Source organism: Meriones unguiculatus, chromosome 11 (assembly GCF_030254825.1).
Source record: "Meriones unguiculatus strain TT.TT164.6M chromosome 11, Bangor_MerUng_6.1, whole genome shotgun sequence".
Taxonomy (NCBI): Eukaryota; Metazoa; Chordata; class Mammalia; order Rodentia; family Muridae; genus Meriones; species Meriones unguiculatus.
The window spans coordinates 97,776,191-97,920,369 of record NC_083359.1 but is presented as its reverse complement, the minus strand read 5'-3'; the positions used below and the strand labels follow the sequence as shown (position 1 = coordinate 97,920,369).

The window sequence follows — 144,179 nt, the reverse complement described above, 5'->3', positions numbered from 1 at the left end:
GGTTTGTTATTGGTGTTCTTGTCCATTTTATCATCATTTTTGTTGGAAGGTTTTATTTTGTATGTAAGGTATTTGCTCCCTAATTCTATTGCCAAAGGTTTCTTCAGCATATTGTAAGTCTATGGGATTCTTTTTTTTTTCCTGGTGAAACCCAAGGCCACACACACACACACACACACACACATAAACTGGACAGGTGCTCCACCACCGAGCCACATCCCAGCCGAGGCTGTTACACAGTTTCAAGGGAAGACTAGCTGAGACTAGCTATAGATTTATTTTCTCTTTGCCTGAAGAATCGCAATGACACAACTAAACCTTTGCAAAGAGGGATAGGTAAAATCAATGGAATGTCTCTCATTTCTTCACATTCCAGGATGTTGATAGTATTTCAAGATTTGGCTCCTTTTTAATTACCTTACTTTAGGAAGGAAAAGAAATCATATAGACTCATAATAGTTCAAACCATCTATGAACTATTGATTCGATCAATACTTTTGGGTGAGAAATGGAGTCTCTGGTTCTTCCATGACCACAAAATACAAAAAGGAAAAAATTCAAGTCCACTATCTGATTAAGAATGAAATTCATAATCCTTCCTTGTTAGTTAATTATTAAGTGCACATAACTTCTTGGGGGACGCTTCATTGGGGCCTTCATATTTCACAGCACTCCATTTAGCTTCTCCTTTGTTTGTATCTCAAAGACGAATGGCTCATAAAATTTATAGCCAAAATATATTATGTCATTGTGTTTTGGAAAGCCTAAAAGTAGGCGTTAGAAATAAAAGCCCCAGTTCAGCCTGGCAATTCCTAATTGCTCCACAGAACACAGAATCTAACAGATTCCACTCCTTTTTAATATCTTTCTTTTGAACTAATTTCCATATCAGTCCAGGCAGCAACATGCCAAAGGAGCCGGCAGAGTGCGCGTGCCAGAGGCGGCTGGGTTTCTCCTTGAGAGATAATTAAAGCAGCTTACACTGTCCATGTGGCATCTTGATGAATATGCAGACGATATTTGCATATGATCTACTGGTGTTCTGGGACCATATGATCATGCGTGTGGGATGCCAAGCTCATGATTTTAATTTGTGTGTTTGGTCACTACTCTAGTGGAAGCCATTGTCCTTTGAGCCTAAGAAGGCTTTTTCACTCTTAGAATATTGTTTCAATGGTTAATTACTTTATGCCTAGAAATTCCTTTGGTGCTAAGTTCCAAATCTCCTCCCCCCGCCCCAGTGCTGGGGGTGGAAACTAAGTTTGCCCAGATTAAGCAAGTGTCCCGCCTCCCAGCCCAATTCTAAGTCTTGACTTCATCCCCAAACTGCCACCTCAGAAGACAAAGGTAAAGAGAAAGATGTGTTAGCAAATGCCACGTGGCCAGAGTAGTCCTTTTCGTTGTCAGACAAGGAGCTGCCAGCTGAAAGAGGAACGGACAGGGGGACAGTGAGAGTCAACATGCCAGCCTCAGGATCTGACAAGCCTGGGATATGCCACCGAGGAACACCAGGGTCGCTGGGGTACATGCTTCAGCGCCTGCACTTGAAAGGTGAAAGCAGGAGGATCAGCAGTTTGGGCTTAGCCTTGGCTATAGTGAGCTTGAGTCCACGTTGGAAGGAAGCAGAAGTGAGAGGGGAAAGGGGGAGAAAGGGAGGGAAGGAGGGAGGGAGATGGAGAGAGAGGGAGGGAAGAAGGGAAGTGTAAAGAAACAGAAAAGCTGCAGAAGTTCAGGATATGAAGAAAGCCAACCTGCAGCTAACAGGCCAGAACACCCTCCTCTAGGACAAACCTGAAAACATCTTCATTTAAGATACAGGACGTCAGGGATGCTCAGTGGTTAAGAACACTGACTGTTCTTGCAGAGGACCCAGGCTCAATTCCCAGTACCCACCTGGCAGCTCACAACCACTTGTAACTCCGGTCCCAGGGGATCCAACACCCTCTTGTGGACTCTGAGGGCACTGCACTTACATACACACACACAGAGGGATACTTAAAAATAATAAATTTTAATATAATTTTACCACCAACCAAACACCATGCATGGGCTGGATCTGGACCCCTGCACATATACAGCAGATGTACAGTGTGGTCAACATGTGGATCCCTGGCAATGGGAGTAGGGGCTGTCTCTGACTCTGTTGCCTCCCATTGGTTACCTTCCCCCTCACTGGGCTGCCTTGTCAGGCCCCAATCGGAAAGGATGCTTCTAGTCTTGCTGTGACTTGAGGTGCCTGGATGATTTGATACCTCTTGGGGGCTTCCCCTTCTCTGAGAAAAAAGAGAGAGGGAAAGGAGGGAGATGAGTATGAGGGCAGGACTGGGAGGGGGAGGGCTGGGATCAGGCTGTAAAAAGATTAAGTTAAGAAACAAATGGGAAAACAATCCGGGGTATCAGAGGAAGTCACAGTCACAGTCCTAGTGGAGGGGTCATGAAAAACTGATGAGGATGGTGGCTTTGATGTGGGCCCTGTAAATTTGCACAGGGAAGACCTCAGACAAGACACAGAAAGGGACAGCAGAAAGGCTCTGGGACCTATTTATCACGATGGTTGCATCACTCAATACACTTACCAAGGAAAACGTTGCTGAGTACACATGAAAGTGAAGTTTACATGTATACATAGCTGAAGAACAGAGGTTGTTTTGGTTTGTTTTTCCTTGCTGGTGTTGCTGCTGTTGTTGTTTTAATTGAGATGGAAGAGAGAAAAGAAGAAACAAGAATGAGGGACAGTTTAAGAGCTATCAGCATTCCATCAGTTAAAGGAGCTGAGCCGAGGGGCCTGGAGGAGTCCAAATGATTTCCAGACACTGAAAATGAGTAAGAAAGATGAAGATGGCAGAGGGAGGAAGGTGGTGTGTTTCCTTTAGAAAAGATAATAATCCAGATGCTCGTTCCTCTGGAGCAAAAGTGTCAGAACCCACCCGTGTGGCCACTTCAGGAACTCCACTGTCCAGCCCCAGACACGTGGATGCCATCTTCACAGGGATCTTGGGACTCTGAACGCCAGCTTCGGGGAAAGTGTCGAGGTACTGGCTGACTTCTGGTAAGAATAGAAGAGTACTTAAAGAAAAAAAAAAAAAAACGGAGAATGTGTGATTAATTAAAAAGTTGTGATTTCTCTAAGGAATTGCAGAGTAAGCTCATTGTGGCGGGGGTGGGGCACAGCTGTCTCCAACCCGGCCACAGGGGTCTCAGGAGGAAGAAGGAGCCACCTGCTGACCTGCTAGGACCTAGAGGGACTTGCAGGGAGTGTGGGAGCCCAGGAGCTGCTCCAAGAGGGGTCAGGGTCAAGGCCAGTGTTGCTACAGTGCTGCTGTGCTCGGACCCTTTGTCGTCTGTTCCCTGAACCAAGAACCAGCAGAAGTGGGGCCTGTGGTAGCCATCACTATGGCAAACGTACCTACTGTCACTCCCCACTTACCTAAGAGTCACGCAGAGCTGCTGTCACACCTCAATCTACACCACCACCACCACCACCCACCCCAGCCCTGAGCAAGTCTTTCTGTTCGAACTGCACGGGAAAATCAGCGGTCCTGATCAACTCTCACGTGGCCCATTCAACCCCTGAATTAAAATGTGTATAGGGATGGATGGATAGAGCAAGGGAGGCAGGGAGGGACACAGATGGAAAGAGTCAGTGAATGCTGGATGCATGAATGAGAGACAGTTGGGGGGTGGGGAGTGGAATAACTTGGTGCTCCGGAGTTGGGGAACAACAACAATTCTTACAAGTTTCTTTTTTTTCTCGTGCTTATTAATTTGGATTGTGTGTGTGCACGTATGTGTGTGAATGTGTGTGTATCAGTGTATGTGTGTGAGTGCGTGTGAGTACAATGTGCAGTGTGCATGCTGGCCCTTCATGCTGCTTCTCTAAGAAGGCTGAGGTGGATCAAGTTCTAATCCTTCTTATTTCTTTTCCAATATTAAAAACTTCACAGAAGTGGGGGGCTGCCTTTAATCCTAGCACTTGGGAGACAGAGGCAGACAGATCTCTTCAAACCCAAAGCCAGCCTGGTCTATGTAGCCAGCTCCAGACATCCAAGACTATGTAATTAGATCCTGCCTCAAGAAATAAAGAAATTCTCAGGATTTAAATGTAAAAATATGTGTTAAAACAATAGCATAGATAAGTATCCGGAAATTCAGAAGTTATGGTTTCCACAGCAACATCATATGGCCACTGAACTACTATTAAATAAGTGAAATTAAGCATTTATATTACCCTTGACATTCAGCCATATGCTAAGCAACCACTTTATTGGTTTATAATTTCTTGCAGCCACCTGTGAGGGAGGAAACATTCTCATTTCCACGAGGATGAAGGAACCTAGTCCCAGGAGAATCAAGCTCCTGCTGTGTGCTTTACCAGGCAACCGAGTCTCCAGGGAACGGCAGGCAGCAGGGTGAGGTGTCACGGAGTCATTGCTAGGTCCTGCTACTCAGCGCAAGAACAGCTGAAGAGGGCATGGGAGGAGATCCCCGTGGCCAAGTTCACTGCCTGCACAGAACAGTGAGCACACACTGCGAAAAGAAGAAACAGAAGAAGAAAGAAGCAGAAGGGGGAGGGGACATAGAAGAGGAGGTGGGAAAATGGGATGAGGGTGGAGGAGAAGGGGAATTGGGAAGAATGAGGAGCAATAAACCCCAGGGTCCTGCAGCAAAGGAGCCGTGCCTGGCATCTGGGCACCTTTCCATGCTTTCACTTTAAGGCAGCTGTAAGACTTCACCAGAAGCTAAATGTTCTGTACTTTCCTGTTCTGAATTTCATGGGAGCTCAGCTGAGATGAACAAGTGCATGGGCCCAAAGTCACAGCTCTAACACGGGCCTGAGGTAGAATGAAGCCTGTGGCCAGCATTGGCTCTGGGCTTAGCTGGCACTTCTCTCTCTCTCTCTCTCTCTCTCTCTCTCTCTCTCTCTCTCTCTCTCTCTTACTCTTTGTGTGATTAGAGGGGGGGCCTCATTGTATCACCTAGGGTGGCCCTGAAACTCTGAGCTCAAGCAATCCTCCTGCCTCTGCCTTCTAAGCAGCTGGGATCATTGGTGTGCCCCAGCACCTAGTTTTAATTGTCATCTTTCTAAATGATATTTTAAAAGATTTCTTTATTATTTATACAATATTCTGCCTGCCTGCAGGCCTGCACACCAGAAGAGGGCACCAGATCTCATTACAGATGGTTGTGAGCCACCATGTGGTTGCTGGGAACTGAACTCAGGACCTTTGAATGACTCTTAACCTCTGAGTCATCTCTCCAGCTCTCTCTAAATGATCTTTAAGGAGAAATAAACAGCAGCACATGAGAAGCAGAGACAAGACAAGCAGACTGAGAGGTGTCAGCCTCACCCCCTCAATGTGAATTTAAGTGTGAAAACAACCCCAAAGGACGAGGAAGCCAAAATCAGGAAAGTGGGCCAGAGCGCCATACTTCTTTCAGCGAAGAGCAGGTTTTAAATGCCCCATCTTTTAGCAGACATTTAGAAAGCGGCCTTCCGTAAAGAAAAAACAAGGAGTTGAGGGTTGGACTAGCAACAGGCTCAGTGGGTAAAGACACTTTGCTGCCAAGCCTGACTTTGATCTCATGGCCAGCCCACAAGGTCCGAGGGAACTGACTACTACAAGTTATCCTCTGACCTCCGCGCAAGTGCAGAGGCATGTGTGCCTACGCACACACACACACACACACACACAAATAACAAATAAGTAATAATGTGATTTTAAAAATTAAGCAGTAGGCTCAGAGTTATTATAAGCTGTTGCTCCTTCAAGGCAGACCCACTTCCCAGAAGACTCAGCTCAATCCAAACCAGTCTCGTCCCGTTGCTCTGGAACTGTGTTCAAAGGCCCCCTTATCCCTAACATGTAGCCAGCATGGCTATCCACACATCTGCTTGATAGCCCTCTTTCTCTATTAACTGTATTGCTTCCTTATAAAATGTCAACAGCCACCATACAATGCTAGGGCACACAGTGATTGTTAATTACATCTCTCTCTAATTTTAGAGTTGATATGGCCATTTAGTGCCTGAGACCATGTGTTCCCTTGTCAGTGGCCACCTTAATGACCTCTAAAGACTCTAGCTCCTGTGCCTCTGGTTCATTGTTTGTAGAGTAAGTCTGTGCATCATAATCAAAACTTTGGAAGACGGAAGGGGTAGAGGCAGAAGCCCAGGTCGCATGGATGCTAGGCCGGAATTCTGCTACTAAGCCACACTCTCAACCAATGAAATATTTTGTTTTGTTTTCACTTTTTTTTTCCTGTGAAATAGCTTAGCTGAAAATTTAATCTACAGCATCACATTCTTATGTGAACATTGGATACAGCCCAATGGTAACTTGAGTCTGTGATCACAGGAACTTAAAAAACTTATAAACAAAGAACAGGGAAGATGACTCAGTTAGTAAAATGCTTGCCATGCAAGCATGAGGACTTGTGTTTAATCCGCAGAGCCCATATCAAAAATCCAGGCATGGTGGCATGTTCTTATCATCGTCTCTGGGGTGGCAGAGAGGGGCAGATCTCCCGTGTGCCCCGGAAAGCCAGCCTAGACTACTAGGCAAGCCTCAAACTAAAGAGAGACCCCGTGTCAGAAAACAAAGTGGGTGGCTCCTGAGAGTGAGCATCTGGTCTTCACAGATGCATGTGTGCTCACACACAAAATAAAGAAAAAAGCATGTGGACCCTACAGGTAGAAAGTCTTACAACAACTCTGATAAAAAGGGCATCTGTGAGTTCATTTCTTGAGGTGAAAGCAAAAAAAGAAAACATGCACTTAGGGAGAAGAGGTTACAATTAGGAGTGGTGGGTTTGAATTCAAGAAAGTGCAGGCAAGCGTTCAAGATGGAAATAAAGACTACAAAAGCAGCGCTGGGTTTGCCTCGGATGGTGAGGAAGATGGTTTCAAAGTCAGCTGGCTTTTGCAGTCCCTCCCTGCGGGCTCTTCTAGCACAATGTTAAATCTCTGCCAGTGCAGAACATCAGTGTTGAGCAGCTGGCTTTTCAGAAGGGTTAGATTAAATGATTGTAATGCCCCCACCTCTAGCCTATCCTGGGAAAGTTAGCATAGGAGAGATCCCCAACCACAAACAGGCTAGATAATGTGCCCAACATCACAAAGAAAGCAGGTGTTCTAGGACAGTTATAGTAATTGTCAAGTTGAAGGATCTGTGGGAGGCTGTCTTGATGGCGTCAGCTGAAGTGGGAAGACCCACCCAGTTGGGCAGCAGCGGTCCCTAGCCAGAATCCTGGACTGGGTTACTGGAGAAATCCAGCTGAGCATGCATTCCTTGCCCTCTTCTTCTTGACTGTGGATGTAAGTCAAGACCAGAGGCTTCAAGCCCCTTTACCTCCCTGCCATGATGGGCTGTGCCTTAATCTGTGAACCAAAACAAACCCTTCTTTCTGGTCAGCATTCTTTATCACAGCAACTGAAAAGCAACTAAGACAGACTCAAACTCCAGATCACAAATAAATACGAAGATAGATAGATAGATAGATAGATAGATAGATAGATAGATAGATAGATAGATAGATAGATAGACAGGGAAGATAGTGCTTCTCTCTGCCTTTCTTTCCTTTTGTTCCACAGACCCCAGGCAGACTTTACCACAGTCACCTCAGAGAAGTGGAACCACAAAGCAAATATTTGTCATTCTGTGACTGGCTTATTCCGAATGGCAGACAGTCTTCCGGGTTCAGCTATGTTGGCTGGTCATTTGCAGGTAGAATTCGGCAGGCAGATGAGGAGTGAGAGAGAGGTAAGGACGTGAACATTTTCCCGAGCCAGGACCTGAACCAGAGAGTCGACAGTCCTGTGGAAAGCTGAGTTAGTCGGCGCGATGACCCATGTCCAGTACATTCTTTCTTACCATCTGGGCCCCACTTCCCAGCTGTTAGTGGGCTGGGAGTCTTTGGCCCTCACTGAGGCTCAGGCGGCAGTGATGAAACACTGACACCTCTATTGGCCAAGTGAAAAAGGGATTTGGATACTCCTCCTCCCTCCTCCAGAGTAGGGGAAACAGAAAACAGGCAAAGGGGAAAGCTATGAAAGAACGCAGAGAGGCCCAGGCCACCCTGGCACACGCCGAGGAATGCCTGAAGCCATAGGAACAGGAAGGGCTAGGAGGGCCCTCCCCAGACTGCACAAGCGTTGTGGCCCTGCTGACACCCAAGGCTTGACTCTCTGGATCCAGATTGTGAGAAAGGAAGCTCATTTACTCTTAAGATGCCGAGCTCATGAGCATCTCTCCTGGAAGCTTCGGGATGCTGACATGTTGGCCCATTATATCACCTCAGAAAACAAGGCCAAACCCACAACTCAGACAGCTACTCCTCACCACACCTGTTTGCACCCTGTCCCCTCCTCCGTCACTTCAGTTGTCAGTGACTGCTTGATTCTCCTCTCTTCTCTTGCCCACCTCTCATCCTCTCCCTTTCAGCTTTCCTAGCCAGCCCCTCGGCATCACACCAGGGACTCTTGGGGGGGCCCCCTCACCACCACCGCCCTGGGAGCTTCCATTATGAATGCTGGAGTTATACTTCGCCCTGCACCATGTGACAGCCAGAACTGCTCATTTGGAGTAAAAGCCAGAGGAAAATAAGCAAACAGCTGCGATCATGTCATTACCGAGCGGCAGACACTCTCACCCTGCCCTCCCTCCACATCTTCTTTCTCACCCAGGTCATCATCCCTCCTGATACCCAGTAATTTCAGTCATTTTCTACCTGCATTTCTGTTCATCTCCTGAGAATTCTCATTTTCTAATGCAGGAAGGTTCTTGGTCTTTCTGAGCCTGGGTGGGACGGAGGACCTTGTACTGGGGGTTGATAGGGTGGTGGGGGTGGGAAGGCTACCGAAGCTCATTTGCTATGCAACTCCAGCAGAAGGGAGTAGGCACGAGAGATAGCCTGGGAGAAAAAGATCTAATTACTTCATTCCTGTCTCTCTCTCTCTCTCTTCCCCCACAGACCTGGTCATTTCTAGCCTTCACAGGGCAGGGCTCCTGTCACTGGGCCAGCAAAGAGCCTAGTGAGTAAGAATGAGATGCCCTAGGCTCAGGCAGGATGTGTACAAGTTCAAGGACAGCCTGGGCATCCTAGTGACACCCTGTCTCAAAATTAAAAAGCAAAAAGCGGTAGGGGAGGGATATAGCTCAGGACCGAAATGTTTGCCTACCACATGTAAGGACTGTGATTTATTCCCCAGCCTGACAAATAGCCGCAACAGCAGAGACTAAGACAATCTGCACTCAAGCGGAGGTCCTTGGACGGGAGACCTGTGTGAGCCCATGCACAGGAGGCCTTCAGTGCCCTCTACATTGTCTTTACAAAAGAATTACATAGATGAGAGTTTAAAAATCACATACTAGCAAAGGCTCATTTCTGAAATCCCCTGTCCTGGCTGTGTGCCCTCTGCCCAGCCTCTCCTACAGGCAACTCTTGGCACTTTGGGAGAATCTTTTCTGAGCTGTATGTATGTGCTTAAGCAGCAGTTTTGTGATTTACCATTTGAGAAGCAGCTCTTTACTCCGTGTGATGGAGCATGAAGGCTTAGCGTTTATTTGTCACACTCCTTACTCCCTCCTCACAGCGATGACATTTATAAAAATAAGAACGGGCTCGTGCTTCCTGGCTTGTGGAAGGTGGGGCCAGCACTAGGCGCCAGATGTTGATGCTCTTTGACAAGGCTAGTCACCCTCCCACCACTGTCGCCTGTTCCTCACTGGACTCCGGATCCCTTTTCCAGCTTCTCTTGCCGCACTCCCCATCACCCCCTTTACTGTAACCTTTGTGCTGCCTGTCCCTCTTCCTGCACGTGACAGAAAGGACACTGGGGCTTCATCTGTTGGCCACTTTTCGATCTCTCCTCCACCTCTTGGTGGCTTTACCTATCTTATGGCTTTAAGTATCTGTGGGTGACCCCCAAGTTCCTTTCTTCAGTCCTCATGTCCAGCTTTCTACTCGACATCTGTACCTAGTTGCTAAATAGGCATCTTTAACTTACCACATCTCCTACCCAGCTCCTGCTGATCAACGCTGAAAGCCATCCTGAAAGCCTTTGCTTTCCTGTCCATGCGCTGCTATCTCTCCACTTACAGCTCCGATGTCAGGGGTCATCGTTGGTTCCTTTTTCTTTCCTTCACCACAGTCAGCTTATCAAGAAATCCCACTGGCTCTACTGTCAAACCATTCCCCACCTGAGCATTTCCCAGCACCCCACTACCAGAGTGTCTGAGGGTGACCACTGTGGCTCCATCTGTACTTCTCATGAAGTCTGGTCCCATTCAGTGGCCAGCAAAGGCCTTCTTATCATAGTGGTGCTGGGGGCATTCAGTGGAGCCCAACTGATTCCTCATTGCCACCCAGGAAGCCACAGAGAGGAAATCAAAGGGGCCAGGATCTCCACATCTCCTCCAAGAGTAATTCTCAGAATAACCTAGCTTTCCCCAAACAGGCCACACTTCGTAAAGCCCCTTCGGCACTCCAAGGCTGAGACCAAGCCCTTATCCACCTACCACTCAGGTATAGCAGTCCTGGATACAGACTGAAGGGAATCTAAGTTAGCATACCACAAAGCCACAGGAACACCGGTGTTTATTGACGTACTAGTCATGATAGCCAAGATATGAAACTAACCTAATGAACCAACCACAGATGAACAAATAAAGAAAATGTGATACAACACACACACACACACACACACACACACACACACACACACAGTGGAGCTTTAGTCAACTGTAAAGAAGAGATTAGGTCATTGCAGGAAAATGGATGGAACTAGAGATCTAGAGATCACGGTGTGAAAAGAAACAAGCCATACTAAAAAAGATAAATATCACATTTCTTCTCTCATTTTCAGAATCTACATTTTATAAGACATGAAAATCGAAGGGGAGCTATTTGAAGAGAAAAGGGGTACCAGCAGAAGAGGGAAGATAAGAGTTGCCAATAGGGGCTGAATATGATCAAAGTGTATTACCTATGTATGAGAATGTCATATATTAATTTTAAAATATATTACAATATGGCTGAGGAAATGGCTCATTGTTAAGTACTTGCCAGAAAAACATGAGGGCCCAAGCTGGATCCCAAAACCCATGTTTTTTTTTAAAAAAAAAAAAAAAAAAAAAAAAAAGCTAGATGTGGTAGCACACACTTAGACCCCAGCACTGGAGAAGCAGAGACAGGCAGATCCATGGGCTTGCTGGCCCTCTAACCTAGCCCCTTCAGTGAGCCCCAGCCCAGTGAGAGACCCTGTCTCAGAAAACAAGGTGAAGGGGTTGGAGCGACAGCGCAATAGTTACAAACATCTACTGTTCTTCCGGAGGACTGAGTTCAGCTCCCAGCACCCTTGTCTGACGGCTCACAACCTCCTATGACTCCAGCTCCCAGGGATCTGGTTCCCTCTTCTGGCCTATGTGTGCACCGCCTGCAGACATCCAAGAGAGTAATGTGAATAACTTTTTCTTACCAAAATCCACACGTTTAAAATGCTGCCACTCACAGGTGGGGCTTGACTGCTTGAAACTGAAGGCCTTTTGAGCATATCACAACATGGACAAACCTTGAAAACTTCGTCCTAAATGAAAGGAGCCAGACACAAAGGCCACACATTCTGTGACTCCGTTTGTAGGAAGCGCTCAGAGCATGCAAACCCACAGAGAGACAGCAGGCCTGTGGTTGCCCGGGTGGAGGAGATGTAGCAAAGCCAGCACTGAGAGGAATATGGGAGCAACCGCACCCCACGCTTGAACATACGAACAGCTACTGAGCTCTACATTTTGAAAGGCTAAATCTTGTAATATGGGAAGCATATTAATGGGTCAGTAGACATTTAACTGTGAGCTGTAATGTGTTGCTAAGTAATTCCCTCATAACTTTTACCTTCACTTAAGATTCTGCATATCCATGGCTTCACCTTCAGATACTTAGAAGCAAATTAAGTACAAAGAATGACTTTTCTTGTTTGGGCAAATATGGAGAACACAGTCAGACATGGCAAGGTGTGGAGAAGAGTCAAAAATTAAGGAGGCCACCAGTGATAATGGCTCAGGCCTTAATGCTGGTATTAGGGAAGCAAAGGCAGGTGGATCACTGATCTCTGTGAGCATGAGCGTGAGCCCGCACGATCTACAAAGCCAGTTCCAGGCCAGCCAGAGCTTCGTGAGACCTTGTTCAAACCAATGAACAAAAACCAAAAGGAGCTAGGGAAGTGAAGATTGGATCAAGAAGGGGAACCGGATGCTTCAGTGATGCTCCTTAGGGTTGGAGATGGCGGGAGTTGGTCTCCCTCCTCTGAGAGGCATGGGAACCACAGAAGATCTTCATTAATTTCTGCCCGGCGCTGGGTGAGACATTCGTCTTTCCCAGCTCTGTGGCATTCCGGTGGAAGACCAACTCTGCCTGGAGCTGTGGGGTGGGGAACAACAGGCCAGAGCACCTTGAGGCTTATAATAAGCCCTTCAAATGACAATACGGTTCAAGAACACTGGTCAGGAGTAGGCGTGGAATCATTGTCTTCATGGAGGATCTCTCCAAGGGAGAGTTAAGGAGTTGATTTCAGCCATCTGAATTTATTTGGTTATTTGCTTTATATTTGGGCTTTTGAGACAGGGACTTAGTATGTACACTAAGTGGGCTTCAGACTTGGGATATTCTCCAGCCTCTGCCTCCCCAAGTGCTAGGATTAAAGGTATGTGTCACCATGCCTAGATAAACTGTGTGTGTGTGTGTGTGTGTGTGTGTGTGTGTGTGTGTGTGTGTGTGTGTGTGTTTGGGAGGGAGAGAATGCTTGGAATAAAGCCCAAGGCTCATGCATGCTGGACAAGCCCTCTTCCACTAGGCTATAACCCCAGCCATGCTGATAGCATGAGGGAAGAAAATACATAAAAGTGGAGCCAACCCAAAGTAACAGAAGCGGGGCTGGGTACTGATGGTTATGACCCTATCAAACTGCATCTGATCTAGGGTCTCTTGCTCAGTTGCATAGAAACCCATGATCCCTCCTTACCAGGGTGAGCTTCCTCTTGCTTGCAGTAACAAAGATCACATGTGTAGCTCATAAAATAAAAGTGCAAAGACTGTGCAATATACAGCTGTTTCTCTATTACATTACTTGTTTATTAGACCTTCATAAAAAGTTAAATGAGGGGCTGGAGAGATGGTTCAGAGGATAAGAGCACAGGTTGTTCTTTCAAAGGTCCTGAGTTCAATTCCCAGCAACCACATGGTGGTTCATAACCATCTATAATGAGATCTGGTGTCCTCTTCTTGCCTACAGGCAAAAATACGGACAGAATACTGTACAGTTAATAAATAAATCTTAAAAAATTTAAATAAAACTTCCTGAAAATATGCTAAAAATGTGTTCCTTAACTAATAAAATATGCTGGAGAGATGGCTCTGTGAGAACACCTGCTGATCTTCCAAGGGACCTGGATTTGGTTCCCAGAACCCAGGTCTGGTGGCCCCCAGCCACCAGAAACTCCAGCTCCATGGGATCCAACACCTTTTCTTGACACTGAATGCAAGTGGTGCACACACAAAAACTGGGGCACACACATACACATAAAATATAAATAAACAGATAAATAAATAAATATTTAATTGACAAGATTCTGAATTATATCTGCTCTAAATATTTTGGAAGCAGAAGTTTATGCTTGACAAACTTATGTTTGACCTGCCTTAACATCATTCCTACCAACACTGCCCTCCTGTAGTTTTTAAGTCAGGCTCTGTGTTGGACAGGGAAGGGTCTAGTTGAATCACAGGTGGGGTGGGTGGAGTCCGTCCTTGCTCTAAAGGGCAATCCCTTCAGCCCACATCACTCAGGTTCTGACCATCAGGCTCCATCGTATTTGGAAAGTGAGCTTAAAAGCGTAAAGTTAGTTTTAAAAAGTTACCTGAAAAGTTCAAAGGTAGAGCATGACTATAATCCTAGCACTCGGGGAGGCAGAGGCAGGTGGATCTCTGTGAGTTTGAGGCCAGCCTGGTCTACAAAGCAAGTCCAGGACAGCCAAGGCTACACAGAGAAAACCCTGTCTCTGTGTATTATTATTACTATTATTATTATGAAAAGGCTTCTATCTCACAAGTAGGCAGGTGTTTTCATATATATATTAGAGATGAAGAAATGACAACAGTTGCTAGACATTCAGTCTCAGGTACACCAGAGACACAGCCGAAACCACGTGCCTGTGACGCAGTGAAGCGAGGATAAGCAAAAATCGATGAGGCAAAAGAAAGGAACGAAGAGGCTGAGTTCTGCTTAGATCTGGACCGAATGTCCCAGGTAATTTAATTCACAATTTCTGAAATGTTGAAAATAACACCACTAAGCAGAATGGAAGATGGTGCGTGGGGTACGAGGCAAAGCCACGGTGCAGCTCAGTGGCGGATCACTAGCCTAGCATTTAAGAGGCCCACACGCCACCCACAGCATGGCAAGACAAACATAAGCACAAAGCAATGCAGATCCCGGCACGGGTACAGTAGACACTTGTACATTTATGGGATGAGCCTACAGAACCTGTTGCCCCGGCATTCTTAGTGACAAAGGAACAAGCTCCCCAGCTTCTTTTTTTAATTAATTTATTTGTTAATTTATACAGTATTCTCCCTGCATGTGTGCCTGCAGGCCAGAAAAGGGCACCAGATCTCATCATAGATGCTGATGAGCCACTATGTGGTTGCTCCTGATCCGAACTCGGCATCTTTGGCAGAACAGCCAGTGCCCTTAACCTCTGCACCATCTCTCCAGCCTCCATCCCCCACCCCCCAGCTTCTTGTTATTACTTTCTGGAAAAGGAATTTGGAGTTAACCTTGAAGTTTACACTCAAATTTGTGTGGGTTATCACCATTACAACCATCAAAAGCAAGACACTATTTTACTGAAATATGGCTACGCCTTGGCAAAAGTGCATAATTTCCTCTTATTCATCATAAATATTCATTGTGACAAATTTTGAAGCTACCCATGATTTTTTTTTCTGTTGCCCATCATTCTTGCAATCTGAAGTTCTCAAACCTCTCGTAACAACCAGGAGCATGAGTTGGTCTCTGTCTACATGTCTTTGCCCCTGGGCTGCAGGTACCTAGGGCATATCCCAGAGTTCTCACTGGTTGCTAAAGGCTTAGAAGGTCATATCTGGGGTTCTCTCTGCTCTCCAGAGGATGCTGCAGGGGTGAACTTCAAAGACCTTCAGGTATCCTCACCGCCTGCTTTTGGCCTCCCCCACCCTCTCTCTCTCCTATGTTTACCATTCATAAAGTGGGTGTAGCTTAGGGGTAGAGTTCATGCCTCCCATACTGAGGGTCAGACGTGGTGATGCGCACCCTTAATCCCAGCGCTCAGAAGGCAGAGGCAGGTGGATCTCTGTGCTGGAGGCCAGCCTGGTTACAGAGCAAGTTCCAGGACAGCCAGGGCAACACAGAGAAACCCTGTGTCAGAAAACCAAAACAACAACAAACAAACCAATAATTGCATTACTGGGATCTCCCTAGAAGGAGCTGCTCTGCACTTTCCATCCCAGCCATGTTTTGTAAGTGCCGTGGACCGTCCTAACTTCCCTTCATCTTTTCCTCCCTTCGCTTTCTGTCTGACTGTAGGGTCTTTCAGGTGTCAGCTCAGTGGCAGTATGGAGTGGACATGGCAGACAGGACAGGACCCTCTCACAGCTAAACTTACTTAAATGTTAGTGATTATCAGGTGCCAGGACTGAGGCTTTGGTTTGAGTAATGTGCCTACCCTGATGATCATCATTTTTCACCTGGGGCATATTTAAAACTAAGTGAGGGCCTGGGGTGTAGCTCAGTGGCATGTCACATGCTTAGCATGCATGGAGCACTGGGTTCCGTCCCCAGCGTGGAGGGAAAACTAAGCATGTGCTTGTATTTTAATTTCTCTATCACTTACCTATATAAGTCAGACACAGTGACAGACTTTGCAAGAACTGCCCAGCCCTGGATGCCTTTAGGAGTGTCTCAGTATCAGTGGAAAAAAATGAAGAAGAGAATTTTCTTTACGGGGCCTAAAGGCTTTTATACTGATATTTCTGAGTGTCGTATAAAATTTTGGCTGGCATTGTAAGTATTAGCCTCAAGAAGAGAAGTAGGAGGGAAAACAACTCTGGCACTGTGCAGCACACCGTCATCAGCTGAGGGGTTTTATTATACAGCTCTTCCCAGGAATTTAGCCGACAAACATCTCTACAGCACCAGCTCTCCCGCCACTTTGCCAGCATCAATCTCCATGTATATAGTTCAAGACAAAGAAAGACTTTTAACCAGGTATTCAAGGTGACTGAAAGCCTTAGGGAAACATAAATAAAGGTTTTGGAATTTATGGTACAAAAGAGAAAGACGAAACACGGACGCTCTCCCCTTGCCAGGGAAGATTCATGACTTGGAACTCTGCATCTGTCTGAGGAAGCCTCGGTCAGCTTCCTACAGTTCTGTGCCCTCCACAGATGCTCTCCCTGAGACAGCCCCACCACTGCTATTTAAGCCAGAATTTCTGAAAGATTGAAAACCTCGGTGCTCCTTAAAGGAGACTCAGTAAATAAATTATGCTACAATCCCGCCACAGAATACTACCCAGGGCAGCTCTCTGGGAAAGTTCCATTGGTCCTTTACAGCAGTTCACATGCGGGCTCCCTTGGCTTATGTGTCTGTTCTGGTCTGGATACAGAAAGCCCCACCCTTACACCAAGCTCATGTCTGCATACTTGGTCCCCAGTTGCTGGCACTGATTTAGGAGGCTGTGGAACCTCCAAGTGGCATCCTTGGCATAGGTCACTAGAGGGAGTCTTGCCCCCCACTTCCAGATCCAGCTGCTGTGGGAGGGGCACTGGAATGCACTTGGGATGCCCTGCCCTGCTCTGCCCTCCTTTCTCGCCATGGTGGACTGTGTCCTCTAAAACCGTGAACCCACACGGGACTTCCTCCCCTGTTTCTGACAGGGTTTCTGTCCTAGCAATGAGGACAGGAAGAGCACACTGCCCACAGCATTTTGCCATCACTCGCCCTAATACTGGCCACAGGTATATGTACGGTGAGGTACACTGGTACTTCTCTCTCCCTGGCTAGACAACAGGCCTGGGGAGGGAGGGACGCACAGTGAATTAGTACCCGATCCCACGCCACAGTTTTGGTGCACCATGTTCAGGGAAGAAGCCTACCAAGGAACAAATACGTGTACGAGATTACTGAGAGATGGGAGGAGGCACACAGGTCACAGTTCGCACAGTTTAAAGAAATAAGAACCGCTTTTTACAGGACAAGGAGACAGGATGTTCAAGCACCACCAGCATTCATCAGGGAGAAGTCCCCGAACCTGACATGAATAACGGCAGGAAGAGGCTAAGCGTTCAGTGGTGCCCAGTGGTGATTTCCACAGGGCAGTCACATGGGAAGGGCTGAGGGGCCACCCAGCAAGACAGCTTTATGCAGAACTCTCATGCACAGAAGCAGGAAGGACTTGGGGCAGAGACCAAATAGTGGCATTAAAAAGTGCTCTGTTTACACTCTGCTCCCTTTTCAAGGTCAATGAAAAATAAAATTCAACAGTGCAAAACTCAACTCACCTCTGGAATAATGGTAAAAGCCTCCTGGGTGATATCACAGTATACCTGTGGTTGTCCTGCCAACAGTGATAAACAGCACACTTGGACCCTGGAGTTAGGTCAGACTATCTGAGTTGGCATCTACATTTCATCACCTCCTAGTCCCATGCCCTTAGCCTTGTGGGTGTCAGCATTTTCAGCTGTAGGCTGGAAAGCATGACAGTGACTAATTACAAGGGTTTTGTGGGGATTAAATGAGATAACATGAAAAAAAGCCCAGTATGCTGTTTAGTACATAATAAATGCTTAATAACTGTTAGATATTATTACTTTCTCTCTCTTTCCAATGTTTCCTGGAAAGCCATTTTCCTATCTGAATATATTAATCTTCATTTTCTGCAGACAGGTCTAAATGAGGGACTGACATGATCCTCCTCCTCCTGCTGTTTGTTTTCCCAGGCAACAAGGACTTCTTCAATGTTCTCATTTCCCATGGTGCTTAGCAAAGTCTCCTGTCTCTTCTCCACCTAGTCCAATATCCCCAGAAATATCAAAACTGGAACATGCCTTATTTTAAGACATCTGATCCTTCACTGTTCGTGTGTATTGCATGAAAACAAAGTCAAAATTTTATGTGCTCAACTGAATTCTAATTGTAGAAGCTAATAGAGGCTTTACTCCAGGTCGGGCGATGGTCCAGGCAGTGAGGATGAGAGAAAGGGGCTCACAGTTTGAAAAGGAAGTCATATGAAGTAAGTGGATATGCTGCCAGTTACACCAGCTATAAAAAGACAGAGGTATGAAAAGGAATGCCATCTATGTAGGCCAGGGAGGGTGATGCCTCTCGGATTAGGAAGCAATGAGGACAGGCTGTTTCTAGGGTGTTGAGAAGTATTAATACTATGAGGTGTTGAATTGTAGTGGGCACCTTAGGCTCTGGAGCCACACCTGAGCATCAAGAGACAGCCTTGCCGCTTGCTAGCTTTTTGCCCCTCTCACACTTTTTGCTTCACCGCACAGAGCCTCAGTGTCTTCACCTGCATGGTAGAGATGATCATTTTAGTCAGCCCATAGTGCTTTTATAAGGATTACATCATATTGAATGACATTCTCTGTAGCAAGCACCTAATACACGAAGCTAGTGTCCTATTTGGGGTTATCATTGCTGTGATGAAACACCATGAGCAAAGGAACTTGGGGAGGAAAAGGTTTATTTGTCTCACACTTCCAAATCACTGTTCATCATTGAAGGAATTCAGGACAGGAACTCAGACAGGGCAGGAAACTGGAGGCAGAAACTACTGTAGAGATCATTGGGGAGGTGGGTTACTGGTTTGTTCCTCATGGCTTGCTCAGCCTGCTTTTTTAATTAAAATTTATTTTTTTTTATAATTCATTCACTGTACATCCTGAATGTAGCCCCCTCCCTTGACTCTTCCTGGTCCCACCCTCCCTCCCCCTTCCCCCTGCCCCCCTTCCTAGTCTTCAAAAAGGGGGAACCCTCTTCCCCTACCATCTGACCCCATTCTATCAAGCCTCATTAGGACTGCCTGCATCCTCTTCCTCTGTGGCCTGGCAAGGCCACCCCACCAGGGGAAGGTGATCAAAGAGAGGGCAACAGAGTTCATGTCAGAGACAGCCCCGGTCCCCTTACTAGGCAATCTACGTGGAGACTGAACTGCCTATCAGCTTCCTCTGAGCAGGGGATTCTGGGTCCTCTCCATGCATGGTCCTTGGTTGGTGCATCAGTTTCTGCAACAACTCCCCTCCCCCGGCCCAGGTTAGTTGGCTCTATTGGATGAAGCTCCTGTGCCCTCCAGGTCCTCCTATCCCCTAACTCTTCCCTATGACTCCCTGTGCTCTGTCCTAACTTTTCAGTCTGCTTTCTTATAGAACCCATGATACCTTTCCAGGGGTGGCCCTCCCACAAATGGACTGGGCCTTCCCACACCAATCACTGATTAAGAAAATACCCTACACACTTACCTACAGCTGGATCTCAGTTTAGGATCCCTTCTCTCTGATGTCTCTAGCTTTTGTCAAGTTGATATAAAACTACCTAGCACAATCAGTGTTCTCAGCTGGCCTAAGAGCAAAGATTAATGCAAGGAATACACAGACATGAAGACATGAGAATGCACATCTTTAGGAATACATGCTGCAAAACAAGGGAGGTAAGGTAAGGTGTGAGCTGTGGGGTCTCTGAGGTTTCTCCAAGTGTGAGGGTGAGGAGGGGAATCTCTACCCCTATCCACTTCATCATCCCTGGGGCCTCTCCTGTTGAGCAGCTTAGCTTGGACTCCACTGCTTAAAGATGTTCCCAGCATCCAAGTTTGTCAAAAGGGAGATGAATCTCTGTAGAATTAACCCCTCCCATCCCAGAGCCTGATAAGAATTAGAAATGACACCACTGCCTCATTGGTATAACCCTGAAGGGAAGAACATCCCAAAGTAACTACAAGAGGTTCTCAGATGCCTTCCTTTCTGGAGGGCATCCCTTCCCTGTCTTACTTCCCTACTCACATGTTTCTGGAGACTACCCACAAATACATCATCTACACCAAACCCCTCATCTTACAGTCTGTACTGAAGTTTGGATCTGAACTTCTGCCAAGGGCTTATGAAGGATGCACTGTGCACAGATCCAGCTTTGAGGAGGTGTATCACTTGGGCTCTGACTTTATGGGTGCAATTGTTCATCAATGGGTTCATTATTGAATGGACTATTGCCAGGTGATAGAAACTAAGGGGCAGGGCTTAGTTGGAGAAACAGCCCTTCCCTCTCAACGCTTTCTGTCATAAAATGAGCAGCTTTGCTCCAGCACATTTGCTCCCCCCCATGATGTCCCAGGGCACCGTGTATGGTGAACATGGACTGAACCTCAGAAACCATGGGCCCAAATAAACCAATAAACCTTTCTTCTTCAGTTGCTTATTTGAGTTATTTTGTCACAATGATGAAAAACTAATCAACACGACCTACTTTGGGCAAAATCCAAGAGGGAAGCAAGATGGACTGAAGAGCCCTTGAGGCAGGTCCTGGGTGACTGGTGTATCTGACTGAGGCCATACAGAACAAGCTGAGGAAGAGCCTGGTTTCGTCTAGAATTTTAGCTGCAGAATGCGGCTCCAAGGTCGAGATCTTTGGGTCCTTTGAACACACATGTGGATGAGGTAATGGCAGGCATGGGACTACTGGAAGAAGAAATAGAGTTGAGGCCAGAATCCTGGCAGTGCTGTTTATGAGGCCAAAGATAGGAGAAAATCCAGAAAACAGGTCTCTGGACGTCAGGGCTTTCACATAGAAGGGTGACTAGGTCCTTCATCAGTGACCTTATCAGCAGTCTCAGGACGACACAAGATAGACATTTGACTGTAGGAGGCTGTGAAATAGAGGAATTCAGAGGTGCCCTCTCCTTGGAGTACAGAACATTGAGGGAAAACTCTAGTAGGAGGGGAGGAAGAGATGGTACATAAAGGGAAGATACATGTAAGGAAAAGTGGTTTTATTTTAAAGGATGGAGTAGAAACTGTTAAGATTATGGTCAATGAGTGATGCATACATGGATAAATGCAAATATACAGTACATCTAGGAATGTCTTCCAGAAGGTCAGAGAGAGGCAGGAGGAGATAAAGCAACAGAGGAGAGTTGCTTTGGAGTAGAGTAGGGCACCTCCGGGGTGGGAAAGGGTGTCAGTCAAGGAGAGAGAATGTGGGTCAGTGAGGACCTGGGTCAGCAGGGAAGCTTGGAGTGGTGCACACAAACTCTGAACACCCGTGGAGAGAGCCAGCACAGAGCAACGGGTGCCCAACTTGCAGACAAGAGTCCCCTTGCTCCGCATCCTCAGCTGTGACTGGGAGGTCTGGGGGCCTCGGGGCTTTCGAAAGGAGAATGAAAGAGGCCAAAGTCTCTGTGTTACCTGCCAGCATCAGCGTCTCCTCTCCAGCATGGTGTCCGTAGTCACTGACTGTACTGAGTTGTTCTTTTCGGGCCCATGGTCTCTACCTATGTCTGCCTAACCCATCACTGCCTGGTAGGTTCATGCATAACTCACCTTTCTTGGGCATGAGAGCACAGCTGTTTAGAAATATTTCTATTCCATATATCAGATGAGTTATGTTGCTAGATTAAGAAAATTTTGAGTCAGTGACACTCAATTGCTATCCTAACCCTTGGGGAGGCTGATCTAGTGAAATTGTTCCAAAATAAAAAAAATAAAAATAAAAAGACAATAGTTGTTTAAATGAGAATGACCCCCATCATGAACACTTGCCCCCGGTCAGTGGAACTGTTTGGATAGGATAGGGAGATACAACTTTGTTGGAGGAGGTGTGGAACCAGGGGAAGGCATTGAGGTTTCAGAAGACTCTTGCCATTTCTAGTGCGCTCTTTGTGCTCATGGGTGTAGACCAAGCTGTGAGCAATCAGCTGTTCCGTTCCTCTGCCGCTGCAGACTCTAACCCTCTGAAACCATAAGCCAGATTAAATGCTTTCTCTTATAGATCCCCTTGGTCAGGGCATTTTATCCCAGCAATAGAAAGGTAACTAAGCAGAGACCAAAAATAAATTGTCTGATTCCATTCTGGTTATGCAGGAATTAAACTCAGGTTTCTGTCTGGATTACGAGTCCAGATTCAATGTTGAACAATGGCAAGTTTTTTAGAAGTTTTTAGAAAGACACAGAGATTATAAGTTTAACACACCTAATTTGTGCAAGCAGATTTATTTACTTATTTTGGTTTTATGTTTTTTGGGTTTTTTGTTTGGTTTGGTTTGGTTTGGTTTGGTTTGGTTTGGTTTGGTTTGGTTTTTCTAGATGGGGTTTCTCTGTAAAGCCCTGGCTGTCCTGGTACTTGTTCTGTAGTCCAAATTAGTCTGGAACTCAAATCTGCCTGCTTCTGCTCCATCAATGCTGGGTTAAAGGTATGCACCACCCTCCCAGCTGAGCAACTTTTTTAAATACATATTTCAACATATAAGTAAAATATGTACTATCACAATATTAAAGTATATGTATGTTACATGTAATTAAAATACATGTAATATCAGAGTATATATGTATTACTTGATTATTTAACCTGTTCAGAGAATAATTATTCCAAATTGTAAACTCTTGGTGTACTGTGTCTTGTGAGGTTACCCTAAGTTCTTGTTTTCTTATATCCCCATGAGGTTTGAAACCTGTTTTATCAGTTTTCAAGCACCTGATTAAATCAAGTGCAACACTTGGTTCCCACACATTAAGAATGCAGAGGTGCTGTGTCAGAAATAGCCATGTAACTGTTAATTCAAACACTGTGATTCACAGCACAACGAGGTAAGGAGGTTACCAAGACTGACTCACATAACATATGACCACATTTATAACGGACATCGATGATGTCAATGTCAAGACACAGGCAATGTCAACATACAACTGTCAAACTAAAAATGTATATTTGAAAAGAAATCAAGAAACATCTTTTAAATTTCTCTATTAAATTGGGTGGAGTAGCTCACAGGCCTTGTGAGCTATGAGAGTTCCAGGACATTCAAATAGCTGAGGCTGGGAAATTATTTTTATTTGAAGAATTCCAGTAAGTATGGTAAGTTCTTCCTAAAACTATCAATGAAACTCCTAATAAAATGCCTGTGCTAGCTGGCATGCCCAATCTGTGGTTCACTGGCTTTGAAGACAGTTGTAGATCACAACATTGTGTCTTGATGTAAAAAAGTTGTATGCCTCCGTTATGAAGCATAGGCTATGGGGACTCTGCATTGGCTACACCAAGCTGGCCACATCTGGGGATGAAATGGTCCAGATACCCTGAGTCTCAGGAGGAAAGTAACTGAAATTAATCAATGAAGTTGATTTATTAAAAAATAAAAAAGGCTGGAACAAAAATGAAACTGACTTTGAGATAATCAAACCTTAACATATAAAAGTTGCATGAAAGTGCAACCAGGCAAATCCAAAAATGCAGAAGTTTCTTCTGCATCAAAGACTAGGAGAAAAACAGTACTACAAAGGAAATGGAAGTATGCTGGAGTGAAGGCACATAAACTCCATGGCAGACCTTGTTTGGATCCTGACTGGAATAAAGCAACAGAAAGAGCACACTGGAAGGACAGTGGTGGGCATGGAACAGTGTCTCTCGGGGGACATTGAAGAGTTCTCCTAGGTCTGACAGCTTCTAGTTAGCTAGAGAAAGGATAGGAGCTCCCTATGTAGCCAAGACATCTCTCAGCTCTTACAGAGAAAATGATGTCATGTCTAGAATGTGTTTCAAAATAACCTGCCACGTGAGCCTGAAGGTGAAGAGAGACTAGATGACGGGCACTTAGCCATAGATTAACGGGCTGATGGAGGCATTCATGTCCTGTTACTTATTCTTTCTGGATTGAAGCTTAGCAAAAAGCCTCATTTTCATCACCTAAACTGATGATCACTGCCCTACAAAAGTAATTCCAGAGTAACTTCCACCTGCAATGTCTCCTTACCATCAGGAAAGCACCCATTGTCCAGAAAAGAAGCTTTGAGCCAACTGGGCACTGTCCAGTTGTCTGTTCAGTCTACTTTTTACTCTGCTCTCTTTGTATCCACTCTCCCTCCACACAGGCCCATGCTTCCAAAATCTAGAGCAAGAATTTACTTTCTTCTACAATTATCTTGTTTTTATATGAAGCCTAAGTATCCCCTAGGAGCTGTGGGTTGCTAAAAGCTCAGTTCCTAGCTAGGCCCTGCTAAGGGGTGATGGAGCCTTAAAGAAGCGGGAGCCAGTGCAAGGACATTAGGGCCCTGTGGTCCTGCCTTTGAATAGGACTGTAGGATCGAGCAGCTTCTGCTTTTGCTTTCTCTTGTGCTCCGTCATGCTCCTGGTGTGGTGTGCTGATGTGCCACGGGTCCCAGAGCAAAAGCCAGTCATGGTCTGGACCCTCCAGACCTGTGAGCCAAAGTAAACATTTTTTTTTCATTATAGGCTGGTTTGTCCCTGATTTTTACCATTGTTAGGGAAGCTAACACACTTTCTAACCAGCTTCTCAGCATCCACTCTATCCTCCCTTCCTCTCTGCAAAGAGTCTATTCTGGTTGCAATTCTAAGCAAGCCCAGCACATGCAGACTCCTCAGTTTACCCTTTCTCCTAACTGCAGAGCACATAAAATCCTCTCTGCAGCACAGCCACATAGAAACTTAAAGCCAACCAGCCTTGCCCTCTGACTGCTCACCTGCTCCTTCCTGTATGTGGGACTAATCTGGTTAGCGAAGGGTTATATGGGCTTTTCCTTTCCTACTTCCAGTGCAGCAGTCTCTTGGATCTGCAATATTCCCTCCTGGAGGGAAGCCCAGTCTCCTAAGACCAGGAAGAAGAAAACAAAAAGAAAACAAACAAACAAGAAAAAAAAAAAAACTCACCAACTGGGAAAAAAAAACCTGAAATTACAGGATTCATAAGGCTCCCTCCCCAGTGTAATACAAGGTGGAAGCAATTGCTGTAAACTCCCCCACCTGACCAGCAGAAACTGCCTAGGACTCCCGCAGGGAGTTCCACAGATGCTTCCAGGAGTCCTTACCCCCAAACACACACAGCAACAAGCTCACCAAGTTAGACTCTGATCTGTCACCAGCATCCTATCTGGATTTGCTCAGCTCTCCCCAGAAAAAGCCACACCACACTGCTTTGTTAAAAAGTTCTTATTTGGCTTACTTCACAGTTTTGGGGGTTTGTTGTTGTTTGACCAAGTGGGGATTTAAAACAAAATTATAAACCCTCCTGCCACTGGGATTGAGTCACTGGCTGCACTGCTAAGTAAAAGATTATAAAGTAATCCTGCACCCACAAAGAGTCAGCCTTAAATCGGATCAAGCCCTTAGGCAACTGCCAAATTACTGTCGGGCATAACAGAGAAACATGCGCAACTGCATGTGCCATGTGGACGCACCAGCAAACCCAGGCTGAGGAAGTGGACAGGACTCGTTTTGGATTCCTAAAAAGGAATTCTAAAGGAGAAAGGGGAGTTGGAAATGAAAATCATGCATCAAAGGAGGCTTAAAAACATTTTAATCAAACATACTAGTGTCTCTTACTTTGTGCCTGTGTGTGTATCCTCTACACTAATGGGAAAAGTTATCACTTCAACATTAACTGGGTATCTGATAACATTAAACAGTTGTCAAGACTGATCATAGTATTGTGGCCACTACAGCTCGAACGTGAAATGTTCTCCATAGGATCATGTGTGTGAACACCCGGCTCCCCACTGGTGGCACTGTTTTGGAGGTTGTGAAGCCTTCAGGAAAGGCACCTGGCTGGAGGAAGTAGATTTCCGGACAGTGGGGTTTATGAATTAGAAACCGCCCCATTCCTGCCTCAATCTGTCTGCTTCCTCATCTACTGAGATGCAAGCAAGCTACCTCACACGGAGCTGCCTACAGCCATGCCCTCCCATGATGGACTGTGTCACACCAAACAATGAGCCAGAATAAATTTTACCTCCCTTAAATTACTCTTCAGTATGTTGTCAATGAGAAACATAACTGATTACAGTGGTTATGGTAATTTTCAAAGATTTACTATATTTAAAATGTGTTGGGCTTTTAAATATACTTATTAAAAATTATGGACAGAATCAAATACTGTCTTCTATTTGTTTCAAGATAGTAAAGGGGTGAGATTATCGAGATGGAGATGGGGTTGGCCTTGAGTTAGTGGCCATTGGAAAGGGATGTTGTGTGGAGTCCACTGCCCTGTTGTCTACCAACTCAACATAATAAAACTTTCTACAAAATCCTATACACTTTAGCTTTAGAGGGGAGACTCCTCTGTCAGGATAAGTTATTTTTGTGTTCTGTTCTTACTTCTGTTAGGGAGGAGGAGGAGTTCTCCTTTCCTTTGCCTTTCCTCATTGCCCATTTGTGAGGGTAGACTGTGTTCTGAATCCTGAAGAAATGAGGTGCCCTGGGAAAACATGGAAGAACAGTTTTCAACAGTCTTCATTCCTACGAACAACAGCTGGCGTGTGTCTGAGGAGAGCAGGTGGGTTCCTGGGCTGGAGGTGAAAGACCTTAGAAGGAGATGTGCTTTCATCTCAGTGGGGCTGCCACTCTAACCCAGGACCCAAAAAAGAAAGCCAGGAGCCAAGGTCAGCTGCAAGACAAGGGGTTGGGAGGAGGAGCCTTCCATTTTTCCATGGATTGGCTTCCTCATCTTTGCTCTCACCACAGCTTAAGAACTGTAATTGCAGTGCTTTCTCATCCAGGTAAGCCCAGTTTGTCTTGGGAAATCAAGATTGCTGAAAAGGAAGAATGAATGATGAAGCCACTGGGTAGGCCTGGGGGGTGGGATGCAGTAGGGCCCAGGAAGTGGGACACAGTGGGACCTGGGGTTACCTTGTCAATGTGTTAGCTGTGTGTCTCTTGTACTGAGTTCTCCTGTCTCTAACTTTAAGCTGCCTCCAAGGTCTTCTTAGATCATCCTTGCTATAGTGTCATCTGCACACTGACCTTTCACCAGCCTGGATATTCAGTTAGATTCTCCACATTAACTCACCCAAACCATCCTCTTGATTTTCTCCCCAAACCCTAATTGCTCTGTCAAATACTGCAGTCGTCCTTCATCTCCCTTTTCTCCATTAAGGTCCAACCCATCAGGAAATCCTTTCCATTCTACTTTCCAAATCCTACCATGTCTCATCACACCCACCAATCGCTGCAATACCATCTTGCTTCTGCTGGCTCAAGAGCTGGCTCAGCACTACCCAGTGGCTTCTCTTCATATTAAGCAACGTTCTTCCCCTGGCTACCTGACCATTCATGAGCTGGCCTCTGCCTGCCTCTCCATCTTATCCTCTTATTTCTCTCTCTACTTGGGTGCTACAGCCAGGGTGGCCTCCATGTTCCTTAGGGCTCTTGATGTCATCTCTATAGGAAATGCTAGGATTTCTGATCTCCTCCTAACTTTTTTCCATATTGTTTGTCTGTTGGAATAATATTCTTGTGGAATGTACCCTTTCTCATCCAAATGCTGATTTCTCTACCCCACTATCTAGTTTCAATCCAGACATTGCATTGTGATGCTCATTCTAAGCATCACCTGTCTCAAGTTTGTGTAAACATGTCACCATTTGTTCTCTGTATTGTCAATAAAACAATGCAATGGAGAGAATAGGACGGGACATCCTGATCTAGAGGGGAGGAAAAGAAAGCGAGTGAGAGGGAGGAGAGCAGAGATCACTAGGAGGGGACTTCAAACCACAAGCAGAGATGAATTGGACCTAAGATATGACTAAAAGCAAGTACAATGGGTAAAATCTGAATTGTAGGGAAATATGTGGGCTTGGAGGTTTAAGATGGAGTAACTATTGCCCAGTATTGTGCTCTAGGTTAATTAAATAAATACTAGTCTCTGTGTGGTGATTTGGGTATACAGCTGGTTTAGGAATAACTGCTGTTTAACTAAAAGATAAACCAATAATAAATATTAATAACCCACATTTATCCTCATGTGACATTGATTTACAAATAATCTGACTCTTGACCTGAATTTACATTCCATAAGGGCAAGGACTTTGTTTACCAGAACATTCTTAGTACAGAGAATTATTGAATAAGTCTTAAATGAATGACTGAATGAAGTGGAAAAGTACACAAATGCCTTTTTCATAAAGTTCTAAGTTCTTAGAACTTCTTCATTCCCAGAAACACTATACTTGTACGGGAACTCAGATAATTGAGAAATAACTACAAAGTATAGAAAATGTTTCATTTGTTTAGCAGATTAGTATTGGACACCCTGTGATGACTGACATCCCATGTGAAGCTATCTAATGCTCAGAGTGACCTTCCAAGGCACATGTGATTCTGACATTTTGTTGCTGGTAACAGATACCGATGGATCATGAGAGAGGTCATCTAACCCGTATGTGGAATAGCTGGGACTCCGAGGCAGATTCATTCTTTATCCTAAGCCATACCATAAAGCTCTTTTAGCCTTAGCCTCAAGCCATCTCATTATGAAACATTGCCTTCCCACCCAGAACTGGCAGCAGTATTGCCTACATGCACAGGAAACACCTGTGGCTTATCTGTCACCTCCCTTGTGAAGCCCTTTGTGCCACAGGCAAAGTTGGCCACTGGCTGCTCCAATCCCAAAGTCCTTTGTTGATGCTGCTGAACAAGTAACTATGACTGCTTGTGTATTTCTCCTACTGCCCCTCCCTAAGCCTGCAATCTCTCAGCGACAAGGCTTGTCTGTCCCCGGAGCCCAACCCAGCACCTGCCATGCTGTGGGGACTCAGTGAATGAATGAGCAAACGGATTCCATGAGGAGACGTTTCACCCTGTGGGCTGTTGATGGAGCAGATGGCCCCTTGCTCTGCTCAGGACCCTTCTTTGCTTCATATTTGCGTCTACATTTCCCATTTTCTCGCATGAGTTTTTGCAACACTTCTGTGCCATGGGGGCTCATGTGCACTAACCACCTCTTTCTGGTAGTAACTGTTCTGAAAGAAATGTCTCTCTTGAATCAGGATTCTGCTCAAAATAGTATGCCTGTGGGATCCTATGTTCCAGTGATCATATGGGATCCTATGATCCAGTGAAGTCCTTGTCTGAAGAAACAGTTGGGTTGAAATTTGGTGCCTCCTGGAGCAATCCATTGGATGCTTCAGTACAATGCCATGGGTTTTTGAAAAGCTCCAGGAATGACAGGATTCAGCTTTAAGGAACTGGAGACTAGGTATGGTGTGCACACCTATAATCTGAGATCTCAGAAGACTGAGGCAGGAAAACCATAAGTTCCAAGCTAGTCTGTGCTACACATGGAGACCCTGTCTCAAAAGGGGAAAAAAAAAAAAAGGTACATTTTAGGTGAGTATGCATTAACATAGGAAGACTGTTCATGGTGGATTCATTTCAAACAGATTACATAATAATACAGAGGTTTGCATCTGCAGTAAACAGTTGCATTTATTATTTCTCTTGCCCACAAAGATTCTGATTTCTTACTAGAGTCTTTCTGCCCTCAGTTGACTGTGGTTGGTGGCAATATCCTCAGGTGAGGTCCACCATCAGTGCCGGATGCTGAAGAGCAAGGCTGCCCTTGGCCTGCACAGGATGTAGCAGCAACAGCCTGCAAAGGCAGTTCCACTTAGATGAGGCTGAGATGCTCAGGCTTCCTATTTGTTGCTTTGCCCTCCAAAACCCTGTGGCTCCAGTCGGCCCCTGCCTGCCCCACCTAGTCCACTGCAAGTGCAAGCTTGGAGCTCTGTACACAGCCCTTTCTCTGCCCAAGTCTTCTATCAGGTCCCTCTTTGCTTCTGCATGTCTGTTAAGAACCCTGGCAGGCCTACAGCGCTATTCTAAAGAGGTTATAGAGACATACACATATTTGGGAGACAGTTTTAGAAGAGATGATACAGTGTTAATACTCTAATCATTTATAGAGCATTTTAAACGTCATACTGTTTCTCCCAAAGAAACCTGCAAGGGAACATGAGCGAGAACACCGGGCTGTTTCTATTTATATACCTTCTATGTCAGAATCACGCCTCATGGGCATTTTCACTGGGTCTTTGGCCCAGAGATGCACGTTGAGGGAAGGCAGGCAGATGTTCTCCTGAAGGTACATGGGGTCTACAGGCCTGCTCATCCTCTAGCTTGCTTACTGATGTGTAACTACTAAATTTGTAGTGTCTAGATAATATAGAGAATTTACAGATCTTGCCTAGTGTTAATAAAAAGAACCTGCACGAATTTGTAATTGGCTGAGCCAGGCGTAGTGGCACACACCTTTAATCCCAGCACTCAGGAGGTGGAGGCAGTCAGATCTCTATGAGTTTAAGGCCAGCCTGGTCTACAAATAAGAGTTCCAGGACAGGCAGCACAACACAGAGAAATCCTGACTTGAAAAACCAGACCAAACCAAACCAAACAAAAAAAGGTAATTGGTTTAAGATGCTCACAAAATAACCCTGAATGGAAGGCAAAACTGATAGTGTAAGCACAGGAGAGCTCAAGAAAGTGGCAGTGTCTTCTGGGAGTGCAGCACAGGGTACAAATCAAAGCTAACAGATCTACTCCTGTGAGCTCTTTGCCAGCCACAACACAGGGTTAAATAATAATAGTATAATCATATTTGATCAGTAATGAAAGAAGTTAAAAAGTCTTGATCAAGAAGACTGTCAAAAATAGATTTGCTTTTATGTTCATTAACAAGTTTGCCTACGTGAGTATCAGGCCCTGAGAGGGTACCCAGAGCTGGAACGCAGCTATGACAGCTAGCAAGACTTTTAACTCCTAAGCAGATGGAACATAAAAACAAACTTTAGTATGCTTTAAAGCTACATAATAGTGACATGATATTTAACCCATATTTAAATTTTACAAATAGCAATAAATCTCATTTTTTAAAAGTTGTAAGCCTAATGAACAGCATGATAGATTTGACATTTGAACCAGACAATCATATAATGTCCTGAGTTGTGTGCTTTTTTTCTCTAAAGTTAGGAGGGTCTCATGCATCCCAGGCTGGCCCAGAACTCACTACATAACCAAAGATGTCCATGAACTTCTGATTTCCCAGCTACCCGCAACCCCAAGTACCAGGATTGAAAAAATGTTCCTCCAAGTCTGGTTTATGCAGTGCTAGGGATGGAATCCAGGATTTAACAGGTTAGGTAAGCCCTCCATCAACTGAGCTACAACCAATCCCAGCCCCAGCCCCGGCCTGGCCCCAGCCCCAAATAAGTGTCTTTTCTCGTTAGATCAGGGAAATGACTCATGCTGCTATAAATGCACTATGATTGATAGCAATGCAGAAATGGAGTGAAGAAAGAAGACAGAGAAGAAAAGAGGAAGGGAGGGAATAAAGGAGGGAAAAAAAAAAACAGCCTCCTAAACCCTCCTACTTTCAAGTCCTTAACATAATCACAACAGCTGATCATTCATAGAACAGTGACAGCAAACCTCTTGGTATCTCTCCATCAGCACCACTCTCATCCCACAGATGAGTTTTCTTTCAGCTCCCTACTTTCCCACACTTTGACTGTCCATACCCAGGCAGCAGGTCTCCATCCCTACCCCACCCCCTTCCTGCCTGCCTGGCTGGTTTTCTATAAATAACTGCCTCCATCCATTAGAGCTTTTAAAGAATCTCGCTTTACGATATCCATCATCGCATCAGCCCTATATAGTAATTCATTCCACTTCATATGTGAAGACACAGAAGCTCAGCAATATCAGTGTCTATACCAGTTACACACTCTGCAAAGGCAAAAGCCAATCCCGAATCCCATATCTGTACCACATAACACTTCCTAAGGTAGAGTTCTTGCTTTTAAGTGTGCCTGAGCCTCTCCTCCAGGGTCCATTACAAATAAATTAAGGGGCTACACATCCAGAGATTGTTCTGAGTATCTATATGATCATCTTTGGCTACATAGTTACTTTCTAGCAAACACCCACCCCCAGGGGGCTTCTGAAGAATGTGACTGGCAGAAGCACTTTTAGAAATCCTAGAGACAGTCTGAGTCTGGAACAGGCCTGAGTGTATATAACCAGGAGGCTGTTTATTTACACCTTGGCATGATGATTTCCAAGGAAATGTCTGTATAAACGGTGCTTTCTTATGTGGAGGAGTTAGAAAAAGAAAGGAAAGGAGAAAGACAGAAAGGAGAGAACGATCGAAACCTGTTCCGATCCACAGGAAACAGACCTGTCCTTGACAACCAGTGACACTCCCACAGGTTGCCATCTCAGACAGTCCTTTTGTCTCTCTTAGGCACTGGACACATGACCACTGGTACTTGCAAATGAGAAGTCCCAGACTGGGCTCTCTCAATTTCACGGTGCGATGCAGCTGGGCCCCAAATGAGTCACAGGCAGAGTGGGATAAATGTGTGATCCCTAGACACACAGGCCCTGAGTCATACAGCTTCCCCAGCCTAGAAGTGTGAGAACACAGGCAGTCAAGGCTGCAGGGGATAGCAAGTGTATCCTGAAGAAGCCAAAGGACCCAGAAGTCCTAGGAAAAGCAAACTTTTTCCAGAGCCCCTTGTTCTTCTTGCCAGAAAAATAATACTGTGGTTCAATTTAGAAGTTGGGCAGATGGGGAAGGGGTATTAAGAGGTCAAATGCCCACCCAAAGCGTAAAGTGTTCACTGTGAGTGTAGCTCAAAGGTAGAAGCCTCGCCTAGCTTGAACCAGGCTCTGCACCTAACTCCTGGCACAGTGACAACAGTGCTCCCTTGGGCTATTGTTTATTCTGTAACTGAGGACTAAAACACAACTTCCTTTGCTGTCTGTGTTGCATTCTTTGGTGACAAATGATGCTGAAAATAAAAATTACAGCTCCAAGAGGCAACCAAAGACTACCAACCTTCAAGTGCCTTCAAGCCAGGTAGTGGAGTGCAACACCAACCAGAACTCTTAACACTCTGGCTGGGAACAGGGAACCAACGTTAAGGTATCTTCTTCGCTACCATCCATCTGAGCTTTTCCTTGCAGTGAGAGAATGAGGTTCCTCTTGCCTATCAAACAAGCAGCACTTACCTTATTTACTTAACAGAGCCAGGGTTACATTCCTGGAGCCATCTTGGGTGCTCCAGACAACTCCACACCTTTGTGCTTTAGGCACTGGTGCAAGCTTTGGGACTGCATGTTATGCCAGCCTGCATCATGATTCACCCCTGGGGAGACTTCCACTTTGATGAGCATTTCTCACGCCTGTCATGTGTCGCCATTGCAAAGCCTGGCTGTGTATACTCCTGGAGTTACCACACCCTCCTCGAGTCCCCTGCCCTTACCTAAATGCTTGAGGCTCATTTCTTCTGCAGGTGGGGATCCCAATATGCCTGGCTAAGTGAGCGGCATGTCAACTTTCCACTTGGATTTCACCTAGAGAAAACCTGAGGTGTTCTAGAAAAGCCTGTCTTGTGAAACTGTTGAAGGAAGGGGTACCTTCCATCACAACCACTATTGCTTTCATAGAGCTTTCCAGAACTGATTCATAGGTGTTGGTGACACAGCCATATTGTAAAGGTGTGCATGCACATGTGTGCATGAATGCGTTGCTTCGTGTGCCTTGGGAGTCATTTAATTTTTGAGACAATGTCTCTTATTGGATCTGGGGTTCACTAATTGGGCTGGTTAGCCAGTGAGTTCCAGAGATCTTTCCATATCTGCCTCCTCATTGCCAAGTTAAGTGCCCAGCTTTCGATGTGGGTGCCGGGGATTGAACCCAGGCCCTCATGCTTGTTCATCAAGCACCTTACCCACTGAGCCATTTGCCCAGCCCCAAGGGGTGATTTCATCATCAATTTCATTAGTTCTTAAAAGAGGTGACAACATATGAATCAAACAAATGACGGCAATCTAAAAGTAAAAAGGAGAAATGTCAATGATTATACTGGAAGAGCAGGTCCAGGCTGGGTCCACCCCAGCAAACAGAGACATATAGTCATTCTACTTATGAAAGAAGTGAAGAAAAATATGACAATACAGTCTCAGCTGACAAGAAACATGAAAACTGACTTTTGTTGTGGTAAAGATTCGTCATTGCAGCATAACTTCTAAAGGCTGATTAATATAGTTCCTTATAGCTACATACTTCTTTGTCACTCCCTCGGAATAATGCTAACTATATCACTGGGTCATCAATAGGGTTAAATGAGTACATACAAGTAAAGCACTTAGAACAGTGCCTGGCACATGATGAGAGATGTATATGTGCTGTATGCTCTTACTCATTAGTAATAACATAAAGAAATGCTCTGTAGCACTAAAGTGACAACAAACTGCATGGGGAGCATATTGTTCCCAGGACTGGCAGGCCATCTGACCACACACAGCAGCTGTTTGCCCTTTGCAGTCTTACAATCCTCAGTGAAAGCCTGGATTTCCCTCCCACTGTAGCCTGCAACCATCACTGTCCCTCTCTGCTGATTCCTCAGTCTTGGCCTTCTGTGCATCTGTTTCACCCATTTTGATGTATTATGGCACTCTACATATTTTGTTCTTGGGCCTGGGTTGCTGGATGAGATCCTCCAGGGTTTCTTGAAAATTCTTCTGTAGACTATTTCCCAGCTCTCTCATTTCTCACAGAACACTTCAGATTTGTAACAGCTCCTCTAGTTCTAGGATGTACTATCTTCCTTCTCATTCCCAGACAGTACAACTAGGTACAGAGGCTCAGGCTTGGAATCCTAGCACCAGGGAGGCAGAAGCAGGAGGGTCACACAGGCTGTAAACACAGCAAGAACCCATCTTAACAACAAGAGATAATAGAGCTGGAGGCCACTGAGCAGGGACTACATACATTAGTTCATGTCCATTAGCAAGCTCAAGACTTTTGCAGCCCTGGCTCTACCTTCTCTCTCCTCTCTTCACTGTCCAACAATCTGTTTTCCAGACTCTTACATCTGTTTATTCCACAAGCCATTGGACTCTGCTACCTGGCACTTCCCCAAGACAGGTTCTCAGTGAATATGTTGATGCTGAAACTAAGGGACATTTCTCCATCATCGATGACTTCACATCACCAAATCTGACTTGGTTCCTGCCTCCTTGAGAGTCTCTCCTGCCATGGCTTCCCTCGGGCTTTCCCTCCTCTCAGTCTTCTCCTTCCCATGCCCTCTGAAGGCTCTTCTTCTGCCCTCCCTGAAACTTAATGTCTCCCCCATTTCTGTCCGTGGTCATCTTTTATTTTCTTTCCAGGACAACTTTAAAGCCCATGTCTCTAGCAAATGTCCCCTTATTTATCTAATTGATTTTCCTATGTTCTACCAGCTCTTCAAGCTAGAGATGACCACAGTCAAGCTCATTAGCCTGAGCCTTGGGTATCTTACCTGAATGGCTCTTATCATTATTTACTAAGTGTTCAAGCCAGAACTTGGGCTTTGTGCTTGACTTTCCCTTGTCCATCTCCTCCTGCCAACCAAGCAGCTGACCAGCTGGTCTCCTCACCTCTAGTCTTGACCCTTCAAATTATTTCTCAGGCTATTTACAACTCCAACTCTTTTCTTTGTAATTTCCATAATAAATTCCATGTTCAAACACTGAAAGTGTAACCCCAATTAGCCCATTTTCTCTTATGATTCGGTTCCTGTCTCCCACTCCAATCTTTTCATCTCTCATCAGGTCCCAAGTATCTTTACACCAAACATTCAATTCCCAGATTCCTGTGTCTTGGGACAGCTCCCGGTTTTGATCTGTCCTCCAGCTGACATGCTCTGTGCTCTGAAGCAAGTTACTCAAAGAATGACTGTTTTAAGAACTATTGAGTTTGTAAGTCATGCGTTACCTATTTGAGTCTGTCCGCCAGAAAGCACCTTCATCCCAACCCAGGCTGAGTCAGCTGCTTCTTTGTGCAACATTCAGCACCCTGAATGTGGGGTTGCTGACTGATTTGCAAGGCTCCTTCACTAACTAAACTGTGACCTTGATTAATTCGAAGCATATCTACCTTTTATCTCCAGCCTCCAGCACATTATCTAAAAATATTCAGCAAATGTTTTACCCACTGAGCCACCTCTCCAGCCTGGAAAGTAATTCTTGTAAGGGGACCACTGGAAAAGGAGCAAGCCTAAATTCCCTCCTAGATCTCTGCTCCTGCTTGCTACACCACATGTTTCTGTCTGGCCTACTGCACCTTGGCAAGATGCATGCAAGGGTGGTCCTCGCTCAACCTACACAATGCTGCCTGGACCCTGACCATCCTCAACTCTGAGCTAAATGAACCTCTTTCTTATGGTATCAGTCCATTTCAGGTACTGCATTCTGGCAACAACAAGCTGAAGACACTCAGTACTCAGGACAATATTCCTGCAACAGATATTCTGAAGAGGTGAAAATTCTAAAGAGCAAAAAAGGGATTGCCATTATCAGTTTTCATTCAGTCTTCCTTTCTCTGGATTCAATTATCTCACCTCCTTTAGCTATTCCATAAATGGCAACATGCTGGATGAGCAAATTTCAATTTTACGCAACGTTATTAGACTGTCAAATGAGATTGGTAATTGGCATTCAGAAGAATCAATTGTTAATGGTTACTGCAGTCTCTCTCCTCCATGCTCTGCTGGCTGAAGTGTTCACTGCTGCTCTAAAAGACAGCCATCACCACACTGCCACTCACATCCAGTCCGTGGCCATCCTGCCCCACGAGAGCTTTAGATGCTCTTTCTATGATAAATCGTCATTTTCTGTTTAATTAATTTCAAGGTATCACTGGCCTCGTTGTGAAAAAATAAAAGCAACAATACATTTAATGTTACAATATTGTTCAATTTCTTTTAAATCATCAGCTTTTCCTTCCATAAATCCGGACATACTAAATAAATTTATCTTTTAAATTGATCATCTCTAGAAAACAAAATATCTTGAAACCATTATGTCATTAGGCACTAAATATAGAAATTATAAGAGAAAATACGAAATTAATTAGGACAAGCAATTTTTCAGAGTATCCTTTCAATTAGAAACTGAGTCTTTACAGTTATCTTAAAAGATGAAAAAAGAAATCTTTGGAGCATTTAATTTTCATCTATCACCATCATTGCTACATACTCCCTGTAATTAAGGGAATTTGATTCAGGATCAATTGCAGCAGACAACATTTCTTCCATTTCCTCTTGAGAAAAAGGTTCACCTGGAGAGACAAGACAGGAGATGATTATTTACAGTCAGGAGGCCTTTTTCTCTTTCCACTAGCCAGCTCCACTATCTTGGAGGCCAAGGGCCCCAGCTGTGTTCAGTTTTTTCTTCACTGGAGCTCCACAGCCAACATATGAGAATCCAGAAGTTCAAAAGGCATGCTGCCATGCACCCTGCAAGGCTGTAGATTTATTGCCTTGGCAGTACCCACAGAATACATCATTTCAGTCAAAACAGGAGTATATAAAACATCATGAACAAAGCTGTTTATCCATTTAAATTAAAATGACTGAAACTGCAAAAGTATTTGCTTAAATCTAAAGTCTTATAAGTCAATATAATTATTATGTGTATTAAAACTATAGAGAGATGAGTAAATGTTAGCTATTGCTGAAGAGAGACCACTTGAGGTCTGCCTCACTCATACTGCCCTAACCCCAGGCTGGATGCCACTCATCAATCACCCTAAAATTCCTCCTGGTTTCGGGCAGTAGTCAGTCTGCTACACTGGGCAAGGAAAGAGCTATGCAGTATTTAAGACAGTAGGGAGACTGCTTAACACTGGAAAGCAACAGCTAGAAGAACAAGCCTCACACACTCAAGTTCTGCCTCTCTTACTAGCTTTACAGTCTCGGGTAGGTTGCTTAACCTCTTTTCCCAGTCTACACAATACAGATAATGGTACTACTCTCCACCCACGGGCTTGGTACAGGATTAAATGTGTTATGATTCAAATAGCACTTCTATGAACATGTGACACATAGCAACAAGTATTTGTTTTAAAAAGACTTGAGATCTTCCCTGCTGCTGAATACCATCTGATGCAATGCACATCCTGAAGTAACATGGGTTCTGTCTTGTAACGGCTTGATTCAGTGTGGTTTACGGTGTTTATCTGATGCAAGACACATCCTGGAGTAACATGGATCCTGTCTTGTAGCTGCTTGATTCAGTGTGGTTTATGGTGTTTATCTTGCAATCTCCTGGGCATTTAGAGTGTACATTCTCAAACTTAAAAGATGTGTTGGCTGCTCTTCAGATATTATGAAAGGATTGTGGAAGTAACTTAATAGTCCCAAAGCTTAGATATACTTAAAAACAATTTAGAATTTTGAGAATTAAAACATCACTTAATAGCCAGGCTGGCCTGGTCTACAGAGTGAGTTCCAGGACAGAGAGTGAGACACAGAGGAACCCCATCTCTTAAGAGAAACTCACTTCTTAAGCAAGCAGCCACTTTACTGAACTAAGCACTAAGCAGCTGTGACTATGCCTAGAAGAAAGCATGTTACACCCAATAACGATGCGCTAAGGTTGCATCTTATAGGCACTTATCAAATATACTGGCCCATACAACATGGGAGAAATTAATGAATGCTGAATAAATAACTGAAACCATTTATGTTCTTCTCTGGAAAAAAAAAAAAACTGTTGCAGGCTCCATCTATTAGGATATCCATCAGTTGCCCTGGACATACAAGAACTCTCCAAGTACATTGTGGTAGTTTGAATAGGTGTGGCCCCTATAGACTCAACTGTTTGAAAGCCTGGTCATAGGGAGTGGCCTTATTGGAGGAAGTGGGTCACTGGGGGGCGGGGCTTTGAGGTCTCAGATGCTCAAGTTGGGCCAGTGTGTCTTATTCTCTTTCTTCTGCCTTCAGATCAAAATGCAGAACTCTCAGCTCCGTCTCCAGCACCAAGTCTGCCTGCATGCCACCATGTTTCCTGCCATGATGACAATGAACTAAACCTTTGAACTGTAAGCCAGCCCCAATTAAATGTTCTCCTTTATAGGAGTTGCCATTGTCATGGTGTCTCTTCACAGCAATGGAAACCCCAGCTAAGACATAACTTTCTGTAAGTTCTCATAAAGCACTTCCTGCGAGCCACACGGCCTTGCTGTCCCCACACGCAGTGCAGCCAGTGCCTGACTTCACTGTTTCAATCATCAGCATTACTACCAGGATGGCATCCACAGTCCAGGGCAAGTCTTGGAGTTACTTTATACTCATGTTTGTCCCCTGCCCACTTTTAGTCACATGGCCCTATGACAGAGTCCAACCGCTCTTCTCTACCCAAGAGCAGGCCTCTATAATTTAGCCCCAATAAAGCTACCTTCTTTCCTTTCCTTGGACTGAACTTTCCTTTCCTGAACTCTCTTTGGCTGTTTTTTACTAATTTTGTGTGACCCAATATAATTTAGGGTTGGCCAACAAGACCCTCAGGACTGACTGGGCTCATCTTCTTCCACACGCCTGGCTGCCTCCTTCCTTGTTCTTACTGCTTTATCCATTTCCCTAGAACCAGCCCTTCATCTGTCTTCATTCAACTACTCATTCATTTATTCGTAGCTCATCTGCTACAATTCATATTGATATTTATTATATGTGAGTACTGTAAGATATAAAGTCATATTATGCCTGCCCTCAATGATTCATCCTATCTTCTAAAGCCAAGCATGGCAGCTCCCATCTGTAATCACATCTTGGAGGCTGAAGCAGGAGAACTGCCTTGAGTTTACTGCAATCCTGGGCTACATAGTAAATACCAGATTCACCCGGGTTAGAGAGAACTTTGTCTCAAAAAAGCAAACAAATAAATTCACCTTCTCAAGGATGCTATTTTCTCTGTCAGACTTCCCAGGCTGTTTCCCCGGCTGGTTTCGGCTTGCATTGATCTTCTCATAGTTATTTTTCTAATGTCTCAGATTGATCTATTTCACAAGTTAGCTTTGCTTCCCAGTAAGACTGTAATATGCTCAAGAAAAGGATCAGATCCTGGTATCATGCCCACCCACTGTGCTATAACAATACTAGACAGACGACAGGCACACAGTTGGAGGGACTGAACTCTCTTTGGCTGTTTTTATTAATTTCATGTGGTCCTATATGATTTAGGGTTTACTTGTGTTCACCCTTAGGATTTGAAAGTCATAACACTCTCATTAACTCTCATTGCTTAGAGGAGTCTGACACTATAGGGCTCCTGGGTGGCAACTATGAGTTTCACAATATTCTTTCTCTCACTTCCTCTTTCCCAATGGTGAACTGAGTCAAAATGGCCAAACCAGGTATACTTGAAGCTTCCAATACTAGTCTCCTTGTTCAAAATGATGCACATGTCCATGTTCTCAAGTGACACGTGACTGCTGCGTCACTCAAGACAGCCTAAGCATCCTGGAGCTGGGCAGAGAAAGCAAAACTCATCCCTGACTATGGGGGGTAAAGGGAGATGACAATGGCTTTAATAGACTGTTCCTCAAGCTGCTTACAGTCAGGGGACACACATGTATGTCCTGACCTAAAAAGAGAAAGTTTAAAGAAAATATGTATGTATTTGTGGGAGGAGGTCCCATTATCATAAGAAAATATAGTTTTGTGTGAATTCGATTTTGGCTATATTGTTTGCAACTTTACCACTTAAAAAGGCCTTTTAAAAGAAATTTTTAAATACTTTAATTCAAATCTTCTATCTAAATAGGCATTGTTTTATGATTGACAGTTCATGTTCTTTAAATGGCATGTCTTTTATTTAGGAGATATTTTAAGTAAATAAAGTAAACACAATTTACACAAGTAATCATTACCATTCTATCATAAAAATCAAATACAAAAACAAATCAAAATAATAGGAATAATTTAAAAAACTACTTAGCCAAACAATTGTTTCTAAAGTATCACCTTTTATAAATTTTACATAACTATTAAAAACTTATTAATCGGGGCTATAAAAATGGCTCAGCAGTTAAAACCATGCACTGCTTTTGCAGAGAACCTGAGTTCAATTCCCATGTAACCCCAGCTCCAGAAGGACCCCATGTTTCTGGCCTCCACGGGCACTGTACTCACACGCACAGAGACACAGACACATGTATGCAGCCACATAACTGAAGATAAAATAAACATCTTTAAGTTACTCTCACAAGAAATCGAGCCCTCTGACCTTCCTCAGTCATGTACTTGATGAGTTCATCCTTAGTCAGAAACCCACGTTTAGCTGTATCCAAAACCTGGGCAAAGGAGATAGCATACATTTTCCTTGTTAAATAAATTCTACATGATGAATTAACTTATCACACTACATGAATAACGCAGAGCTCACCCACCTCAAAAGCTCGTAAAAGGATATCTTCAGAAATGGGTCTGTATCTGTAATTTTACAGTAAAGTCCGTTAACACCAGCATATTTATCTTGGTCTCTAGATGATAGATGACTGCATATAACAAAATAAGAGCTGCTACTATCCTAGGCTAATGGCATTTCCCTTGATGAAATTTCTTTGGATTTCTGAATATGAAAGTCAGTAGTACCTACTTCATAGGAATGTTCAGTATCACCTATTAGCATTTTTTTCAGTGATATGAAAATAAATTTGTCTAGGACAAAACACTCAGTCAACTGTGGTGTGCTAATACTATACTAATGCTAGAAAAATAACTGGTGTTCATTTTTATTTTAAGATGATAGTTCACAATTAAATATAACTACAATATTGCTCTTTTTGTAGCTCCTTTGCCTTTTAATTATGCCTTCCTTAGATTAATAAACACTAGCATGGTTGATATTTCTAAGCATATTCCTAAGCCGACCTGAAGTACACTGAAAGGCTAGAGGAAGCTACCCTAAGATATATACTGGGTAAATAAAATATCAAAAGCTAAGTGCTTTTGTTTTGTTTTGTTTTGTTTTGTGGTAGGGTCTTACTCTGTAGCCCAGGCTGGCTTGGAACTATGCAACTAAGGCTACCCTCAAATTTGTTGCAGTCTGCATGCTTCAGCCCAAGTACTAGAATCACAGGTATGGGGCAGCACATGTGGCCAAGTGGAATGCTTTGAAATTGGTGTCCTTCTAGGCATTATCTGCTGTAAAGATGGAGTCACCGCCTTACTTTCTTTCCAGAAGCGTTTTGGTCATTACTGGAAGAAATTTTTCAAATCGAATGTATCCAGTGGGTTCTTCTTCCTCTATCTAAACAGTTAAAAACAGCCATTTAGTCATTCAACAAATATACTGAACAACTACTTTATTTTTTCAAATGCTGAACCAGATGTTGGAATTTGATGATGAGAATAAAGGTATAAATCCTGCTCATGGAGCTTGTTTTTTGCTAGGAGATACACATATCATTCAAAATACCACAACACTAGCAGCTGGGAGAGAGCTCTGTGCTTGCCATGCCACCAGGGGGAGTTGAATTCAATCCCCAGCACCTATATGAAAAGGCAAGGTGTGTAATTGCATCACAGTGGATTGTCACTGAAAGTTAAGCTCTGGTGTATGCATGCATACACACAGTGAACAATTTATTTTTAAAGGCAGCGTCTTTTATTATATTGGGTAACCTAAAACTTGCAGGGATCCTCCTGCTTCAGCCTCCCGAACGAAAGCGTGTCAAACATGAACCAGTAGGCCTGGCTTGAATGTCTAATTCCAAATATATGCAATCATGATGAGTAAGGAGTGTGGGTCTAGAGGAGCACAGAGCACAGGGAACTTCCCTGATCCAGTTATCAGGGAAAGTCACTGACAAAAGTGGTGTATGATCCGGTCCTCCAGGACAAGAGGAAACTGTGACACCAGAGCACAGACCCCAGCAAGGGCAGTTCTTCCACTCCCTGTTACCCTGAGAAGAGTGTGAAGTCACTGATGGTCTCTGGGGGTATGTCTGGAAAGGTCACTGTTGTGGGTGAAGTGGCTTCTTCAAATATAGGATGATGGTGCAGACCGAACATTGCCATGAGAGAGTAAATGTATGACCCAGGAGACCGTTAAGAAGACTTGACAGGGCTGGCTACACTCATTCATTATGGGTCAGGAGGGACAGGAGTCTAGGATGACACCAGATTCCAACTTGCACATATGCACGCTTTCCTTGAAATGAAGAATACTGAATGAAATCAGATTTCGGCCAGTCAACATCTACAGGACCAAACTACATCTCAAATCATTCTTGGAAATACTTACCTGAATAATAGACTTTTTTTCTTCCAATCCTAAGTTTAGAGAATACTATTCTAAAGATGAGAGCTTTTGGTACCTAGCATTATAGGATGAGAATGAAACAGGTCTTTTTGCCTGCAGTTCAACTATGACAGACTGACTGAACAAAAGCTCTACTGACCTTAACTTCCATGTCAGGCAATCTATAAGGAGCTATAAATTTTGTACTCTCTTTCAAAAGTCCTATTAAAAGGCTCATAGATCCCAATTCAACAGATGAGGTTTTTAAGAGATTTACAGTTTCAACAAAAAAATTAATCTATACATTGCTATTAAGTGGATGCATTGTCATCCAAATTACAACTATTTTCAAATCATATGAGATTCATACCTTGTGTGAGCAGAGTCTGAAGATTCCATTATCAGAGAGAATCAAACCTGTCTAGGGACATCATGTTTCAGAATTTCTGTACCTATCATGATGTGAACAATTTCTTCAGCTTCCTCTAAGATCTGAGGTGACCATTTTGACAATTCATGTTAATGTAGCTGTGTTATACTTGGGAAACAGTCTGCAACTCCCAGCACACAGAGCCTTAAAAATTAAATACCTGGACACAGGTGCAGCTCAATGACAGACTGTTTATGGACTCTGGGATTTAATCCTCAGGGCAGATGTTGTAAAAGTCAATCTCCTGTGTCTTCTAGAAAGTTCAGAGACTCTATGCTCAAGAAGTCTCACCAACAGGGCTGCCTAAACATGACCTGAACAAGGACAACACCAAGAGACATGCTAATGTGGAAGGGTTAACGTTCAGGAAACTTTGGCCCTAGACAAAGCACTCCAAACACCTAAGGACAGTCTGCTATGCTCATGGCTCAGTGTCTTGTTCAGCCATCATCAGAGAAGCACCTTCTGTAATCGATGGGAACAAACATGGAGACAATGTGCAGAGACTAAGAGACCTTGGAATACGTTGTTCTAAATGGGATGTCTCCATGAAATCCCTCCCCTCAGAGCTCATGGAACCCTTCTACAGAGAAGGCAGAAAGAGTATAAGAGCCACAAGGATGGAAAAACACCAAAGAAACAAGACTCTCTAAACACAGCAGGACCAATGCACACATGAACTCACAGATGCTGTGGCATCACACACAGGGCCTGCATGCACCTGGACCAACCAGATGGGGTCTTGTGCTAACAGGGGAAGTGAACACAAGCCCCCATCCCTAACCCAGACACTATCTCCAACGGGTAATCAGTCAAACTGAGAAATTAATTTTGTTTAATGGAGATGCAGACCACTTTTAAGGCAGGTGACATGCCCAGCAGTAGACGGCCAATACAAAACAAACTCAATGGCATTTTTGGAGGTTCTTATTTTTTCTTTAACCTTATAAGTCTTTTGCATATTTATTATAGTTTCTGATTTTGTGTTTTTATTATCAGTTTTAGATGCCTATTTATTTTCTAATGGGAGAGAGAAAGAAAGGATTGTGGATTCGGGTGAGAGAGGAGGTAGGGAGGATCTGGGAGGAGTTGGGGAAGGGGAATCCATACAGGCAACTAAGGAATGCTGGTTTTCCCAGGGAAGAGCATTCAAATTGGTTATTCAATACCAAATGGTCAGCCCTGACAATATACATACAAGTAACATTATATGCACTGATCAGGTTGTATTTATATTTTTAAGAATGCATATATGTAACAACAAAGACAAAGAGGTCATACACTTAAAAGAGAACAAGAAATTGGGTAAATGGGAGGGTTTAAACTTTAGAGAGAAGAAAGGGAAGGAGAAATTATATAATTATAATTTCAACAAAATAAAAATCAATCTCATGAGATCATTTATAGAGCAATAATCTTTTTTTACATTTACTTATTATGTACATGTGTGAGTGTGGGCGTTCAAAGGACAATTTGCAGGAGTCAGTTCTCTCCTTCCACAGTGTGGAACTCAGGTCTTGGCAACGAGCAGCTTACCAACTGAGCCAGCCCACTGACCCACAGTGAAAATATTAAAATTAAAAGGTTGAGCTTCCAGCTTTCTTCCTTCAGAAATTGTTCCAGAGTAGGACAGTCATCCGTCACATCTCTTAGTACTTCTTTGTTCCCTGGACAGCTACAGAGTAGGCAATATTTACCTTTATAAAATCAAAGCCTCTTTTTATCTTATAAAGATCTTCATTAACCTGATTTTAGTATTTCAAAGTTCAGCTCTGTAACTCCACTTCAATCATATGAGAACTGACAAATGACATATAATATGTGCCTTATGCTATTTCCCTCATCACTCGCAAGCCCTCAGTGATGAGAACAGCAAGGTCAAAACTCTACAGGTGGCTTTTGACTCACAAATAATATTGAGGGTTTTTTTTTTAGGTTTTTAAATTGTCTTAATTAGTGGTCTGTTGCTGTGAAGAAACACCATGACCACAGCAACTCTGAAAAGAAAGCATTTAATTGAGGACTTGCTTACAGCTTCAGAGGTTGGTTCAAGATCGTCATGGGGAGGGAGCATGGCACACAGGCAAGTGCTGGAGCAGCAGCTGAAGGCAACACCATGAGCCACAGGCAGAGAAAAAGAGACTCTGGGGTTCCACGTCACCCTCAGTGACACACTTCCTCCAACAAGACCACCCCTCCCAATCCTCTAACCCTTCCACACAGTTCTACTCCCCAGGAACTTAGGGTGCACATATATGAACCTATTGGGACCACTGTTATCCCAGCTACCACACTAGTGTATGTTAAAGACAAGCTCCAATCAATCAGAACAGCAAAAAGGCAGAAAGTTTTTCTTTTTAAGACAGAGTCTTGCTATGTTACCTGGATTGGCCTTAAAATTCTTAATCCTCCTGATCCAGTATCTCCAGTGCTGGGATTGTAAGTGTCTGTCATCATGCCTAAGGTAACTTTTCTTTACAGAAGGAGAAAGGGTAATGAATATAAACAGAAATCTTGTGATTTAGAAGAAGAAAGGAGCTGGTGAGAGGCTATGGGAGTAAAGGCATTTTCTGCACAAGGCTGGTGACCTGAATTCAAACCCAGAACCCAAGGAAAAGTGGGAAAAGAGAACAGACTCCACATAGTTATCCTCTGACCTTCACATGTCCACTGCTGCATACCTGTGTTGCCTACACACATCATACACACCCATGAGCATATGCACACAATTTTTAATTGTTAATTTTAAATGTTTCTTAGTCGATTCTGAAATTGCGGACTTCTTTCCATGACCCAACACTGCCCTCTAGAGGCCATATCTATATGCTCTTTAAACATACATAAGCAATGGTATTTAAAACATGATTATTCTAAATACAGCATTTATGGAATGTTTAATGGGTGGCAAACACTATTTTATGATGAATGGTTTTATGTGCAAATAATTAGTTTCCTTTAGGATAGTTTTAACAGAAAGTTGCAAAGATAAAAGAATTCTCATCTTCACTCCTGTTGTTTTAAATTCTTTAGATGTTTTTTAAGGCAAGCTCAACAAATTAAAAGTGTATATGTTTAATGAATACATCAAGATGCCTTGATATACATATAAGAGAGTTGCTAAAGCTCAGGTAAAGAACATCTCTCCCACTTCACTGGCTTCCTTTTTGTCTTTAACAGGAACATTAGGATCTACCTTTCTGTCTCTAACAGGAACACTTAGGATCTACCTTTTCAGCTCACTGTGGATTTATGGAGGCAGGTGACTGAGAGTTTTGCTAAGTTTTCATTTTCACATTTGCACGTGGTTTTGTTGGTTTTTTTGTTTTTGTTTTTGTTTTTGTTTTGTTTGTTTGTTTGTTTTTTACAGTATATATTCAACTGGTGCTCACTATTATATTCTGGTAAACAAAGACAAATAAGCACCTAAGGACACAAAGAGAGGAAACTGCCAGGATTAATAGTTCATATTTGCAATCCTAGTACTTCAGAAGCTGAGGCAGATAGACTGACGAGTTCAAGAACAACATGGTCTACACAGCAAGTTCCAGGCCAGCTTGGACTTCAGAATAAGACCTTGTCTAAAAACAGACAAATAAAACCTCAACATTAAAAAAGAGAGAGAGAGAGAGCATGAAGTTGGGAGGGTAGGATGGGGTGGTGCTGACACACCTTCGGGAGAGGAGTGGGGTAAATATGATCAGAACACGTAGTAAGAAAGTTTCAAAAAATCAATAAAAATACTTTTCAAAGAATATAAAAGAAAGGACAAGAGCCTTCCAAAGGGGAAGTTATTCTTGAACGGTCTATCTGCCTATCTGCCTCAGCTTCTGAAGTGGTGCAGTTCCACGAAAGAAGAGTAATAAATATTTTAGTACTGTAGGATATGTAAGATGTTTGATGCATATTTTTCTTTATTTTTTTAGGATATATAATTTTTTAAACCATCACTGATGCGTAATCTTCATTGTCAACTTGACTGTAATAATAATCACCTTGGAAGACAGAGAGACAGACAGACAGACAGCTCAACTGTCAACAGCTCATAACAAAAATATCAATAATTATCTTGGAAATACTCTTGTGGGTGCATCTCTCAGTGTTTCCAGAAAGGGTTAACTCAAGAAAGATCTACCTTAAGTGGATCTTAAGTGGGCAGCACTATTCCCTAGTCTGGGGTCCTGGGCTGAACCAAAGGGATAGGACAGGGAACTGTTTCCTAACAGTAGGAGCAATGTGGCCAGCTGTCTCATGTTCCTGCTACCATTCATTCCCTACCATGATGGATTCAAACTGTGTGTCAAAGTGAACCTCACTGTCCTTCCTCAGGTGTTTTTTGTCAGACATTTTGTCACAACAGTAAGAAAATTAACCTGCATAGCGTCCTTAGCTCAGGCTATGGAGAGCTTATACACTCTAGCTTGATGCCGCTGAAATAGAAAATGCAACCATTAAAGACATCCAGGGGTATTTACACACTCTGGCAAAACAGATAAGTAAGGCCAGAGTCCTGGTTGCAAAGGCCTGGCCTGCGGACACGTTAGAGGAAAAAGCCCAACAGCAGGCCCCTCGAAGGCAAATCCCCTGGGGGCTCTGGCTTGCACACATCCCTTCCTGACAGGAGGTGGCACTATCATGCCACAGAAGAGTCTCACCTTGGGCAACAGGGGCCCCTCAGGAACTGCCGCCTCTCTCCTACAGGCTGGACTGAGTGAATACCAGTCTAAGCTAGCTGGCGAGGCATCCAGCCTATTAGGGGAGGAAAGAAAATGCATGCTGAAGGAAGAAAGGAAACTAGGAGGCAAGCCTTGTGGTAATCAGAAGGCTAAAATACAAGACTGGGAAAGCAAAATTGCTTCAGGTACTTCCCATGACACAGGGCCCAGCCCTCTGGCAAGGAACCCAGGAGATGGGGAAGACTTGCTGCCAGAGTGCCTCTTAGGGACCTGGAATAAATAACTGATAACTAAACAGCAAGTGAGACAGAAAGGCCTGTTTTCTATTCACTCCAACTGACTGGAACAGATATACTATGAGCCAGAAAACCCAGCAGAGAATATGTTCCTTGAAACATGGTGGAAGGAACACCACACTGCCCACTGAGGGCATGGGGGACATGCTGGTGAAAACAGGCTAAGCAGCACTCCGGTCCAAGACGGTCTCCTCCTTAGGCCTGAGTCACTGGGTACACAAACCTGAGCTGGTTAACGTCAATGGGCTGATCTGCCACCCAGCTCCCCCTAGCCCAAGTACTGGAAATCATCTAAGGTTGTTCAATCACAGAAGCTATGAGGCCTCACGGTACTGAGGTAAGGTTAAATAGAGAATCAAGGTATGATGCTATTTTTGGTTGTCAACCTGACTACATCTAGAATTAACTAAAACCCAAAAGGCTGGGCACACCTCTGAGGGATTTTTTTTTTTTTCTTAATTAAATCATTTGATGCTGGAAGATCTACTTGTGATCTAGCTCTTTGGGGTGGGAAGGCAAAACTTTAATCCAGATTTTTGAGATGGAAGACCCACCTCTACCTGGAGCACATGTTCGGCTGGCAGCCTACATAAAGGACGTGGAGGAAGGAAGCGCTCCTATTTCGCCTACTTGCTCTACACCTCCATAGAAAGTCCATCCCTTCCCTGGCATTAGAGCCTACTTCTTTGAGATTCTGGTGTATGCTGAAGGTCAGCTGAGAATACAGTTGATGGGCTGAAAGCTACTGGATTCTTGGAAACTCCATCCATAGGCAGCCATTGTTGGATTAGCTAGACCACAGCCTGTAAGTCATTCTAATACATCCCCTTTAAATAGACAGACAGACAGACAGACAGATGGATAGATATTCTATAAGTTCCGTTATCCCCAAGATATTTTCAAGAGCACAGAACATTAGCAAAACAAGGGAGCCAATAAAGACATGGCTTACCAACCACACCACACAAGTGTGGAGGAGCAGGAGGCTGAAGATACCACCCAATAAAAACACAATTCTAGCCGGGCATAGTAGTGTACACTTGTAATCCCACACTCGGGAGGCTACACAGGAAAACCCTGCCAAAAGAGAGAGAGAGAGAGAGAGAGAGAGAGAGAGAGAGAGAGAGAGAGAAGAAAAGAAATGAAAAGTAAAGAAAAGAAAAGAAAAAGAAAAAGAAAAAGGAAAAAACCCACAATCCTATCTAAATTCTATAGCCCAAATCAATAATCCTATCAACACAGGTCTTTTTTTTCTTTTCTTTTTTTTTTTTTTTTGAGACATCTTTCAGCTTTCCTGTGTAATTAGTTTAAGTTCTCTATAATCCTATGCGAGTTTGAATTTCAAAGGACATAGCCTTTAAATAGTCTTTCTTTCCTCCCAGCTCCCACGCACTGAAGATCCTAGATAGCTCTGACTTAATAGCAAAGGCAGGGCTGCTGGGTAACCTGTGTGCAGTAAGATCTGCCCTGCCCTCCATTCTCACAGCTGCTGACTTTTATAACATCCTATACAGACAGGGATTATGTGGAGCAAGTTGCTAATTTTAGAATATTAAACAGATGAATCAATGTTGAGGAATTTAAAAACTGATCTATTTCAAGAGATTTCTGATCTTTAGGAAAAGCAGAGAATTTTAAAAGTTAGAGATATATCTACCCTAAAATTCAAGCACATGCTAGCTATATAATTCAATTTCCAGATAAAAGTTTCAATGTTTTACAGAATAATTAAATATGTATAAATATAAAGAATAATTAATACTGTATGTATGTATGCTTATATAAATGAATGGCGTTTATAGTGTTTTGACAATCTGGGCAGTTTTTGTTTTTGTTTTTGTTTTTTTTTCCAGATTCCTAATATATATTAAAACACACATTCTCCTGTCCTGATCTTCAGTCTCACTCCTTTATTGAACACAAACTGATTCTCTTTTGTTTTAATTTTTGATGTTCTAGAAACAGGGTTTCTCTGTGTAGCCTTGGCTGTCCTGGAGCTCACTCTGTTGAGCAGGCTAGCCTCTCGAACTCAGAGATCTGCCTGCCTCTGCTGGGATTAAATTCCTATCTTTCTCACAGTGCCTCTCTGCCTTTCCTAATACCAATTCCAGCTCTGTGAATAAATGTTTTAAAGTAGTCATTAGGAACCAGAACTTTTTTAAGGGGAGAGGTGCAGGAATTAGATGGGTTCACAGGCAAGCCTTTTTTCCTAATTAAAAATAACTTTCAGAATTCCAAAGTAGAAAAAACAATGCATTCTTAGAACTTTAGAATTTCTTCCCCACCCTCTCCCCGAAGAAAAGGTTTCTCTGTGTAGCCTTGGCTGTCCTGGACTCACCTTGTAGATCAGGCTGTCTTCAAACTCACAGAGATCTGCCTGTCTCTGCCTCATCAGGTGCTAGAATTATAGGCATGCACCATTGCACCTGGCAGAACTTATAATTGCTTACTGGATATTTTAAATTAGTAATTAGAAGATTGATGCTACTGCTATGGTTTGTGTCTGAAATCTCCCCACAGGCTCCTGTTTTCAACACCTATTCCCTAACTGATGACACTATTTGAGGAAGGCTATGGAATCTTCAGAGAGTGAAGGCTAGTAGAAGTAGATGGCTGGGGCCAGGCCTTTGAAGATTACAGCCACCCTGCTTCCAGTTCCTGGTAAACCATGAACTAAAAGACTCTACCATGCCTTCCTGGCCAAAATGGACTGGAACTTTCTAAAACGGTGGTTCTCAAATTATAGTTATGAAGTAGCAGTGACAATAATTTTATGGCTGGGGATTACCACCACTGTATATGAGGAACTGTATTAAACATTAGGACCAATGAGAAACACTGCTCTAATAGCATCAACAAAACAAGTCTTTGCTCCCTCAAGTTGTGTTTGTCAGTACTGTGGTCACAGCAATGTGAAAACAACTAAGAACTGCCAAGGTGCTAATATCTGAGCAAAGGTCCTCTTAATTTTAAACTACTTGACATTTACAGTGTTTTTCCACTTAAGACTGGCTTGTAATACATTACTTAACGTATCTTTGAAGCAAACTCTGAAGTAGGCAATATTATGGAGAAATTAAGTGGCTTGTCCTGTTCTAGAATTAATATGTCTTCCCCATAAGAAATCACTCCACACACTTAGAGATTAATAAAGGAAAAAGCCCTTTAAATATAGCACACATCCAGCTCTGGCTGATGCCAAAGAAGAAGCTGGCCTTGAATAGAAGATCTGACTAACACACACCTGGGCTTCTGCATCTCACATAAGCTGTCATCCTTCAACCTCTTTCAGGTGCTGGCCCTCAGTTCCACTTTGAACACTTTAAATAGAGACTGGAGACTGCAAGCCTGGCCACTTAGACAGATGACAGGTTACACAGCAAAGATATTTTCCAGATTTATTTATTATTATTTCTTAAGTACTCCCGTGGTGTTCTTTTTGAACAGTTGCTACCCAGGTTTGTCTTGTCCACCAAGAAAATTGTGCTTTTCCTGATAGAAGCACAAGGATGAATGGCAGGGTGGCTGTGACCCTGCACTACCCCTTGAGCTGCCCCTTGGAGGTATGTTCTTTGATATGGGATGAGCCTTGTGGCCACTTCTAAGTCAGTTTTCTCCTTTTGCTATAGGAATGGAGCCTAACTGAAGGGTAATCTTAGTAAATAAACATTGGAGAACCTTTCTTAGCATCTCTAAACTTCAATTATGGTACAAGTTTTTCATCCCTACAGTTTCCGACAAGTGTGGTGAGTACACTACTAATCTTCTAGTCATATTGGAGGCTCTCCTTTAGCTAATTTCTACCTCATAACTTAGTTTATTAGTAAATCCTTTGTAACATCAATTTTACTACAAGTTTATCTGCATCAGCTTGAAATCTCAAACTCCTTCTTTTTAACACAGCATTGACTAAACAAGGACTCTACCAAGTACAAGGAGTAAGGAGATAGGCCAAATTCTACTTCTTTGCTTTTCTTTCTCATCCCTTGTTAAACCTCCAAACACCCCCAACTCTACCCAGGCAAAGAAAAGCAACTTTGTCAGATGTTTCCTCAGCTGGTGACCTAGGCAACTTTTTCCTCCAAAGGTCTCTCTTTGTTGAACTAAAACTTTCAATCAGAGATCTTTCTGGAAAGCAAAATGGAGTATGAAGCTCCCTGGGCATGGGCTGCTCATCCACCGCTTTCTTTCTCCCAGTGTCAGCCTACACTGCAAACAATGATTACAAGAGACTTTTGTCTTAGATTAAAACACTAAGTCCCAAAGAACAGACTTAAAAACCAAATGGAGTCATCCATGATAAAGTTAAACACTGCCAAACAGGAAAGCCAGCTTCAATAGGCATGATAATAGAGTCCTTCTGTTTTAATTTTTGGGGAAAAAAAAAAACTTGCTTGGAGTACCTTGATGTTAACTTGTCAATGGCTCTCCTATTGTTCAGTCACCCTTCAATGCCTTATAAAAAAAGCAACTTCAAAACAGCCAATCAGATCTTTGTTCTTTGTTCCCTGGGGGTTGAGGAAAGCAGGACCAGCAGTCTTCTCTGGTGAGAAAATGCTTACCTGTTTCAAGGAATCTATAATTGCAAAGGAAATCCAACCAGGATCTTTTAACTAAAATAGTTGATTTTTTGTTATTATTGTGGATAATAATTTTTAGCATTCTAGACTGGTAATGTTCTTAATTTAGTCTATTTATAAGTATTATTATATGTGTCCTGCAACTTAGTTTTAACTCCTCAAATAATTAAAAATTGCATTCCCTATGAACCAACACTCTTCCGAAATCTCTCTGTTACTGGCTATTCTCCATGAGGTCAGAATCTCTTCTCTTCAGTGGCGTGGCCTATCTTCAACTAATTTAAAAACTATGTATCGGCAGTTGTCATTTCCTCCATTTCTTCAAGACTTGATCAAAATGCTTCCAGGTCCCACTGGTTGACCTATGTGCACAGCTATCCTAACACTCCCAAGCTGCACCCTTAGATTCAGGTAAGTTTTTCTTTTTTTTATTACAAGTTCTATAGTCAGCTGAGTGATGCTTCCTCAGCCACGTACCTACCTCTGCAATAAAATCATGCAGCTCTCCTTCAGTAGGGCTGCATCCTAATGACCTGATGATGGTCCCAACCTCTCTAGGAAAAAAAAAAAAAAGGTGTGAAAATTTTAGAATATAAATTCTGGAAAGGCAACAATAGCATAAATTATCAAATAATTATCTAAATTATGTCATATCACACGTAAACATAGCAAACTACCTCGCTCAAGTACTGGCTTATAATTATATGAGACACTTCCTGGGAAAAGAAAAAGCCACACAAGTGAACGAAGACAGACCAAGATTTTCACTAACTAGCAAATGTGAGCCCGGACTAGTTCAAAATCTCAGAGCTCCAGTGAAGGAATTGGGATGAGATGAGAGGAGGAAGAAGGAATGAGGAAAGACAGGATGGCTGATTTTTAACTGCTGTTTAACTCTAGAGGAGAAGGAATGAGAATATATGTTAAACATTTAGTGTGCTAATATACACAATCTAACTACAGCCTTGCACTGTGGTCGCCTCAAAGGCTCTGCCTGAGGGCTCTAGGACTAAGTAGAGACAGGCTGGGATAAATTTTACTTCACTCTGCTTGTTGAACTCCTGCTTGTTTCAGCTGAATCCCATCCTCTTACTTTGAAAAAGCAAAAAAAAAAAAAAAAAAAAAAAAAAAAAGACAAAGCTATCTGTAGAAACAGCTAACCATGTCTGCTAAAGAAAGAATGCCCCAATGGCTACCCACAACATCTGCTTCTGTAAATACACTTAAACTGCAACAGAAACATCCCTTCAGTGATTATGAGACCCAGAAACCACCCTCATATGGTCCATGCAGACAAGAATCTCCACACTCTTGCTCAAGTTATAAAAGCGGTAAGAAACTGCAGGATGGGGCCAGACTTTGCAAAACACTAGCTTTGGTCCATGCCCACTGGACTTGAAAATTCAGAAGTACCTGATAGATCTACAACAGTGTTTCATCAGGTGAAGGTGGAAATGAGGCTGGACATGAGTCTATTGCTCCTTCAAGATAGGAGAAAAGCATATCTTCCTCTAGATACCTCAATAAAGGCAGCAATGTGAACTTTGGCCTCTACTGTGGTTAAGAGCCAGGTTTCTAACTGACTCTGGTTGAGCCCTGGGCTTGTCTCTTGAGCAGCAGAAGTGTCTGGCTCTCTGAAGATGAGTCCATGTCCCTGCTGAGTGGCAGATGGACATATGGCCAAAGAATGCAGCTTATGAGAAGTTTCTTAACATGGCAATCCAGTGACAGTGATGCAGGTGGCTGAGAGACGATAAAAGGGAAAATGAGGAAGGGACAGGAAGGTGGCATTTAAATGCCAATATTTTTTTAATGTTTCTTTAGATGGTAATGAAGTGGGATGAATCTATTCCAAGATTCATGTATGAATCTCCATGTATGAAGCCCTGAGTTCAATCCTGAACACCAGCAGGGATGGAAAAGTCCCCAAGTCCATGAGGTGGGAGGAAAGGGCAAGCACAGCAGATGCCCGGGTGACTCAGAACTTCCCTTGTTTTCCATGGCCTGAATAAAACACAAGGCTAGATACACAGAAGACTAAGCGAGCCTGTAAGCCACTCTCACACATCACTGGTGCCAAGAACATGAGAACACAGCAGAAGGGACCAGGTGGGCACTGCAGAGCTCCAGATGGCTTCTAGATGAGCTGGGATGCTGGCCGTTATGAGGAAATCAGGCTGCTGATACTGCAGCCTTAGAAGGATGGCAGACAGAAAAGAAAGAACATGGGCAAGAAAATGGCTAAGCCTTTGCACTGGCTTCCTAAGAAGGCCTAGGAAGGACGAAAGTTGAAAGGGGAATGTAGGAAAACACCAAAAGGGGTGAAAAATGCCAGATGTGGAAATACACATTTGCAAGCCCAGCATTTGGCAAATGGAAGCAAGGGAATGAGGAGCTCAACTCCTCTCCTACAAAGCAAGTTCAAAGCCAGCCTCGGCTACATGAAACTCTAGCTCAAAAACGAACAAAAAACAACAACAACAAAAAAAAAAGATGAAAATATAATTTCAGGAAATACAAAACAGAAATCTCAACAACCAGAAAAAAGTTCAGAAGTAATACAAAGAAAAGGTGTGAGTCAGGAACTAGAATGTGAAACAAAAATATGAGATAAGAAAGCTGTAGGACATGTGGTGGCGCACACCTTTAGTCCCAGCACTTGGGAGGAAGAGGCAGGCAAACCTCTGTGAGTTCAAGGCCAGCCTGGTCTACAAATCAAGTTCCAGGACAGCCAGGGCTACCCAGAGAAACTCTATCTCAAAAAAAAAAAGAAAGAAAGAAAAAAGAAAGAAAGCCATGGTGGGACAGACTTCCACGCAAGGGGAAATGGGATATAGTGCTATAAAAGAATAAAGGAAAAAAATAAAGTGAATAAAGGTTTATATAGGGTGGAGGACGGGAGAGTAGAGTAGAGAAGGGAATATGGGGGTGAGCAACTAACATTAAATGCGTTTTGAAAAGCCCTATGAAGGAGCTGGAGAGATGGCTCAGAGGTTAAGAGCACTGGCTGCTCGTTGAGAGGTCCTGAGTTCAATTCCCAGCAACCACATGGTGGCTCACAACCATCTATAATGAGATCTGGTGTCCTTTTCTGGTGTTCAGGTGTATATGCAGACAACATTGTATACAGAATAAATAAATCTTTAAAAAATAAATTTAAATGTTAAAAAAAGGAAAAGCCATATGAAAATCTACTACTGTAGAGCTTCCTAAAATATATACGTGTATAAAAAGTATAAATGGAGTCAGTATATTATGGGGGAGACAATACCACAAGTAGATCTTATATGTTGCCAAATAAAGTTCTCAGTAACAAGAATGAGCTACATCTTTTTGAGTACTGGCCAAAGGGGTCCCATAGGCTCCCCGAACAGCACAGACTATTTCCAACTTGACGATAAGACCCTATTGCTGAAAGCACCACATACTGACATTGTAGAGCATGGAAAAATCAAGTGGTGCTCAGCTGGAAGATTCACCCAATTGGCTACTGTTCATAGTGCTCAAGATTCCATACACAAGACCAATTAGAACCCTGTGAGCTTTAATGATAACCTGCCTGCAAGATGTGCTCACTGATTTAATATTGGCATAAATGTTAGGGAAGTAAACAACCTTTTTTTTTTTTTAATTGCGTTTAAGCCCCACACCAGTCATGGGTCCTTCAGAAAACTTAGTATTATTATTTTGCTAAATGATCATAGGAATACAATGGTTCCTAATAATATATTTCTATACCCATATGACTTAGCTAGAATTTTATTGCTTGTGAAGAGACACCATGTTCATGGCAATTCTTATAAAGGAAAACAGTTAATAGGGGCTGGCTTATAGTTGAGAGTAAGTTTAGTTCATTATCATCATGGTGGGAAGCATGGTGACATACAGCAGACATGGTTCTGGAGAGGTACCTGAGAGTTCTACATCCAGTTTGTCAGGCAGCAGGAAGAAAGGGTGCCACTGGGCCTGGCTTGGGATTCTGAAAGCCCAAAGCAGACACTGAAACCTAATGATACACTTCTTCCAACTAGACCATACCTACTCCAACAAAACCACAGCTACTCCAACAAGGCCACACCTCCCAGTAGTGCCAATCCTTATGAGTGTATGGGGGCTGTTTAATTCAAACCATTATAGCATAGATGAGTGAATTACTGTCAGCCTTCAGCAGAGAAGCTTCTGGCAGTAGATAGTAAATAACACAGAGAAAAACCACTGGACAACATGCGGAGAATGGGAGACTTTAAAGTGTTCATCCCTAAATGGGTTGTCCTTGTCACCCTCTTCTGTCAAGGCTCAGGGATCTATGTGAAAGAAGGGGGGAGTATTCAAAGGGCAAGAAATAGTGGACAACTTTAAGGAAATAGCATTTTCCAGACACAAGAGGGAAGATGCACATATGAATTCACAAAGACTGTGACAGCATTTCCAAGACTTGGACAAGTTCAAGCCTGACAAAAATCCCAATACAAAAGAGGGAAAGTGGGCAAAGGTTCCAGTCCTAGCAAAGAAACTATTCAAAATTAATAGCTTCTGGACAGGGGAAGAGCAGTTTTCTTCAGTGGAGTACACTGATATACACCGAGTTGATAATATCAACCATACTCCAGGCAGGCCCTATGCTCAGTAGTAGATGGTTAACACAAATGAGACTCTATTTTTATGGCTTTTTTTCTCTCTCTCTCTTATAAGAGAGAGAACACAAAGATGGGTGGGTAGGGAGTGGAGAAGAATCTGGAAGGGTTGGGGAATGGAAAATAATATGTTAAAATATATGGTAATGGATAAACAGCAACTATAAAACAAAAGCAATAGCTAGAAGGATCTAAAGGTTAAAAGGTGGTTAACCTATTTCTTTTTTTTAAAGATGTATTTATTTTATGTAGATGAGTACTCTATCTGCATGTACATATGCATGCCAGAAGAGAACATCAGATCCCAATATAGATGGTTATGAGCCACCATGTGGTTGCTGATAATTGAACTCAAGACCTCTGGAAGAGCAGACAGTGCTCTTGACCACTAAGCAATCTCTCCAGCCCCTGGTTAATCTGTTTCTAGCAAGTGAGATTTTTAGGTCAAGTGAACTGAATAAAAATTATCTTCTTTCTATTGTAATTTTTATTACATTTTATTACTTACTTACTTACTGGGAGCAGGAAGGATAGAGGGGTAGGCAGTGGGGGCATGCCACCGCACACATGTGGATGTCAGAGGACAACTTCTTTCTGTCCACTGCGTGGGTCCTGGGGTTTGAACTCGGGTAGTCAAGCTTGGCAGCAAGTGCCTTTACCCACTGAGCCAACTTGTTGTCCACAAATATTATGTTAAGAAACCACTTAAACCTATTTTGGGAGTACAGGAGTATTTGAGACAGGATCTCACTATGTAGCTCTGGCTGTCCTGGAGCTTATTAAGTAGACCAGGCTAGCCTTATATTGACAAGTACAAACCAGTTCCAAAGCCTTTTTAACAGAATTTCTTTCCACATTTATACCATACAGAGAGCAACATTATTTAAAGACATTCAATGGGTGTAGTATCACATTGCCGACACAAGGTGGCACCAGTGCCATTGAGCTGGACTATAGGTCGTCCATTGAGGGCAGTCAAGGTCAAAGCACCCTAGTGAAGACAGACTGAGGACATCTGATGCAATTCTAAGGGGCAAAAGGCAGCAAACCCGGTTACCCTGTTCTAATACAACTGCTCTTACATGAAGTAGCAGTAAGCTTAACACAATATGGAAATTTTTAGAACAAAGCAGAATTTTGGAAAATGGGTTCCATTCATTTAACAAACATTTTCTGAAGACTGCTATGCCAGGTACAATTTACAAGAGAGTAGAGAACAAAACAAGGACCCTGCCTTCTTTCCCTGGGTGGCATTTTCCAAGGATCTATGTTATTTTGAAGCTAAATAATAAAATAAATCTAAAACAAGGGCGAACTGTCTAGTGCCCAAAACTACTCTGTTCCTAAGGGGCCTCTAATGTCTCTCTGATCAACTGAAGGGTCTTTAAAAGAAAAGAACAAAGGGTTTCTGGCTCTTAGCTGCTGCAATGCTATTCTTCTTGGTCTCAAAAGAAGAGCTCTAGGCTCTGTAAAAAAACAAACATTACAGAGCCAGAACCAGTGACCCAGCTACTTGTGCTCAGTGCTGTGACTACTGTGGGGAGGAGAAAGACAAGTCCCTGTTCTAGCCATGAGCCGTGGAGCTTATAACCAGGAAGAAGAGAGCACAAACGTAAGTAGGTACAAACTAATTCTTGTCTGTGATTAGCACTATGAAGAAATCGCACCACCATCACTGTTTTTGTCCCTCTGTTAGCTTGCTGAAGCTACCATGAAAAAATATCATGGTGTAAGGGAGAGGGATGGAGGGGAGTCCACACTGCCACCCCTTCTCTGAGGGCTGGAAATCTGGACTGTGGTTTCACCTAAAGTTCCCTGCTTAACTTGCAGAGAGAGGCTTTTCCATACAGGGGCGTCCCTCTAAATACAGACTCCCTGGGGTCCCTCCTGGCATAAGCCAGTGGCAAGCGACCTGCCTGGCATGCGCAGGAGGAAGGAACTAGTGAGACTGATTAGGCCTCTCTTACAGCGTCGGTTTTTAATACAATCATCTCTTTAAACACCTTGTCTGCAGAAAAACTCACATTCTGAGCTATCAGAGATTAAGATTTCAAAACACAAGGAGAAACTCTTTTAGACAAGGAAAGTCGAAGGTTTGTGCTGTCATTGCTGTTGTGTTTGTTGCTGTTGCTATTGGTGGTGGTAGTTGTTAAGATCTCAAAAGTACAGCCAAGCAGTGATGGCTAAATGAAATTATATCAAATAGAGACTTCACAGAAAAGGAAAAGAAACAGATGAAGAGGCAGGTATTGAATAGGGGAATGTTTGTCAACTATGTATCTGAAAAGGGGTTTATGTCTAGAAGATATGAATATGAACAACTAAAAAGTCTCTGGATTGTTTTAAAAGGCAATGACCTGAACAGATTTTTTTCAAGGAGATATACAAATGGCCCACAAACATATGAAAATATGTCCAGTGTCACTACTCAATAGGGAACTGTACCAAACCACAATGAGATATCATCTCACCCCTCAGAGTGGCAATTATCAAAAAACAGTGAAAAGTATCAAATGCTGGGGAGAGAGAGTGGGAGACTCTGACAGACTGCTGGTAGGAATATAAATTAGTGCAGCCATATGGAGAACTCCATATGAACACTCCCCACAAAGCTACAACTGGAGCTGCTATACAATCCAGCCATTCTGCTTCTGCTGCATAGCCGAAGCAACTAAGTAAGCTTATCAAAGAGATATCTGCACAGTCCTGTTTACTCCAGCATGACACACAACAACCAAGATAGGGAATCAACTGAGGTATGTCAGCAGGTGAATGGCTAAAAGAAATACACCCACAGGCTGGAGAGATGGCTCAGCTGTTAAAAGCTAGGCTCACAACCATAAATATAAGAAATACACACAAAACACACACACTGGAATATTATTTGCTGATTTTTTAAATTAAATTTTTCATTAGCAGCAGCAAAGTAGATGTAACTAAAGGACGTTAAATAAAACAAATCAGGCAAAGAAATACAAATATTATATATTTGAAATACAAACCTTTGGGCAGAGTGCAGGGAATCTTAGGAAAGAAGTGGGAAATAGTAAGATCTGGAGAGGACAGGAACTCCATAAGGAGAGCAACAGAACCAAAAAAATCTGAGCACAGGGGTCTTTCCTGAGACTGCTATTCCAACCAAGGACTATGCATGGAGATAACCTAAGACCCCTGCACAGATGTAGCCCATGACAGTTCAGTATCCAAGTGGGTTCCATTGTAATAGGAACAGGGACTGTCTCTGACATGAACTGATTGGCCTGCTCTTTAATTTCCTCCCCCTGAGGGGGAAGCAGCATTACCAGGCCACAGAAGAAGACAATGTAGCCGCTCCTGATGAGACCTAATTGACTAGGATCAGAAGGAAGGAAAAGAAGACCTCCCCTGTCAGTGGACTTGGGGAGGGGCATGCATGCAGAAGGTGGAGGAAGGGTAGGATTGGGATGGGAGGAAGGTGGGAACCATGGGGGATACAAAGTGAGCAAAGTGTAATTAATAAAGAAAAAAAAAAAAAAAGAAAAACCTAAAAACATGGCTCCCACAGAGGAATAGATCAGAACAGTGAGTGGTGGTAAGAAGGGGACAAGAGGAGATGCTGCCAGAAGGCCTGGAAATCAGACATTAGCATACAGTAAGACAGAAGGAGGAAGTTCTAAACCTCCAGCACACAACAGTGAGTATAGCTTGTAAGACCTTCATATAGTATATGAAGAGCTAGAAGAAAGGAATTTCAAAACTCAAAGACAAGCATGTACGATTAAAACGTTAATTACCCGATTTGAGCAACACACACTGTGTACATGTTTACGATTATAGCATGTGTACCCTACAAATATACAAATTATCATGTATCCATTTGAAAGAAAAAATCATTCCAAACATGAAGGTTAGGGACAGCACTCCAGCTTAGAGCAGCAAGATGGCTCCTCACAGCCCACTGCCGCTGCACTGACTGCCATCCTCTTGCCTGGGCCACTATGTCAGCCCGTGCGCTGACATTCTGCTCCCCCTCACCAGCCACCCTGTCCACTCCTTTCAGCAGCCACAGCCCACTTCCTGTCTGCAATGCCATCATGTCATGCCCCTAATCACTTGCCACCCTCTGTGGCGCCCACTGGCACTGGTGGCACTCCCTTTCACTGCCAGGCTCTCTGCAGGCCTGTCAACCTTCATGGAGGCGCCGTACTCTACACTGCATCCCAACTGCTCTCTCCTCTGCTTCTCCCCAGCATGCCAAGGCCACTTCCCTCCATGGGACCTTTGTATTTTCTTCCCACTAATTCTTCATACAAGAATTTCTAGTCTTTTCTTTCTTCCTCCCCTTCCCTTCCCTCCACTCCCCTCCTTCCTTACCTTCTGTGTGAAAATGAGTGGCCTTGGCTCGGAGGCAGAAAAGGTGGTTGTGTCTCCTCTCCTCTCCCAGGTGGGTACAGGGATTCTCTGTGAGAGCAGTAAGTGCTCTTAACCAGTGAACCACACCTCTCTAGTGCCTGTAATATGGCTGACATCAAATAAAGCTACACCAGCCGCCTTGTTCTTCTTTATGGGTTCCCTTGGCTGTTTTAGCTTACTTTTTCATATGTACATTAAAACTCACTTGTTAAGTTACAGAAAATGTTCATTTTCATTTGTGCTGAATTTATGTAAATTTAGGCTGATTTAATACCTTTTTTCTTATTTACTTTTTATTCATAATCATAAACTTAGCTCTGCAATCCAGCTAGACTTGGAGGGGAATGAGGAAAACATGTAATCCAAAGAACTTCAGTAAGAGCAAAGATTACAGCATACTTTGAGCAAAGGGAATCGGGGTGCTCTCCTGAGCTACAGAAGGAATGGTCTGGTGGGTAAGATGCCTGCAAGTCAAAAGAATTAGAGTTGTCCACAGTTGGAAATTGCCATCTTCTTGCTGGATTTGCCATTCCTGAGCCCAAAAACCCTCTACGGCTTCCACAATGTTCATGCCTTCTTTCACCTTCCCAAAGACCACATGCTTGCCAGCCAGCCACTCAGTCCTGGCAATGCAGGTAAAAACTGGGAAATGTTTGTGTTTGGTCCAGCATTTGCCATGGACAAGATGCCAGGAGCTGTATGCTTCAGGATGAAGTTTTCATCCTCAAATTTTTCCCTACAGATAGACCTGCGCCAGCGACACTATGCGTGTGAAATCACCACCCTGGCACAGGAATCCTGAACCAAGTCTGTGAAGGGAGGAACCCTTATATCCAAATCCTTTCTCTCCATTGCTCAGAACTCGAAACTTTTCTGCTGTCTTTGAAACTTTGTCTGCAAACAGCTTGTATGAGACACGGGCCAAGGGCTGGCCATCACCAAGATGTTGAAGAGCACAGTGGGGTTGACCATGGCTGCAGCAGCGGCAACAGAGGACAGTGGTATCTGCAAAGCCTGACACCTTTATTATTTCAAAATTTTTATCCCTCAAACATGGTTTCCTTCCATTTGTTCTGTTTCTATATCGTGTGGGTTTTCCTAGTATGCCATATATATATATATATATATATATATATATATATATATATATATATATATATAACTCTGTAACTCCAGTTCCAGGGAATCTGTCACCTTCACACAGCCATAACAACAATCCACAGGAAAAAAAAATAAAAACAGATATACCATTTTAAAAAAATAAGGCTGCTGATTTCTGTCTATTGATCTATTTTTAAATACGTATTTATTACTTCCCTCTGTAAGGGGTATGGTGTGAGTACAGGAACACTGTGCCATGAAGAGAAGGTGGAGGGCAGAGGACAACTCTCCAGAGTCTGGTCTCTCCTGCTACTCTATGGAATCTAGGGAAATCTCGCAGGTTGTCAGGGCTGCGCCTCTCTCTGCTGAACCATGTCACCAGGCTTCTTTCTGTACAGTAACCTTACTTCTTACTACTTTGCTAAATTTTCTTTTTCTTTGCAATAGTTTTCCTATCAATTCTCCTGGGTTTTCTAGATATTTGGTCATATATCTACAAATCGCTTTTCTTTCTCCTATACCTCTGAACATTTCCTGTCTAGTATTTATATCCATGTCACCACTTACCCAATTGTGTTGTGCATTAATATTAATTGCCAATAGCAAATGTATATATCCTTACCTTGTTCCTAATTTTAGCCAAACTGGGGTACAGCTCTCCTCATTATGTAAGCTCCTTGGTTGGAACTAAAGAAGCATTCCCTAACATCTACTTTATTGAGACTTTAAAATTATGGACATGTGCTGAATTCTGTCAAATGCCTCTTAACTACCTACAGGGATGGTCCATGATTTTTATTCTTAGGCATACTAATACAATGTGCTATATTAATAAATGTCTAGTATAGTAATACTTTTATATTCCCAGAAAAAAAAACACAGTTTGTATTAATGTGCTACTAGATTTCATTGCTACTATTTTATTTGCAATTTTGTATAGCTATACATAAAAAAATTGTTTTGTAGTTTTATGCGATCTTTATTAGGTTTTTGGTATCGGAATTATATACACTTTAGAAAAATAATTCAGATTTTTTACTTCTTGTACCATCTCCTGAAAGAGATTAAGTTCCCCAAGGACTACATTTTAATTTTTAATGTGCAGCCATCTGGACTAAAGTCTTTTAGTGGCAGGACCCTTTGAGGATCTAGCTACTGGTACCACAGAAAGAAGGGCATGTAAATGTTCTATGGCTAGATTTTCTAGGATGGACCCAGTTTGCTTTTTACTTCAATTGATTTTCTTAAACATTTATTTTATTCCTTTCTGTCTATATGTCTGTGTGAGTAGGTATCAGAGAAAACCAAGACAGGGTATTGGACCCTCTGAGCTAGAGTCTCAAGCAGTTGTAAGCCATCTGAGGTGGGTGCTGAGAACTGAACTTGGGTCCTCTACAAAGACAGTACAAGCTCTTAACCACTGAGTCACCTCTCCAACCCTCTTCAGTTGATTTTTAAAATACTTTTTTGATGCCTTTTCTGAAGATTTCAAGGCTTTAAGCACTAGACATAGAAGCAATCAGCTGTGACCAGCTCTCTGAATTGAGGAGGATCAAACCCTTATGTTAAACCCCACATTAATTAAATTAAAAATTAAATTTTAAAAATTTTTTGAGATTATAATTACATTATTGCTCTTTTCTGTGTCCTGACTCCAAACCCTCCTATATGCCCCCTTGTTCTCTTTCAAATTCATGTCCTCTTTAATTGTTGTTAGACACACACACACACACACACACACACACACACAAAGTTCATAATATATAAAAGCACAACCTGTTCAGTCTATATAATGTTGCTTATATGTATGTTTTCAGAGCTCATCATTTGGTATTGGATAACTATTGGTGTGCTCTTCCCTGGGGAAGACTATTTCTCCACTCTCAGCAGTCCTTAGCTGCTGCAGTTCTTTGTCAATGACTGAGGCCTCTTTAGCCTCTGAGGCTTCTTCCATGTTAGCATGTCTACTGGTGTTGTCCTTGCTCAGGTCATGTTTAGGCAGCAATGCTGTGTTGGGGTTTGGTCTTGTGCATTGTGTATTCAGGTGCTGATTTCTATGTGAGATCAGGTTCAGGACATGGGCATTGTCATGGTTACTGAAGAACCTCTTGTATGATTGTACAAAGAATGCTCCCCAATTCTCTCTGCTTGGTTAATAAAAGGCTGAACAGCCAATGACTGGGTTAAGGAGATAAGAAGGCTGATCCCAGCTAGGACAAGAGAAAGAGAAGAAAGTAGAAAGAGAAGGAGGTTACCATGAGGACAAAAATGAAGCAGAAGAGGCCAAGGGGAGACTAGAAAACAGGTTAAAAATCAATATCTACCCAGCTATGGTGCTTTAAAGCCTGTTAATAAGGCTAATTGTCCCCATGTAATTATTTGGAAGCTAGAACAGGTATTAGAAAAGGCCCATACTAATAAAATAATTCAACAATATTGTTGAGAAATCATGGGTGTAGCTTCTCTGGCATTTCTAGCAGATACAATCTTATGACAAACTTGCTGCTCTCTGGTTCTTACAATTTTTCTGCCCCTTTCTACAGTGATCCTTGAGCCTTAGGTATGGGAGATGTGTTATACAGTTATCATTTGGGGCTGGGAGCCTCAACTCTGCATTTTGATCAGTTTTGGTCTTCTATAATGGTATCCAAACTAGAAGAGTAAAGTGACCATTTTGCTCTGCTGCAGGTGGGAGGCAGAGCAATATAAAATGGAATGGCAGGGGGCAAGTGCTCTGATGTGGGAAATGAGAAAAATGAGAGGGCTTTAATTAGGGAGGGAGGAAAAAGATAATTCAGGAGGCAGGAGGTAAAATGACAGTAACCATGTCTAAAAAAGATACCAGGAATCATACTATAACCTATACTACAACACAGGTAAGGTGGTGTGTAACTATAAACACATAATTTAAATAAAATGTTCCCAGCTGGGCTGATAATACTCCCCCACACACAAGGACCACAGACTTTTTAAAAAGACCCCAATGCCACAAGATAAATACTCCTTTGAGCTGTTTGTCAGGGTTGTCCAAAGGACTCCCAAAACATTATAGACTATCACTATTGCCCTTAGTTGCCTCCCACACACTAAGATTTATATCACAAGAGTTATATCAATGTTCTTTCCCAAGAGTATTTTTTGATATAATTTTTTTATTTTTTTATATTAATTACAGTTTCCTTTGTGTCCCAGATGTAGCCCCCTCTCTCATTCCAATCCCACCCTCCCTCCCTCATCTCCTCCCTGCCCCTCTCTAAGTCCACTTATAGGGGAGGTGCTCCTCCCCCTCCATCTGACTCTAGCTTATTAGGTCTCACCAGGATTGGCTGCAATGTCCTCCTCTGTGGCCTAGCTAGGGCTGTTCCTCCCACAGGGGGCTGGGGAGGTCAAATTGCTAGCCATGGAGTTCACACCAGAGACAGTCCCTGTTCCCCTTACTAGGGAAGCCACTTGGATACAAAGCTGCCATGGGCTATGTCCAATCAGGGATTCTATGTTATATCCATGCATGGTCCCTGGTTGGAGAAACAGTCTCATAAAAGACCCCTGTGCCCTGATATATTTGGTCCTTGTGGAAATCCTATTCTCTCCAGGTCTTACTAACTCTCTCTTCTTCCATATGATTCCCTGCACTCTGCCCGAAGTTTGGTTATGAGTCTCAGCATCTACTTTGATACACTGCTATGTAGAGTCTTTCAGAGGCCCTCTGTGGTATGCTCCTATCTTGCTTCTCGTTTTCTCCTACTTCCAATGTCCATCCTATTTGTCTTTCTAAGTAAAGATTGATCTTCTTACCCTGGGTCCTCCTTCTTGTTTAGCTTCTTTAGGTGTACAGATTTTTTATTACTATTGCTCTGTAGTACAGCTTGAGATCAGGGATGGAGATACCTCCAGACGATCTGTTGTTGTACAGGATCATTTTGGAAATTCTGGGTTTTTTGTTTCTCCATATGAAGTTGATAATTTTTCTTTCAAGGTCTGTAAAGAATTGTATTGGTATTTTGATGGGAAGTACACTGAATCTGTAGATTGCTTTTGGCAGAATGGCCATTTTCACTGTTAATCCTACCAATCCATGAGCATGGGAGATCTTTCCATCTTCTGATATCTTCTTCTATTTCTTTCTTCAGAGACTTGAAGTTTTTCTCAAACAGGTCTTTCACTTGCTTGGTTAGAGTCACACCAAGGTACTTTATGCTATTAGTGGCTATTTTTGTGAAGGATGTTGTTTCCCTAATTTCTTTCTCAGCCCTTTTGTCTTTGGTATACAAGAGGGCTTCTGATTTTTTTTAGTTGATTTTGTAACCAGCCACTTTGCTGAAGGTGTTTATCAGCTGAAGGAGTTCTCTGGTTGAATTTTTGGGATCTCTCATGTATACTATCATATCATCTGTGAATAGTAATACTTTGACTTCCTCCTTTTCAATTTGTATCCCCTTGATCTCCTTTCGTTGTCTTATTGCTCTAGCTACGACTTCAAGTACTATGTTGAAGAGATATGGAGAGAGTGGGCAGCCTTGTCTTGTCCCTGATTTCAGTGGGATTGATTTAAGTTTCTCTCCATTGAGTTTGATGTTGGCTATAGACTGGCTGTATATTGCTTTTACTATGTTTTAGTATGTGCCTTGTATTCCTGATCTCTCTAAGATTTTAAACATGAATGGGTGTTGTATTCTGTTGAATGCTTCTTCCGTATCTAAGGAGATGATCGTGTGGCTTTTCTCCTTCAGTTTGTTTATATGGTGGATTACATTGATGGATTTCTGTATATTGAACCACCCTTGCATGCCTTCTTTCCCAAGAGTTTTATGACTTGGGAAAGAAGTCATGATTTTCAAAGTTACACATGATTTTCTGTCTTTTGAGTTAGCTTTTAATACCTGGTATGAAGAAGGGACCTAACATCATTTATTTACGAGTAGGTATTCAGTTGTCCTAGCTCCACCTTTGCTGGAGATCAAAAGAAGAACAGTCTCAGTGTAGCTCCGAAGTAAATTTTGAAAACAGGAAGTAGACATCCAACCTTCTTTTTCATTTCCAAGGTTGTTTAAGTTACACCAAGTTCCTTACAGATAAATAGAAATTTCAAAAAACACTTGTCAACATAGGGGGAAAGGTGAATAAGGACTGGGCCCATCGCTCAGTAGTACGGCATCTACCTACCACTCACAGGGCCTTTCATTAGATCCTAGCCTAAGAAAGAGATGCAGGGAGAGGAGATGTAAAGGAGGGATGAAGAGAAAAAGAAAATGAAGGCAGAGAAAAGAAGAGGAGGGATGAGGAGAAAAAGAAAGGTTTGCTAATAACTCCACCAAATTTGATACAGGCCGGAAGTGGCACACATCACCTTGCCCCACACTGCACTGGCTAAGACTCAGTTACATGGCCTACTAGACCTCAGCCCAAGTCCCCATCTACCTCCCAGAGCATCTGAAAGTTAGAGTAGGGCCACAGCCACATGCTCAAGCATTAAGCACTAGCACAACCAGGAAAGGAATAGTAGAAGACCAATGAGTTCCACAAACTTCTAACTGCTGCCCTAGAAATGGGGTCCAAATGCCTATTAGGCATATTAGGAATGCCTATTAGGAATGCCTACCGCACCAGGATTTTTGGAGGTGATCATTACATCACAAAGGAAGCAAGTCCCTGCCAAATGTACAGCCCTCTGTGAAGGGTTTCTTCCTATTCAGACTGCTATGTTATGTGCTGTTTGATCTGTCTTCCCAGGCACAACTGACAGAACCAGAGGTGGCTACTTAACCCCAAAGTCACAGGTCTCTACGCCTTCAGGAGAGGCCGCCTCTGAAGTCTAGCATGAACTGCTCAGCAAAGGCACCCTCTGCTGAATATTAATAAATGATCAAAGGAGAATTTCCCTTTTCTTCCCTGGAAGTTTTGAAGCAAGACATACAGAGAGGTTCACCTGGGAGAAGAGAAGCAGAGAAGGCAGTAAGCAAGGTCTTAAGACTGCAGAAATCTTGAGTGAGCAGACACAGGCTGAAGAGGCAGAGAGGAGAGATGAGTCAATAGCTGGGAAGAACTGGAAGAGAGGGAGGGAAGGAACTGTCACCAGCATGGTAGCTGAGCACGGTAACATGCAGCACCACGGTGACAGCCCGAGGCCTTTCAAAAGCTGCAAAGCCAACCAGTGCCACAGTGCTGAGTTTTCCCTTTCTTCCGTGTATGTGTGTGTGCATGTGTGTGTGAGAGAGAGAGAGAGAAAGAGAGAGAGAGAGTCAGACAGATAGGTTAAGTGAATGCTACAGTGTGAATAGGCTATCTTGTAAGTAAAAATAATTCATAAGATAAGCTGGAATACAAGAAAATTTTAAAGTATTGGTTTCCTTATCTTTCCTAATAAAAAGCTTAATGGCTCATTTGAAGTAGTTCATGTGCCTACAGTCCTAAGATCTTCTTTTCTGAACTTAAATGATGTCTTGTGTGAAAAAACATTTGAGACTCCACAATTTCTTCAATGGAAATTATTTTTTTCTTTTGTTAATTCAGTTTTTCTTTTGAGACAGGGTATTCTGCAGCCAGGCTAGCCCAGAGCTTATGAGCTGAGGATGACTTTGAACTCCTACCATTACTTTCCAAGTGCTATGATCCCAGGTGTGAGCGCCCATATCCCATTTATGCTAATTATTTTTATTTTTTTAAAAGCATGCAATAATTGTGGACCTTTATCTACTGCCTGCTACTCATCCTAAGTCCTAGCAACAAACTAAGGAACAATTCTACTAAACTTCACTTTGGAGGATGGTAGGGAACCTCAAAGTTGGCTCAAGACACCCCAAGTTTTCAGCACCCAAAAAAAGATTTATTTGCCCCAGAGGGACAAAGGGAGGGAATAAGAGACAAAGACAGGAGATAGAGAAGGAAAAAAGAGGAAGGGAATGAGAGAGGGGAAAAGGGGGACAAGGGAGAAGGGTAAACAGAATTTGTCCCTGAGTGGGACAAAGGAGTGCCTCTGGAGACAGCAGACAGACACGGCCTTTAGGCATGTGGTGGTTTGGAAAGGTAAAAGAGGAAACACTGTGTTAGGATGCCCTGTTTAATTTGACTGGACAGGTTAATTAGGGCAGCCAAAAGGAGACTTTTCATTGCTGGACTTCAATACTTTGATAGCTGGACCTTGGTGGTCAGCCTCAAGAGGAGGAAGTGACCAAATAAGGAACTGGAACTTGGGGAGGGGGGCTAGCTTTAGGAAAGTAATCTAACAATGTTGGCAAGGCAGGGGGAATAGAGAAGGGCAAGGCCCACCAAAGCCATATTTGCCATGTTCAGGTCGGCTAGAGTCCCTTTACCAATGAGTTTATCAGACTTACTCACAGAGCAATAGGTGAAGGCAGGAGCATGAGTGACCTTAAAGCAGCCACACTGGAATGTCTGCACCCAGCATGGAAGATAACTCCACACAGGTGTGTAGATTGAGTCCCCTCCCCTAATAATTCCTCCTCTATCTTACAGCCCTCCCCACAGACCCTAAGGTCATGTGCAACTAGGGCACAACCACATACAACTGGTTGGGGGAGGTCCAATGACCAACACCCTACTTCTAAGAGGAAAGACTGCACTGCACCTCTTCTACAAGAGCCGATAGAAGATCAACTGCCGTACTCAAAGGGCAGCTGGTCTGCTGCTGAGGCACAGAAGCACAGGACCAGGATAGCTGAGTGTGGCTAGAAGACAGGAAAGACCAGCCCTTCCTCCCAGGATGAGCACAAGTCCTCGCTTAACTCTCAAGTTCTTGAGTATCATCTGTTCTTAAATTGTTTTAACAAAACATGTTTAAAATGTTGCAATCTGATAAAATCATATAATACCTATCAAAATTCACTACTGTTTTTGACTAGACAGTAATTGTCTTGGTGTTTAAGTGTGGCAGAAACCATTGTTTCAGCTGAATAAATAAGGAAAAGAATCAGTCAAAAAGGGTACGGTTCTGAAAAAGGGCAGAGCCTGAAACTGACTCTACTGATTTCTAGCATGCTTTTGTTCTATCAAATTAAAAAAGAACAAATTATAAAAAGTGAGAGTTCTTGGTAAAATTGCAGTGCTTTTAAAATTGAATTTGAAAACTAGCCATGGAGAAAAATTACTTTCTTGACCTTTCAAGCACTCCTTGAAGAATGTTTCTGGTTTTTATTATTTATTTGTAGTAAGTTAATTCCACTCAGGGCAACCAACATTATTCTATTATGACAACTCTCTAGATTGTGGTAAAGCTCAACAGTAAATAAAGTACCTGCTTACCGTGTGCAGAGCCTCTGGGCCTGACATGAAAACAAAACAATAACAAGCAACCTAATGTAATGACTTTTTTCTTTTGAGACAGGGGTCTCACTATGTGACACTAGCTGGCCTGAAATTTTACTATGTAGACCAGGCTAGCCTCAGACTCATAGACATCTGTATGTCTATGCTTCCAGTGTGTTAATATCAAAGGCATTTGTCACCACACAGCCAGCAATGATTTCTGTCTGCAGAAATTAAATTCATACTCAAAAGGTATGTAATCTGAATATTTTTTAAGTTTATGCATGCCAACAAGTAAAAATCAAAGATTACAGATGATGCACAACACATACTAAAATTTTTAACTTATACGGCCAGAAATAAGTAAATAAAAAAATATAAGCAAAGGTAACAAACTATCTTTCAAATAGAAGGAGAGGAAAAAAATAGTTTTTCAGCTAGAAAAGGTTTTCATGGTCTGGCAAGATGAGTCAGTAAGTAAAGATGAGTGCCACTGAAGCTGCAGGCCTGAGCTGCATCCCTGGCACCCACGGTGGAAGAAAAGAAGTGACTCCCAAAAGTTGTCCTGGCTTCTACATGAATGCCCTGGCAAAGCAACACACACATAAACAAACAAATAAGTGAAAGAAGCAAAAAAGAAAGAAAAAGTGTTCATAATTCAGAAAATAAAAATTAACAGACTGACAAACTTTGTTTCAGAGAGAGGAAAAGCAGGCAACATCACATGACAAGATGGGAGACCATCTTCTCAGGGTAACAACATATACCAAAAATACCCAAGCACTTTGACCTAGTTCTTATTTTTTATTGTTTGTTTAGTTTGTTGGTTTTGGTTTTCCAGACAGGGTTTCTCTCTGTATCCCTGGATATCCGGGAACTTTCTCTGCAGGCCAACTCTGGGATCTGCCTTCCTCTGCATCCTGAGTGTGAGGATTAAAGGCATGTGCCACCACCACCCTGTTACTTTGACCTTTCTCTAAGAATTTATCCTACAGAAAAATTCCCACAGTTACAAAATATCATACACACCAAGAGTTTCTGCAGCATACATTATTAAAGCAAAATCCTATAACCAACTTAAATTATCAATTAATGAAAGCTTACCTCAGTATATTATGATTCACTGACACAATGAAAGGCCATAGACAATCATCAGAATAATCATCAAAATATACTGATAAGTAGAATATAGTATATTAATTCCAGCAGAGGCAGGTGATCTTTCTGAGCTTGAGACAAGCCTGGTCTACAGAGAAAGTTCCTGCCTACCAAGGCCATGTAATGAGACCCTGTCTAAAAAAAAAAAAAAATTAACTAAAATAAATAATAACAACCCAGAAATAAACCAAACACCTACAGATACTTGATTTTTGACAAAGAAGCCAAAACCATTCAATGGAAAAAAGACAGCATCTTCAACAAATGGTGCTGATCTAACTGGATGTCTACATGCAGAAAAATGCAATTAGACCCATATTTATCACCCTGCACAAAAACTAACATCCAAGTGGATCAAAGACCTCAACAAAAAAACCAGACGCACCAAATCTGTTAGAAGAAAAAGTGGGGAAGAGCCTTGAACTCATTGGTACAGGAGATAGCTTCCTGAACAGAACACCAACAGCAAATGGATGTACAGAGAAGTCTCCAAGCCACTTGGAGAATTTGTTATATTAACAACCTGGGGCCTGGGGCTCAGGATAGGACTAAGAAAACTTAGAGAAAACTCGTTCGTGTTCCAGATAGTAGCCAGCAACCCAGTACTTGCTTGGTACTCAACACCATGCTTCTTTTCTATCTAGTCTGATAAAAATTCAATGAAGTTTTTCAATTTATTCACAGCAGAGAAAAGGAGAAAGGAAAAGAAGCCACAAAAAAAGAAAAAAAAAAACTATCCAAGGCACCAGAAGGAAGCAATGCTATGCTGCCCCTTGCCCTGGGCCTTCTTGCAGAGAACAGCTTTCTTTCTGCCCCATGAAGGTCACTGTCTATCCCTCTGGACTTCTTAAAGAAATGTTCAACATCTTAGTCATTCAGGAAATGCAAATCAAAACGACCCTGAGATTTCACCTCACACCCATCAGAATGGCTATGATCAAAAACTCAAGGGATGATGCATGGTGGAAAGGCTGTGGAAAAGGGGGAACCCTCCTCCATTGCTGGTGGGAATGTAACCTGTACAACCACTTTGGAAATCAATCTGGTGCTTTCTCAGGAAATTAAGATTAGTACTACCTCAAGATCCAGCTATATCACTCCAAGGCATATACCCAAAAGATGCCCTACCATTCAAGAAAGATGTTTGCTCAACCATGTTCGTAGCGGCTTTATTTTTAATAGCCAGAATCTGGAAACAACATAGATGCCCCTCAACGAAGGAATGGATACAGAAAGTGTGGTACATTTGCACAATGGAATACTACTCGGCAAATAAAAACAAGGAAATCATGAAATTTGCAGGCAACAGTGGGAACTAGAAAAGATCATCCTGAGTGAGTTAACCCAGAAGCAGAAAGATACATATGGTATTTACTCACTTATAAGTGGATCTTAGCCATAATCTACAGGATAAACATACTAAAATCTATAGTCCTAAAGAAGCTTCACAATAAGGAAGACCCTAGGGAAGATGTTTAATCCTCATTCAGAAGGGCAAACAGGATAGACATCAGAAATAGAAGACAAGGAACAGGACAGGAGCCTTCCACAAAGGACCTCCAAAAGATTCTACCCAGGGTATCGAAGAATTCTCATAACCAAACTTTGGGCAGAGTGCCAGAAACCTTATAGAAGAAAGACCTGGAGGGGACAGGAACTCCACAAGAAGAACAGAGCCAAAAAAACCTGGGCCTAGGGGACCTGCAGAGACCAATACTCCAACTAAGGACCATGCATGGAGAGGACCTAGACCCCCAGGTCAGAGGAAGTCCATAGGCTGCTCAGTTTCCAAGTGGGTTCCCTTGTAAGGGGTACAGGGGCTGTCTCTGACATGAACTCAGTGGCCGTCTCTTTGATCACCTCCCCCTGCCTTGCCAGGCCACAGAGGATGATGATGTAGCCAACCTTGATGAGACCTGATAGGCTAGGATCAGATAGAAGGGTAGGAGGTCCTCCCCTAACAGGGATTAGGGAAAGAGCACAGGGGGAGAAGAGGGAGGGTGGGTGGAACTAGGAGAAGATGAGGGAAGGGGCTGCAGTGGGGATACAAAGTGAATAAATTGTGACAGATGGATAGATAGATAGATACATACATACATACATACATACTGATAAGCAAAGGATGCTGTAATCAAAGGGTTTATATAATACCTTATTCATTTGTGTTAACAATACATATACATGCTGCAACCCAACAAATCACCAAAGTAACTGTTTAAGAGTAGGAAAAGGGCCAGTGAGATGGCTCAGCAGGTAAAGCCTGCAACCTAAGTTCAATCCCTATAATCCATAAAAAAAAAAAAAAAAAAAAAAAACTAGATGAGGTAATGGGCATCTGTGATCCTTTCATTCCTACACTGAGATAAGAATGGAGACAAGAGAATCATGCAAAAGCTCAATGGCTAGTTGGCATGAAATATGCAGTGCTGCAGACACAACAAGAGACTGCCTCCAAGAAATAAGGAGAAAGAACCAACTACCAAAAACTGTACTCTGCTCTCCAAATGTACATGTGGTGGTACACACACACCTGTACCTATACACACACACAATCTCTATAAGAATCAAAGACACTTGCACACTCAAGAGTTAGAGGAATTCAGTGGCTAGCAATTTGATCACCTCCTTCTGAGCGGGGGAGGGGGGAGGGGGGAAAACGACAGCCTTACCAGGCCGCAGAGGAAGACAATGCAGCCAGTCCTGATGAGACCTGATAGGCTAGGGTCAGATGGAAGAGGAGGACCTCCCCTATAGTGGATGAGGGGAAGGGCCTGGAAGGAGATGAGGGAGGGAGGGAGGGATTGAGAAGGAATGAGGGAGGGAGCTACAGCTGGGATACAAAGTGAATACATTGTAATAAATAAAAAATAAATTGAAAAAATAATAAATTCAAAAAAAGAGTTAGAGGAAATGAGGCTTATGAAATATTCTCTGTAGCTTTAGAATTTTCTCCAAATGCATATTTCATCTATTCATATATTTAACTTTCAATCTTACTAATTCCTAAACATAGACTAAGCAATCACTAATTAATAATGATTATGTTTTTTTATATGAAGCAAAATCAAAATACCTCTAGTTAATGATATTTAAAAGCTGCCCAGTATTTTTCAAGAAGCTAGGTTTCAAAACCTAATTTCAAAAATAAAAAGGATGACCATTTACCAAAAGCAATCTATGGATTCAGTGTAATTCCCATCAAAAGACCAACACAATTCTTTACCTTGAAAAAAAATTCTCAACTTAATATGGAAAAGCAAAAAACCCAGAATTGCTAAAACAATCCTGAACAATAACAGATCTTCTGAAGGTATCTCCAGCCCAGGTCTCAAGCTGTACTATATAGAGCAACAGTTATAAAAACTCCATGGTATTGGCATAGAAACAGACTAGTGGATCAATGGAATTGAATTGAAGACCCAGAAATAAATCCACACACACCTACAGACACTTGATTTTGACAATGAAGCCAAAACCATACATTGGAAAAAAGAAAGCATTTTCAACGAATGGTGCTAGTCTAACTAGATATCTACGAATAGAAAAATGCAAATAGACCCATATTTATCACTCTGCACAAAACTAAAGTCCAAGTGGATCAAAGACCTCAACATAAAACCAGACACACTGAATCTGTTAGAAGAAACAGTGGGAAAGAACCTTGAACTCAATAGTTCAGGAAACAACTTCCTGAATAGAACACCAGCAGCTCAGATTCTAAGATCAACAATTAATAAGTGGGAGCTCATAAACCTGAAAAGCTTCTGTAAGGCATAGGATACTGTCAACAGAACAAAATGGCAGTCTACAGGTTGGGAGAAGATCTTCACAACCTTACAACCAATAGAAGGCTAACACCCAAAACATATAAAGAACTCAAGAAATTAAACAACAACAAACCAAATAATCCAATTTAAAAATTGGGTACAGAACTAAACAGAGAATTCTCAAGAGGGGAATATCAAATGGCCAAGAAACACTTAAATACACGCACAATGTCCTTAGTCGTCAGGAAAATGCAAATCAAAATGACCCTGAGATTTCACCTGGCATCCATGAGAATGGCTAAGATCAAAAACTCAACAGATAGCACATGCTGGTAAGAATGTGGGAAAAGGGGAACACCCCTCTATTGCTGGTGGGAGTGCAAACTTGTACAACCACTTTGGAAATCAATCTGGCACTTTCTCAAAAAATTGGAAATAGTGCTACCTCAAGACCCAGCTATACCACTCCTAGGCATATACCTGAAAGATGATCCAACATACAACAAAGGTGCTTGCTCAACTATGTCCATAGCAGCTCTATTTGTAACAGCCAGAAACTGAAAACAACCCAGATGTCCTTCAACTGAAGAATGGATAAAGAAATTGTGGTACATTTACACAATGGAATATTACTCAGCCATTAAAAAAAAGAAATCATGAAATTTGCAGACAAATGGTGGGAAATAGAAAAGATCATCCTGAGTGAGGTAACCCTGACTCAGAAAGACACATATGGTATATACTCACTTATAAGCAGATATTAGTCATATGATACAGGATAACCATACTACAATCCACAGACCTAAGAAGTTAAATAACAAGAAGGACCCTAGGGAGGATGCTTAATTCTCATTCAGAACAGCAAATAAAATAGACACTGGAAGCAGACAAAGAGAAGGTACAGGACAGGAGCCTGCCATAGATGTTCTCTGAAAGACTCCACCCAGCAATAGATCACAGCAGATGCTAAGACTCACAGCCAAACTTTGGGCAGTGTGTAGGGGGTCTTATGAAAAAATGGGGCAATAGACAGACCAGGAGGGGACAGGAGCTCCACAAGGAGACCAACAGAGCCAACAGAGCCAACAAATCAGGGTCCAGGGCATCCTGCAAAGATTGATGCATCAACCAAGGACCATGCATAAAATGGACCTAGACCCCCTGCTCAGATGTAGCCAATAGGCAGCTCAGTCTCCATGTGGGTTCCATAGTAAGGGGAGCAGAGGTTGCCTCTGAAATGGACTATGTTGCCTGGTCTTTGATCACTTCGTCCTGGAGGGGTAGCCTTACCAGGCCACAGAGGAAAAAGATTCAAGCAGTTCTGATGAGACTTGATAGGCTGGGGTCAGATGGTAGGAGAGGAGGGCCTCCCCTTTCTGAGGACTAGTAGAAGGAGATAGCGGGGAAGAGGGAGGAAGGGTGGGATGAGAGGAGACAAGGGAGGGGGCAACAATTGGGATGTAAAGTGAATAAATTATAAAAAATAAAAATAATAAAAAGGAAAATGAAATGCTTTATAACTCCAAGCATAAAACAACACAGAAATAAGTTAACTTTCATTTAAGGTATTCTTATATATAACACAATATTGTTTACCGTATAAAAAAGAATTATTTGCTTAAAGAATATAAAGTGGAACAACAGTAACAACGGGTAATGTTATTCAGAGATAATTATTCTGGTTACTAATTTTTCAGGAGCTATCAAAATGCTCCCCAATGATGTGTGTGTCTTTGTGTGTGTGTGTGTGTGTGTGTGTGATAGGGTGGGTGAGCCATCCATTGGCTCTAGTTCTCAAACTTTTGGTCTCACAATTCTTTTGCACACGTAACCACTTACATCAGTTATGTAGGTCTACACCACCATATTGGAAGTTAAACTTTCAATTTAAAAATGCATTTATTGACTTAATTTTTAGTACATTTATCTACTTAGAGAGAGAGAATGAGTCAGTGAGTGAGTGAGTGAGTGAATGAGTGTGTGTGTGTGTGTGTGTGTGTGTGTGTGTGTGTGTGTGTCTGTATGCATGCATCTTCATGTGTGCTCATGCAGGTCAAGGAAAAACTTGTAGAAGTTGGTTCTCTTTCCATTCTGTGGGTTCCAGGGATCAAACTCAGGTCATCAGGTCAGCACTTTGAGCCATCTCACCAGCCGTACTAATTCATTTAGAAATAAATGTTTACATGTTTATATAAATAACAAAAAGTTATGGAAAATAACACTGTACTTCATAGAGCCTGTAAAATAACACTGTACTTCATGAAAACATCATGACAAAAATGAAAAGAAAATATTTAATACCAGAGGCTGGAAAGATGGCTCAGTAGTTAAGAGCACTGGCTGCTCTTACAGGAGACCTGGGTTCAGTTCCAAGCACCCACATGGAGGGAGGAGCCCACAATTGCTTATGACACCTTCTTCTAGAGTCTTCAGGAACCTACATACATTTGTACACACAAATGGTGCACAATACATACACTCAGCTATAGCCCACACCCTAAACAAAAAACAAACAAAAAAATCTTAAAAATATACCTTATACTGCCTTTGCTTTATTAACACAAACAGTTTTGACTTCTCAGTCACATATAAGGATATTGAGGATGGATGTACACAGAAGTCTCCAAGCCACTTGGAGAATTTGTTACACTAACAACCTGGGGCCTGGGGCTCAGGATAGGACTAAGGAAGCAGAGAAGACCCGTTCGTGTTCCAGATAGTAGCCAGCAACCCAGTACTTGCTTGGTACTCAACACCATGCTTCTTTTCTATCTAGTCTGATAAAAATTCAATGAAGTTTTTCAATTTATTCACAGCAGAGAAAAGGAGAAAGGAAAAGAAGCCACAAAAAAAGAAAAAAACTATCCAAGGCACCAGAAGGAAGCAATGCCATGCTGCCCCTTGCCCTGGGCCTTCTTGCAGAGAACAGCTTTCTTCCTGGCCCATGAAGGACACTGTGTAGCCCTCTGACCCTCTTAGTACACACAAAAACACTTTTTTAGGTTTTGAGGGGCGTTTTGTTTTGTTTTATTTAAAAACAAACAAACAAACAACAAAAAACAAGCTCTTACCTTTCTTGCCCAGGCTTGCCTTGAACTTGTGGTTATCCTCCTGCCTCAGCCTTCCAAAGGCTGGGATTACGGGCATGAGCCATAATCTTAAACCTGAGTTTAAGACACTTCTCTACCATTCAGTCTACACAGAATACTGCCTTCAATCCTTAAATGTCTGGAGAGTAATAAAATCCCTATAAGATTTTTAAAAGATTTATTTATTATTTATATAATGTTCTGTCTGCATGTATACCTACACATCAGAAGAAGGCACCAGATCTCATTATAGATGGTTGTGAGCCACCATGTGGTTGCTGGGAATTGAACTCCTGACCTCTGGAAGAGCAACCAGTGCTCTTAACCTCTGAGCCATCTCTCCAGCCCATCTTTATAAGATCTTAAAGCACTGCATAAGCTGATAGCTCCAAATGGAATATTGAACTTACTGAAGATAATGCAATAATGCAATAGACCAGAAGCCAGTTGAAACTAGAACCAATTATACAAAATAGTAGGCCTAACAATTCAAACAGCAAATTTAAACTGTTAAGTTAAAAATAAATATCTATTTAGACTTTTACTTTTAATCATAAGCCATAATAAATTCCAGACAGATCAACTGTTTTTGAAATGGAGAGAGCTGACCCTTTTCATCACAGTGTTCCCAGGACCTCCTTTAGAGCTGGTGTGCAGCCAACTTGGAGAATGCTGGTCAAGCAGAAAAAACTAATTTGACTTCCAACTTATGCAACCCTGGGCAAGATTTTTGTACCTCTGTCCTTCACATCCAGCTTATAAAGGGTGATTCAAAATGACACCAGAAACATGAGACGAAAGTTCCATATTAATGAGTATAAGGAGCCAGGCACAGTAGCCTATACACCTGGAAGTTCAGCACTTGGAAGTGGAGCTAAGAGGAATGCCGTGAGTTTGAGGTTAGCCTACACTACACAGTTACTGGAAGGCCAGCCTGAACTACAGAGTAAGACTTTCTTAAAAGGAAAACAAATAAACAAAAATTAGCAGAAGGAATCAGGATTAGAAAGCTGCAGTCATCCATATGTTACTATTCTTCAAATATGTTTAGCATGAATATTCTAGTATCAAGAACAATGCCCATTCTCCTAGTACCCACCCTCATGTGATTAAGTTGACTAAGTTATAAGAGCATACACTTTCCCTTGGGCCTCAGTAAAATTATTTTATTTTGGAATGCGGAGAAGTTGCAGCCCATAAACCCATCTCTTTTTCCTGAATTGGCCCTTTTACCAAAAAAAAGGCCTGGCTGACATCTCTGCTCTACAGGATATTGGAAATTTTCCTTTCACTGTTACTGTCAAGAGAACTAAAGGCAAGAGACAAGCCCAGGAATCTGTGGAGGGTTGGGTGGAAAAATGAGGGCAAGAGGGCGTGCTCCCAGGAACAGCAAAGACTTGGAGTTGAAAAAGCCCTGGTGTGACACTATGCAAAGCATACACTTGTCATTTTTCTACAGAACAGAGATGCCAACCCCTCCCACACAAATAAAAACATCAAATGAGGCGATGAACACAAAGCTCCGAGATGTCAACTGCAGGGTAGCTAGACTGTCAGAGAACAAAACTTAAGCAAATGCTTTTTCTCCCACGGAAATGCTTTTTTCCATAGAAGGAGATGTGAGCAGAGGTGCCGGGAGCTGCCTAGAACTTACCCTATAAGCTCCCATTACATTGCCACTGCTATGGCTGAACCCAGGCTCACACTGCTCATGATGGTTAACCTCTATTATCATCTTGACAGGATCTAGAACCAACTAAGCCTCTTAGCATGACTGTGAGATAAGGTCAGGTCAGCTTCTGGACATGCCTGTGGGATAAGGTTCAGTGCATGCCTGTGAAGGTTAACTGAGGTGAAAAACCCCTTAACTGTGGGCAGCCCCATTCTATAGGCTGAAATCCAGGACTGAGCAAAAAGGAAAGCGTGCACTGAACTTCATACTTCTCTCTCTGCTTCCTGACTGTGGACATAATGTGACCAGCTACCTCAAGCTCCTGCTGCCATGACATCCCCACCATGAGAGGCTGTACTATCAAACCCTAAGCCAAACTCCCCCTCTTGAGTTGCTTCTGCCAAATAGTTTGTTTCAGCAGGTCAAGTAACTAGCAAGAGCCCACTACAAGTAAGGTGCTAGAGAGACAAATTTAACTGTTTTCTACCTTGTCTATCACAACAGGCTTACACACAAAACTAGAGCAAAAACAAACTTCATAAAGTTTTATATGTTAATATGTTTACATGAAAGTTGTCACACTTGTTAATCTTGGACCCCAAGTATGATAAACTAAATAATGCATATAGTTACAACTTATGAATAAAGTCTCATATTTTTCTTTCAGTTTGGTTCAAGTCTGAAGAACCTGGGCCCTGGGTCCTGGTACAGGAAGTGATGGATAGCCCTGGTTTATATGCAATTCCTTGATGCACTTTTGATTGCTCCCCACTGCTTTGTTGTCCTTGGTACTACAAGCTCTTGAGGCTATCAACTCATAAAATAGTCCTAACTTCACCTGGCCTCCTGGAAGAAGAGATTCCTTTGCTTTCCTGTGCTGTGTATGGAACAGATCCCATGGTTTCTAATAGACTCCTGTATGGTTTCCTCTACCTTTCCTCCCCTCCAAGATAAGAGTCTCCCTACGTAGCCAAGGCCAGCTTCAAATTCATAATCCTCCTGACTTAAGTACCTAGGTGCTTCACACCTGTATTGTACTCCAAATCTACCAACATTCATCATGTCTTTCCAGTTCTCATGCTCTGTTTAGCTCGTTTTTATTTTACTTGGAGAGTATATCATTCTGTAAACATAACTATTCCTTGTCATGTGTGGCTTGATAATAAATATCTATGTATTTTTATAATCGTTTTATAATCTTTTTAAAAACTGTGTGTACATACTAAAGTATGTATAGAATCTTGTGTGTGTGTGTTACCATGTATACAGGTGTTCAAGCATCCAGAGGCCAGGAGAGGACTTCAGAGTCATCTTTTATCCATTTCTTTATTCCCTTGAGACAGGGAATAAAGACAGCCTTCAGGTCTCCCTGAACCTGAAGTTTGCTGTTCAGCTAGACTGACTGACGAATAAACTTCTGGGATTTACTTGGCTCTGCCCTCCAGTGCTGAGGTCAAAGGTTTGTGTGGCCATGCAGCTTTTATACCAGCACCATGGATCCAAATTTGGGTTCTCATGCTTGCTCAGCAAGCAGTCCAACAGACTGAGCCATCTCCCCACCCCATAGTTGTATATTTTAAAATGCAAATTCCATTCGTTCACTAAACAGAGATTTACTGAGTACTAAACATGTACCATCACTAAAGCTATAATAAGTTCATCTACTCAGTTCACAGTCTATAGGTTGGAATAGACAATGAAAGTATAGTTTATCCACTAGACTACAAAGAATAGGAAACAGAATTTACCTTGAAGTAGTAGTTGCAAAAACACAGAGTATAAGAAAATAAATACTTTAAAAAGCACAATAAACTCAAAGTACAGTTTGAGGATAAAAAAATCCCCCTTCTATTTATGAATTGTACCATAATTTCGAATTATAACAATAAATATTTCCAAACCTCACATCTACTGTATTATTCACATCGTGGTCAAACACTTCAAATGCTTCTTTGATCCTCTTATGCAAGTCTGCCATTATATACTCTGCAAAAGACAAAGTAAACAAAATCGCTTTATTAATTCAAAACAAAATTCTCAGTAAACTAACTAGAAATCTTTTGGTAGTTTTCTTTGTTTTGTCTGTCCATCCGTCTGTCTGTCTGTTTTGAGACAAGGTCTCACTATCTCCATATGTAGACCAAGCTGCCTTTCAATCTCAATGCTGAGACTCCAGGCATGTGCCATCATGTCTGGCTAAAGTACAAATAAGGAAGAACCTGAAAGAGTCATTCTTGGTCTCCTTTGTAAATCATATGCCATGCCCTCTGGAAATGCCAAAGAACAGATCTGACAAAAGCAAGTTAAGGCCAGAAGGGGTTCTTCTGATATAGTCTCTCATGCTGGGGAAGTCATGATACTAGACACTTTTTTTTTTCTTGAGGTATAACAGTAAACTTACTTCAATTTTCATCTTGTGTATGTGGTGTGTGTGTGTGTGTGTGTGTGTGTGTGTGTATGCACAAGGTGAAGAGGCACTATCAGAAATCACCTTCTAACTCTGCCAATTTACTTTTTGAGACAAGTTCTTTTACCAAACGTGGAGCTTGCTGTTTCAGACAGTCAAGCAAGCCCCTTGAACTATCTCTGCCCTCCACTGCTGGAGTATAGATCTGCTGCTGCTCTGGCTATTATGTGTTTGCTGGGGATCCAAATTCAGATCCTCCTGTTTGTACTGCCTCTTGCCATTCAGTCACTAAGATGTCTCCCTACTGAGTAATCTGCAGCCACTAATTTTGAGCTTAAGTACACAGTACAGTATACTACAAAAAGCCAATACCCAGATCTAAAGCCAATATTCAGATCTAAATGGTCTGAGACCTTCAGCCTACCCTCTGTCTAATGTAGTCTGGTTGCCATTCTAGTTCAACAAGAAATATAAACCCAAGACAACAAACGCCATCTACTTGCTGGTAGTAGACCTGCTCATTACCTTTGCTCTGCTCTTGAAGAGGGCTGAAGGTGGGCAAGAGGCATATAAACCCGCCTGTGCTTCAGGGAGCTTTAAGCAGTGTGGGATTAGAGCTCACCTCCATGGAATAGTGAAGTAGTCAATAAACATCACTGAGCTTACTATGCTCCACACACTCAAGGTCATAGCAAGGAGTCAAAGAGACAAAAAGTTCCTGACTCAGTATCCTTATTGGAGAGAGACATAAATGTCTACATATTTGTCGACATATACAGTAGGTTGTATGACCTTAAACAGAAAAAAGGAAAAGGAAATAGTAAGAGCTGTGAAGAGTCCCAATGAGAATGCCCACCTTGGTGACAAGGTGACAGGATACAGCTGACAGACAGGAAGAGCCAATCTGTAAATATCTCCAGAAAGTTTTCGGGCAGAGAGAACAGAAAGTGCAGAACAGCAGGTTGTGAGTTGTTGGGTGGGAGCTGAATCCCTTAAGGATTTTGAACTTTGCCCTGAATGCCATGAGAAACCACTGGAAGGTTCTATGCATTATGGGGACCTGATTGTCTTTTCACCATTGTCACTGTGTAGAGAAAGGCGGTCACAGAGACCAATGCAGAGGTGCCTGCAGTATCTCTCTCAGATATGAGCAGTGGCTGACCCTATAAGGGGAACAGTGGACATGGAAAGAAATGACAGGACTCTGGTTACAATCTGAAGGCAGTGTCACTAAGATGTGCTGACAGAGTTGGTAGGAGGAGGAGGGACGGGACAGGGTTGAGACTGACTTCCAAGTGTTTTGATGAGTAAAAAAAAGGACAACTAACTAGAGATACAGCTCAGTGGTGGAGCACAAATGAGAAGTTAGGTCCCCCCTTAAAAGGGGGGGGGGAGTTTGCATCATCAAGTCTCAGATTTTTACAATGAAACAGCCATGTAATCAAGTCTCAATATGAAGAAATGTGTACAACAGGATACCCAGAAAGGAAGAGAAGGATAAAGTATGAGAATAGTTTTTCCAAATAGAAAACCACCAAATATGGAATAAGACCACATACCTAACCCCACCTTATGTAGAGGGCACAAGAAGGAATAATAATTTAAAAGTCAAAAGACAAAAATGGAAAATTTTTATAACACTCATTCTCTTTGTTCTAATGCAACCACTAATCATTTTGCCACATTTTCCTCCAAGTTCTATGCATATGCTTTTATACATTGCATTCTGTTATCAACATTCGTTCACTCAAGAAGTATTTACTAGCCAAGTATTGGGTGTCTGGTTCCAGGTCATTCTTAGAACTAAAGAAACCAAGGTTCAGTGAAATTCAGCAACCCATCCAAGGAAAGAGTTTATTAAGGGGCAGGGCTGGATGAAACCCAGGTATTTCCCTCTTGAATCCAGTTCCTCCATCTAACTACTAGTTCACTCTATCTATTAGCATTCATAACATAAGAACTATAACTAGAGTTCCTTCATCTAAATGTTTTTTTCCAGGTGGCAGCATAACTTTCCATCTTTTGCAGCTACCGCAGGAATACAACAGAATTTACTGACATAATTAAATTTTACTATAACAGACAATGAAAAGCTTACTAATTTTATAAAGAAAACATGAATGTTGCTTCATTATTTAAGTTTACACTTCTCTGATTACATGTGAGTCTCACTAACGGCCCATGTTTTTGTATGTCACCTGCTTTCAGTTACTAACTGTCAGCTCACATTCTCTACTTAACCCTTACTAGGATCTTCTATTATTTCTTAATCGTTTGTGTGAGCTCCTTAGAAAGCAATGACTTAGCCTCTGTCAGTCAAAAGCACTGCAAACAACCTTCAAGGTCACTTGTTTAATTTGATTTTGTAAAATGAGAGCAGATGTCTATCTGGACATCAAAACTGCCCATTCCCTGAGGCAGGGCAAAGAATATGGGGGAGTTTAAATTAGTTTAAAATCACCTAAAAATATTTACCTTCCCAACCCATAATTAGTTACTCTTCTGTTCTTTAATCTTTCACTCAAAGATAACTTTTAAGTATTCTTCCTTCTCAAAAGATATTACACTTACATCTTTGTGACTGCTTGGTATTCAATTACAGGTCTTTACCAAAATTAGTTAGACCAACACCCTAATTGTAGATACTTCATTATTTTGTTACTTTCATTATTACAATAAATGCTTTAGTGAACAATCTTATCTAGTTCATTTTTGGACATTTGTTATCCATCTCATTAGAATTCAATGGCAGAGGAGGCTGGAAAGGTGGCTTAGTCAGTAAAGTGCTCACTGAAAAGCATGGTGATCTTGTATCACCAACACCCATATAAAAGGTCAGCATGGCAGCAATGCTTGTAATCTCAGTGCTCTGGAGGCAGAGAGAGGATGGTCCCTAGGGCTTGCTCACCACCAGTCTATCTGAATCAGTGAGTTCCAAGCTCAAAAACATTAAGTGGACAGCAATTGAGGAAGACACCCGATAAGACACTTTTGGCACACACACAAAGAGAAGGAGAGAAGAAGAGAGAGACTGGTCAAAATTATATGGAATATGAGAAAGGTGTTTTTATTGAGACAAGGTCTTAGTGTCCCAGGAAATCTCAAATATATGACTAGATAGCAGAGAATGACCTTAAACTTCTGATCCTCCTTCCACCAACTCCTGAGAGCTGACAGTACATGCATGTGCCACCACACCTGGTTTACACAGTGTAGGTGTCAGAGACAGAACTTATCACTTCATGCATGCTAAGCAAGTACTCTACCAGCTGGCCTACCTCCCTAGCCCTAGAGAAGTTCCTATTAATCATCACCATCAAAATGTGACAGAAAGCCCACTGTTGCCACTTTAGAAAGGAATTCAGGAACTACTGGAGAAATGCATTGATATTCCAGAAACCCAAAGAGCACCTTCAAGTGCAGCCAGTTGGGGTTGAGGAGCTGATTTTTTTGTTTTTGTTTTTGTTGTTTTTTTTTACATGAGTGTTTGTAACAAGGTAATAACAAACATTCATGATTACACATATCAGCCACTTCTGTCCCTGTGTAGCTGCAGTGCCCTCTGAGCAGCAGCCAAGCTCATTGCATGGCTCTGATAACAAGAAAAGGTGTACAGATGTTACCATTATGTTACATGTGTAAATCGTTACCATTGTTTTTGATAGGAGACATTGTTTTCTTCTGTTTGTTTTCAGACAAGTCCTCACTAAGTGGCCCAAGGAGTTCTATAATTCAAACTCCTCTTGCATTGATCTTCTGATTGCTGGGATTACAGGCATGAGTTACCACATCAACCCTCCATATTATTATGAAGTAATTAATATAAGAAAATTCAGCTGAATGAATAAACCATTTATATTAGCAAAAAAAATAAGCTTTATTTCTCCAGTTACAAGTTTATAATTTTAATAATTGCAAATTTAAATGGTTTCAAAATGTCTTGACAAAAATATATGAAGTTTCTCATTGGTGGAATACTATCAAAAACTGAGAGATTTGTACAAAAGTTTTTAACAAGAATTGAATCTCCAGGTGTGGTTGCTTGAGAGGTAAAAGCAGACAGATATCTGTGAGTTTAATGGCAGCCTGGCCTACAAAGAGGGTTGCAGGACAGCCAGGGCTATGTAATGAGGCCCTGTCTCAAAGAGAAAAAATTGAATTTCAACTACGGGTAGTTATCTCACAGTACTCAGGAAGTGAAGGCAGGAGGGTCAAGAGTTCAAGGTCCTCCTCTACTATATAGTGAAGGCTTACCTTTAAAAAAAAAGTGGAAAAAATCTGTTTGTATTAAGTGTGTGGGCATGTGTACAAGTAACCACAGAGTACAGAAGAGGCTCTCTAAGACCCTGGAGCTAGAGTTACAAGTAGCTGTGACCTATCTGAGGTGGGTTCTGAGAATCAAACTTGGATGCTCTGAAACAGCAGCAAATGCTTTTAATCACTGAGCCATTTTTTCTAGCCCAGAAAATAACTTTTTAAAAATAAGTAAAAAGAATTTAATATTTTAGATGTTGTAGCCAATGGGGAGGTTTTTTAATTCAAGGCCAGTCTCAGTTACCTTGTCTCAAAAACTAAGGAGGGCTAGCAAGGCGGCTCAGTGGGTAAAAGTGCTCACCATGAAAGCCTGACAACCTGGGCTCTGCCCCTGGAGCCTGTGTTAACGGTGGAAGGACAGAGACCTGATTCTCTAGAGTCATCTGCTAGCCTCTATACATACACCATAGGACACATCTCAACAATAATAAATGAAAGACAAGTAGCTCAGTGACAGGCTTGCCTAGCAATATGCAAAGCGAGAAAACCAACAATTTATCTCCAGCACTGCATCACAAAAGGTTATCACGATTCTGATTTCCATCCAAAAGCCCTTCTAGTTATTATTCCAGCATATTATACAATACTAGTTTCCATGCTATGCTTTGAATGATTAAACCACCTGTGGCCCAAAGGTTATCACCTTCAACTTTTTCATTCTCCTACGGCTCAACTAACTCAGAGACTTGAGACTTGCCTCCTGCCTTTTGCCCATCCTACTCCTTAAATAATCAATAGCTACATTATGCTCCCAATGCTACTCGTATCCTCTTGCTCACAGCTTGTCTTTTCCAATTTCTTTAATTAAGAAATTTCCAAACAGACAGAAAAGTTGGAAGCTTAGTTAGCAGCCCTATGCACGCCACCTAGATTGAAGTAGTATAAACACTGCCATTTTTTCTATTCTCCCTCCACTCTATGTAATTTGCTAGCCCTCCTTAGTTTTTGAGACAAGGTCTTACAATGTAGCTGAAGACTTCAACATGCATCTCCTAAAAATAAGAGCAATCTCCTATATAATCTCAATGCTATTTTAATATCCTCAAAAAATAACCAAATTCACTATACTCATCTCTTCTATTCCATATTCAAATGTCTCCATCTGTCCCCAAATGTCTTTGCTACTTCCTTCGACCTAAAATTTCAGAAAAGTTTATGTACTCCATTTAATGTGTATATGTGTATATTTTTCAACAGTCTCTCATAATTCCTCCTCCCTCCCACACCTATGAAATGAGCTTGTTGGCGAGACTGTGGTATACACTGGTTTATGTAATGTTCTCTATAATCTAACTTGACTGATAGCTTCCTTTTCAATTACTGATCCACAACAGTCCATCCCTTCAGGGAATGTCACCTACCAAGTCTCATTGCTGCTCCCTCTCCCTCCCTTCCTCCCTCCCTCCCTCCATTCCTCCCTCCCTTTTCCTTCCTTCCTCCCTCTCCCTCCCTCTCTCCTTCACGTTTATCATTTCAACTCATTCAGTTTATAACACAGCATGCCTGAAGTTCTATTTGACAATAAATGTCTTCTCACTCTGTTTATGAAACACTTCTGAAACATGTCCCACTTCCCCTTCCATCGATAATTTGTGTTTAGAGGCTCATCACTTCCTGCCTCTCTGCCTTTAGTGTCCTTTCCCATTCCACCCCTCAAATCACAGTCACATTTTGCTTGGGTGATTTTTCTTTCTTTTCTATTTGAATTTTTTTTCTTTGTTTTTCTGGTGAGGGAGCTAGAATCTAAAGCCTTTCACAAGCTAGATAAGCATTCTAACACTGAGCTATAGCCCTAGTGCCAGGACAATCATTCTAAAATGGAAGTTTGTCCCTATGACTTTCTGCTATCTAATCTTTCAATGGTGTCATCCCCCACCCTCACCCCAAGGCCATTCCATGAACTGGCCATTCTCCTTTACTGGATACATGAAGGCCTTAGGAACTAGGCCCCCAGCCTGTCTCCAACATATTTTTTTAATTTATTTTTGAGACAGACTCTTAGTCCAGGCTGCCCTCAAACTCATTATGTCACCCAGGATAGCCTCCTGCTTCAGGCTCCCACATGCTGGGATTATAGGTATGTGCCACCATGCCTGAATTCCAAATACATTTTTTAAACTCTTACAATTCAACATGAAAATAGCCTGATCTTTAAATAGGCAATGGACTTGAATAAATATTTCTAAATAAATAAATAAAAATAACTAATGAGAACATTCGTAGGTGTGCTATACTCCTAGTCACGGTAATCAGAGGCATAATGAGACAGCACTTCACACCGTTAGGATGCCAGTTACCACAAACAGCAAGTTACTATGTTTGAGCACCTGTCTCCTCTAAAACACATGTTGGAATTTAGCTGCTTCTGTTACAGTATTGAGACTCGGGTCTTTTAAGAGGTGACCAGGCCATGTAGCCTGTGCTCTCTGGAATAAGTTAATATATTTAACTATAGAAACTGAGTGAATTCAGCCTCCATGCTGGCCAGTTTTGTGTGAACTTGACACAAGGTAGAGTGTTTGGGGAAGAGAGAACTTCAATTGGGAAAATGCCCCCACCAGACTGCACTGTGGGCAGTGCCACGTTGGTGCTATAAAGAAGCAAGCTGAACAAGCCACGAGGGCAAACCTTTGGCTTCTGCTTGAGTTCATCCCTCCAGGGTCCTGCCTTGAGTTCTAGCCCTGACTTCCCCTCAGGACAGATGTATCGAGCCATGGAAGCTCAAGTAAACCCGTTCTTCCCCAAGTTTCTTTAGGACAATAGAACCCTAAGACAGAAATCAGTGCCAGAGGTATAGTCACACAGTATTGCTGTGACAGGCCTGCTCATGTGTTCTGGGGAGGAGTGCAGTGACATCTGGACTTCAGGCTGGAAAAGCCATTGAGTACTCAGAACACAGTGGCTGTTCCGTGGGGATTTAGAAGACAATGCTAAGAGCAGTGCAGATAATGGAGGCCTGGCTTGTGAAGTTTCAGACTAAAGTTTTGTTGGTGGTGGTGGTTGGTTGGTTGGTTGGTTGGTTGGTTGTTTTTATTTTGTTTTGTTTTGTTTTTTGGTATGGGGTTCTTCTGTGTAGCTCTGACTGTCCTGGAACTGGCTCTACAGACCAGGCTAGCCTCAAACTCAAAGATCTGCCTGCTTCTGCCTCCTGAGTTCTGGGATTAAAGGCATGTGCCCACCACACATTCAGCAAAAAGAGAAATTTTAAGATTTCCTTAAAAACGCATTTGGAACCATTTGATATTTTGAATTCAGAACCACTAAAGTGAAACTTTTGCTTTTCTAAAACAAGTGATACTGGTTAGCTGGGGCTAGAAATTAGCACTGATTACAAAGAGACCATCATCACTGAGACAGAATCTTCTGGGAAGTGTTTCCAGGGGGTAGAATACGGAAGCTGTGGTCCAGAGCAGGCCAAGGTTCTGTCAGGCAAACTTATTAATGTGTAAGAGTCTCCCAAACTGTTACTGGAGTTAAAGGAACAAAGGAGATGCCAGGCGATGGTGTGCATGCCTCTAATCCCAGAAACAGAGGCAGAGGCTGAGGCTGAGGCAGGCAGATCTCTGCGTTCCAGGCCAGCCTGCACTACAGAGGTAGTTCCAAGACAGCCAAGGCTATACAAAGAAACCCTGTATCAAAACAAACACACAATCTCATCCCTCCCCTATCTGTGACTATTCCTTCGTGCGTGCGCTTGTGTGTGAGTGTGTATGAGTATGTTTGTGTTGGTGTATGTAGAATGTGTGTGAACATGTGCTGTACCAAGCTCCTTCTATACCGAGTATATTGTCCAGTGGCTCACTCTTTTCCATAGACAATTTTTCATGTCAGAACATATATGTCTACTTTATTCTTTTCATCATGAAGGAGTCATGGAGAGCAGCTAAGGCTTGGTCAGGACAGGCCATTGGCGAAGATGCAACCTTAATTGCAGTTGAGAGATTTTTCCATGTTTTAGGGAGACCTAATTTTTAGGTATTTGAATTTTTAAAGACCGCAACTTTTAGAATTGGACTGTTTTATATGTGATATTAATACTAAAAATGTGCCATCTTAAGGACACATGGGAATGGAAAGATTGAATGATGATGTGTTTTTGGGTCAGTTTAACAATGGGTCAATGGAGTTGGCTAGTTTTATGTCAACTTGACACAAACTAGAGTCATTTGTGAAGCAGGAACTCCAACTGAGAAAATGTTCTCTGCCAGACTGGCCTTGGGCAAGCTTGTGGGACATTTTCTTGACTGCTGATTGAAGTGAGAGGACCCAGCTCACTGTGGATGGTGCTACCCCAGGGACTGGAGATCCTGAATTCTAGAAGAAAGCAGGCTGAGGAACTCAAGAGGAATAAGCCAGTAAGCAGCACCCCTCCATGGCCTCTTCATCAGTTCCTGCCTCTAGGTTTCTGCCCTGTTTAAGTTCCTACCCAGCTTCTCTTCATGATGAGCTGTGACTGGGATATGTAAGGTGAAATAAACCCTTTCCTCCCCAAGTTGCTTTTGATCACAGTGTTTATTCACAGCAATGGTGTCCCTAGCTAAGACAGCTTCCTTCTCTTAGCTTCTGTTTTCCACTGCTGTCCTCTCCACTTTCTCCTCTCTTTCTCCCTCCTTTCTTCTTGTTGTCTATCAGGTACTGCACAGCAAGAAGGCTCTTATCACATGCTGGTGATTTGATCTTGAACTTCCCAATCCCTAGAACTTTCAGGAAATAATCTCCAGTTCTTTATAATGTAGCCAATATTTTGTTATAGGAGCACAGACAAACAGTGTAGACTATGTGAATGTAGAAAATAAGAGATCCTTGTAAATTGCTTCTGGGAATATAAAATAGTACAGATGCTATTAAAAAATATATGGCACCTCCTCAAATTTTCAAACATTTCATTTCTATCGCTCCAATAATTCTGACTGAAAATCAAAGATGAGAATTTCCAACAGTCAAAAGATAGAAACTGTCCACACACAGTCAAATGGATAAACAGAATGTGGCATATATATAACAATGAAGTATTGTTCAGTCTTGAAAAGGGAGACTTTGAACCTTGAAGACCATTGCACTTAGTGATGATACAAATTAGACACAAAAGGACAAATACTGTATGACTTGACTTATATAAGGTCTATCAAACCCCTAAGACTGAAGATGTAACAATGGTTGCTAAGAGCTGGAAAAGGAAGAAATGGGGATTTAGTTTGGGCTGAGGAAACAGTACTGGAATGGACAGTGATAGTGCACAACATTATAAATGTGTTTAATATCAATGAACTGTACACTCAGAAATGGGTGAGGAAGCTTGAAAAGGGCCTAATTTATTTGAAGTTAAAAATAATTAATCATTGTGATTTCCTAAAGTTGCTGAAGCTTACAATGCTAACAGCTATATATACTTGTGAATAAAAATAAAATAAAATAAAATAAAATAAAATAAAATAAAATAAAATAAAATAAAAACCTGCATCAGGTACTTCAAGGGGTGAACTGAATGACAGCTAGAATATTCCTTAGTAAAAATGTTATTTAAAGGAGAAAGGGAGATACATTATAATCATTGGATTCACAAAGAATACAAATATAGAAGAAAGCATTTCTATTATTCTCACAGAGTACATTAACACAGACAAAAAATGAATTAAAAATAAAAATGCCAAGTCCTTAATGCAAATTTTCTTCTAGAAAACTCCTAGCAATCCATTCACATTTTAATGAAGGCAATACATTTTATTGTAGCAATATACATACTGACAAGCATTAAATCCATGTATACTTGGAAAAAAAGCATTTTCTTTGGCAATATTTAACAGTCCAAGGGTAAATTTCTAGACGTTTATTTCCTCTCCAAGTGATTCTAATATGAAAATGTTCGTTTAAAATTCTGAAGTGAAATAATGTTTATTTTAAAATATTAGTACTAGCCCAAAGCTTCCCAACTCTAGGGTAAGTTCCTTTCTTCTCGGATACTTAATGACTGATAGGAAAATCTGCATGCATAGCAGTAGCTGAATGGTAGAATTCATCTTCAAAAGCATTAGTATAGGGCTAGAGAGATGGTCCATCAGGTACTTGTGACCAAGCTTGACAACCTATTCCCAGAACCGTCATGAAAGAATCAACTCCAGCATGCCCCACTCCCCAAAAGCATGAGCACGAGATAGAGTTTACATGTTCTAAATACCAGCCCAAACATGTCACCATTATTTCATGCCTTTCTATCCTGTGTGAGAAATTTCCATAAAGCTAAGAACATTAACCATGGGTAAAAATCTTCTACAGAACAGCCTAACAAAAGGGCGGGGGAGATGACTCCAAGGCTAAGGACACATACTGCTCTTCCAGCAGACCCTAGTTCAAGTTCTAACACGCACATCAGGTGGCTCACAACCAGCTTCTCTGGCACCTGCACTCACACTCAGGCACAATGTATCTTTTTCTAGAACAGTATCTGACTGTCCCGGAAATCAAAAAGCAGGCTAGGCTAGCTGGCCAGTGAGCCCCAGAACCCCATATCTTTGCCCCATCCCTCCACCTCCAGTGCTGGGATACAAGCCTGTGACAAGATGCCTGGCTTTTTTAAAATTTGGATCCTTGGAATCACATTCTGGTCCCTTCAAGCACTTTACTGACAGATACCTCCCCAGCCCACAAAGTCTTATTTTAACTTGATTCATTAGTGATGTCAATAAATAATGCCATAATTCATAAGTCTATTCTAGAAATAAACCAACTTCTTGCTACAAAAAATGTTTAAACTATAACTTTATCATATATGAGAACATGACTGGTTGATAACGGAAGTACACCTATTTAATTTATGATTATATCTAATTTAATGCCAGGAATGTTAAATTAATTAAATAGTTAAAACTGTAAGTTTGAGTTTCGATAAACTATGCAATTTTGCTGAGCTTGAAGGACAATATTAAAAAAATATTTATTTATTTTTGGACAAATCTCACGTTCAGCAAATGTTCTAGTAAACATTACTTTATACAGAGGGCCCATTTCCAAAGGGGGTAGGGCCATGTGTGGACACAAGCACTGTTATATGATGGTCAGATGCTCAAACAATACCAGAACTACCAGTTCACATAACTACTGTGACATATAGGCTGTTTTATACTTTATACATCTTAGTTTACTGTTTACTGCCAAAAGGGTTGTCTCTCTTGATAAAATGAGAATCTTAGTATCTCTAAATGTTAGCAGGCAGGAACATTTCTCATTTCTTGCTACTCTCCATTCCCCATATATTCTTCTGGGTATTTATTATATACTAATTCATGTGTGTTTTAGAATGCTTATCTTTTGTATTAAAAATGAAAAATAATTTTAAAAAGATTTTAAAGATAGGCTAGAAAAGTATCTCAGTGGTGGAGTGTGTGTCTAATACAGCCCAGGCTTTAGATTTTTTTTTCCCCAGCACCACCAAGAAAGAAAAAAGGAAAGGAGAGAGAGAAGAAAAAAAAAAGAGCATGAGAAAAATTTTAAAGTACAATTATACAGCACAGTTTTACTCCTGAATGCCCCTATAATAATATGTAGCTAGGAGACCCCAGCAACACGCAGGTGAACTTGCACTTTTTAATCAGCCACATTAAAGGAGGCTATAGTCCACCTACGAGCAAGATAGCTAGAGAGTTTTATCTGTGGATCCCATATATGGACACAAATAAAAAGATTTATCGAGGGCTGGAGAGATGGTTCAGTAGCTAACATCATTTGCTGCTCTTCCAGAGGACCAAAGTTCAGTTCACAGCACCCACGACAAGCAAAGCAGAACTGCCTGAAACCATGGCTCCAAGGAATCTGACACCCTCTTCTGGTCCCCATGAGCACATGCACATGCATAGCATTCACACAGACACCACCACCACCATCATCATCAGTTTTAATGTGCATATACATATTATTTGGGTTTTGTTAGTTTGTTTGATTTTTGACACAGAGTCTCACTATGCAGCCCTGGCTACCCTGGAATTCACTATGTTGACCAAGCTGGACTTGAACTCACAGAGACCTGCCTGTCTCTGCCTCCAGCAAACCTGGATCAGTGACCTAACACTGTAGGCTAAGGGAACTTGGGCTAGTTATTTTCCCTAAGGACTGCGGAGATTTTGCCCTCTCCCCATGCTGAGAATCAGAGTCAGGGCCCTGTGAGTGCTGGGCAAATGCTCTATCACTAAACTTCACTCTCATCCTAAATTCTTTTCTAAAATAGAAACTATTCTTTACTCAAAGAATTCTGTATTATTTCCCCTTCATTTCCCCTCCCCTCTGCCAGCTCCTAACACAATTAATACAGTCTCTTCCAGCAAGCCTCCACCTACAGTAAACCCCCTCTTCCTTCCCTCATCTCCAGGATATGCCAAAAACCTGTCCTCTGGAATTCATTAGTTCAAGTGAGCACTTCTTACGTACTAAACACCAGAGACAGTGGAGAACGAAGTAGACAGATGTGTTGGCATTCTAATGGAAAATCAGACACTAAACAAATTACACAAAGAACTAAATGTGGTCAAATCCTTACACTCAGCCAGTTGTTTACATCTTCCCTCCACTAACACTAAGTTTCCAGTGCCATTACAAGTTTATTTTCATATCTCATGTATTCAGTAGTACACAACCTAAGAGGAAGAACAACTCCTCTCAGAAAGAATGCTTACTTAATGAAGGAAGGTCCTGGAAAAGACAAGGTAGATGAGATCCTAAATATGAATGGGATATTATCTTTGAACAAGACAAAAAAAAAAAAAGATTTCCTCCCAACGGCTATGGGAGGGTAGGGGTAGAGGTATGGCTCTACAGCACTGGCCTAGCTACATTCAAGAATCTGGACTCCATCCCCAGGACTACAAAAACAAAAATAAACAGTCTTCCTATTTTAAGGAATATAGAAAAGAAGAGCATTTATAAGATAGGTTTTAAGGCAACAATGGAGTTCATGAAAGCCTAATGGCTACCAATCTTAAAACAGAAATCAGTACTATCCATGGAGAATTAGAAAACTGGAGTTGGAGCAGGAGGCTTAAAGGTAGAAGTTTCTCCCATTTCCAAACCAAAATAGGGCTAGAATGGATACCATCCAGGGCCATAGTCTCCTCTTCCCCTCCCCTCCTTTTTCTTTCTTCTTTTTTTCTTTTTGGACATCCAGGATCTGAATATTATTCCTATTTGGAGGGAACCCTATTGTGTAAAACTCTGACAGAAAACTGTGTCTACTCAGCAGTTAAAACAAACAAGGTAGATATGCCCCTCCTAGGTGGCAATAGAGTAGGCATGTGACCTAGGCTGGAGGTAGGCAGGTGTTTTTGTGCAGGATTTTAAATCTTAAGAAGATAATATTAAACCAGGAGGTAGTGGTGCACACTTTCGGTCCCAGCACTTGGGGGTGCAAGGTGAGAGGGGTTGTCAAGAGGCAGGCAGATCTCTGAGTTAGCATCCAGACCAGCCTGGTCTACAGAGTGAGTTCCACACCTGCCAGCACAACGCAGAGAAAACCTGTCTTGAAAACAAACAAATGAACAAACAAAAGAAGATAATTTTAGCTGGGTGTGGTGGTCCAGGTCTTTAATCCTAATACTTAGAAGGCAGAAGCAGGAGGATCTCTGTGAGTTCAGGACCAACCTGGTCTACATAACGAGTTCCAGACCAGTCACAGCTACATAGTGAGACTTTGTCTCAAATAAATAAATAAGATGATTTTAAAATGCAGAGATAAGATTATTTGTGAAAATTATACAGCAAATAACAGTAGAAATTTTCTGGCAGTGGTCCAGGGACAACAACAGTTCTGTCCTGTGTAAAATAACATCAGCTGTGATACATACTGGGCCTCTTTTGTTCTCATCCAAACTGGTTCTGTGGCTTTCTTTTGATTCTGTAAGCTCCTTGCTACCTTTTCATCAACTCCTTTCTCTCCACATTAACCACATCAGCCTTGTTAGACTGATGAGCTGTGAGCTAAAAGAAGCCAGAACTCTTGATAGAGCCAACACAGACTCAACTGGGGAGAGGGGGGTACATAGCACCACTGGGGAATCTGGGAAACTGAGTCAGTCAATACAATGAGGGAGTCAAGATTTCAAAGTAGCTCACAGAGTTTAATCATGAAAGTAGAATGCTGAAAAGGTTGAACATAAACTCAGCACAGTCATTTCACCTCCACTACCTCCTAGGATACAAATACAAAAACAGGAGGCAAACTGGAGGCAGAGGCAGGTGATCTGTTTGAGGCCAGCCTGGCCTGGTACACACAGAGAGTTCCAGGACAGCATCCTATTTTCCACAAAGAAAGACCTTGTCTCAAAAAAAAAAAAAAAAGAAAAAATGCTGAAAAGAAGCCGAATGGAAGTGAAAGTCACTAGAGTTAAGGAGACTATAAAATGGGTGTGCTGAATAAAATCTACATGGTTACTGAAATAATTACCGAAGTTACCCAAAAGGAGGATAGAATTTAGAGTGAACAGAAAGACTAACAAAGAAATGACAACAGGAGTAAGCAAAAGACACTGAAAAAAACTGACGGTGCAAAGACAGAATATGATTGTGGTGGTATACATATCAATGTTCTCTATCATATGCAGAACCTAGATTTGAATACATATTCACATATGTAAATACATGTGTAATATGAAAATAGAAAAAGGACTAGTTGGATAAGGCAAATGGAAGAGAGTAGAGGGAGAGCAAATAGGAGCAAGTGTCAATGATATACATATAAAAAGGTCAAAAGGAAACCCATGATTTTGTAAACTAGCTGAAAATTTAAAATTGAAATTTTTAAATGATGGTACAAAAGAAAGAATTTCTCTGACAATGAAGAGCAGTAATTTTTCATTGAGTTGTACTGTGGTAGTACATAAACATAATTCCAGAAGTGGAGAGGCTGAGGCAGGAGGACTGCAACTTTCCCGTTAGCCTGTTTTACACAGTAAAAGCCTGGCTCAAAAGCAATAGTAGAAATGTTTTAATTGGAAGTAAAATGACTAATTTATGGTCTTGAAATAAAGAAGACAGAGGAGAATAAGACACACAACCGTGGTATCCCAGAAAAGAATGCTGGAGTAAAAAATGAGATAAATATATTTGTAAAGAAGTTTACTAGTGTTAGAAAAAAATCTGAGTCTCCAAAGATTCCATTAAAGTGCTCCAGGGAAAGTCAGTAGGTGGATGTGAAAACAGAGGGATAAAAGGTCACGCTATGTAGAGAATGGAATATAAGAAAAGACAGTTGACCAGAGATAGCCAAAAATAAAATGGAAGTAGCTTGCTCTCTTTGAATTCTAAGTTTAAAAAAAAAGTTCCCAACATTTGCGCAGCTCAATTTTATGTACTATTGACTTGTGGGTGCCTCTTCCCTTCTCTCTTTTCAATTGATGTGTCTCGATGGGCGTTAATCTTTGCCATCAAATACTGGGTGGTAAGGAATAAATAACTGGTCTCTTAAGATTACAGGTCTGCAGACATGAGAAAAGCTGTTCTCAAGAAGCTGTTAAGTAACCACTGCCAAGAAACCTCACACTTGGACTTTTGATACGACTTTTGAGCAGTTGGTCAATAAGGCCATAAAAAAGGTACAGGGGAGCTGTTTTTATGGAGCACTGACACCTCATTTGGGCTCACCAGATAATTAAAAGTAGAATGAAAGCCTGGTATCTCTGCTTTTATCTGTGCCTATCCTCATTCAAAGAAAAACAGAAATAAACAAATGAAGGAAGGAAGAAGGAAGAAGGGAAGGAAGGAAGAGAGAGAGCAAGGAAGGAAGGAAGGAGGGAGGAAAGGAGGGAAGAAAGAAAGAAAGAAAGAAAGAAAGAAAGAAAGAAAGAAAGAAAGAGAAAGAAAGAAAGAGAAAGAAAGGAAGGGAAGGAGAGAAAGTGAGGCCTCCTGCCAATAGTCATACAGTGAGCTCCAGAGTTACATCAGAGCCTCAGCCAGAATCACTCAGCAAAACTTATGTCCAGAAGTTGTGTGAGGGTTATAGCAGATGACCTTCCTTTGGTTCCCCTGCAATTGGAGCAGGGGCTGTCTCTGACCCTGTTGCCTGCCTTTGGATCCCTCTCCCCTAACCGGGCGGCCTTGTCTGGACTAAGAGGATGCACTTAGTCCTGCTGTGACTTGATGTGCAGGGTAGGTTGACTCATATCCTGGGGGGCCTCCCCTTCTGTGAGAAGGAGGGAAGGGGTCATGGAGGGAGTGGGTGTGGGACTGGGAGGAGAAGGGAGGGCTGTGATCAAGCTGAAAAGCGAATAAATAAAGAGTTCTGTGAGGAAAATGTTTGTAGACTGGAGCCTGTTAATGTGGGATAACCAGCTGCACAGTAACAGTTAACCTGTATTGGTTAAGACTATGTCTAATTTATATGTTTGCTCCTAAAATATTCATTACTTGAATTTTTTTTACTAAATTTGATTGGCTTTTCTTTTTATTTCTAGTCTCATGTAAAATTTTCATGTTTTTAATCTTATAAATAATTTGAAGTTTGAAAAATTATTTTGTAGGTAGTATTAAAAAAAAACCTGTCCTCACTAAAAATATACTTGTGCTCTACTGTTGCTACCATCCCCGCCTTAAGAGAACTGTGGTCCAAATGAGCCTTAAGATAAACAGGGCTGGTTTCTAGCCTGTCATAGTGTGCTATTTCACTGTAAACAGCTTTTAGAAATTTGAAAGAGAAATTTTCATTTCTGAAAAAAAATTATCAAGCCTAAAAACAGTGCACAGTCACAGACATGCCTATAAAAAGATGTCTGTCAACTGTATTTTATACTTTAGAGGAAAGCCTGTTGCAGTTTTCAGCTCACTGTCAGCTATTTCCATGGGAATTTTTTTTAGTGTGGTGTCAAAACACAGTCATAAAATGTTAAAGATCTTGTAACAAACCAGCTGATTTCTTCAGAATTCAATCACTCCAAGAAGTCAGTTTAAAAACTTTCTTTATATTTTATACTATGAAATATAGCAAATCATTCCTTTAAAGGCTAAAACTATATGAAAATAATTTGAAAGGTATTGAATGTCAAGAAAAGGCATAGAACTGAGCCATGGTAGCACATGCTTTTGATCCCAGAACTTGAGAGGTAGAGGCAGGTGGATCTCTGTGAGTTCAAGGCCAGCCTGGTCTACAGAGTGAGTCACTCCAGAACAACCAGGGCTATACAGAGAAACTCTATGTTGGTAGAAAAAAAAGAAAAGAAAAGGCATAGTTTCATTATGGATAGATGTCAAGATCTTTATGGGTTTCCAAAAATTCTATATCAGTAATATAAATATTTGAAATAGCAAATAAATCCAGGCACAGTGGCACATGCCTGTGGACCCAACACTGGGGAGGGTGAAACGGGAAACTCATGAGTTTGAGGGCAACCCACACCACACAGCCAATTCCAGTCTAGCCCAAGCTATTTAGAGAGAATGTGACCACCAAATAAAGGCAGAACTAAATAAGCAGGAAATAGTAAAACGCTACAAATAAGCCCTTCTACAATTAACTGCAAATTTACACACACGTATATTTGTTCACTGAAACAGCTCTTGCTATGTATGTCAGGATGACTCTGTGTAGTCCAGGCTTACCTTAAACTTAGGATCCTTAGACCTCAGTTTCCCAAGTACTGGGAATACAAATTCAAACTACCATGCCCTGATAGGCAAGCATTCTGCCACTAAGCTACTTCCCCAGTGCTAACAATATATTTAATCAAACAAGTCCTTTAACTAGGCCACTTCTTCACCTGTAAAATAGAATAGCATCTCATACAGTTATTATGAAGATTTAATAAAACTAACCCCATAAAATAATTAACATAAAATTTGCTCATAGTAAACAAGCCTTTAGCGAGTGTAACCACAGTAATAATCAGAAAGACTAACACCCAGACAAGAATCTGCTAAAAACTTCAGCTCTATCCCCTCATCTCCAAAGACAGATGACAGGCTAGGGAAGAGGGTCAGTCACACATGAGCAATGAGATAAACAACCACACCTACACAATGGAACCATCATAAAAACTCTAAAGGAAGGATTTGGAAAAATTCTAGACTGGCAAATACATCCTTGTATCAAGAAAATGGTGTGCCCCAATTCTACGTGGACTGAAGATCTTGGGCTAAGCCTTAGCAGGCCTCTTCTTTATCTGTTTGTGTCCTTATAAAACACCTTTTGTAATACTTGAGTGGACATAATCAGTGTTCCCATCAGTTCTGTGACTAATTAGAGCAAATTAACAAACTGAGAAGGAAATGGTAGGAAGACCCAACTTATAGCCAACTCAGTCAGAGGTATAGGTAGCCATGTCTGCAATGGGCATATTTTCATGGAACAGTTTTGCAAGGCTAACACTTAACTGGTATGGTCTGTACTAATTCCAGTAGTGTCAAACCCCCCCTGGTGGAACTAGAGAGCTGCTTGGCATAGAAAACCCACACACTTGGCTTCAGAAGTGCTAGGGAATAGAAATATTTTTATTTTTGGCACTCAGAATACTAAGACTAAAAATATGTGTGATAATAGGTTAAAATCAAACGGGAGGGGCAGAATGTTAGGCTTAATTTCAAAGGAAAAAATTAATGATAATCTACACAGAGAGATCAGTCATAACCAAATAGAAGTCAAATCACCAAAGGATACAAGAGTTTTAAATAAAAGTGCTGCTGAGGTTTTTCTGATACTGAGGTGTCTGTGTACATATTCAAACACTTAACTGGGTGTTAAAAACCCTAACCTTCAGAAATGAGACAAGATAATAAGTCCCAAGAGAAGCACTTACCATGAGAACTCTTTAAAGTATACAACAGAAAAGGTGAAGCAATGCCCTCAAGGTTAATTAACTGGAGAGTATAACTGTTATTGTCCTGCTTGACTCAAGCAAAGCCAGTATCTATTCCAGACACACATTGTTTAAAAACAGCCAAGGAACCAATTCTTGTCTGTGTGGAGGAGGAAGTTCTTAGTGATTCATATTTTATGAATAACTTTATCCAAAGGGAATACACCCAGCCAAAAAAATGTAAGTCAATCATCATCTAGTTTTATACACATTGTGCTTTTTTTTCCTGGTTTTTTTTGTGTGTGTGTGTGTGTGCGTGTGTGTGTGTTTGTTTTATTTTGTTTTGTTTTTGTTTTTGTTTTTTGAGACAGGGTTTCTCTGCATAGCTTTGGCTGTCCTGGAACTCACTCTGAGGACTAGGCCAGCCTTGAACTCAGAAATCCACCTGCCTCTGCCTCCCATGTGTTGGGATTAAAGGTGAGGAGGAATGACCAATGAACACTAAGCTCCCATTACATAAGTACAAGCTCTGGTATACCAGCACACAGGACAATACCACAAACAGCTGAGAGGAAAGATCATAAGGTCACAGCACAAAATGGCCAAGGAAGCAGACATAATTGACCCCTTAAGGTAGGCACTGTCCCCTCTTAGACACTGCAATGGCTTCCTCTTGATCTAAGGCAGAAGCTACCTCCTGTGGCCTTTTCAAGGAAGGCTGCCTCTCTGTGTATTACACACCTCATCTCACAGTCCGAACGCCCTCATCTTCCCAATCCAGCCACACTTGCCTGCTAAGTTCCTGTAACAAGCCATGTTTCTTTCTGGCTTAGGGCTTTTATGAGTTCTATTTTTTTTTTTGTTTTGCTTCAAGCTTTTGAATTTCAGCCAACTGCTTTTCAGCAGAGAGAAATGTCACACTAAAGCTCCTGAAGTAAGGAAAAATTACATCTGTGTTCTTCTGCTGTGGCCTTGAAGGTTTTGAATGATTTATCCTGTATGTAATTAAGTGATTACATAATTCTGTAATGGTTCTCTCAACAGTAAGTAATCTCAAAGAAGACAAGGCATACATCTTTTTATTCCTCACTGCACACAGTGCTAGTACATAAGCACATTCGTAGAGCTCTTACTACATGTGAAGTTCTTGCCACATGTTCTGTCACTGAATGAGGCAGTTCTGCCACACTCGTTTGACATATGAAGAAATCAGAATACTGGGGTTCCCAGTTCATCAATTTTACTATAGAGTTCATGTTCTGAGCCACCAGCAGGTGTTTTTACTAAGTGCAGAATGAAGAACTAATACATGCCCTGGCTAGAACGGTGCTAACAAATAATTCGTTCCCCATAATGAAGCATGCATAAAGGGTGCTATTAAACATGCAGTCGGGAAGAAAAAACAATTTGAAGAAAAAAGACACCTATTTTACTTTGCTAGACAGTTCTGATTATTCTAAAACAATGTAAACAAGAGTTTTAGGTAATGAATTCATATCCAGGTAATCAGTTTTTCAGCATGATATGAAAACAAGTAAGTTAGCTCTATTTAGAGATTTTTACAGTAACCCAGTAGATGTAGAGGAATATGTGTCAAGAAGCTGAGGAGCTAAGGATGTGGCTCTCTTGGTGGAGTCCATCAAGCCCTGGCTGGCTTCCCCAGCGCTGCATAAACAACACTACACAAAGTGGAATGTGCCTGAAGCACTAGCGCTGGGGAGGTAGAGGCACTCTGGAAAGTGGAATGTGCCTGAAACGTTAGAGGCCGGAGGAGGACAGTGTCAAGGTCATCCTGTTGAAGGAAAAAAGGAAAAGACACAGACAGACAAACTGACTGACTGACTGACCAACCACTGCATTCTTCATTTATGGTTTATCATTTCTCTGCCATATAAGAAACTAGCTCCAAGGAGAGATTAGAACAGTAGAGATATAAGGAAGCTACATATTTCTAATAATGGCTACCCTTCCTGAACCAATCAGTGTTGACAATATAACAAAAACAAAAACAAACAAACAAACAAAAAAAGATACTACTGTAAATCAAATTAAACTGACCAAAGAGGTTGGTCAACTAGATGCAATGTGGGCTTCTCAGCTGAATCCTATACTGAAAGAAACACAGAAACAGATACTATTGACAGTTGGTAAAACTGAAGACAGATGCCCCTCCAGGGCACACCAGCCCTAGCCATTAGCCGTGCCAGCTATCTCCAAGTCCTGAAATCTGAGGTATATAAAAGCTTAAACCTTTTTAAATTTTTCTTCTTTGTTTAGTGGCCTAAAACAGGAAGAACAATTTATGGCCTCAGGAACAAGCACAAATGCTTTATGTGTGATCAGCAACTGCTTTGATCAGCAGCGGGACTTACTTGAACTCTTGCCCTCAGAGTTCAATGTCAAGCACATATAAGTAGTCACTAGGCCCTAAAATGCACAGTGCTTTCTCATGCCAGGCACTGTGGGTACTGGAATCATAATGAGGAATAAGAAGACACCATCCGAGGGTGAAGGTGGCACATACCTTTAATCCCAGCACTCAAGAGGCAGAGGGATCTCTGTGTGGTCAAGGCCAGCCTGGCTTACAGAGTGAGTTCCAGGGCCAAAGGTTCACTAAGAAACCCTGTCTCAAAAAACCACAAAGAGGGGGCTGGAGAGATGGCTCAGTGGTTAAGAGCACTGTCTGCTCTTCCCAAGGACCCAGGTTCAACTCCCAGCACTCACATGGCAATTCATAACTGTCTGTAACTCCAGTTCAAGGTGGTCTGACACCCTCAAACCAATGCACATAAAATAAAATAATTAAAAAAAAGGAAAGAAGAAGAAGGAAAAAAAAAAGGATACCATCTACTCAGTGCAATGGTAACTACCTTTAATCCTAGCACTGGAGAAGGCAGAGGCAAGCAGGCAGAGCTCTGTGAAGTTCTCAAGGCTACCCTGGTATACACAGTGAGCTCTAGGACAGGCAGGACTGCACAAAGAGACCCTGTCTCAAAAAGAAGAAAGGAGGAGGAGAAGACAGCATCCTCATCACAACATAACAGGGATAATTCTCTTTCTTTATAGTTGATGGATCTGAGACTCCTTAGATTTGGCTAAGATCACATGGTTGTAACTTGGGAAAGATAATGTAAAAATTCAGGTCTCCCTCCAAGTCTCACTTTTGTTAACTCTGCTATCCCTAAGTCTTTAGAATATAATCAACATTAAGGAAAAATGTATATACACAGACACACACACAAGTTCACTTTTAGCTTCTCTATTTCCTCTATCTCAATTTGGATTTCTCCTGTGTGTTTGTGTGTGTGTATGTATGTGTGTGTTACTGTATGTATGCAACTATATGCATGATATGTAGAAGCCAGAAGAGGGCACTGGTGTTCTCCTGTGCCACCTGCCTTAATCTTTTCAGACAGGGCAGAGTCTCTGACTGAATCTGAATTGAGAACAGGGCTGGAGAGAGCAAGCCCAGGGATGCCGAACGAACACACACAAACACAGGCTCCGGCCCCACACTGTGTATGTGCATAGATGTCCTGCCTTTCATATGAGCCTTGGGATGCAAACCCAGGTCCTCCTGCTTGTGCAGCAAGAACCTCTACCCCCGAGGCCATCTCTCCAACAATCCCAATCTAGATTTCTAAATGTTTTGGTTTCAGTGTGGTACCATACAAAGAATTTTTAAAAATAATAAAACATATTAAACTCTAACTGAATTGGAGTCATTTTTTCAAGTAATGTTATCAAAGTATGCAAAATCTCAAGTAATAATTTAGTACAGACAAAAATAATGAATTTGAAAGGGAATTTGTTAGAAAACTGACACACTTTCAAAAGCTCCCTGGTCTGCCAAAAGTTAGAATTCTATACCTAAGCAGCTGGCTTTCTGAACATGATTCTAATTACTAACAGACAATCCTTCTAGTGCTGTGTAAAACTGTCCAGGAGACATGAACAATGGGATTAAAAGAGTCAACCAACTGACAACTTCATCACTTACCACTTAGACCAACAGAACCGGAAGGAGACATTTTCAAACAAAAATGCTTAGGAAACTTTAAAGAAATGTTAAAACTTCAAAGAGAACTTTTTCATTTCACATTTCAAACATTCTTCCAGGACCAAAAAAAAAGGATAAATGACTTCAAATTAACTCGGTTTCCACTGTTCAAACACAAAATAAGGAAGCCAGGCATGGTAATGAATGCCTTTAATCCCAGCACTCAGGAGGCAGAGGCAGGTGGATCTCTGTGAGTTCAAGGACAGCCACAAAGAAACCCTGTTTTGAAAAACCAAAAACCAAGTTAGTGAAGCATAACAATGTCAAAATATATAATCACATAGGAAGGTTTTCCAAGTAAGTAAGAATCCTAAGAGATTCTTTTTGTTTGTTGTTTTTGTTTTTCTGAGACAGGGCTTCTTGTAGTTCTGGCTGTGCTGGAACTTACTCTGTAGACCAGGCTAACCTCAGACATTCAGAGATCTGCCTGCCTCTGCCTTCCAAACTCTGGGATTAAGGGATCCTTAATCTTAATTATCCACTTGACTAAGATACAGCACACCTCTGGATGTGTTTCCTGAGACAGCTAGATATTGAGGGCACCAACCTAATCCATTTTAATTCACTGATAAGATTCAAAAATGTGAAAGGTGAGTCTCAAGGAGAAAGTAGGAAGCTGAAAGGTGTGTTATTGAGGGTCTTATCTTGGCCCTAGCTCCTTCCTATTGCTCCCCTTTGCTTCTCTGTTTCCATTTGTGTCTCTTATCTCCCTTATTGCGTCACCTTTGGGGAGGGCAAAGACAATGCCTTCCTCATCTTCCTATTCACTCAAGTCCAGCAAACCCCACTAGCCCACGGACAGACAACTCCCTGATACCGCTGAGGGCTGTTGTTCTGTTAAGATAACAAATCACATGTTTTCACTTCAAGAAACAAGGTTTGTTGCTCCAACTGCACAGGATGTGCTTGATTAGACTCAGGCGGGAGACACACAGGCAGGAAGTACGAAGCCTTGTGGGCACCTGACTGATCTAATTCAGCGCCATTTCTACGGGAGGACCTGGCCAGTGTCCATTTTCCTGGCCGGTATTTAATAAAGCTTGCTTCGGTTCGACAATCATGGATTTGGTCTTTTTCCACAAGTTTCAGGTTTAACACTCACCAAACTACTTTCCACCAAATAAGCATTAAATATGTAAGAAATGAATATGTGAAATATGAAATTCAGCTTTCAACAGCCATTACTTCTACAGTTGCAGTCTGAATTGTTTCTTCCTCTAAACTTAAACATTAAAATGTTTTAGAAACTAAAGAAACAAATTCCCTCTCTCCCTCTCTCTAACAGGGATAAAAACTGTAAAACTCGGGCTGGGCATGGTGGTACACACCTTTAGTCACAAGCACGCACTCAGCACTCAGACGCACAGTCAGGTGTAACTTTCAACAATCAGAACCAAGGTGAGACCACCGTGTGTGTGTGTGTGTGTGTGTGTGTGTGTGTGTGTGTGTGTGTGTAAAAACCTGCAGTATACTCCAATGCTACCTTAAACGTCTTTAATTAAAAAAAAAAAACTAGTTCATCTCCTAATGTTTTTTTTTTCTCTTTTATTTTCTTTCTTTTGCGGTATAAATAAGGATTTAATCAAATTAAAATAAACTTTCTGGGGAAGCTTTTTTATTTTTTTAATCCAGAACATTTTTCATAACATTTTGATCAGATTCTTTCCTCTCCAAGGCCTCCCTGATCCGCCCCACCTTCCTACCCTCTACCTTCATGTTCCTTCTTTCTAAAACAAAGAAAAAAAATGCATACTTTTCTTAGACTATACCTTCCACTCCTAATGCAGCAGCACAAAAATCTTAATACCTTAGTAAACTCTACACTGCCATCCCGACTTCTGAGATTAATTTCACCATCTATATATAAATCACAGATTTCCGGTATCCAATAAGCAGATCTCTGGCACAGTCTCAAGTTTGCCTACTGGCTTTCTGTGATCACCATGACGATGGACTAAACATCTCATGTAAATATTAGTTGTTAACGCTAAGTACTTTGTTCCATACTGACGGGGGAGGGGGAGGGGTCGGTAGGGTGTTTTGTAACAAAGAGGGACTGTTACTTTCACTTCTACAGTGTTCGCCCCTTTACGATTTTAGGGCTCGGTTTACTTGTTCATTCAGCGGTGATTCTGTCAACCATCACGTAAAACTGCTGGGGAGTCACTACGCTGAGTTAGAAACAACTCGCTAGGTCTTGCAGGTCAATAGGGGACCCTCAGGTGTTCGGCTCCCCTGAGGCCTCGCGGGTCACCAAAGCTCCGGTCTGCGCCCCACGCGGGGATCCCGGCCGCTCTGGCTTTCCTCCCCGTCCTTATGAACGTGGTCACTTGGGTATGCGCCCCTTAGAGCAGCTCTAGCTCTGCCGCCTGGCGGAGGCGGCAAGATGGAGGCGGGCAGCGCCTGGGGCCGGGCTGGGCGGGGTTTCGGCGCGGCCGCCCAGGACCCCGCCAGGTCCTAGCGGCAGCTCGCGTTCACCTTCCGGCCGCGGAGGTACCAGGGCCAGGGGCGCCATTGTGATCCTCCCCTAGCGGGCGGGGCGGCCGAGGGCGGAGGCGGCGGGGCGGAGCCGACGGCGGGGACGCGGGCTGGCGCCGCTCCTCGCCCACCGTCTGCGCGCCCAGTGGCTCAAGATGGAGGCCCGGCCTGCGGCCCCGACTCCGTGGCACCCCCGTCAGGGTTCCTACCTGAGGCTTCCCGCTCCTTCTCGTCCGCCATCTTGGTGCGGAGCCCGTCGCCTGGGAGATGCCCAGCGCAAACCCTGCGGGGCGCGCGGTGGCCTCCCGCTTCCGCCCGCGGCCCGCTCCGCGTTCCTCCTAGAACCGAGGCCCGGGTTCTTTGGGCCTAGGGGAGTCATTTATTAACAAGGTTCCGGAGCCCGCCTCCGCCTGACTGACTGTCCTCGGAGGACGTGGCGTGCCTTAGTTATTTATCTATTTAGCTCTAAAAAAAAAAAAGAAAAAGAAATCTCCCTTGCGCGGAGTCTCGGCTGCAGACCGGGTCGCCCTCGCCTAAGCGGAGCCGCCGCGCAGCCCAGAGACCTGGAGCGAAAGCGACCGTGGCCTCGGTGGAGGAGGAAGGCAATCCTCTTTTCCCGGATCTCAGGCGGGCAAGACTCGCTGCAGAAAAACGTGCAAAATAGGCGCAAACACTGCGTCGTTAAGGCTGCAATTTCTGATACAAAAGAGTATTCTTGTAGCAACAAATAAATTCCCCGGTCTGCTCTCAGTATTGAATACATTGATATGTTGATGGTGCAATTTGGCGTGACCTTCTGAGGAGAATTTTGAACCCTTTTTTCCTGAGAAACTTGGCTGTTGCGTAATGTTTTGTGGATATTTTATGGATAATCTCACTATACTAGGTTGTGGGTTTTTTTGTTTGACTTTTTTTGTTTGTTTGTTTTTTTGTTTGGTTTTTTTGTTGTTGTTGTTTTGACAAAAAACAAAAAAAGTGCTGAACTCACTTTGTAGACCAGGCTGGCCTCGAACTAACAAAGATCCGCCTGCACCTGCCTCTGCTCCCGGAGTGCTGGGATTACAAGCATCTGTATGACATGCGACCGATTTTATTTGATGCAACTGAGCGTCTTTCGGCTGACCCTTCTTGGTTCCTGCTTTGCCATAATTAAGTCTTACTAAACAGATGTGACCTTCACATTTCTAGAGCTCAAGACAGAGGACAATGAGAAAGGTGCACCTGGATCTCATTCCAGCTTCCTAGTTGTTGGGTAATCCCTTCCTTGGATGATTAATATCAAGAATGCTCACACCACCCCCACCAAAAGTCCTCAGATGACATCAGTGAAGACTAGGTATCACTCAGGAGTATACCAAATGCAAATCATGCTGAGAAACACTGGGTTTGCACTGAGAACCAAATACTCTAATCAACACAATAAGGACTGGCTTCCTGACAGAGCTATCTGTTAAAAATAGTTCTTTCCGTGCTGGAGATCTAGCAAAGCTGGTAGAATGCCTACTGTGAATTCAGTCCCTAACTAATGTCCTATAAAACAGGTGTGGTAGTATATGAGCACTAGGAAGGTAGAGGCGGGGAGTTTAAGATCCTTGAAATTCAAGGCCAGCCTGGGCTACCTGAGACCCTGCCGAGATGCTAATTAAGCTATGTGAAATTCTTTTAATTGTACGAGGTTGTTCGCATTCCTGTTTAACAGGTGAAAAGATATCTTTAGCCTGGTAGTGGTTAGCACATGCCCTTAATCCAGCATTCCGAAGGCAGAGACAGGTCTCTGAGTCCCAGGACATCCAGGACTGCACACAGAAATCCTGTCTTGGGGGTGGGGGAAGAAGATATCTTTATATAAATGCTATGGTTATGGTATTGTGGGTAGTCAGGTGTCTAGAATAGATTACAGCTCATCTGGGCTCTACTTCTCTTTTTAAGTGTGCCATTGGGAGAGCCTACTTAGTAACCAGAATACTTAGAGAAGAACGTTAAAGGCAAAAATTCTCCACAGAATTAGTCAACCTCTCCTTGTGGGTTTTTTTTTTTTTTCCTTTGCAAAATCTGCTTCAAAACATGAAGCAGAGCATCTGGCAGAATCTTTCAGAGATGCTGAAGGAAGCAGACGCGTGTGCTCTTTGTCCTTGCCTAGAAGAAAATGATTTAAACTAAAGGCCTGGGCAGACGCTGGCTCCTCTCTCCTTCCTACCTTGCTGTTGACTGAGATTTCAGTCATGAAGGAGGATTGAAAGCTGTAGCCCTGGACTAATACATTTTCAGAACCAGAAGTAATTTCAATGTCCAGAGACAGTGAACAAAGAAAGCCAGGCCGTGGGCACCTTAAGAGCAAGCCTTTCAGGAAGCACAGCCTATGAGAGCAGCCACATCCTAGCCTTTCTCCCCAAAGCAAGCTTCTTTCTACTGCTCTTTTAAACAGATGTTGACACAGAAAATGGCTGTTTAATTCATTGCTTGCATAGCTCCCCTAAATAGCACCTTTCAAGGACGTTTAGCTAAATCCCTGTTCTTTATGCACTGAGAATGAGACCCTCTAATCTAGGAGAGCCTGGGGCTCTGTTCTCACAGCTCAAGCAGGTGAAGGCCAGAGAGAAGTGGAGAAGGATGCTCCTAAGGATTCCAACATCCACGGGATTCAGCTGCTTCTTTCCTCCCCAAAACTCACCATGGCTTCCCATTCCCTTCAGTAAAGACATCAGTGTGCTATAAAACAGTAACATTGGGTCTGGCAAGATGCGTCAGAAGGTAAAGGCACATGCTCGTAAGCCTTATGACCTGAACTCAAACTCCATTGTAAATGTTTTTGTTTTGTCTTGTTCTGGGTTTTGTTTGTTTGTTTGGCGGTTTTTGTTTTGTTTCCTCAGAAGAGGGAATAAGATGAGAGCTGTGCCTAAACTTTACAAATACATAGCTTGGGCTGAACCCAGGGCGTTTCTATCTAACTATTTCTAGGCCTAGGCCTGGAAACTTCTAGCCTCAGGCCAGTGCCAGAGAGCTCACCCTGGCATGGGAGTGCAGGTGAGCGGCTACCCCTCCACTACCCCCCAGGCTTTGAGTTGGCTCACCCCAGCATCTACCCCATCTACTGTTAAGAGTTCACACTGACCACTCAGTGTGACACCAGACTCAGACTGATGGAACTCTATTGAATGCTGAACAAAAACTGACTGGTCAGGGACGTAACCCGGGCTCAGGAGCCAGACTATGACTCTGTTCTGTTTTTAAGGCAGGTTTTTAATATGAAAAACTGTAACCAGGTAGCAACCAGGTAACCAGGTGTAGGAAGTTGAGTGTTGGGCGGGGGGAGCATTACATCCTTTTGACTAGCTAAACATAACTGATTTTGTTCCAAGTGTATTGTGTTGTATCTAGGTAGCTAGACAAAGCACTTTCGGCTGATTAGCTGGAATTTAGGGTAGGGAACTCTTGGGGCCTTTTTCCAGCTTTCTAGGAGTAAGGAGCAGAGCAGGATGTTGCGATCAGTGGAGCAGAACATGCATTTATCATCTATTGTTTTATTAAGCAGCCAGTACTGAACTATTGAATTGTATCCTGGTCTTAGGCATGTAGACCTGAGAATTTGAACTTAATTTCACCTTATGATCAAAATGGAGACTTGGAGGCAAAATGGCTTCTGATATGCTAAAGTCTACAGCAGAGGAAGCCACAGAGAAGCCACAGTTAGGCTAAGAACTACAGTAGGTCTGAACAGAGGGACTCGAGTTTAAGCAGGTTACGACACTATGATCTACTGGAGCTTGTGAAAAAGCTAGTTCTGCAGACCCAAAGCTGCAGGATCTCTGTGACACAGGGCAACAACGGACTATTCAAGAGGAGTCCCCATAAGGATCCAGTCTTGAGAGTGTAGCAGAGGCCAGAGGCCTTAAGACAGACCAATGACTCATTGCAATGAACATTTGCAAGTGAAGATGTATGGAAAGTAAAGACATGTCCAACACACTGTGATGCCCTACAGCTTCCATGATGAGATGGGATTTTTTGTTTGTTTGGTTTGGTTTTAGTTTTGGTTTTGGTTTTCGGTTTTTTAAATTTTTGTGCAGAGGTTGCAGGGGCAGAGGGTGAATATGAAGGGACAGGAAGATGAGTAGGCTTGGAATCCCTGATGTGAAATTCCAAAAAAAAATAAAAATAAAAATTTTAAAAAGAAAGAGGAGGAAGAGGAAGAGGCCTCTAGGCTGGAGGTATGGCTCAGTGGTTAAGAGCCCTTATAGCTCTTCCAGAGGACCTGAATTTGATCCCTGACAGCCACATCAGGAAGCTTTCAACTACCTGTAACACCAGCTCCAAGTGATCAGCTGCTCTCTTCTTTAGGTACCTGTACACATACACACACACTTAAAACCACAGACATAAAAATAAAATGCTTTTTTTTTGTTTGTTTGTCTTACTTTTTTTTTTTAAGTATAGTAGTTAGCAGACCTTAAAAATGAAGTGTTGGAAAATTCCTTACAGAACTTGAATGAAAAACTCTCAACTTCATATAGAAAAACAAAAAACCCAGAATTGTCAAAATGATCCTGTACAACAACAGATTGTCTGGAGGTATCTCCATCCCTGATCTCAAGCTATACTACAAAGCAATAGTAATAAAAACTGCATAGTACTGGCATAGAAACAGAATGGTGGATCAATGGAATCGAATTGAAGACCCATAAATAAACCCACATACCTATGGATACTTGATTTTTTGACAAAGAAGCCAAAACCATTCAATGGAAAAAAGACAGCATCCTCAACAAATGGTGCTGGTCTAACTGGCCGTCTACATGCAGAAAAATGCAAATAGATCCATATTTATCACCCTGCACAAAACTAAAGTCCACATGGATCAAAGATCTCAACATAAAACCAGACACACTAAATAGGTAGGAAGAAAAAGAGGGAAAGACCCTAGAACTCGTTGGCACAGGAGACAACTTCCTGAACAGAACAACAGCACAGGCTCTAAGAGCAACAATCAATAAATGGGACCTCAAGAAACTGAAAAGCTTCTGTAAAGCAAGAACACTGTCATCAGAACAAAATTACAGCCTACAGACTGGGAAAGGATTTCATCAACCCTTTATCTGACAGAGGGCTAATATCCAGAATATATAAAGAACTCAAGAAGTTAAAAAGCAACAAATCAAATAATCCAATTTAAAAATGGGGTACAGGGCTAAACAGAGAATTCTTAGTAGAGGAATATGGAATGGCAGAGAAACACTTAAATGTTCAACATCCTTAGTCATCAGGGAGATGCAAATCAAAACGACCCTGAGATTTCACCTTACACCCATCAGAATGGCTAAGATAAAAAACTCAAGTGACAACACATGCTGAAGAGGATGTGAAGAAAGAGGAACCTTCCTCCATTGCTAGTGGGAATGTAAACTTTTACAACCACTTTGGAAATCAATCTGACGTTTTCTCAGACAATTAGGAATAGCCCTTCCTCAAGATCCAGCTATACCACTCCTAGGCATATATCCAAAATATGCTCAAGTACACAACAAAGAAATTTGTTCAACCGTGTTTGTAGCAGCTTTATTCATGATAGTCAGAAGCTGGAAACAATCCAGATGTCCCTCAACCGAGAAATGGATACAGAAATTGTGGTACATTTACACAATGGAATACTACGCAGCAATTAAAAACAAGGAAAATCATGAAATTTGCAGGCAAATGGTGGGAACTAGAAAAAATCATCCTGAGTGAGGTATCCCAGAAATAGAAAGACACACATGGTATATATCCACTTATAAGCGGATACTAGACATATAATATAGGATAAACCTACAAAAATCTGTACATCTAAAGAAGCTGAGTTAGAAGGAGGACCCTGGGTAAGATGCTCAATCCTCACTCAGAAAGGCAAATAGGATGGACGTTGGAAGAAGAAGAAAACAGGAAACAGGACAGGACCCTATCACAGAGGGCCTCTGAAAGACTACCCAGCAGTGTGTCAAAGAAGATACTGAGACTCATAAACTTTGGGCAGAGTGCAGGGAATATAAAAGAAGGGGGAGATAGTAAGATCTGGAGAGGACAGGAGCTCCACAAGGAGAGCAACAGAACCAAAATATCTGGGCACAGGGGTCTTTTCTGAGACTGATACTCCAACCAAGGACCATTCATGGATATAACCTAGAACTCCTGCTCAGATGTAGCCCATGGCAGCTTAGTATCCAAGTGGGTTCCCTAGTAAGGGGAACAGGGACTGTCTCTGAAATGAACTCAGTGGCTAGCTCTTTGATCGCCTCTCCCTGATGAGAGAGCAGCCTTGCCAGGCCACAGAGGAGGACAATGCAGCCAGTTCTGATGAGACCTGATAAGGTAGGGTCAAATGGAAGGGGAGGAGGACCTCCCCTATCCGTGGACTTGGAGAGGGGCATAGGAGGAGATAAGGGAGGGAAGGTGGGATTGGGAGGGGATGAGGGAGGGGCTACAGCTGAGATACAAAGTGAATAAACTGTAATTAATGTAACTTAAAAAAATGAAGTGTTGGGGGTTGGTCTGATGCAGGTTAATAGCCCTCAAGATCTGGGTACATCTATCCGTGTTGTGTAAACCTACCTGATTGGCTATTTACATGGCCTATACCTGGGCAGGGCAGAATGGGATAGGCACGGCTAAAATTCCTAGGCTTGGAGAGGATAGAGAGAATCACGGGAGACAGACAGACAGGAAGAGAGGAAGGAGGAGGATGTCACAATGGGTTAGTGCGGAGAAAAAAAAAAAGCCACGAGGGCTGAGAGAAAGGACTCCAATGATGGTGTGAAAAGCAATACAAGCAAGTACTATGGGCTTATAGATGAATGTGGTCCACTTGAGGAGGATTGAGGTGGAGGGCATTGGATGGGGGCCGGCAGATGGATGGTGAGGAAACTGAGACATTTAAGTGACATATCTGCCCTGCCTGGGGTAAATAAGGCAACTATAAACCAAACAGGTGTCTGTATCTTGTTATTTGTGATACTGAGTTAAATAATACCGATGTGATAATCTTAGAGCAATAATAATAAACAATATATATAGCTCATTTTCATAAGTTATTTACTACAACAATGAAGGGGGGTGGCTGACCTTAAGATTGAGTAAGTGTTTATGATTGCCTACACAATAGCTTCCCCTTCTAACGTGAAAGTGGAAAGAAAGTAAAACCGCACTGCCAATTGACTGTGGATTATTTTGTTGATGGCATCTCTTTGGCAGTGAGAGTGGCTCCACAGACTCATATATTAAATGTCTGGTCCCTCCGTGGTGAAACTGTTTAAGGTGTGGCCTGGTTAGAAGAGGTGTGTCACTGGGAGGGTGCTTTGACATTTTAAAAGTCCAGGCCAGGCCCAACCTCTTGATCTCTGCCTCCAACTTGTGGATCAGATATAAGCTCTCAGCTACTGCTCCATCACCATGCCTGCCTGCCTGCTGCCAGGCTCCCTACCATGATGGCCATGAACTCACCCTCTGAACCTGTAAGCAAGCCCCAGTGAAATGCTTTCTTCTATAAGCCTTGGTCATGGTGTCTCCTCACAGCAACAGAACAGGTAAACAGGTTGGACAGGTAAACAGCAATAGGACAAGTTGTAAACAGGCATCTTTGAAATAAAGTTTTATTTATGTTAGCATTTGTGTTAAGAGATAGCAGCTGGTCAGGGTGGTGCATGCCTGCAATCCCAGCACTCAGGAGGCAGAGGCAAGCAGATCTCCATGAGTTCCAGACCAGCCGAGTCTACAAAGTGAGTCCTGGGCAGCCAAGGCTATACAGAAAAACCCTGTCTCAAACAAGCAAAGAAAAACAAAACAAAACAACAACAAAAAGAGATAGTAAACACTGCAAGGAAAACTAAAAGAATTGTCTTGTGGTACAGAGAGCCCTAAGGGTGAACCCTAACACACTGTGCCCTGGCTGCATCACTTTGCTTTGGTTTTATTTGCTTGCCTGTTTGTTCGGCAGTGATACTACTATCCAGAGCATCTGTAGTGTTCTGGGAACTAGCGTTTCCCATGGATGGCCTTGCTTCACCATCACAATAGTCTTAGGAGGCATTTCTCATATTAAGGTGACTCCTAAGTTAAAGATGAGAAAACCATGAGTGAGAACACAAAGTGACTTCTTTAAGAAAAGCGTCTCTATTTATCCTTCAGCCCCCAGAGCCTCTCCTGAAATTCTGCTCAAAATTGCACAATGGGATTTTCTTTTCCTTGCTGCTGTTTCAAGCCTAGGGACTTAGCTTGCTCTCCTCTCCAAGAGGGGCCGTTATTCATCCCCCAGGGTAAGGAGAGCTGCTCTGAAGGGACTAGGTATCCCAGCCGTCCTGCTTCCACACTCTTCGATGCCCTCATCTACAGCTAAACATCCGTTTTCAACATCTGAAGGCATTGAAACTGGTGGTCTATAAGGAAGGAGCTTGTGTGATAAGACTCCAAATGTAATCAAAGTTCTGGAATTTTAGAACAATTTCCCAGGCATGGCTCCTGACTCAGAACATTCTTGCCTCTCGGAGATGGTAATAAGGTGTCCTTGGCACATACAGCTCTTCACCCTGCTATCTCGGGCTCGCCAGCACCATGATTAATTTTTCCACCCTAGGTTTGTGAAATAAATAACGGTAGCGCATGAGACTCTTGAAGGACAAAGGGACACTGGAATGGAAGTTTTGGTTTCTTTGTAAACTCAGTTACATTATGTAAATATGTTTTTGTTTTAATCCCAAGTGTGGGATTTTAGTTGGGCTATAGTTTGGCCACACTGTTAATTGTCACCGGAGGAGCATGATCTTTGCCAGCCGGTAGCAGCCTTCCATGGGCCACATGGAGAGGGACGTGGCCTAGGACTCTGAGAGTATAAATGTGAGAGTGAGCAAGAGAAGGAGTGGCATTTGGGGTGGTGTTTGGTGTTGGCAGTTTGGAGGGACCAGAGACCAGAGACAGTGTAGTGTTTTGGAGCAGACAGAGAGAAACACTTTGGGGTGCAGCGGCATGGAGGAGCCTGCTAGCTGTGTCTGTGGTTGACAGAGATTGGCACAGAGCCCTAAAAGAACCCCTTGACCCTAAAGTAAAGGGGTCTGGGCTCCCTTGACCCACTAACCTTTTTTCTCTTGCTTAAGATTGGTGGAAGGGAGGTAGAGGCCTAGACACCCCAAATAAAGTAGAGTTTTTAAAAAGACGGCTCCAGGTTGCTTTCTGTTACAGGAAGCTATTTTAGATAAAGAAAAAATACAGGCATATACTGTATAATGACAGAGCCGATGTATTGTGGCTTATAAGATTATAGTGGCGTTTGCTATGGTTAAGAAATGAGGTGCCCCCCAAAGGCATATGTGTATGAGGTTTGGTCACAGCAGTAAGCAGTCTAACTAATAGAGAGGTGAAAATTTGTTGTCACCTAGTAATGAGTAGCATAATACAATTCACCAAAATACAACGTTTCACCTGCCCTGCCAGCAGGGCGAAGGTATCACAATACAATTATGTATAGTACATAATACTTGATGATAACATCACTAGTTTGTATACTTACTGCTATTTTACCGTGTACTCCAACTTCATAAATATGTTTACTGTGAAACAGTGTGGGTTAAGCGGTGTTTGGAGTGAGGACTGTCCTTACAGTTGTTCCCCAGGTGGTGGCGTTGTTTGGGGGAGGTTAGGAACCTTTAGCAGTTTATAGCAGTTTGGGAGTTTATAGCCTGGCGTCACTTCCTCTTAGCTCTAGCTCCTGTGCGAGCCTGGGAACAAGCTCAGCCACCTCGCAGCTCTGTCTAGTCTTGTTCATTACTATGCCCTTCGCGTCATTATGTGCTCTATCCCCCTGGAACTGTAAGCTAAAACAAAGTCTTTCTTCCTGGAGTTGGGCTTTCGGTCCTGGTGTTTGTCCCAACAGAAAAGTGTGGAGTATTCCACCCCACATACACTCAGTTTTTTATTTGCTATGTATAATAAACAGACAGGTACTAAAAAAGAATTTCTGCCAAACATCGTGGCACTCACCTGTTATCTCAGGTGGCGGATGGGGGCCAATGTGGTATGTATAAAGGGCAGGACGATCGTAAATTAATAAATTGTTTTTTTGAGACAAGGTCTCACTGTGTAGCCCAGGCTGCCTTGGAACTCAACATGTTGACCAATCAGAGATCCGCCTGCCTCTGCCTTCAGAGTGCTGGGACTAAAAGCGTGCACCACCACACCGGCAGGATCTTAGCTTACATACTCTTTTTTTTTTTTTTTTAAGACTTGAGTAGAAAAATGACTTAATGCTGTACTTTTCCTTGGCTGTGTAAGCCCAACTGTGATTATGGTTACTTAGTAATAGGACTCAGTTGAGGCTAACATCCTGCGATTTAGAAGCTAATGTTTCCATAAATAGAAGAACTTTCCTAAATGATTTTAAACACCTACTCAGAATGGAGGGTCACAAACATCTTCTTTTAAATGATTCTTTTTTCTTTAAAAAAAAAAAACCAATAAAACTGTAAACTGTTTTCCTTTGTGTTCCTTTTGTTTTTGTTTTGTTTCTTTTGGTTTTTCAAGACAAGGTTTCTCTGTGTACCTGTGGCTGTCCTTGAAACCACGGAGATCTGCCTGCCTCTGCTTCCCCGGGTGCTGGGATTGCAGGTGTGCCACTGTGCGCTGGCTGCAATTAGTGTTCTTAACCACTGAGCCATCTCTCCAGCCCACGTTCCTTAATTTTACTTATTATGTATACAGTATTCTGTTTGCAGGCCAGAAGAGAGAGAGGGGCCAGATCTCATTAGAGATGGTTGTGAGCTGCCATGTGGTTGCTGGGAATTGAACTCAGGACCTCTGGAAGTGCAACCAGAGCTCTTAACCTCTGAGGGGTCTCTCTAGCCATGTTCCTTAATTTTAAACAGATGATTTCTTTATGGATGAACCATATATCATGCTGTTCAAGACACTCTTAAGACAGCTCTTACATTTTCCCTGAGACAAAGTTTTGCCGTTTGGCTATACTAAGCTTGCTGTATAGATGAGGGTGGCCTCAAACGTGCAGCACTCTCCCTGCCTTAGCCTCCCCGAACCCTGAATTTAATCTCATTTCTGCTGCCAATATAAAATACCAACCAAAGCAACTTTAAGGGAGAAAAGGTTTATTCTGCTTACAATGGCTGCAGTCTAACGCCAAGGGCAAGTCAAGGTTACAGGAACCAGAGAGCAGCAAGTCATACCCACAGTCAAGAACAGAAAGAAGAAATGCACACCTCTTCAGGGCCAATCCTAGGGAATGGTTCAGCCCACAATGGGTGGGTCTTCCTAGCTCAATTAAACAATCAAGTAACACACACAGACACCACCACAGGTGGTTTAGACCGACCTGAAGTAAGACTCTCATGTCAAGTTGATAAAACTCACCTTCCTGGGGCTCAGCCACCGTCGGGCTCATTAAGAGCACTGACTGTTCTTCCAGAGGACCTAGGTTCAATTCACACCTCCATGGGGGCTCACAACTATCTGCACCTCCAGTGCCAGGGGCTCTGATGCCCTCTCCTGGCCTCTGCCAACACCAGACACACACATGCTACACAGACATACACACAGGTAAACCACCCTACACATGAAATAAAACTTAAAAAAAATACATATGGAAATCAAGACACCCAGTGGCCTACCCATTCAGCTCTCTGGAGGAGTGAACCAAAAGAACATCACTTAAGCAACTGTTTCTATGGTGTAAGATGCTGACATCCAAGACACAGTCATTACTTTCCTTGCCACTGTAACAAAATAGCTTTTGGATACTTCCTTAAGGAGGAAAGATTTGTATTGTTTCAAGGGGTTTCCCAGGCTCTGATGGCGTTGAAGTCATAGAGCAGAGAAAAATCCACATCACTCCTGGGGCCAGGAGGCAGAGAAGGAATACTTGCCCTCGACTGATTCTCCTTTCCGCCTGCCTCAAGTATTCAACAATACATACGCCTGTCTTACTTTCACGAAGCTGTTAAGACCTGATATTCAGGGTCCTGTGCGTTCAGTCCATAAATAGCATACAGTTAGGACCTTGGCCACTCACAGCTTCTCTGGTTAGTCCCTGACACCATTCTAGAAAACTATGCCAAGAAGTGAGGTCCCTCCTCCAGAAACCCAGTTTGTCTTGACCGAACACAGGCACCTTGACTCCAAACTTTACACGATTAGCTGCTCCACTCTCCTGTGTTTGTATGTCCAATTTTCTTGATTTCCACGGTATTTTACAAGTATAGGCCTCTTTCAGATTCTTTTTTAGAAGGAAATAATGCTCATCAATTTGTTAATCAGTTTTGCCCTAGTCTTTATGTAAGTATTTTTTTTTTCTTTTTAAATATGGAATGCTTCGTGGATTTGCTTGTCAGCCTTGCAGAGGGCCAGGCTAATCTTCTCTGTATTATTCTAATTTTAGAATATGTGCAATCTAAGAGAGCACTCTAAGGGTTTTTTTTTAATTATTCTTTTTATGGAACCCAACGAATTTACTCTTCATCTGCCTCTATCTGTATTTTTATGGGAGATTTTTTATTTTATTTTATTTTAGACAGGTCTCACTGTGGAGCCCTGGCTGTCCTGGAACTTAGTATGTAGATCAGGCTGGCCTCCAGGTCAAAGAGATCTGCTTGCCACTATGCTTCGCTCAGAACAATCTTTTCATATTGCTTTTACTTTAAGTTAAATACATACCCATGTAGTATATTCTGTCTCTCTGTCTCTCTGTGCGAGTGTGCACGTGTGTGTGTGTGTGTGTGTGTGTGTGTGTGTTTTAAGATAAGATCTCGCTCTGTAGCCCAAATTGACTTTGAATTCACAGCAATTCTCCCTCAACATCCCACGTGCTGGGATTTGACAGCATGTGCCACCATACCTGGCTTTGCCATTGTCATTTTGATAGCCATAGAATAAGATTTTGTGGTCTAAGGGTATATATACATTTGATGGCTTTCTTATTAAATCATTGTGCCCAGAGCTGAAGTGCCTAGAAACTGAGAGAAAAAGAACCAAGTGCTCCAAACAACATTTTAAAAGGAAGAACTTGAGCTCCAGCTTTTGTTTGTTTGGCTGGTCGATTTACTGTTGTTGTAGCCCTGGCTGTCCTGGAACTCATTATGTGGATCAGGCTGGTCTCTCATTCACAGGGATCTGCCTGGCCCTGCCTCACAGGTGTTGGGGTTAAAGGGTGGCAATTTCTGGGAGCCAGCTGAGGTTCTAGGGAGTGAGTACCTGGCTGCCTTGACAACTCTCAGGGTTTCAAATGACGGAACCCAGCTCTCCTACCACAGGAACTGACAGAGCATAAAGCAAATAGTTACCCTTTTCTTTTAGATGCTTAACAACCCAGCCGTACGGGCATCTGCACCTCAAATGCTTTAAACGTTAATTATTCCTGTTGGCTGTGGTGGCACATCAACAATCCTAGCACTTGGGAGGCAGAGGCAAGAGCATTGCCGTGAGTTTGAAACCAGCCTGGTCTACATATCAAGTTCTGGACAAACGGTGCTCCAAAGTCATACTTAGTCTTTTTTTTATCTTTTTTAATTACATAAATAAATAAATCTATTCTCCTTCACCCAAAGATTTTTTTCAAGGACCTGAATATTGCTGTGTCGCATCTGTGTCAGTATCAGCCCTCCACATTAAGAGCTTTGTACATGTTATTGCAGATAAACAGTAATTTATTATTTTAGTCTGTTAATTTGCATGTGTATGCATATGTATGTTCTTTCTGCTGTGGAAAACAGGAAGACTGAAGCTGACCTGGATATGGGTTAATTTCATGCAAACGCCCAGTCAGTTCGCTCAGGCTCTTTCTCGATGGCAGCCACCATTACCGCTTCCCATGACTTGCTATAGGAGGTTGAGTTTCTGGTCTTGCTGAGCTTAAAATCTATTTTTAACTTGGCCAACTGACTTACTAGGGAGCTATGTGAGTGCTTCTATTTTTAAATAAATAATAATTGTCCCTGAAACCCACTGACAGAAAAGTTTATCCCGTGTTTCAGAGTATGTCTGTGTGTTTGTTTCTGAGGCAGGGTCCTTGAACTTGCTATATAGCTAAGGATAACTTGGACTTCTGATCCTCACAACTCCATCCTCCCCAAGCTAGGGATTTACTACCACACCCCATTTTGTAAGCTAATGGTTATAAAAAATAAAATAAATAAACACTAGGCAGACATGTCAGCTCATGCCTTTAACTCCGGCACTAAGGAGACAGGGGTAAGTGGAACTCTGACTTCTGGGCTGGCCTGGTCTGAGTCAGGCCAGACAGGACATCGTAGTAAAAGCCTCTCAAAAACAAAGAAATAATATTTACTGAACTGCATGACTGGACCATGTACTTACATAAGTTTTCTCAGTTAATCCCACACGCGATTCTGTGTCGGTGTAGACTTCCCATCTTACCATCCACACTAAAACCTTGCAAAAAAAATTAATGACACAGTGGGCATGCATGGCAATCAGTCCTGAGTTCAAGACCTGTCCTTACCACCTGTGGGCAGGTCACCTAACCTCCCTGACTCTCAGCTTTTTCACCTGTGAAACAAGGTCGATACTTCCGTGCAGGCTGTAACGTGTGCCGGGTTTCTGGGATGTCAGGCACTTCTTCAGAGTCCGGTGCAAGCAGCCACGCAATGAAAGCAACTACTGGGTGAGATGACGCAGCAGGTAACAGTGCTCGAAGCCGAGCCTCACGGCCTGAGTTCAATCCCAACCCCTGTCCCACGCAAGGTGACTGGAAAGAAGTGACACCTGAAAGTTTTCCTCTGACCTCCACATGTGGGGGCCTCCTCCCCATAAATAAATAACTTGTTTTTGTTTTTTGAGACAAAGCCTCACTAGGTGGTCTCCTCTGCCCAGCCTAGAACTTACTATGACCAGACTGGCCTCCGACTCACAGAGATCCACCTGCCTCTGTCTCTTGAGTACTGGAACAAAAGGTATGTGCCACCAAGCCTTACCCAAGTATTTATTTTTGAGATGAGGTCATTGTAATTAGCCCACCACAGTCCAGCAAATGTAATTTTTAAAAAAAGGGATTTTGGGGGCTGGTGGGATGGGTTGGTGGTAAAGAACAGTTGTTGCTTTTTGTTGTTGTTTTTCAAGACAGGGTTTCTCTGTGTAGCCTTGACTGTCCTGGAACTCACTTTGTCGACCAGGCTGTCCTTGAACCCACCTGCCTCTGCCTCCCAGAGCGCTAGGATTAGAGGTGTGAGCCACAGCACCGGGTTCACTTGTTGCCTTTGCAGAGGGCCTGAATTAAGTTTCCAGCACCTGCATGGCGACTCACAACCGTCTGTAACGACAGTACCGGGGGATCTGACGCCCTCCTCTGGCTTCTGCAGGCACAGACAGGGGATGGTGGCACATGAGTTTAATTCCAGCCCTTGAGATGCAGCACCAGGCAGATTTCTGTGAGTATGGGGCCAGCCTGGTCTGCAGAAAAAGTTCCAGACCAGCCAGACCCTGAAGGAAAGAAAAAAAAAGAAAAAGAAAATAAATTACTGGCTTTTGTTGTTGTTATTCTTGGTTGTTGTTTGTTTATTTGTTTGTTTTCACATCCTGGGAAGTTTTTTCAAAGACTTTGGGAAACTCACGATTGATATAGGGTCTCTTCAGTTGAACTCCAACTGGGCAATTTCAGCTTGAGTGGTGGGAGGTTGCTGCAAGAACCCCATGTGGCATCTGAACAACTGTCTGTTCTTCTGGTGGGTCCCGCTGCCCCAGAGGGCCCTCCGACAGCTGCTAGAGTATCCTGAGTGAAGTCTGGCAGTCATCGCACGGGACAGGCGTGGCTTCTCCTGCTGCTCTGGACACAGCCTATGAAGCAGCAGCCCAGAGCTGTAAGGAAATCCCTCCTGGCTCCATCTGTCTGTGTCTGGTTAACCCAAGAGGAATGACATCTAGCCTGCCATACTGTGTGGGAGACTGGCTGGCTTCTTTCTGCATTTAGGGCCCAGAGCTCTGCCAGGAGCCTTTACCTGGTGACTCCAGAGTTTATCCCTGAGTACCCACATAGAAAGCCAATTCAGCTCACCTCCTTCATGCTCAGTCAGCCCCATTCTCTCCTGTTTGCTGTTCGACAGCCATATTAGATGTTGGTAGAGCTTCTTCCATTTCAAGGCAGACATAAAGAACTTTTCACTGCTTGGGCTGGTTAGAAAGGAGGCCAAAAGCCTTATGTCTACTGAGGACTACTTTATGTTAGAAACTTCCCAAGAGAGTCTGTGCTGCAACAGGTAGAGAGAAGTTTCAGCCCCTCCCACTCTGTTTGCTTCCCAGAAAACATTGTCCCGTAGTCTAGAAGCGAACGGAATGCCAGGCATGGCTGTGCCTCCCTGTAATCCCAGAACTAGGGTGCAGAGACAAGTGAGTCCTGGGGGCCTGCTGGCCACACAGCCTAGCCTGAGGTGAGCTTCCGGTTCAGTAAGAAATCAAGTATTAAAGAAAGAAGGCAGCGGGCGGTGCATGCCTTTCATCCCAGCACTCAGGAGGCAGAGGCAGGGGGATCTCTGAGTTTGAGGCCAGCCTGGTCTACAGAGTGAGTTCCAGGACAGCCAGAGTTACACTTAGAAACCCTGTCTCAAAACAAAACAAAACAAAAAAGCAGAGAGGGATAAGGAAGACTCCTGACACCCTCTTCTGGCCCCCATACATATTTGCTGGGGTGCACATACCTGTATCCCATCCCAACTCACAAACCATAAAACAAATAGGTTTATATGAAGTGTTTCTCTTTCGATTCTCCAAACACTTGAAAATGTATGCATCAACTCCCGTTGGATGCTGGCATAATACCTGCCTTTACTATTCAGCACAGTTAAATAAGAAGTATTTGCAGACTGTAGTTCAGATCTCTGGGTCTGGTCCTTGAAGACGCGAATGGGCTTTCTCAAGCGGTTACCATGTTGAGTGTCTCTCCTCGCAGCAAGGATTTGGGCTTTCAGTTTTTACTTCTGGTTCCAGAGACAGAACTTGGACCTCTTACCTGCCAGGCAAATGCTCCACCACTGGGCTAACCCAGCTTAGGCCTCCATCCGCTGACGTTTTATAAATCGCCTCACACACGTCTCTGGTCATAGCGAATGCTCCACGGCAGTTGCTGGGGCAGCAAAAATCGCAGCAGTGTTGTCTAGCATGCCCAAACTGGAAACACTTCCCAAGTTAAGTGTTTGTATGAAATTTTACAAAATGGAGAAGTTTCAATTTTCAGTATAAACTAAGTGAGCTAAACAATATTTGTAGATAGCTGGTATCTTATATTGCTTTGCTGGCAGAGGCAAGAAGATCAGAAGTTCAAGGTCCTTTTTAGCTTTGTAGCAACGTTGAGGTCAGCTGAGGCTACAGGAGGTCCTGTCTCAGAAGAAAACTAACAAACAGACAAGGGACCGAAAGTGGCTCAGTGATGGAACACTTACCTAGCAGCATTCCTGGGGCCCCAGGTTCAGTCCTCAGTACTGAAGAAGTGAAAGAGAAAAAGTCAGAGACCTTAAGCATCTGGGGCAGTGAGACGGCTCGGTAGGCAAAGGCATATGCCCTGCAAACCTCACGACCTGACTTTGACCCTGGAACCCACATAAAGGTGGAAGAAGAGGAAAATGTATCCCACAAAGTTGTGTGGCGCTCACGCCCACACACATCTCATGCACACATACATACAATGATGAGAAATACTTTTTAAAAACAAACAAGAAAGTTCTTGTTTGGGGTTGGGTATGGTGTGTTAGGTTTATACCAGTACCTCTCAGGAGACAGAGGCAGGGACTAAACAAGTTAAAGGTCCGTCTGGGTTATATAGTGAGACCTTGACTCCAAAGGAAAAACGAAAACAAAAAACGACCTTCCTCTGCCTGGTTGGTGCACCCATTCATCCCAGCACTCAGAGGCAGAGGCAAGTGGATGCCTGTGAGCCATGGTCTACATGGTGAGACCCTGTAGTGGAAGTTTTGGTTTCTTTAAAAACTCAGTTACGTAAGCAGGTTTTTGTTCTCATCCCAAGTGTGTGATATGGAACTGCCTTAGTTTGTCCACAGCTGACAATTGCCTCCTGTGGCAAGGAGAGGGGCCTGGTCTTTGCCGGCTGCAGTTAGTATGATAGCCCAGAGAGAGAAGGCACATTGGCCTAAAGAAGATGGACTGACAGAATTTGATAACACTTTGAAGAAAGAAGACTGCTTGCTTCATTTGCTGGTTTGGTGGTTACCTGGACCGCTGGGTATCCTGATGACTGAGATTGGTATTGCCCCAAAAAGAATCCGACAACCCTACCCAGCCAGAGGAAGTAAAGAGGTCTACATCCCCTTTCCCTTCTGTCTTTCTCTCCTACCTAGGGTTTGGGAGTTGAAAGGGAGGTAGAAGCTTTATTAACCCCAAATCAAGTAGGGTTTAAAAATAGCTCCAACAAGACCCTGTCTCCACCAAAAAAATTAATAAATAAATAAATTAATTAATTTTAAAATAAAATAAAAAGGAGTAAAAAAAAAAACACAGAGTATCTTTCTCTTTGTTTTATAATTTTCTTACAGTCAACTAATTATTTTATATTTCCTTGCCTGGGGAGTTTTTTTTTTTAAGATTTATTTATTTTTATTTTTAAGTATGTGAGCTCATGTGTGTTTGGGTACCTTCAGAGGTCAAGGGTTTGTGACCCACCAAATGTGGGTGCTGGTAACTGAACTCAAGTCCTCTTCAAGAGCTAAGTACTTAGTCTTAGCCCCTGGGTGATCTTTTCAGAACCCCTACCCCAATATTACTAGTTAGCTGTATATGTCATACCTATCTTCAGCTTGCTTGTTTTCTAAGGGTTAAAAAGATTTTTACCCAGTGAAGTTTATGTTGTTGCAGTAAATGGGATCCATAAAGGTATTAGATTAAACACATTTCTGTATTTTGGAAGAGGGTAGTCCAGGCATGGTGGTTTCAGGATTTTAATCCCAATGCTCAGGAGGGTGAAATGTCTGTGACTTTGCTCAACAAAGTGATTCCTAGTACCAAAATTCAAAACCCACAAACTCACAAAAATTCAAAACTCACAAAATTCAAAAACACACAAAACTCAAATGAATCAGAGTCAACCAGCCCCACACATTCTCTTCTTTGATTTTTTTTAAATGTATTTATTTTAGAGGGTGAGGCCAGGGCTGGAGAGATGGCTCGGTGGTCAAGAGCACTGTCTGCTCTTCCAGAGGTCTTGAGTTCAATTCCCAGCAACCACATGGTGGCTCACAACCATCTGTAATGAGAGCTGATGCCCTCTTCTGGAGTGCAGGTGTACATGCAGATAGAGCACTCATATATGTAAAAATAAATAAATCTTTAAAAAGCAAGGGCTGGTGGCTACAAACACTTGCCACAGAGTTCCTATTGAGAGAATCGGTTCTGACCTTCTACCACATGGACCCAGGGATGGAACTCAGGTCAGGCTTGGCAGCAAACACCTTTCCCCACTGAGCCATCCCACTGGCCCCTCATACATTTCTAACCTGGTTTAGAGACAACTTTCCAGCTCCCTGCCTCAGCTCTTTGTCTCCTGAAACTGTAGTGAATAGGAAACCCTGAGTGCTTTTACACCACGTGACTTCTCTCAGACCATCCCCTCAACCCTACACGCCTCTCCCACGTATCAGACAATGGCTTCGTTTCCATCTGTGGCAGGCACAGCAATCCAGGGAGACAGGCTTCCTTGAAAAGTCACTGGAGAGGTTTTCTGTCTGTGGCTGAAACCTGTAGCCAGGCTCCTGGGTTCCGGCTCACCACCTACTTGCTCTGGGACCACAGGCGATTAATTTAACCTCCCGGACAGGATCCTTATCTTTAAAATGAGGATAATGACAGCAACTTATCTTCCAGGGTTATTTTTGAGATTTATGGCTCTTACATTGCTGGCAGACACACGGTACACATGTCACTGCACATGAAGCTTTTTTCTGTCAGCTGCTCCTTGTTGTTGGGACACGCCCACTGTGAAGCAACAAACAGCCCAGAGGGTCTGAGGTTAGGACTCAGCTCTTGACTCTGAAGTTTTGACGTAATGAGTTCCACCATAAGGCATTCTTATTCCACCTGCCAATACTCTAATCATACTCCTCAGAGGGACTCAGGTCAATAATCATTGCTGGGCCTGTAATCCCTGCTACTCAAGGGGCTGAGGCAGGAGGATATAAATTCAAGACCAGCCTGGGCTGGGTGACAGAGTGAGTTCTGCCCGGGTGATTGTGAGACACTGCTTCAAAATGAAAAGTAAAGGCTGGGGTATAGTTCAGTGGTAGAACCTTGCTGAGGCCTGGCTCTGGCTTCTATCCTTAACACTATTTTATAAAAGGTAGGGGGAGGTTCCCTTTACCATTTTTCCTCATCCTTATATGACTTTAGTTGATATTCAGTGTATGTACTTAATTGATTTAAGAGGCATCATTGGGCCTGGGGAGATAGCTCCATCAGTAAAGGGCTTTCTGAGCAAGTAAGAGATCCCACACACGGTGTATATACTCACTCATAAGTGGCTATTAGACAGATAATATAGGATAAACATACTAAAATCTGTATACCTAAAGAAGCTAAGCAAGAAGGAGGACCCTGGGTAAGATGCTCAATCCTCACTCAGAAAGGCAAATGGAATAGATATCAGAAGAGGGAGAAAACAGGGAACAGGACAGGAGCCTACTACAGAGGGACTCTGAAAGACTCCACCCAGCAAGGTATCAAAGCAGATGCTGAAACTTATAGCTAAACTTTGGGCAGAGTGCAGGGAATCTTATGAAAGAAGGGGGAGACAGAAAGACCTGGAGAGGACAGGAGTTTCACAAGGAGAGCAACAGAACCAAAAAATATGGGCCCAGGGGTCTTTCTGAGACTGATACTCCAATCAAGGACCATTCATGGAGATAACCTAGACTCTAGCTGCCCAGATGTAGCCCAAGGCAGCTCAGTCTTCAAGTGGGTTCCTGAGTAAGGGGAACAGGGACTGTCTCTGACATGAACTCAGTGGCCGGCTCTTTAATCACCTTCCACTGAGGTGGGAACAGTCTTACTAGGTCACAGAGGAAGACAATGCAGCCAGTCCTGAGGAGACCTGATAGGCTATGGTCAGACGGAAGGGGAGGAGGACCTCCCCTATCAGTGGACTGGGGAAGGGGCATGGGAGGAGCTGAGGGAGGGAGGGCAGGATTGGAAGGGGATGAGGGAGGGGCTACAGCTGAGATACAAAGTGAATAAAGTGTAATAAACTAAAAAATTTTTAAAAAGAGATCCCTGTCACTCACGTAAACCGCTAGGGTCCCAGCATTAGAAAAAAATGGAGATCCCTGGAGCTCACTGGCCAGTCAGTTTTGCCTAGTCAGTAAGGCACAGGTTCAGTGAGCGACCCCAACCTAAACAAATAGGGTGAAGAGCAACTCAGGAAGACACTCCATGCCAATCTCTCTCTATCTCCTTTTTTCTCTCCCATGCACACAAACACTACACACTCAGAGATATAAAATAATAGTCTCTCTCTCTCACACACACACACAGACTGTTATTTTATACTGCAGTAAGAGGGAAAGAACTGTCAGTGATAGCTGCGAGACACTGCAGGAGCCTCCACTTTTCAGAGCAATGGTCTGCATCTTAGGGTGGGTAAAGCGAGGCACTCCCTCCCTTTGCAGCGTGTGGGTAGCAGGCTGTGCCCACCTCTAATAAGCACATATTGTGCTGCATTCCGCTTGCCTTGTGACATGGCAGCTTTCCCCACTAGGCATATGTGACTACCGGGGAGAGCATGTATCTTGCTCACTTCATATTGAAGGGCCTACCAGGGCGCTGCGCCATAAGCTACGTGCCTAATAACTATTTGCTCACTGTAAATCGAGACCCCTGTGCTAAGTGTCAGACCCTGTGATTGAACCCCTAAGAATGGAAGACAGGTGATGGTGACGGGCTTTTTGTAATAACACAGATTCAGTGACCCCACAGCACAACCACACATACCTCTTCAAATCAGGCGGAGCAAGATGGACAGTGTCCCATCTCATCCTCAAGCTATGTCCATCCCACAGGAAACAGGAAAGTTGTCTTGCTGGAGGTCCTGGAAATAAGGATGCATCTTGTGGAGGTTTTCAGAGACATGGGGTCCTTTTGTCAGCAGGAAGAGACAGCATTCCTCAGGTACCTACTTAAGTTCAGGATAGTGAAGGAGGTATTCATCCTGCTCACTCCTCCATCCCGGAAGGCCTGAAGGATCTTACAGGTTAAGTAGGTGCCCAAAGTAGGTTTTAAATATTCCAAGAAACAGCCTCATGGGAATCCCAGATTCTATGAAAATTTTAACTGTATTTCCAGCTTAAACTGGGGTTTAAGCTGGGCGTTTTGGCTCACAATTTTAATCCCAAAACTCAGGAAGACAAAGGCAGGTGTATCTCTGTGAGTTCGAGGCCAGCCTGGTCTACAAAGTGAGTCAAGGATAGCCAAGGCTACACAGAGAAACCCTGTCTTGAAAAACAAACAAACAAACAAACAAAAAACCAAGAACCAAACAAACAAAAATATGGGGTCTCAAGGTTGTCCGGGTTGAACCTGAACTTTTGTTTGTTTGTTTGTTTTTACGAGACAAGGTTTCTCTGTCTTGGCTGTCCTGGACTCACTTTATAGACCAGGCTGGTCTTAAACTCACAGAGATCCACTTGCTTCTACCTCCCTGAGTGCTGGGATTATAGGAGTACACCACTGAACCGTCTTAAGATCTGAACTCTCAAAATTTTTAAAAAAAATAGTGTGTGTGTGTGTGTGTGTGTGTGTGTGTATGACGAGAGCTCACAAACATGCATGAGCAAATGTGTGCCTTCCTTCTACAATCAAACTCAGGTCTGTATGCTTTGGGCCAGCACCTTTATCTGCTGGTAAGATCTGTTATCACTGTTGACATCCATCTGTTCCCTGTTTCTAAAGATCCCTTTCATTAAACCTGATGGTTCATGCCTGTAATTCTATCTATTCCTGATGCTGAGGGGTTAAATTGTAAACTCGGTGGCTAGCCTAGCAAGTTTGGCTCTTCATTTAATCACTTAGACATTATCACAGCCTGGGGCCAACAGGATGGCTCAGTGGGTAAAGGCACTTGCTTCAAAAGCCTAACACCCACTTCATGTCTAGAACTCACAGAAAGGGAGAATGAACTACCAAACTTGCCCCTGATGTCTACACATTTGCCAAGGCAGGTGTGAGTGTGAGCATGTGGGCACACACACACACACTAAGGTAAAACGAAACAATTTTAAGTGAACCTAAAATATGTAAAACTAACTACCTGCTTACTTTTCCAGTTACCAAAGGTGGCAAGTAAAATTCTTCAGGGTAACCATAAAGTTTCCCCACAGTCTCTCTCCACCCTTTCCACCAAATTTGTTGCTGTTGTTTCTCCTGTCACAGTGCTAGGATAAACATAGGTCTCTCCTTGCACATGCCAGGCAAGCCCTTAACATACAGTGAGGGAACACACACACACTTTAAAAGAGCTTGGCTATGGAGTTCCGCGTGGTCTGATACTTGACATATTCTTCAGGCTGGCCTCAAGTTCACACCGATCCTCCTATCTGAGCCTCCGTGTGCTGGGATTGCACGTGTAAGGTACCATGTCCAACCTTTCCTTGATTTGTTTCTATCTGTAATCCTGGTCCCAGTTAAGAACGATTTCTGGGCTGGAGAGATGGCTCGGTGGTTAAGAGCACTGGCTGCCCTTCCAGAGGACCTGGGGTTTGAGTCCCAGTCCTCACACGGAGGCTCACGACCATCTGTAACTTAAGGCTCAGGCAGAATCAAATGCCCTTTTCTGGTGTCCTAGGTACCGTACATGTGTGGTACACAAATATACACCCATACAAAACACTCATACAATAAATAAAATGTTAAGAACTCTTCCCTTCATTTTCCTCAACTACTTCGAAAGTATCCTTCCAGCCTGCTGTGCCCTCTTTCCTGTCCTGTACAAGAGCCTGCTGGGGGATGGTCCTAAGAGAAGGCTGTCCTCTGAGGGCACTTTAAGAAGCACAAGTGATAAAAACAGTCATTGGTACACTGAAGGCTTGCCAATCGGGGCAGGAAGAGTTAGATGGCAGATGGTCCACGGTTATGAAATACGTACAAGAGGCAAAGCCATAGAGATGAAAAGCAGACTAAGAGTTGCTAGGGCTTGTGGGAGGGGAGAATGAGATATCAAATTTGTTTGAGGATGATTAAAGTATTCTGGTATTAGGGTCAGCAGGATGGCTGAGCCGGTGAAGGGGGCAAACACTAAACTTGACCCTCCATGGGGGACAGAGAGAACTTAACTCCCACGAGATGTTCTCTGACTTGCGTGCGCACACACACACACACACACACACACACACACACACACACACACAGACAGAGACACAGACAGAAATGTTTTTAAAAAACAAACCTAAGAGGCCAGCAAAGTGGCCCAGTGGGTAAAATATTTGTACATGAACCTGATGACCTGAGTTCAACCCCTGTGACCCACATAAAGGTGGAAGGAGAGAAATGACTCTACAAAATTGTCCTCTGACCTCCCCACATATGCCGTGGCATGTATACACCCCAAAATACATATCATACAAACAAATTAATTAATTAACTAAAATAAACTTATTCTAGAATTAGATAACACCGAGTTTAAAGCCAGCCCTGGTTACAAGGGACAGAAAATGTTTAATTAAAAAAATATATATATGGGACACAAGCAATGTACACACTAAGACTATTAGATATAACAATGGACCAGTGTAGATGATTAAGTTGATTCATGCAACCCCAAAAGGCATTCAGATTCCAAAGAAGGGTGCTGGAGAGTTGGCATAGTGGTTAAAAGCACTGGCCGCTCCAGACGACCTGGGTTCAATTCTCACCATCTACATGACACTTCACAATCATTTGTAACTCCAGCCCAGGGCATCTAGTGCCATTTTCTGGCCTTTATGGGTCCTGGTACAAACTTGATGCACAGAAGTACATGCAGGCAACAAAAATTTTTATATACATAAAAACTTTTTAATGGGTAGGTAGATTCCAGACAAGGGGAGCTCTGGGATTGAAGGCAGAGTTGTCGAGTTAAATGACTCTAATAAGGGAGAGAAGATTCCAGGGGAGGGGTAAGCTGCTTCTCCCAGGGCAAGGGCCCTGGCCACAGTGACAAAGTTCATCTTACAAAGTGATAAGCTCCACAGGAAAATGCAGAGCTGGAGACTCAGGGTTCAGTAGAACCTTCTGTGGGGTGCTAGTCTGGCGTTCTTCCTGATGGAGCTTTTAGCGGCCTGAGCCTGAGTTTAACTCTGTCATCTCCCAACACCTCCTCAGAGAATTCCCTGATCTCAACAGGTCTTGTCTCTTTTAGGTGTTTAATTCTAGCTCAAAAAGGCTGGAGTGAAGCTCAGTGTTCAAACACCTGCTTATCGTGGTTAAGACTCTGGGTTCCATTCCCCAGCACCAACTGAACACACAAACACACACACACAGACTGAGCAAGGGGGGGAAAATGTATGCACTCCAGAGACAATCCTCTTGGTTTGAGGTATAAATCTGCTCTTTTTCGGATGAGCAGTACCTGCAGACCTCAGCCCTGAGCTCTTCCACTTCTAAACCGGGTGTTATGACAACAGCCCCGATTCCACAGGCTACTGAAAGAATAAAGTGTGCTGACTTTATTCACTGGCAAAGCCCCCAGCTCAGGCTGTGATGAGCCTGACAGTATCAATCAGATTGTGCCGAGCGCTTAGTCACAGGGCTCTTCCCCTAAGTCTCGCTGCAGCTGGTAGGTGGCTAACACATTTCTGAATTAGGCGAGACTATATTTATACGGACTTGGTGTGGTTCTGCCACAATCAGTTCCTCTCTGGCTTCCTTCTAAGGCGTTCTGCACTTTAAAACAAATGCTATAATTTTTGCAGTTTTCAAGCAACATAAAATCAGAGAAGGCTCCTAGTGCTTCCCCTCTCCGAGGCTCAGCACTCTGCACCAAAAATTGAAGCAGATGGGATCCCATCATGCTGTGTGTCCCTTCACTAACTAGATCATTTGACTGGGGGGGGGGAGCCAAAGATATAATTTTACCTATGATATTTCCCCTTTTATCTTTAAATTATTGGAAACATGTAGGCCTGGTGTGGTGGAACATGACTGTAATCCTAGCACTCAGGAACTGGAGGCAGGAAGATCAGGAGTTCAAGGCAAGCCTTTGCTATATAACAAGTTCAAGGCCCTCCTGGAATATATTCTGTTCTTAAAAACACAAAACAGAACAACTTGCATGCGTATGTATCATTGGAGGTCCGATGAAGTGTGATAGGCCTCGCCCTCTACAGCAGAGCTACACACACGTCTTTATTTTATGTATATGAATGCTCGGCCTGCCCATACACGTGTGTACATGTAGCTGGCGCCCTCCAAGGTCAGAAGAGGCCCTTGGGTCCTCTGGAACTGGAGTTACAGATGGCTGTCAACCATCAACGGGTGGGTCCTCTGGAAGAGCAGCCAGAGCTCTAAACAGCTGAGCCTCCTCTCCAGCCCCAGGAATACGTTTTAATATTATCATATCATATTAACATATCTGAAATAAGATTGTGGTTGTTGTTTAATATCATGAACAAGCTGTCAAACTTCCTTGATTTTTCTTGTAAGGTAGGGTTTTTTATTACATTATTGTGTCTCTGTGTGTGTATGTGTATACATGTACATAAGTCTGTGGGCATGCATAAGCCATGGTGCATGCATGTGGAAGCTGGTTTTCTCCTTTCACCATGGGATCTGGGGGATCGATTGAACTTGGATTGTCAAGTTTGTGCAGCCAAATACTTTTATCCTCTAGGCCATCTTGTTGGCCCATGCAGAGAGTGTGTGTGTGTGATTTAATCACGTTCTAGTGGGTTGGGGACCCAGCTCAGTGGCACAACACTTGCCATCTCAGCAAGTGTATGACATCTCAGCAACACAAAAATAAATAAACAAATTCATTAATTAATAAAAAGCAAAAGTGAGATCAGGATCCAAACCAGATCTAGACATCACAGCCTCGTGAAGTCTCTTGGGTTTCCTATACTCTGCAGACTTCCTATCCTTTTTCCTCTTCAAATTTTACTATTGAGGAACCCCAGTGGGTTGGGTTTTTTTTTTTTTTTTTTTTGTCAAGTTTTCTACATTTTAAATTTTGTTGATTGCTTCCCTCTGAGCCCTGAAATAATGTATTGTTAAGACTTCTGGGGCTGTATCAGAAGGACACAGGAATTATGGCTGAAGGAAGGGTATCCTGAGTATCAAATGAATGAATAAAGTAACAACTGTAGCATATTGAGACACATTAAATATGGTAATTTTCAGAAGCATTCAAAATTAAATCCCCCAAAAAATTTTGAAAAACAAAAACAAAAAAACAAATCCCTTGGTCACCTCTGGAGGATGTAGGGATACAACTCTTCATCCCAAAAAATAAGGAATGGAGCATCTAATGAGCATGTCCTGGATACGATACACTGTAACTCAGAGTAAGCAAACAAGTTACCAGAAGAGAGAGGAAGTGATGAAATTACATTTTTGCCGTTCAACAGCTGATGAAATAAAACCACTAAGCAATGATTGTCAATGACTGCTACCTCCAGGAGTGAAAAGCTGACAGACACCATCTAAATGACTATCCTGTGTGGACAGCACCTGAGCCCACTGATCACCTTGGTATCATTGGAAGAAGAACAGTACAGGATCTTCCTTTGATGCTTAAGGAAGTCTGCAGCCCGTGAAGTGGCTGAACTAGTAAAGTCGCAATCCCAGTGGGTAAGGTGGCCCAGCCAGGAAAGGCACCTGCCACCAAATACACTGATCCGAGTCCAGCCCCTGAGACCGAGTGAGGGAAGGCGTGAACAGACTTCTGCATCCTGTCCTCTGACCTCCACATGTTCACCCACACCTGAATGAATGCAGTAAGCGCTGTAACTAAATCGGAATCTCAGCTCTGATATGTAAGCAACAGCTTCAAAACAGTATGTACTTCTTCCTCAAACGATTAAATAAAAAGGCCGTTAGAAATCAACCAGCTTGATTTCCTAAGTGGTTGGACAAGTTTACATTTCCACCAGCAATGGAGGAGGGTTCCCCTTTCTCCACATCCTCTCCAGCATGTGTTGTCACTTGAGTTTTTGATCTTAGCCATTCCGATGGGTGTAAGGTGAAATCTCAGGGTCGTTTTGATTTGCATTTCCCTAATGGCTAATGAGGTTGAGCATCTCTTTAGGTGTTTCTCTGCCATTCGCTATTCCTCTACAGAGAATTCTCTGTTTAGCTGTGTTCCCCATTTTTTAATTGGGTTACTTGATTTGTTGCTTTTTAACTTCTTGAGTTCTTTATATATTCTGGATATCAGCCCTCTGTCAGATATAGGGTTGGTGAAGACCCTTTCCCAGTCTGTAGGCTGTTCTGACGACAGTGTCACTTTGACCTCCCCCACCCACCTCAAGGAGGAGCAGCCTTACCAGGCCACAGAGGAGGGCATCGCAGCCAGTCCTGATGAAACCTGATAAACTAGGGTTAGATAGGAGAGGAGGACCTCCCCTATCAGTGGACTTAGAGAGGGGCAGGGAGGAGATGAGGGAGAGAGGGTGGGATTGGGAGGGAATGAGGGAGGGGCTACAGCTGGGATACAAAGTAAATAAACTGTAATTAATATAAAAAAAATTAAAAAAAAAACCTTGGTAACCTATGACATAAAAACTATTGCGTTGAATTTAAAATGAGTTTGTAGAATGAAAGATAAAGAATGTTTAGTCAGGTGTGAATTTAATATAAAAATGTAATCAAATGAAAAAAGAAATCAACCAGCAAGCCGGGTGTGGTGGCACACGCCCTTAATCTCGGCACTCAGGAGGCAGGAGCAGGCAAATCTCTGTGAATTTCAGGCCAGCCTGGTCCACAGAGCTGGACACCCAGGGCTACACAGAGAAACCCTGTCTCTAAAAAAAAAAAAAAAAAAGTCAACGGATATGTGCCAAAGCAGGCCCTTCTTAATGGTAAACCCAGGCCTTCACCCTCACTGTGCTGAACCGTGGAGGAAGGGTGAGAAGCCCTCTGAGCGTAAAGAGCGGCAACTGCAGTGCACAGCGGACTGTGGGCTCCGGGGTGCCCCCCGATCGATCATCTTCCCTCCAGACCTTCCATCCTGCCCTTCCAGGCGCAGGGCACTGAACTCCAGGAATAACACGCTTAGGCAAACTCTCCATCATTGAGCTACACCCCCTAGCCCTGCCTATATTAATTGTTCTTTTGCCCCATCACAGTTCCTGACACTTAATTTTCTTCTACTTCATTCATCCATCCACTGTGCTGCTGGGGATCCCTGAGCTACCCTCCCCACCCTCCGCCCCCCACCCCCAGCTCCTATCCTCAACGGCAAGGTGAACTTGTCTTCCGCACATGACCTGACTTTCCAAAGCAGCAAGCATCTGTCGCGGAAGCAGGCGTCACGAGTGCCCCCCGTGCGGCAAGCAGGGAGGAGGTGGCTGCGCCAGGTCCCCGCGCGCACGTGACGCGGTGCGGGCGCGCGCCCGGAGCCGCGCGCCGGGGCCCCGCCTGCCTCCCTGGGCGCGCGGTTCCCAGCAAGTGCGATGCGCGCGCCCGCCTGCCTCACGAGTCCCTGGGGCCTGTGCGTATTTATAGACCTATCTCTGAACGCCTCGGCCTCCTAGGCTTGCTCCTGACTTCCCTCCAAGATCCAGTTCCGTGTCCCCAAAAAAGGCCACGCAGATCTGCACAGCGCTTTAACAGATAGTTGCACGCATTCCTACATGCCCATCTCAGAGATTACACACCGGGCCGCGGGGCCTAACGCCTATTGAACATTTTGGAGTCCATCAGTACCGACGCTCCACTTAGGAACACTAACCCACACACACTTATTGGGGAGGGAGGTGTGCATGTCTCAGCACTGGTATGGGAGTCGGGGGAGGGAGGGGGTGAACTCCTACTATGTGGCCACAAACACCGTTGCCCTCTGAGCCACCCCAGGAGGATTTCAAGGCACCGTAAATTCTTTCATTTTCTTGTTTTGTTTTCCAGCGCATGAAAGGAATAACCAAATAGCGCTTTAAATAAAATAGAATTTTTTTTTCCAAAATGATTTGATCCCAAAGAATAGAATTCGCATCGTTTTTCCCGCCCTTCGGATCTCTAACACCGCCTGACGAATTGTTAAGAATTAACTAGAGGGCACCCCGGCCTTACCTTCACTCCCTCCCTACCATTCTCATGGAAATACAGGAACCACTGTTTCCTCGGAGTGGTGAAATGGCTTCAAAGTTCTGAAGCTCCCCCAGGTTTGCTCTTTTCTGCTTTCTTTTTTAGGGAGGCAGTGTGGGGGTACTGGGAACCGTCTCAGATTTCTCTGCCTTAGCAGACATATCCAAAGGGGTCCTTGGTTGTGCGGGATGAAAGGTCAGGCTCCTGCTTTACCTTCAGCTCAGGAAAGAATAATTATTCTGACATTTAATACAGACCGGTGGTCACTGATACTGCAACCGGAAGCTTCCCCAACAAAACACGAAGGGCATTGTTTGCCTTTAAGTCCCAAGTGAAGGACAGAACATAGGGACACGCAGGGGTGTGGGGGTCGGACGGACCGGAACTCACGACAGACCAGCAAGCAGAGAGAACAGTGTGGTTAGCTGAGCTCGCTCTGTTGTGGGCCATCCAAATACAAGAGTCCAGCTGTAAACAATGGTCTTTATATAGGCTGCTTTACCCAACCATGTGGAATTTAAGCTCGTGGGAATGGCTTCTCTGTTGCAATCTCTAAGTAAAGAACAGACTGGATAAAGTGAAAAGACAGAATTCCTTTTGTTACGTTGCATCGGCAGTTATTTCTCTCTCTTTACAAGTCTTACCCAACAGCTCTCTCTTTGTCTCTGTGTCTCTCTCTTTTGGTTCTTCAAGACAGGGTTTCTCTGTTGTAGCCTTGTCTGTCCTCGAACTCACAGTGATCTGCCTGCCTCTGCCTCCCTGAGGGCTGGGATTACAGGCATACACCACCACTTCAGGCTTCCAACAGCTTTCTTTTAGAACATTTAATCTACGTTTGCTACTTTGTTAGTGGTGCTTATAACCAAGAGATTTATTAATTACTTCAAAATGCTCATTGTTTTGTTTTTTAAAACTCTTGTCTTGATGCCTGGCAGTGATACCTTAAATCCTGGGGAGGCAGAGGTGGGTACTTCAAGGCTAGCCTGGTTTACCAAGAGAGTTTCAGGACAGCCAGACCTACACACAAAAAGATCCTGTCTCTAACCCTCACCCACCCCCCACCCCCAAACCACTATCCATTAAATACTGTTCCTATCTTGACAGTGTACTGGATACGATTCCCACTTGGCTTTCTCTGGTGCAAGGAGAAGGCCGTGAGCTCTTCAAGGTCATGGCCACCCTCTCCTTTGATTCCAATGTCCTGATACATTGCTACTATCACAACAAGTACTCAGAGATTATTTGCCAAATAAATGAAAGTCTCATGATTCAACTGCCTTCATTTTTGTTATACGCAAACAGCAAGGTGAGAAATTACAAGGCAATGCTATAAAACCAGCGTTAAGATCCCAGCTCTGCTGTGAAGGTGGGAGGAGAGGCCTATTTCCCTCAAAAAGCAGTGGTGAGGCAGCCCGGGGTAAGAGCATGCAATCCCAGCACTTGGGAGGCAGAGGCAGAAGGGTCAATAGTTCGAAATCAGCTTCAGCTGCATAGTGAGCTTGAGTTCAGCTTGACTTGGGGAGACTGAGTCTACAAACAACAGAGGACTAAAGCCCAAGATGGAGAAATACTGGGTTTCATTTAATTCACAACGAGCTGGCTATCTTTCACCCTTTTCCCTTCTCTGCATCACAGCCTCACACCTCTGCCAAGTCACGCACGGTAGGCAAACTGCTCTATCAATACGCTGTACTGCCCAGTGCAGGGAGTTCCTTTATGGTGTTCAAAAGCAAGCCAGGAGACTCCTGTGCACGTGTAATCCCTAGCTTTAGGAAGTAGAGGCAGGAGGATCGGGAGTTCAAGGTCAACCTCAGCCACTTGTGCCCTGTCTCAAAACAAAACAGACAGCATCTGGTAGCACAGACCTATAATGTCAACTACTCGGGAGGCTGGAAAGTTCCAAGGCCAGGATAGGCGGCCTACATCCTATCTCAAAATAAAAAGCACAATCGGGGTTGGGAGTATAGCCCAGGGATAGAGTATTGGCCTAGAATGTTTGGAGCTATGGGTTTGATCCCCAGAATCACTAAAAAAAAGAAAGGAAGGAAAGAAAAGGAATCTATAATAATTTGGTTTGTTTTCCCTTAAAATAATTTGTTTTGAGCCGGGCATGTTGGCTTACACCTATAATTCCAGCACCACGGGAGCTGAAGCAGGAGGATGGAAGCAAGGTGGTGGCACCCACCTTTAATCCAGCACTCAGGCAGATCCCTGAGTTTGAGGCTAGCCTAGTCTGTGGAGCAAGTTTCAGGACAGCCAGGGCTACCTACCTGATGACCATCCCAATAATAATAACATCCATTTCATTATCATTTGCTTTTATTTACACATATGTAGATACTTTTTGTGCCAAATTATTTAATTTCAGAATAAGACAACCTCGCTATGTACCAGTCCACAGCACTGATCTATGCCTGATAATTAACCAGCAAGTTTCCATCACTCTGAATGAGTGTCTGAGGTACTGCCTGCCCCATGCTGTATGAGTCCGTGTTAGGTTCTTTCATATACAAAAATGTCAGCTTTTAGGGCTGGAAGTCAGGGGAGATCTCAGGCTCCACCACCCTCAACTCACCAAGGAAGGAACCTGACACAGAGTACCCAGCATGATGCTCCCAGCACCTCCCTTAGTATGAGTCACACCCAGTAGGCCTCCCTCTACTGGGGAGCCAAGCGGGTATAAATTACTAATTAGTTCCAGCATCTGGTTTGTTGTTTGTTTTTTCTTTTCCAACACTTTTCAAAGATGAGTTTCAGAGATTTTCTGGTTAGTAATGGTAACAATCAGCTGGAGGAGATTCTTAATTTGCAGAAACATTACAGATGATAAGGAAAATCAGCAGGCAGTGGAGTTTCCCTCCCTCTCTCTTCCTTTTCCTCTTCTGAGACAGTCTTGCTATGCAGCCCACACTAGCCTTTGAACTCATGATGTGGTCCAGGCTGGTTTTGAACTAGAGATTCTCAGGCCTTAGTCTCAATAGTTTGGGAATAATAGATAGGTCCCATCAGGCTTGGCTGAGGCTCTAAAGTCTCTCTCTCTCTCACACACACACACACACAGTCAGTGCTGGATCACTTGGGAAACTGGGCTCTGGGAATACCTGCAGGAAATTCTCTTATTAAACTGATAAAGGTGGGAAGACCCGCCCACCGTCAGTGACATTTCCCCCTCTTCTCCCCAATCCCCAAACCCCATGCTTGGATCAGTTTGCATAAAAAAAGAGAAAGTGAGCTGAACTTGTTCTCATCCGCTCAGACTGTGAAGCCAAAGTGAGCAGCTGTTTCAAGTTCCTGCTGCCTCGGCTTTCCCCTGTGATAGGCTATGTCTTGAAATATGATCCAGAATAAATCCTTAACCGAGACATTACATGCATCCCACGTTGTCCTGGAACTTGCAGCAATCCTCCTGCCTCACCTGTGGAGTGTAAAAATCTACCTCCTTGAAATATCCAAAGTGCTCTTCCACTCCAAAGAGTTTGGCAGCGATCAGGAACAATGATATATGATGATTCTGAAAATAGCATCGTATTGCTGGAGCTGGGACTTAGCTCAGTGGTATGGTGTTTGCCTAGCATGAGCTTGTGAGGCTCTGATTTCAGTTCCCCACACCAAGAGTCAAACTGGCCATTCAGACAGTGTGTGACTGAAAGCACTAAATGATCTTGAAAGACTCACTTGCCAGTTTGCATGCACATTGGTGATAAGAGTAACAGAAGACAACGTTCGTCAACTGCTCACAGGCACCAGCCATCTCTCTCCTAGTATTTTATGAGCACTGAGACATCAGCTATTCTATTCCTCAGTCATATTGTCACCCTCATGCTACAAATGCAGGAAGGGGGAGAGAGGGCAGCAAGCTGCTTACAGTGGCCAGCGAGCAAGCCCACACGAACAACCAGGGAAAAGCAACTGCTAAGTGACTAAGTGACAGCTGCGGTACCCCTTTCTCTTTGCATGCAAGTTGCTGCTGTGGCAATTGGTGGTAATGCTGTGCATGCCAAAAGCAGCAAGTTTCAGGTTGCAGGTTTTTTGTTGTTGTTTTTTTTTAAGCCTTTTTTACTCATAGTACTGGACTCCATTTGAAAACTATATCTATACATTATGTGGGGCAGAAGTCACCTACTATATTAGTCGGAGTTGTCTAGCGAACAGAACCAACGAAATGAATATATATCTAAAGGGGGGATTTATTAGATTGGATCACAGATACAGACCATGTAACCTGACAGCGACCATTTTCACACCAAAGAAGCCAGGAACCCAGTACTCTATGAGGTTGGTGCCAACTCCTCCCTCTCTCTACCTACTTCTCTCCCACATTCAGCTCTTTCTCTTCCTTCTGCTCTTTTCCTTTAAGTGCAAGACATGAAACCCAAGCCTATACATGCCTGGCAGGTAGCTCTATCGCTGACCCACGCCCACAGCACTCCTGATTGCCTTCGAAAGTCTTTCTACCTGGACATGGTCTTGGATTTCCACACGGATGCTACTGCCACGATTCTTCTACCCAACCATCAACCTAGGCATTTCCCCACGTTTTTAAAGGATGCTGTGTGTGTGTGTGTACGTGTGTGTCCTAGCTAACTGCAGCTCAGATGTGTTTTCCTACATGGATGGGTGACTGGAAGTATCAATAAGTAAACAATCTTACTTTTCGTGTGCAGCCCCTGATTCAGGCATGACGTTAGAGTCGTGTTGA

General features: G+C 42.9%; 2 protein-coding genes and 1 non-coding gene across 7 annotated transcripts in view; 1 reads left to right on the top strand and 2 right to left on the bottom strand.

The window, feature by feature from the left end:
- The window catches only part of LOC132646408 (basic proline-rich protein-like), an 8,742-nt gene extending 4,337 nt beyond the window's left edge, over nucleotides 1-4,405 (top strand). Inside the window, exon 3 of one of the 3 annotated variants that reach the window (XR_009584657.1) lies at nucleotides 4,286-4,405. The gene's annotated coding sequence lies outside the window, so the exon portion shown is untranslated. Of the gene's footprint in view, nucleotides 1,884-4,285 lie in introns of those variants that run through there. The other 2 variants (XR_009584656.1, XM_060364773.1) reach the window with 2 other exon arrangements.
- A 32,403-nt stretch (nucleotides 4,406-36,808) lies between these two features.
- Efcab2 (EF-hand calcium binding domain 2) lies at nucleotides 36,809-109,940 on the bottom strand. 3 transcript variants are annotated; one of them, XM_021643863.2, is made up of 7 exons: nucleotides 109,447-109,643; nucleotides 83,115-83,199; nucleotides 53,620-53,692; nucleotides 42,087-42,166; nucleotides 41,304-41,346; nucleotides 41,141-41,207; nucleotides 36,809-37,193 (listed from the first exon to the last, which is right to left on the bottom strand). In XM_021643863.2, exons 1-7 carry the CDS (start codon nucleotides 109,475-109,477, stop codon nucleotides 37,078-37,080), a joined length of 495 nt encoding a protein of 164 aa, XP_021499538.1. In that variant the 5' UTR covers nucleotides 109,478-109,643; the 3' UTR covers nucleotides 36,809-37,077. The 3 variants fall into 3 exon arrangements, with proteins under 3 accessions (XP_021499538.1, XP_060220752.1, XP_060220751.1); XM_060364769.1 differs by lacking the exon at nucleotides 83,115-83,199 and having other exon boundaries at nucleotides 41,121-41,207; nucleotides 109,447-109,940; XM_060364768.1 differs by lacking the exon at nucleotides 83,115-83,199 and having other exon boundaries at nucleotides 109,447-109,921.
- An 11,618-nt stretch (nucleotides 109,941-121,558) lies between these two features.
- LOC132646664 (U6 spliceosomal RNA) lies at nucleotides 121,559-121,664 on the bottom strand. The gene has a single exon (XR_009584912.1). It is a non-coding gene; the product is annotated as a U6 spliceosomal RNA (small nuclear RNA).
- Between the last annotated feature and the right edge of the window lie 22,515 nt (nucleotides 121,665-144,179).

Excerpts from the sequence above, each read along its gene's own strand:
- Efcab2 (XM_060364768.1), bottom strand. The coding sequence starts at position 109,616 with ATGACTCCCCTAGGCCCAAAGAACCCGGGCCTCGGTTCTAGGAGGAAC. Across the intron at positions 53,693-109,446 it reads GAAGGAGCGGGAAGCCTCAG|AGAGGTTGGGACCATCATCA; the intron begins GTAGGAACCCTG and ends TTTTTTTCCTAG. Across the intron at positions 42,167-53,619 it reads TGCATGATTTTATTGCAGAG|ATAGAGGAAGAAGAACCCAC; the intron begins GTAGGTACGTGG and ends TTAACTGTTTAG.